The sequence below is a fragment of the Lonchura striata genome, chromosome 17 (assembly GCF_050655825.1).
Source record: "Lonchura striata isolate lonStrDom1 chromosome 17, ASM5065582v1, whole genome shotgun sequence".
Lineage (NCBI taxonomy): Eukaryota > Metazoa > Chordata > Aves > Passeriformes > Estrildidae > Lonchura > Lonchura striata.
This window is the reverse complement of record NC_140719.1, coordinates 4,023,468-4,139,376: the sequence shown is the minus strand read 5'-3', so window position 1 is coordinate 4,139,376 and position 115,909 is coordinate 4,023,468. Positions and strand designations below refer to the sequence as shown.

At 43.9% G+C, this 115,909-nt stretch overlaps 1 long non-coding RNA gene across 2 annotated transcripts; it reads right to left on the bottom strand.

The window, feature by feature from the left end:
• Positions 1 to 28,156: 28,156 nt before the first annotated feature.
• LOC146765856 (uncharacterized) lies at positions 28,157 to 97,678 on the bottom strand. Of its 2 annotated transcripts, none has more exons than XR_014958771.1 (5): positions 96,163 to 97,678; positions 95,892 to 95,967; positions 62,063 to 62,153; positions 41,122 to 45,218; positions 28,157 to 40,822 (listed from the first exon to the last, which is right to left on the bottom strand). It is a non-coding gene; the product is annotated as an uncharacterized LOC146765856 (long non-coding RNA). The 2 variants fall into 2 exon arrangements; XR_014958772.1 differs by having other exon boundaries at positions 28,157 to 40,779.
• Between the last annotated feature and the right edge of the window lie 18,231 nt (positions 97,679 to 115,909).

Sequence of the window (115,909 nt, the reverse complement as noted above, 5' to 3'; positions counted from 1 at the left end):
TCAATTTTATTGGTAGGTTGAATCAAAAAATCCTCTCTCAATATTGCTAATTTTCTGCCTAAGGAATTCAGCTCCCCTGGTTTCCTTGGCTTGGTTGTAGCCACAGGTAAGCTCCTGGCTGCTTGCTGGTTTGTAGATCTCTGTTTCTGAGCTGGGACGTTTCTTTTTTTTTTCCTTTTTTTTTTTTTTAATTTTTTTTTTTCACTCTTGAAAGATCTCAAAAGCTCCCCCTGATGGCAACAAAAAGGATTTTTCTAAGTCCTTAATCAGTGGAAATGACTTGGCAGTGGCGCTCACGGAGCGTCCAGGCCACTGCTCTCCTCTGAAGAAATCCAGTAAAACCAAGTTAAATCACACCAAACCCGGTCACAAACCACTCACACCATCCTCTTCTTCCATCTCTAAATTGATGATTGTCACGTCTTACTTTCCTATATATTTTCAACAAGAATCATGTACCAGAGTTTCCCTGGGACTGGCATCTTTCTGCTTCTGCAGGCTCCCCTGTTAGCATCACTTAGTTCTGACAACTTCCACTTAAAATATACATTATAACAGTAGCAAAAATCCTTTTTTTCCAATGAGAAAGGGCTGTTGCATGCTCACAAGTCTTCCAAAAAAGTTATTTTTAAGTTTTTTGCTAGTTTGAACACTCCATGATACACGATTGGCATTTTCAGTGGTGCTGGGTTTATTCACAAAGTCCCACCAGAAGTCAGCCAGAACCACAGCCCCTCTCTGTTCTCCAGCCCATCCCTCCACCACAGCTCTTCCTACAAGAAAGACAAAATACTGCTAGCTTCTACAAAGTTTATAATACAAGACCTCCAAGCCATTAAGCCTCTCAACAACTGAGAGGAAACATTTAAGTGGGAAATAAACGGTACAAACTCCTATAAATGTCGTGAAGAACTCTCAGGGATATGAAAAAGACACTTCTGTCTCTGTGCCTGCTTGGCAGAAACAATTTAAGATCAGAGCTAAGTGCTGCACTGTTCTAACTTAGCTCATAGAGGACACTGCAAATCAACCAAAAAACCCTAAAGTTTAAAGTGAACCTGTTCAACTTCAGCAAGAGCTAAACCAGGAGGAATCCTGCTGCCAGGACATTGCTGGCTCCACATGACAACTCCTCCCAGGTCCCTGGGACCCCTGCATATGTCAAGGCTGGGAGAGCAGGCTCTTGAAATAATGCTGGGTCTAGTTTTTCCAGGAGAAAAAGCTAATTCTGTGAAATCATGGTGTTTCTCAGGGACATCATGATTTGGCTGAAATCATCAAGGAAAATTACATCAATTTGATGGCACTGCATAATTTAATTTTGGACATACTTGACCTTCTATCTCTTACAAAACGGTTTCACTGTGACCAAATCACACTCCAGTGCATCAGCCTGCAGCTCCAGTGACAAATTCTGGGATATTCTTGCTGCAGAGGAAAAGCCCAGAGCTCTGCTTCCTGTACTTATGGAAGACAGAAGAAAGTATGGAAAGATGGGATCTATCTCTAGCCCACAAATTACATCTTCAATCAGTTTTATTCTGAAAACATAGTGAAAGCATAGAGAAAATGTAATATATAAAGTCTAGATATGATAGAAAATGAAGTGGAAGAGATTTGATTTTAGGAATAGTGAGTAAATCTTGGATTCCTTAAGCCTGTGGATCAGATCTAACTTCCCTGACCAGATGAAATTCTCCCCTGCACAGATGGACATTTATTCTCTGCTTAAGCCAGAACTTAAATGATGTACAGACCTGGCAGAGAGGTTCCTGCCCAAGGAGAATAATCCTACTGCTGCACTTGAGTGCAATATTCTCCTCAGGAAAGGGAGAAGGAGATTGTCTCGCATCTAGAAGTATTTTCATGAGAAAAAGGCAAAAAAAAAAGAAAAAGCATCTAACCCTAGTTACACATATAGAGAGAAGAATTAGAATAGATATTTATGACACTATGCCAAAAAATAGCATTGAGCTAAATGCTGTATGCAGTCATTATAAGGAGAAATACTCAGCAGGAATCTTAGCTGAAGCTGCCAATAACTCCCAGGTTCAAGACTGGAGCTGAGTGAATAAATCATAACAAATAATGGTTTTGTCAAATTTTGACTTTTTTCCCTCCTATTTGCAAGCAGACTGAGAAACCTCTCAAATATGTTTGAAATTACATGGCCGTTTCTTCCTCGGCGTTAGTATTTCTCCGAGGCCAATTAGCACACAATTTGCTGTAATGTACACATTTTCACATTTGTTCTGTGTTAATTGGGCAAGGAAGTCACACAGCATTATTTTTGGCTCCCTGGGGGGTCAGGTTTAATCACTCATGATACAGTAAAATTACTAATTTTACATACGATGGGAGTTTCCATGCTTGAAACTCTCCTTGCGAAAAGCGGTGCTGGCTCTTCAAATTACTCACACGAAGGTCAATTAAAAACAATATTTCTTGAAAGTTGAGCTGAAAAGTCTGCCAGATACAACTGAATTGAGGCCCTACTATTCTGGGTAAGTATTTGTGCATATTTGTCCTCTCCGTGCACAACTCCATCGATCACAGCAGAGGTTTCACAGTCTTTACCCCTCACCGATATCCCAATCAAGTCTCTCTCAACTTGGCTTGGGTTAAGGATGGCTGGAACACAATCCAACAGCGACTCTGCTCAGAATCAGACAGGGCCCAGACACCAGATTTTAACACAACGTGTTGGATTCAGGGCATATTTTATGCAATCAGCAATGGTATGATTGGAATCACGCTGCCTCCACAGAGCAGCACGGAATGAAACCCAACGAGCTGAGAACAGCTTCAAAGAAAAGGGGATTTGGGCATCTTGGCTTGTGAATCCCATGAAGTCCAGCACATTTTAGGAGAAATAAAGTCACTTGCTTGGTGGCATAGTGGTGGTACAGGGGTTGCATTGGGTGGAGTGTAGCCACAGCTCCTCTGAGGAAACACTAATGAATGAAACACTAATAACTGAAAAAAAGCCAACAGTGAAAACATGTGAAGCATGTTCTGTCTTGGAAAAGATTTAACACAAGACCTAACCTGGACTCAGTGGAAATCCACCAGATTTTTCATTGTTTTCTCTATCTGTCATTCCTCCTCTTATTTTAAACAGAGTGATTAAAAGTCTGTGCTCTGCCCCCACTGTCGCACTCCATACTGATAACAATCCTGATTTCAAGGATTTATAACTATTGCCTGCACACTCATCATTCCACACAACTCCACTCACTTGAAATCACAACACCAGCTCTGTGTTGCCTTTATTAGTGGAGACTCTTCTTTATTAAGAGACTATTCTGCTGCTGGTCCCTCAGCTGCCCCTTATGTAAAATACTCTGTTAATTTACATCAATAAAACAGCCCCATGTCAATTTGAAACACACCCTTTAATCCAGAAAAGTTTACTGAACAGTTAAGGAGTGCAATAAATGACAATCAAGACTAAATGCATAATTGATGATTTTAGGAAGGTTTCAGTAATTTTATAAGGTAATTTGCAGTCAGTGGCTATAAATTACTATTTAAACCTGGCATGCCACTTTTTTTTGCCCTGCAGAGAGCTGTATTTCCTAACAATACTGATGCCTATTTTCCTGGAATTCAGTTACTTTATCCTTCAAATTTCCCTCATGAAATGTTGCATTTCCAGAAAAAGTTACATATTCTTTGTATTTTTTTCACCACATTCTTGAAATACCTTCTGGGGTGTGGGGAAAAAAAAATCTCTCTTCTACATTGTGGTGAGAATGATAAACCACAGTAGATGATGTAAGGGGCACAAGCTTCAATTAAAGCATGTAAATGCTGATTAAATTAGTGGACCCATTTTGATTTGGACTGACTACTCTAATTCTGGGTGCTCAGGATGGGCTGTCCAGGTGAAGTCCTGGCACTGGAATCCTGCCTTGACTGAAATCCTTGGCATGAAAGGAGAACAACCATGACCTCACCTGCATGGTGTCACTCCAAGGCCACGTCCCTGTGACCAAAACATGAATGTGGGGATGCACCAGGTCTGTGGGATCAGCCCCAGTGAGTCTCACAGGCTGAGTTTTGGACCAGACCCTTCACATCCCACTTCTCCAGGGCCACATCTGCCGTGGGAGAGCACCAGGCAGGTTCAAAACCAGCAGACTGCTGGGGGCAGCAAAATCACAGCCTAAAGCAAAAGGTGCTGTGAGGAGGAAGGACCTCGTGGGTCTCAGCAAGTGCCCACAGTGCCCTGCCCAGCCAGGCACACACCCCCAGCCCAGGGTACCCCCGTGTGCCCTTGGCAGGGACAAGATCTCAGCACCCTCCCCAGGCCCTCCTGGCATTGCCCCTCCATCCAAAGCAATGCTTGGAGACACCTGCCCCTCTCACACGAGTTTAAAATTCCAGCAAGGCCACAAAACCTTTTTGCCCTCCCCTCTCAGTTAAGAAGCCTAAAATGATGTCTCTTTTCAAAGTCTGCTCACTCAGAGATTTAAGTTTCCCAGATGAAATCATGATGGTAAGAGCCAGAACTGCAGAACACTGTGTTTATCTCTTCTGCACTCTTTGCCCCATGAGGAATTCTGGAGATGCCATGAAAAAACAGGGGAAACCCTGTGGAGTGCATGAGGAGATCCTCTGGTTTTCCATAATGCAAGATGTGGTTCCCACACTATCTCACCTAAAAGCCATACATCCTCCGGTACTTCTGGGCTTGGATTGAAAGCTGAAAGAGAATGGGACCTGGGTGGGATGGAATAAGGAACAACACAAGCAGTCAGCTGCCCAGGAAGGAAAAAAAAAACCCTGGTGATTTCCATCTCCTGGTGATTTGCAGACACTCATAACTGTTTTATGGCTGGCAGGAGAGGGACAGAGCCATTGATTTATTTGTCCCTGAGCACTGTCAATGTGTTTGGGCTCCCTTGAGAGATCTGTGCCCATGACAGCACCAACAACTGCTGGGGCCTCCTCAAATCCACCTCTGGAATGCACAGGAGTAGCCAGGCTCCCACAGCAGCCAAGACCAAATCATGAGGATTTGCCAGAGAAAAGACTGTTTCACTGAACCAAAGATGTATCAGAGCACCAGACAGCCAAGTAACTCTGCAACTGAAAAAAAAGTGGTCTTGCTTTTTACTAAAAAAGAAAAAAACCACCAGGGGTGCCCTGGCTCTGTAAACATGAAGTGCATGAGCAGATGTTCCACTCGTGCATCCACACAGAACCCACGGCATGTTCATTTGTCACCTCCCCACAGCAAGCCTCAGCTCAGAGGTCAAGGACTGGCTGAGCTGTGGAGCCTAAACTCTTCTCCTGGACCTCCTAATGTCCTCCCCACAAGATAAACAGCTTCCAGGGGTACAGAGAGAGGAGAGGGCTGCCTTGGGAAGGCACAGGGAGCCTCTGCTGTCTGAGTACCTGTGCAGAAGACACATGGGAGGTCATCACTCTTCCAGGGCTTTGCTCTCACATCTTCCTCGAACCATACATCACTTGAAAAACATTAATGAGAGCAAGCTCAGCAGCAGCTCTGCTGGAGGAGGAACCCAGGAGAAGCAATGGGGTGGCACTCCAGCCCCTCACACAGGGTGGGCTCCCTCAGACAGAGTGGCATCACTGGGGGAGAGGTGGGTCCAGGAGATGGGGATGGAGAAGAGGGTTCTGCTTGTGCTTTTCCCTCAGAAGAGCCACACAAGCTGCTCTGAAACCAGAAGAGAAGTTTGTGCAGGCATGTGTGTACACACAGGGAGAGATGAGGAGCAGGACCCAAACAGATGGAAATGCAAGGCTCAGGAATAATCCAGACAATTCAAATACATCAGGCTATGCATGATTTGGTATTCAAAGGCAGCATCTTCTAGAATGTTTAACATACCCAAATGTTTTTTCTTAAACCAGATTTCTGCTTCAAAGCCAGTACTAACAGGATTAACAAAAGAGACCTGCCATGTCTTGCTATTGAAGATGATAATCAAGCAAATGATAAACAAATTGATCATGAGAAAGAGACCATGTGTCAGTCTGCAGCAAGGAAGCCAAAAGACAGAATTCGGAGGAAAAGCTGCTCAGCATTTGACAGCTATTCCCAGTGAAATGGGATTTCCCCTTTCTGTTTTCATTTGAATGGCATTTGAAAAACACAGCTGCAGAGGCCCATGCACACCAGGGATGGAGCCAAGAGGGGAACCCTCCCAGCCCTCAGCAGCAGATCTGAAGGGAGCAGCTTGTCCTGAATCCACAGCACCCAGGGCACAAGTCAGTCTTTCCCTCAAACCTTCCCAGACCTTCACAGGCACCTGATCCCAGCACCCTGAGATGCCCCAGCAATCAGCAAAGGGCAGATTCTGCCCCACGCTGGCACAGGAGGCTCCCTCAGACCAAAAAGCACTCCTGGCATGGGAACAATCCTCTGCCAGCTGTGGATCATCCCTTAGGCCTGGAGCTCAGAGCAAGGCAGGATCTGGCACTACAGGGCGAGGTGGTTGCCTGCCTGGAAGGTATAGCCAGTCTCTGCAGTCATGTGCTTAGCTGCAGAATTTGAAAAATCTCATAACTTTCTGTGTCATCCCCTTGCACCTGAAGCAGCCCCTCCCAGTCCTCCCTTCCTGATCCCAGCCAAGCTCCCCCAGCCTCATTCCAGCCCTGCACCCCAGCTGCTTCATCTTCCTGTGCCCCCCAATGCTCTGCCCCCAGAGCCCACAGATATTAATTGATTTGTCAAAAGAGAGTTCAGGCAAGGATGTATTAAATCTGAGCATTCCACTCATACCTCCCGGGCTTCCCAGTGCAACTGAGATTCCTCAAACATGGTAAAAAAACAAAACAAGACAAAACAAAACGGAGGAGGGAAGAACAGAAAGAGTGGAAATAGAAACCAGACAGATGAAAAGCAGAAGGAAAAAGAAAACCAACAACAAAACAAAAAGAATTTGGAGGACAGCCCTCACTAAAAGCTGCAGGTTGGGGTTTTTTTGGCTAAAAGTTCGGCATCTGTGGCCTCCTGTGATATGTCAGGGGATGACATAAATGCAATATAGCAAGCTTGATAGGAAACAATTGCCATATGTGAGGGTGGTGGCAGCCTGTGCTTTCCCCGCCACCCCCTATTGCTTTCGTCTGCGCTAAAGCTGAGTTTAAACAAGTGAAGTCCATCTCTATCTGTCCAAATGTATAAATACATTTTCAGCCAAGACCCACCACTGGCTGCAGTTGTATGGCAACTCTTAGTCGATATGTCTAAGCAGGGTTTTTTGACTTTATCCCCAGCTGATTGTTAATGCATTTAGCAGCATTTTCAGAAATTCCCTTTGCTCTCAGAGGTGATACCTGGGTCTCCAGTGAGACCTCACAGATCCCTCTGATGCAGCACAGCTCAGCAGCGAGTGTCAGCATTTGTTTGCCCACGAGCACAGAAAACCAGAAAGCATCATATGGACAGCTATAAAAGCTGCAGAGAGCTGGACCTGAAAGAGCTACAACCTTGTTTGTGTTGGAGGAGATCTCCTGTATCCTTCTTTTAAAGCTGGTGGTTATTGCTCGAGCACATCCGTGTGCAGAATTGGACACGCTGCATGGGCTGTGCTGCTGAAAAGGCAGCTCAGCTCTGCTGCTCAGGCAGGTAATTAAACCCATCAGTGAGTGAATGACCTGGTTAAGGATCTCAAGAAAATAGAAAATTCCTCAGGAGGCAAAAAACTGGAATTGAAATATCAAAATTTATCCTGGAGCAAAAAATAGCCTCCTTTCATTCTTTTGCCACCAATGCTTTAAAAAAGGATGAGGAAAATGAAAAGTGCACCAAATAATACATGAAAACATTGTCCCCAACTAAATAGACATAGAAGCACAAAGACCTGTATATATTCAGTACTATTTTTAGAAAACATTTAAACCTCCAGACTTCAAAATTAATTCTCCAAAGTACATTTCTATAGTGCAATACAAATCTCATTAATTCCATAGTTCATAATATTTATACAAGAAGGTACCCTTTGTTATTAAATGCTATAGGACCTGCCCAGAAAGGTTAGAAACTCTTTCTAGGGTACCAAAACCTTTTCAGATCAGTTCATCTCTAAAAAAAGCTGGGGCTGATTTTAATTTGATCAGCCTTGAGTTGTTGTCAGAATAGTTTACTGAGCAGCTCCTATGAAAAACAGTGAGGCTTTTTATTGACAAATGAAATCAATTTTCTTAGGAGTATTCACAATATTTCAGCCTTTAAAATGTCATATGCTCCAATTCAGCACACGCTTTGTGGCAAGGAGTGTATTCCCAGCTTTTAATAGGAAATGCTGCCTGTGGAATTTACAGCAATGACTTCCTGGGGAATGTGGGGAACTTTCTCACTCAAGGTGAGTAGGGTGATGAGTCCTGCTGCACAGGTTGAGACAAATTAATCAAAATCAATGTATGCTGGTGCCTACTTTTCCAGTTATGTCAGTGGAAGAGAAGAATTTAAATGGGAGGTGACATTTACATATTCTGTGCTAATTTTCTACCAGGTCGAAGTGACAGCTGGTCTTTGCTAACCATGGCTGTACTTGACAAGGGGATGGAGCTGATCTGATCCTTTTTGATTGCTTCATGTGACACCTCACTCCTCAAAACACCACCTAGAATCCACCTGAACATGGGAAGGAGCTGGAGCTGCTGGAGAGATCCAGAGGATCCAGGGGGATCAGAGGGATGGAGCAGCTCTGCTGGGAGGGAAGGCTGGCACAGCTGGGGTTGTTCACCTGGAGAGGAGAAGCTTTGGGGTGAGCTCAGTGTGGCCTTGCAGAACCTGAATGAGCCAAAAAGGAACAGAGAGAAACTTTTAGGAGTGACAGAACAAGACAGAATGGTTTCATACTGACAGAGTTAGAGGGTTAGATCAGATATTAGGAAGAAATTATTTATTTAGAGAGTAATGAAGCCACACCACAGGGTGCCCAGAGCAGCTGTGGCTGCCCCTGGATCCCTGGAAGTGTCTAAGGCCAGGCTGGATGGAGCTTGGAGCAATTTGGGGTAGTGGAAAGTGTCCCTGCTCATGGCAGAGGAGTTGGGAGCAGACAATCTTTAAGGTCTCTCCCAACCCAAACCATTCTGCAGTTCAGAGGGACCAGGGCAGAGCTGCAGCAGACAAAAACTTGTGCTGACATTTATGACACAATTTCAAGCCTTCATCCATAGCATCTTCTGCCAGCACAAAATTCACCAAGGCTGCCATCAGAGAAACGTAATTGAAAACTGAGAAAGATTAGCAGGCTCAAGAACCATTTCTTTAAACCGCATCCTATATTGGGGTTTTGTTTCCTCATTCCACCAGCTTACTTACACTAAGGCTGATTGTAGCAACAGCATGGAATTAAGAGAGGGAGAGGGGGGAAAAGGGGGGAAAAGGAAGAAAAAGCACTCTGTCTGTTTAGATTGGGTCACATTGTGAATTTAGGTTTCATTTTTCTCTTAATTTTTTGCAAAGATTGGCCTTAAGAAGAAACACATTTCTGGAATTGGGAACCTACAGCATGGTACAGCTTTCAAGACACCATGCCAAAGTGTCTCTTTAATTATTTTTTAGATGAATTTTCCTTGTTCTGAGCTAATGGGTAACAGACCATGTCACAAAAATATTCCACATCCCTATTTATTCAGCAGAGAAGAGCTTTTTCTAAGAGTTTTCAAGGGATCTAAAAAATACAGGCAGAGACTCCTTGGAACAATTACCTACAGGCTGTAGGCACCTATTCAGGTTCACTGAGCCCCATTCAGCCCAGGACTTCTCATTTCAGCTGCAATTTAAGATTAAACTCGGGATGCTCATGAGGCAACAGACATGTTGGTGTCCCTTTCCCAGAGTAAAACCCTAAGAGAGCTCCCAGAAACTACAGGTACAGCTTCAACAGCCCTTTAAAACACACAAAATAAACCTGCTTGAGCTATTAAGGTGTTTTTGATGTTGAAGATCAGTGAGTCCATGGAAGTTAACAGATAGCCCTGAGTTGCCTTCAGCCAGAGCAGCCGTAAGAAACGCTGGAGGAAGAAATTTTTGGCTGTAAGAGGCGCCAAGGCCCATGGCAGGAGGGACTGGGGGAAGCTGGCTGAGAAAACTGGCACTGGGAAGCTCTCAGCTCCTCCAGGATCAGTCCCAACCTTCAGGAAGCACTGCCAGAGCATCCAACACCAGTTTGGGGCACCCCAGACAAGGGGGATGCCCAAACTGGTGTCGGATGCTGGGGAGAGGGAAGCCCAAAGCCCCAGCCAGCCCCGCTCTGAGGGACAGGGTGGGATCCTCTTTCCACAGGAAATACAACTTTTCCCTTCCCAAAAGGGCTGCAGAAGCCAGCCTGCTTTTTGTTCTCAGTAATCACTTTACCAATATTTCAAAGGCATTATGTAACTGAAACAGTGTAAAGTTATTGCTACCGACATTGTCAATAAATCATTAACATTTCTTAACAGGAACAGCACGACTGTTCATGTCATGGCTGTCTCATTCACTTTCAAATCAAAGCTTTCAAATTAAATATTCATTTAATATTAAAATATTAATGCAGACCCACTGTTTCTGTAATATTAATTTCTTATGGCATTTCCAGGCAAATGCATATATTATAAACTTCATCTCCCACAGGAGGTCCCTCAGCCTTCCCTTTCCTTCTTCCAGCATTATCCTGATCCTAGGCCAGGGAGGGACTTCCAGAGAAGGAGGGGCTGCCTGATGAAGGGGAAGCAAGGTGGATAATTTAAAGTATCCCATTCCTGCCCTCCCACACAACCTCCCCACCCTTAGATCAGGATATCGAAGGCTGCCATTATATCTCCCGCCTCCAGAATGAGTCATTCATACATTCAGCAATTCCTGTTGGAAAAACAGTGAATGCCTCTGCCACCAGAGCCCATTACAGAAATTAAACTTTGCAAATCATCAGGGAGGGGCAAGATTTGAGGCATTTCAAGGCACACTCCTGGTCTCCCCAGGCTTGGTAGGAGCAGAATTGATTTGACAATAAGCTTTTACAACCTCAATGCCTATGGTAGCAGGAGGCATATACCTGGATGGGAAGCAGATCAAAGGAATACAGTGCTGCCCTCCTAAATAATTTCTTCCTGGTTTTTTTTTTTTTTTTTTTTTCTGGTGTTGTTTCTGTTTATTAGGTTTTTTGGGTTGTTTTTGATTTTGTTTTTGGTTTTTTTATCATTGTTGTTTTGTTTGGTTTTGTTTGTTTGTTTAGTTTTTTAATTATTTTTAATTATTGTTTTTGGTTGGTTTTTGTTTCAGTTTGGTTTTCTTAATTTTTTTTTTGTGTTTTTGTTGGTTGGTTTTTGTTTCAGTTTGTTTTTTTTTTCTTTTAATTTTCTTTCCCAGTGGTTCATCTCAGGCAAAATGACAAGAATGGAAGTCCAGAGAGGCACTTCCATGGCTGTACCATGGCTCACCCCTCATCCATCTGGCCCTGCTGGGTGTCCCTGCCGAGGCTCCCCAGAGGCACTGAGCTGGAGGGAACCTGTGGCACCCCAAGGAAAGCCTGGGGCTGTCAAAGGTTTCACCCCGTAGGAAATAGTTCTGCCTGTGAGGATCCAAAGGAAAAGTTATGAATATTCACTGACAATTTGTCAAAACAAAACCCCACTCAGAACTGCTGATTTTCTGCAGAGTTGTGCTGCTTTGGGCTGGGGGAGGAGTTAATTTTCCTCATAGTAGTTGGTGTGGGGCTGTGTTCTGGATTTGGGCTGGAAACAGTGTCAATAACTCAGGGAAATTTTTTTATTTGGCATTGCTGAGCAGCAATTATGCACCATGACCTTTTTACATTTTTATTCTTTTCCACAGAGGCCTTTTCTGCCTTTCACCCACCAGTGGAAAGGCTGGGGGAGCTCAGGGAGTTGGGGGGACATCCCCCAGCACAGGGCATCATGTTCAGCACACAAAGGTGCGGCAGAAAGAGGAAGAGGGGAACACTCTGAGGGATGGAGTTTGTCTTCACCTTATACACACTGGGGAATGCCTGCACCCCTGCTGGGATGGGAATGAATTCCTTGCTTTGCTTGTCTGCATGGGTTTGGCTTTACCTATTGACTGTCTGTATGTCAACCCATGAGTTCCTCTCCAGGCCTGGCAATCCAGGACCCCTCACTGCCTCAGGCCCCAGAGATGGAAACAAAAGTGAGTCTGGGGAGGAGCAAACTTGGGGTCAATGACTTCATTACCCGAAGCTGTAATTGGCAGCTGAACCCCCAATATGCAAATGGCCCAAACTTACAAAAATGTGAAAACCTGAGATCTATTTTTGGGTGTAGCCCCTGGGGGGATTAATTTTCCCAAAATGTATCTGAAAACCCTTCAATAAATATACCTGCTTTCTAGTATCTTAATTTTGTCTGGCCTCTGTTTTTAGGTAGCCTGAAAAAGGCATCACTCTCACTTTTCCTCTTCCCATTCTCCCCCTCATCCCCAGAAGGGGCTGGCGGGGAGTGGCTGTGTGGGGCCGAGCTGCCGGCTGGGGTTAAACCACAACAGTTTACTATAATTACTTCTGCTGCCTGGAGCTCCCTTATCCCTCCTCCTGAGACCATTAAACCTAGGCTGCTCTTCTTCAGAGCAAGGAAGAAAAGCTCTTCAGCCTTTAGTCTCCTTGGTATTTTCTCTCGCTCTTTCCTTCCCCACTCATGAGACATGCTGGGGTTCATTTGGGGATTTGGGTTGCTTGGTTGAGGGGGTTGTGTTGCGCTTTTAAACCGAGTATATAAAATCTGCATAAAATTCATTCACTTGCATCCTTCAGGGGAACGGAAGTTATTTCTTGTCTCAATTGGCCAATGGCTCCAGAACTCCCTATCTCTGCATCGTTTCAAGCCCTGTGGGGTCTCCAAGATGGGGGCAGCATTATCAAGGCTCAACACCAACTTCTAACAGGAGTGGCCACAGCTGCAAGTAAAATACTCTGGTGCTGGATTTCAGATTACTTGTTGGGTGCTGACTTTAAAATGATGGGAGATTCACAGAAAACCTAAAATGGTTTGAGTTGGAAGGGACCTTAAAGACCATCTAATTCCCACACCTCTGCCATGGGCAGGGACACCTTCCACTATCCCAGGTTGCTCCCAGTCTGGCTCCAACCTGGCCTTGGACACTCCCAGGGATCCAGGGGCAGCCCCAGCTGCTCTGGGCATCCCATTCCAGGGCCTCACCACCCCCACAGGGAAGAAAAAAATTTCTTATCCAATAAAAAGAGCAGGAAGTGCCAAGATGGAGATTCCACAACTCTGTGTCCTTCTAATCCTGCTACATGCCAAGACTTTTTGTCTGGATATTCCTGGCTTGAGTGCTCAGTGAGATTACACGACTCGCTTTCCCATTTATTCTGGATACAAGAAAATTTGTTTGCTCAAAAGTGTTCTTGCCTTTCTTTGAGGTTTGTCATCACAAAACATGTTGCAGAAGCCATTTCATCACTTAGGATTAAACCCACAATAGACTATCTTTGAGTGGTATCTTTTGGTATTCTTATCTCTGAGAGAAGATTTTGGAAGATTGGTCTACCTGAGGGTTCTTCTGATTATCAGTCTTTCTTTCCATGTAAATCCCATACAGAGATCATCTTTGGAAACTGCATTCCTGGTACAGAAACTAGTGGTATGACCAATAAACTTAATATTGGAATTGTGTATTCTTAAATTCCCAGTAATCACATGCCAGAGTACAGCCATCACCTCAGAAGAAGCAGAGAAACCCACCAGTTCTGTCAGGAAAATCCCTCTCCCAGCCACTCTCCCTTCTCTCACAGCCCTGCCCCTCTCCCTCCCCTCTCAGCAGCCACCTCCCACTAACCCCATCCTTCTTCACTCCTGCCAAAAATTGTTTCTCCACATCCAACCCCAAATCTAGCATTCACCTCTCCTTTCCCGTTCTCTAATTGCATCCTTCAAATCTTGTATTGTCCAGCTCCTGTACATTCACTTTCCTCCTTCCATTACTCTCACTTTCCATTCTACCTCCCTCATCCTTCCCATTTTCAAATGGTATCTGTCCTTCTTTAGATACCATTTTGCCCTTTCTCCCTCCAAATCAGCCTCCAGCCCCTGGAAGCTCTCTCTGCCTATTTTACCTTCTCCCTGTAAAATTTTTCCTAACTTTTCTTCCTTCCTTTTTTTTTTTTTTTTTTAAGGATGCTCCATAAAAATAAACTATCTTCTTTTTTGAAAGTCCCTGTGACCATTAAACCACCACACTCAGCAGTGAGTTTTTACAGCTCCTCATAAAGCCTCCTGCAGTCCCATTATAGTTGACTGAGGGAATAAAACATGGCTCAAAAATAATCCCAACTGTCTCCCATTACTGATTTCCTCCTGTGCCTCTTAACCTGTATTAAAAAAAAAAAGAAAAAATCAACATATAAGAAGCACTCTGTCCCCAAATTTCGGAGTAGTGCCCAAAGTGCACAGGAGAAGGGAGAAAAGAGCCTCCAGGGCAACTCCTGGATCCATCCTGATGGTTTCCAGTCCTTGCCCAAAACAGGGAGCAGATAAAACACCCCCAACTGCTCCCTTTGTCCTGTACCACAGAGCTGTCCAGTCAAATCTCTGCCTCCCACCAGGACGCCTTGGAGTGGCACCCATCAGGTTTTTGGCCAGAGATCGTGGAGGGGAAGGGAATCAAGAAAGTGAGAAAGAAATCAAGCAAGCACAGGAGCAGCTTCAGGCACAGAGGACAATGCTGGGAGAGGCCCCAGGCTTGCCTTCAGGAGCAGGTGGCCAAAGGCACCGCTCCATGGATGTGTTTTGGGATGGGTGAGCAGGAGGAAGTGACACAAACACCACGGCTGAGTCAGAGCCACACCTCACAGGCGCTGTCCCCAACCTCTGTGCTGTGCACAAGGCTCTGGCCTTAGCAGGAGTTTTCTGGGCTGTGGCCAACGAAGGGATTGCTGTGAAGGATATTAGGTGTAACAGGATGTTTTCCCAGAAAAGACTAGAGGCAGAAGTTATGTCATTGCTTTGACTTCCTTTCTTCCACACCTCCACCAGGGATGAAAATGGATCCCAAGGTGGGAAAAAGCTTAGAACGTTTAGTCAGCAACTGACTCTCCCTCTTTTTGAACGAGTTATTTAGGAGCACTAATAATTGCATTAGGGATGAGCACATTTTCTGGCTGTCCAGCTCTCTCTCCTTCCCTCATGCTGACGTTCCAAATAGACTCTTAGAGAGTTATACCATTACTAGATTAAAAGGATGTCACAGGCAGCTTCGATGATAAATTCAAGTGATCGTATTAACTGAAAAAAAACCTCTTTAAAATAATGATGTTGGCTTTATAACATTATTCTCTGCAGTTGTGGAAGAGAGCAGGAGGGTGGTAGACCCTATCAAAAGATGGGCAATGTCAGTCCAAAGTTTCTCTTAGAACCACAGAATCATTAAGGTTGGAGATCTCCAAGATCTAATCCAACCTTTGACCAAACATTCCTTTGCCCACTAAACCATATCCCAAAGTGCCAAATCCACTAATTTTTTGAACACTTCTAAAGATGGTGACTCCACCACTTCCCTGGGCAGACTTTTCCAATGTTTAACCATTCTTTCAGTAAAGATAATTTTCCTAATATCCAACCTGAACCTCCCTGGTGCAACTTGGAGGCAATTCTCCTTGTCCTATTACTAGTTTCCTGAGAGAAGATTGATTAATGGGAAGAAGAAGTATAATCTTTAACCAATTTGTCACTTCTCAGCAACTGCTCTGCAAAGGTAAAATGCAGCCCCTTTCTGCAAAGTGTATTTTAATGATAATTATGACAGGCAGACATCATTTGAGGCAGGAACATTTCTTCCCAACACTTGTGAGTGAGGGGTTGCTCCCCACCTTTGTCCTCTAGTTTTCTCTACTTTACTTATCCTCATATGAGAATAAGAACATTTTCCATAGATCACTTACAACCCTCCAGAAGTTCAGAATTTTGTTTGAAGGACCATCCCCAAAATTCAGATGTTTTGCTGTCTCTTCTATAAACTCTCCACGCTTCTTCAAAATTCAAAGGAGGGCAGAAAATTTTCCCTAGGATTCATGCATGGTTAACTCTGGTTAACACGGTTAACCTGGTTAACTCTGACATCATCCAAAAGTGTTTTGACATTCCTGGTGCTGAGAAGCCAGGCATTGCACTGGTTTATGGAAGCTGAAGCTTTCTGCAAAGGTAACATGAATCTCCTCTAAAACACAAAGTAAATTAAAGCAAAGATTTGGGGGAAAAGACACATTTCCTTTCTCCAAATTTGCACCACCTATCCTTAGCTGGCAGTCTGCAAGAAAGACAAGTTTGGACCTTCCTCCTGTGCTCTGTGTTAGCTCAGTGTAGGTTCAGGATGATGATGATCCACATGAAGCTGCCATGGCAAAGCTGTAAGAGTTATTGCAGCAATGAGTGGCCACTACCTCAGAGAAAAAAGTGAACTGTGAGGTGTCTACAAACATCAGCAGAGATTTTTACAATAGTGATTAAGATTGCATCTTACAGCCAAGTAATGCCAAATTTATGTTTACACCCGAGCCTGACACTTCCCACAGTGCATAACGTTACAGTCCCCAAGACTCTCCATATTTTCCTCTTTCAGTTTTTTTGCCTCATCATGGTTTAAAAGCCCAGCCATCTGTTGCAATTACAGCACTGAATTACACCACCACAGATGGGAGAAAATTCATAAGGCTGCAGAGTCAAGATTTTGGTGATTAGGAAATCTCTGAATTATTCTCGACCAGAATTTGTTCCCCGCACTACGGCGACACCACCAACACTACAACCACGTGCTCTGTTATCACATCAGCCTTATGGTGCCCCACTCCCTGCACAGATCCCTGACCCAGGAGTGCACTGCAGAGCAGATGAAGCTGGTTTTGGCTCATGAGCATGGACAGGAGGCTCTTCCTCTGCCATGCACTGATAATTCAGGAGCAGGAGCTCCAAACTCAGGCAACAATGCACAGTTGGAGGATTAGCTGCAGATTTAGGATGAGAGAAATGTACATCACAAGAGTGAGGCCCCCACTTCCTATTAACAAATGTCAAGTATTTTTGTGTGGATGTTTGAGAGTTTCACATTCAAACAGCTGTGAGCTTGTTTGGGCTTTTTTTTTTTTTTAATGGGTAATAAAAAATAATTTCCTCCCAATTTGTTCCTGGAAAGAGAAGATGACTTTGGCTCAAATGTTTTAAGAGATGAACCAGAAGGAAAAAAATTCAGCCTGCATGAGTAACTGAAAAAAGTCATAGTTTTATATAGACAGCACTAGAAAATCATAACCTTGGCCATTGTCCTGCACCTGGCTCATACTCAGAAGCAGCTACACCTGAAGGCATTTGTTTTAATGTAGGTTTGGGGTTTTGCTTTGGTTTTGTTGGAATTTTAAGCTGCAAGTGGAATTCTGGACAATTCCTCTTGAAGCTATAGAATACTAAACTAATGGTTCTGGCCAAAAGAGATGAATATTAAGAGAAAACAAAAGCTTTTGAAAGAGTCCAAATATTCCAGTTCCAACTTTTCATAGTGATGGGAATCAGTTTTTCACTCCATGTGAAGCTTGGAGACCAAGTTTATCTCCATTTATGTTTATAGCACTGAATACCTGCATTCAATACTTTATTTGGAGCTACACAAAGGTTGTTGTCTAACCAGATGCTCTCCATATCTTGAGGGTGAGGCACTTCACAAGGTGGCAAAGACAAGAGGCCATTGCATCAAATATCAGCAGAACTCTTCTGCAGGCTGAAATCTTTTCAAGATCTGCAGGAGCCTCTTTCCAGGACTTTTTGCATACATCTTAGGGAGAGAGAAATATTTCCAAGGCTCTGGTTATCTGAGGCTCTGCTTTCCCTCTTTGGGTGTGGTTTGGAAGATGCTTTCCAAAGGCATCCTCCTCAATCCCACAGGCAGTGCTGTCTGCATTAACACCTCCGTATTTGGCTGAACTGCTAGTCCAAGGCACTTTCTGCAAGTTAGTTTTCCACTCCTGACTTCCACAGTGGAAGGTGTCTCTGCCCATGGCAGGGGCTGGAATGAGATGATCTTTAAGGTCCCTTCCAACCAAAACCATTCCATGACTTGCAGCACTGACTGTTCTCTGCAAGGGCATTTTGGTTCATCTCTGGGAAGCTTCCAGGAGACTGTGGAAAAGATATTCATTAAAAACATGTCAATGTGGTGTTTGGCCTGTCCTTGGAGCAGCCCAGAAATCTTTTCTTTCAGGGGTAGCTTCTTGTCTTCCAAAAGCTACATCAGAAGTTATTTCTTTTCTTTTTTTTTCTTTCTGGGAGGGTAGAAATTTCCCAGATTCATTGAATCATCCTGATTCTAATTTGAGCTACTTATTAACAAAGGCATTTGTCACCTTGCAGGAGAGAGCTCAGCTCCAGACTGAGGGAGGATGCTTCTTCCCTTTGCCATGCAGGAAGCACTGCTCAGATTGTGCTCCACTATCAGTGCACTCAGTCTCTTTTTCAGGACAAACTATAAATTTTTCCAGCAAGTGCACTTATTATAAGTTTGTTTGCCAAGCGGAGTGGTGTTGCCTCCCTCCTTGATTATGGTGATATAAAAGTGTTTTTGTTTCAAATGAAAAACAAATGGAATAGATTCCCTGGCCTTCCAACTCTCACAGGCACCTTTGGTAGGAGGTTTATCACTCAGCAAGGGTGAGGGGGAGGAAATAACTTTTTTGGATACCCCTTGTTATGCTACGGACAGCTGCTCATGCTACAAGGTAATCCACAATGAATTATTTCTGACAATGTTTTACAAAAGTGACACAATGGTATGCAAGTCAGAAAAGAGCTCTAGGCCAAATCCCTAGAAAACATAAATTGATTTATACTGGAGAAAATGCCCCTTTGTCTGTAGCTCACAGAGTTATTCATGCCAAATCATTTCATGGAGAAGTTTGGACTTTTTTTTCACATTGCTGGAAAGTTACTTTGGGATAGTTTTGCTGGTTCCTCCATAAGAGGAACCTTATGATCAGGGTCAGTCTCCACCCCATATCCAGCTGTGCCCAGCACAAGGACCAGAAGGTTCATCCACATGACAGAACAACAGCTGAGACCAAAGCTAAACCAAAGTCCTCTGCTTTTTATCCCAAAGGAAACATGAGGCCAGTACCTGCAACACAGTGTGGCTTTTGGGGCAGCATCCCCCAGGGACTGGATTCCTTGTTTCCCCACCAACTTTCCTTCACCAGTCACGCATCCATTTTTACCAGCTTCTGCTAGATCCATGCCCAAAAACTCTGTGTGTGCACCCATGGAATGCCACGGGCCCTCACTTCTGGGAGCTTAGGTGGAGCAACCGTATTTCACTGGCAGAGTTAAAAGAAAGCATTACCTACTCCTCTCATCTGAGCCTGTAAGGAACATTCAGAGTGGGATTTCTTATCTCCCAAACATTCCGAGGCCTGGCCTGAAGGACATGGGCTCTGTCTCCTTGAAATAGCACACAGCGTATTACATCAGGCTCGCGCCTGTCCCAGGCTGAACTACAGAGTAACTGGAGAATGGAAAAATGCTGCCAGCGCCCAAGTTGCCTGTTGCCACCTCCCACTGTAAGCTCCTTATCTGGGAAATGCCTCGTGAATCGCATGGCAGATTTTCAACTGACGAGCCACTGCCCCGTCTCGGGCCCATCCTGCCCAAAACTGCCCCCCAAAACAGCCCTGACCCTACAACCCTACAGAAGGAGGGTTAGGGTGAAGAGACAGCTCTGTGGAGGAGGATTGCCCTTTCTGGGCTTTCGTAGCTTTACGTGTAACGCACTAGGATTCTGATAAGGAGGGAGGGGAATGGCTATTTTGCCATCAGCTGGAATAAAATTAGCTTAGGTGAGTAAGGGTGTCTGGCTGGCAGGCAGCCTATTTCAAATACAGCCCAGTGAGCTCAGCTCCATGGCCAAGAAAACAGTGGGGTTTGTATTTTAAAGTGCTTCGCTAGATCAAGTGCTCGTAGCCAAAGCCGAGAGAAGTCGGAGGGGGAGGAACAGGGTGGTGGCAGCTGGGAGTCTGGCAGCTGTGTGATCTCTGGGGGCTACAAATGAACATGTAAATTTCTATATTAAGCAGCAAAAGCATCTATTAGAGTAAAATTGCTCCAGCTTAATTGTTAGATAGGCATGTTTGTTAAAATACAATTTAGGAAAGATCGTATCATTCTTCCTCACTCAGGAGCGTATTCTTGATAACGTCGTTTGTCAGCAACTGCCTATTATGTTAAATAGCTGAGGAATTGCTGGATAACTTTCTGCTTAGATAATAACATTAAAGTTTCTCAAAGCATTTTAGAAGTCTGACTAATCTCACTGTCTCTCTATTTTATTTTTCTAAAGTGAATTTAGTGCTGGTGAAAGGTTCCAGATTGACAGACCTGGAGACAGGAGCTGATTGCTTATCCACATAATAGGTATGGTCCAGACAGCTGCAGTGCATGCATGGCTCCTTCCCAGCCACAGGTTCTGGTTCCTGCACCTTGCAGAGTCATCATGAACACTGGAGAGTGGCTTCAAGGCACAGCTGGATGGGTGATGGTGAAGGGTGCTCACACAGGGCATCCATGGTTTTGTTAGGCTAATCTTCTTGGGTTTCCTTTACAGACAGTTATTTATATATGTATATATTTATATAATGATTCACCCTCCAGGTGAGGGTGAGAAGGAGCCTACCTTTGTCTTATCCATCTCCTTTTGACTACTGAGGGAACCTGGGGACTTCAGGCTCACAAAGCTGAAGCCATTTACGTGGCTCACTCAGACCTACAGGGAGTCTCTGTGGCTCACTGACCATCTGGGGGCTGACACTTGCAAGCAAACAGCCATGACCTCAACCCAGTCTTGAAGCCCAGGCCTTGAGAAACACCTGCAGTTGATAATGGGCAAAGGCATGGAAAAGAGTATTTGGTCAAAACTGCCTAAAAGTTGGAAAAGAGTCTTTGGTTAGAGCTGCCTAAAAGTGCAACAACCGCAGCCAGACAAATGACAGGGGATTTGTTTGCTTCTGACACATCCAGAGCTGAAACCACTTGGGTGCTTGGACAATCATGTGCTGGCAACAACCAGACACCAACAACCCAAGATGCCTTTGAATGACAAACTGGTTACAGGAAACCTAATGGCATGTGCTGCCAAAGCTGTCCAAGTCCCTGACTCACAACCTCACGCCCCACTCAGCTCTCATTCCTGGGCATTCCCACATACTGAAAGATGGATGTATTCTGAGAACAAAATCACCCTGCAGGAGACACAACAGCCTGTGAGAAAGCACTTGGTTAAGGGTGAAAGGTAGAAAAAGCATCTCTGAGAAATGCATTGAGCTAGAAAAGTCCTCTTTTCAAATTGCACCAACACATTTTCTCCTGCACTGGAAGGTCTGCTTTGGCAAATCCTATTCCAAAATGCAATCAGTTAGGTTGAATTCATGCAGAGCATGCAGCAAACAGGCTAAAAAAGCAGCACATCTAAAAAATTGGGATGATCTCAATAATATTCCAACTAAATGAGGGGGATTTTTCATTTTAATGTCATTGTTCTCATTTATACAAATATTTTCTCTCTTTGGATACTGATGTGACAAGCAAAGAGGTGATGAACTGAACTTGAAGGTGATGGCTTCTTCACGGAGGAGAAGGCCTTTCCTCTCTCCAGCCAGCTGCCTCCAAACATCCGCATCCAAGCTCAGTGCTAGCAAGTAATTTCTGTAATGAATTAGGGAATTTCTGGCATCAAATCCTTGTGACAGCCAGGGTGAAAAGCAATCCTAGGAAAAGCCATGCTAGATAAATGACCTTTACTCAACAATTCTTAGGTTGCTCTTGAGAAACTGTAATTGTTGGAGGAGGGAGGAGGATAAACCACAAGCCTAAACAAGGAGAAAATGTTTGTGCAATAGTTCCTTGTTTTCCAACATTCCCCTAAACAAACATTGCAGTGGCAAAGTCTATACTTTCATTTCATATTCTTTTGGCTCTCAGAGGGGGAATATCTACATCCCCAGCCTTGTAAAGGTGTATGTACATTCTTAATATGTACCTTATGATTGCTGCTTCTTGCAGCTACTCCCAGGGTGCAGAGCTTTGTTTACACACAAAAGCTTTTCCAAAATTGGGGGTTTGTGTTCTTCTGTGCTTATTCAAATGCAATCAGACATTATCAGTTTCATTTCCTTCCACTGGAGCATTACAATTGCAAATAATTTCTCTTTCATCCCAAATATTGACTATTTCAAGCCACAGAGTGAAATTGCAAACATTGGAGTTATAACTCTAAAGAACACACACAGCATAAGAGCTGAGCTCAATCCAGTCCCAAAATTGATTTGGCCTCCACACTTTTGCAAATTAAGTTACGTATTTCCATGCTCATGTGAAAAAAACCAACATGTAAGTTTAATGCTTAATATTTAAACAAAGTGCTCAATGTTTACACACTAAGCTATTTTTTTTTTTTTCTAAATTTAAGCATTTGCCTGAGTTAGACAGAAAATAGTAAGAGGTGAACCTCAAACCATTGGAAGGTTGGGTCCAATTCAGAAGCTTATCCAAACGCCTTCTGTGTTTGAAAAACATTGGCTTGAAGACTTGCAAGAACATGAGTCATCTGTATGTCACTCTGACTTATTATAGACCATCAAACTTTGAGAGATGGTCCTCGAGTTCTTTCTGATCACCTGTTTGGCCATTGCTTTCAAGTTTAATGATGCTGAGTCACACCAATGATAAAATCTCCTAGAAAACCACTTTTGTTTGTTGGCAGAGCCACAGCCAAATGAGGTCTGTCTGAGCCATGCCCCGGTTTGCTCCCATCTCAGCCTATTCCAGTCCACCCTGGAACATTCCCCAAGGCTATGGCTGATGCAGAGGTAATACAAAATTAATAGATCTGCATTGGACTCCCCAGTCCTGCTGTCACCAGGGGTATTCCAGAAAGGCCCTAAGATTTCACCTGCAGCACCTCTCTGTCAGTTCAGTTTATGTTAAGAGCCACAGACAAAAATATCAAATCAAATCTTGTGGCTGATGCAAGATGTGAGAGAGTTATATAAAGTGATGAACAAATACACTCACCCCAACTACATCCCAGGGCTGGGCAGTGCACCATGAGAAGAACAGTTTTTCTCCAAACTAAATGTGTATTCACTCTGAGGAGAAACCTTCATGGTCTTATCTCTAGAGACTGTCCAAAAACATCACGTGCATCTCTTGTTCTGTTAAAACTCACCAGTAACCCACCATGTTGGGGCTGCCATCTCTCTTTGTCTGTTTATTGTAGGGTGATGTGATCCACCACAAAAATCACAGCAGCCCTCATAGACCAATAAACAATTGAAGTATTCTTAGCTCAACAGTCCAGGAATAATAACCATTCTTATCAATGAGAGATAAAGGGAGACAAGAAAAGATAAGAGGAGGATAACCAGGGTTTCTGGAGCCTAAGCAAAGCTTGATACCACTCAAGAGTTTCAGTTAAGTCATATTTTTTTCTGCTTTAGTCTAAGTGAAAATAAACCTGTGTGCCACTGAGTTAATAAAAACCGAAACCATTGGAGCAGAGGATGTTTTGCAGAGAACAGTAAAGCCTGATTCTTAAAGAAAAAACAACTTTAAAAAAAAATTGTGTTTATTCTCTTTAAGACTGCATTCAAGTCCGTCAATGTTAACAGAACCTTCACTGAATTTATTATCCTTTCCTTCAAAATTGTTTTTCCTTCATGGAATTACCTAATTGGTACCCAGGCCAGCCTCACCTCCTGCTGTTGTTCATGTTAGGGCAGAAGATTCTTTCCACTGGCAGACCATTGGGTTGCTCTGACATTGGGAATGATCTGGGGATGAAGACCACCAGGGTGGGAATTTGTCCTTAGGTATTTCTGCTTGCAGTTATATAATTCCAAATAGAGACAGAAAAGACCAACAGAGAGAGCCAGAATGAAAAATAATAAATAAATAAGTGCCTTTAAGTAATGGCAGCAACTTAAACCAAAATTATCCATCACCTGTGATGCTTCTCCAGGAATTTCTGGACTCATTCCTCTAACAACTTTGGAGAAGAAACCCAGGCTGAAAGGACCCAAGCTGTGTCCTCTGATGGCGACATCACAGAGATCAAACCCAATTAAGGAAACCCAAAAAAACCCCCTATTTTTATTCCTGCAAGCTCTGGTAAATTTTATTTTTGTGTCTTGAGGTGATTATTTTTCCCTTTTGATACCATTTTCAGTGCATGCCCTTCATCTCCCCTGTGGAGCCATCCCAAATGTCACTGAGACTATTAATGGTGTGTACTTAACACACATACTCACAGTATGTTCATTCTCTGGGAGACTAAACATTATTGAAAGGTTACAGCATTTATTTTGATGTGTGTCTGTTTAACCAATTCTAGCAAATGTTACACAAACACAAAAATGGGTTTTCCTTCTCTGTTACTCACAAGCCACCCTGTACCAGAGGTTTTCAAACAGAAATCCTCCCTCAAATCAATGAGGAATTAGAAAAACCCTGATGCCATGCTATGGGACATGGAGATATTCTCAATATACAGCAAAGACATATATAAAGGAGAAAAGAAACATTTCATCCTTGCTCCCTGGAGCCCTACTAAAGTCCTTTTCCAGCTTCAAGTCCACCAATTTCTATCAACCTGTGGCTTATTTCAGGGCTGATTTTCCAGCAGCTATGTGATATTAGGAAGAATCACTAGGTTTGTTCACCACTATCTTGATTCTCATTTAATGGAGATTTGGATGGATTTCTTTCGATTCCTCAATATTTTCTGTTTCCATTGGGACTGGACACAACAGTTGGCAAGTACAGCCCTTTGTGTGGCCAAGTCCTAGCAAGGAACAAAACCATGGAGAAAACACCAAAAACACCCAAACCGCTGGTTAGAATTTAAGTTTTTGATTATCTCAGCTGCAGTTTAGAGAGGATCCAGCCATGCACCCATCCTTAAGTTGCCATTGCTCTGCAAAATTGTGATTAATAATCCCCACTGCAGCTACTAACAGCTCTATTGACTCTTACGTGTTATTTCGAGAGAGACCTTTAGAAAGAAAAACCAAAAAACCACAAACAAACCCAACCAAGCTGTTTCCCCCTTCTTACCTCAAACTCTGCATAAAGACACAAAGATTTAGTGCAAGGGAAACCCCACCTCACACCTCATCTGACTGCAAAGAGGCGAGGGCATGTGAGGCCAGAGCAGAGTCAGGTGGCTGTGTTTAGCATGTGCTTGTTCCACCTTGTTTCACTGCACCTCGGGGGCTGCTCCTGGGGAATACATCCAATGCCATCAAAGCAGAGAGCTCACATAAACACTGCTCACACGAAACCAGAATCAGAGAGCAGCAGCAGCAGCAGCAGCTAATGGGCAGAATATTAGCAGAGGTAATGAATAGGTTCCCTCAGTGTACAACCCCAGCCCAAAAATGCGACTTTCCACTGCCAGTCATCAATTAAATTCAACATCTTTTCTTTATGCTGGAACGAATTGGACTGACTGAATTCCTTAACCAAAAGGTCAAATGTGAAAATAAACTAAGGAAAACCAGGCTGTCCTTTCCTCAAGCATCCCAGTCCTCTGACACCTTCTTCTTGGACTCTAAACTGCTCTTCTCTCAGCAACTCTTCTCCCAGCAACCCTCTGCTCACTCCCTGGTTCTTACCTTCCTTCCAGCTGCCAGCCAGCACAGAAAGCTGCCCAGGCACTCTTGGACCTGGAGAAGCTGGAGCAACAGTGAGATTTGCTGCTGCAGGCAACTGGGAAGGGTGTCAGAGACCTCAGGGCTGCCTCTTATTGCTCCCAGAGAGCTCTGTAATCCTTCCTGTGCCTTCTCCAAGGGGATCACAGCTGTGTCCTGGGTGATGATATGGGGTAAAGAAGGAGCTTGGAGTAGAAGTAGTAGGAAAGAGCAGCTGCTCCTCCATCTCAGCCACTCTTCAGCTCCTCCAAGTGTCCTTGAGTTCACATCCATCATGTCCCAGCCCTATCAGTAAGCCATACTGGGAAGCTCTCAGTGCACTGCCCCCAGCCAAGCAGCCTTGGAGGAGGAAAGAGAAGAGGCTGTCCTCATCTGAACACTGCAATCCTTGGTCCTCAGGAGATGGCCTTGAAAGAAATGCTCTTCCAAGGGCAGACAGCCTAGAGATGCTCTGGAAGGGAGCTCAGCAGTTCCTGCACAAACAGCCACTGGCATTTTCCTTTCGCCGGGGCTGCAGCCTGACAAATAAGTAAATAAAATAGAAACCTGAGACTGGCCATATCTCCATTCCTTGGCCAGTCCTCAGAGTAACACAGAAGGTTCCACACTGTAGAAGAGGGTCGCTGGTGCAGCAGTTTCCAGATGTTTTGGCATTCGCTTCACTTCTGCCTGGAAGCATCATTTCATGTGAACTTGTCCCAGATTTATGAGCACCCATTGTGCCATATCTGCTGAGAACACACCAGCCTCCCCTGGAACCAGTGCACAGGTAGTTCACAGTGACAGTTTCTTATCATGGCATGTCGTTCCCTGTTCACAAATGACATAGGGGGCTGGACTTCTGGGGGCACCCCAAGCTTAAAGAAATGCCCTTCTCTCACCTGGAAGAGGAATGACCCAGAAAAGCAGAAAAACTTCAGCCCAGCTGGGATAAACCAGGAACTATTCCCAGACATGACACCAAAGCTCCCACTGAAAGTTTAAAAGCAAATATTTTCAGAATTCATTTTTCAATTTCATGCCACCTCTCTACTGATTACTTGTGGCCAGGATCCTGCCTGCCAAGATGTTACAAAACGCTGCCAACCGGTGCTAGGAGAGAAATCTTCGGGAGGAATTCTCCCACAACAGCCCCACAGCCACAAGGAGCAATGGACACAGACGCACTTTGAAGGAGCCACCCACTTCTTGGACACCTCTCCAGAGCAGGTCCCCAGCCCGTGGGGTGCCCTCCCTCTCCTTCGCCCCGTTTGCAGCAGGATGGGCCCTGGCAGAGGATGCATTGCATGGTCCGTAGGGCCCTTGGGGGTGTCAGAGCTGCTCAGGCAGAGGAATCAAACAGCTGCAGAGTTTCTGAGCATCTCAGCATAACAACCCCAAGTCAATGCGCGGGGAGGAATGCGGAGACCTCGACGGTGCCTCTCGACACCCATCTGTTTTTTAGAGTCAACTGGCCTGAACTCCTCTGCAAGCTATTAGCTCTGAATGTCCAGTCGAGGGCTGTGTTCTCTGGGTGTGCTTTAATTCCAAAGTAAACTCTTTTGCCTCGAGAAACTTGCAACACAATAAACTAATTTGAGTTGAGCTTAGTGTAATCTTTCTGGGCTTTTTGTTGTTTTGATCTGATCCCAGAAGTGGAAGTCTGGTTTAGGTATTGTGTTTTTGTTTTGTTTTGGGGTTGAGGGGTTTGGGTTTTTTTTTTTAGTCTTTCTGGGATCTGCTCTCCACAAGCCAGATTCCTGGATTTGACAAGTTCTGTTTTATTCTACTTACACTGCCACCTGCACAGCAGAGAGATTTAAAAGGCTGACTTCTCTGTTGGTAAAAGAAACAACAAGCAAACACAGAGCCGTGTTCAGAAGAGGCTGAAAGGAATTCCAGCTTCCTTTCTTCATATTAATTTACAGTGTGTCCTTCCTCATTTTCATGCCCTATTCTTGTACCAGTCCAATGCCTTTCCTCCATACAGTGCATTTAAGTTGTTCTCCTGACACATGAGATTTGTATAGTAATATTTTTTTCTGCACTTTGTTATTTTGCCCCTGCCTGCAGATGACACGACAAGGAGCACACAGGTACACAGGCTGCCTCAGGGCTACTGCTGTGCTGAGCAGTGTCACCTCCGTGTCCTCTCACCAGGCCAGGAAGACCCAGAGACCACAGCAATCCCATCAAGAGCCCGGTGATGTCATCTGATGTAATTTGCACAACATTCAGACAAAATGAAGCCAAACTTTGCTGATGGTGAAGTGACTCATGTTGTACAGAAAGTCCTGCACTGGGTCAAAGGGAGGTTCAGGAGCCCTGATTCAAGATCTCTTGTGTGGCTGACCAGACCACAGCTCAAACAGGAAGGGTGGGGAGCAGAAAAGAAGGAGTTTCACTGCAGCCCAGACCCAGCAGCACCAGCCTGGGTTTTTAGGTGATAAGCCCAAGGTACACACTCCTGCTGCACATTTTAATTTTGGAAACCCAAAGGTCAAAGGATTGGAAGTTTTGCTCAGCTCCTGCTGAGGTCTGCCAAGCACTGCTGTAACAAAGCTGCTTTCTGAGGATGTTGCAGGCACGGTAACGCAAAAGGGAAACCAATATTAATAAAACAGAAACAAGGAATCCCTTCATATAAAAATAAGAGCAAATAATGCACTGTAGAAGTTATTTGGTGAGGTGAGATCTGGTGTTATAACTCAGCAGGATCCTCTGGCCCAGTGTAGAGCTCACAAAACTTCTAAGGAAAAACAGGGTTTTTCTGGAGTTTTCATCAATTCACAATTGTATCACTATTATAAGTCCATGAAGTAAGAATCTAAAAAAGTAAAGTCCAACAGTTTCTAAACATAAGCAGGTCCTTCCCTTCAATCTGTGTACCCTTCCCACTCCCTCCAGGTTCCCTCCCTCTCTATTCAGATAACCCAAAGTGAATAAGCACACCAGGATGCAAGAGCAGAACAAAATGACTAAGACTCTGATGTGTAATAATATGTCTGTACTGTAACTAGACATAAACCTTTTAAAAATTCAAAATAGGTGACTCAAAGCTATGGAGAATTTTCCAAACACCAGATGGAACAAAGAACCCCACATTAAGATATTTTCAGTTAAGGCAATTACACTTAAATAAAGCTGCTTATTATTGTAATTGCAGAAAAGCTCTACAATGCAGCTTGGCTTTGATGAAGAGGCTCTGCCTGAGAAGCATCTAGGGCACACTGCCATGATTTGACATCTGTCTTGCTCCCAGCCACTCATCTTCACTCACTGGAGAACAGAATCATAAAATGCTTTGGGTTGGAAGGGATTTTAAGGACCATCCAGTGCCACCCCTGCCATGGCAGGGACACCTCCCACTGTCCCAGCTGCTCCCAGCCCTGTCCAGCCTGGCCCTGGGCACTGCCAGGGATCCAGGGGCAGCCACAGCTGCTCTGGGCACCTGTGCCAGGGCCTGCCCACCCTCCCAGGGGAGAATTCCTTCCTAATATCTAACATCAATTTCCCCTCTCCAGTCTGAGCCCATTACTCCTTGTCCTGTCACTGCAATTCCTGATGCAGAATTCCTCTCCAGCTTCGTTGTAGCCCCCTCACAATAAGAACAAAACTGCTATTTCAAGCAACTGCAAATTAGATGATGCTGCAAGAGAGCTTTGATTTTGGACAAAAATCACATCTCCTTGTGAATATTTTAGTGCCCTTTGGTCTGCAGAGAGGGAGTCAGTGCCAACAGGTAAGGAGGGGACAAGGACACTGTTGTGCTGCAGATACTGGGTAAACCAGGGACTAAAAGCTTGACTTGTTAGTCTGAGCTCAGTGCAGGACTGAGACTCAGAACTTAAGTGCCAGACATGAGCAGAATGCTGCACAGCTTGTACTATATAAACACCAAATCCCTCAGTCCCTTAGCAAGGCAGCTTCACAAACCAAATTCTTCTACAATTATCAACTTTCATCTAGAGAACTCATAGGATGACCCAAATCCACAAGATGCAGAGCAGAGAACAACTATCAGTATCAGTTGATCAGATAGGCCCTAAAATACCTTTTAAAAAAGGAGTAGTATAAATGGATATTCAATCTACAGTTAACAAAAGATAACTCCACATCAAGGTACTTCTGGAACGCAAGAATGCCAAATATTCTGCTCCAGGCCTAATCCTGATTAGGTGCCTTGGGCTAAAAGGAAATACTTTTTTATTTCTGTTACAAAACATGTATAAACAGAAGGCCTGGGTAATGCAATGTGAAAACCCCTGAGCAGAGATTCCAAGATTTACCCCATTAATCATAAATTACTAAGAAAAAAAAAAATATAGAATAGCTCGCTTTGTTTCCTTTGGTTCCTGAAAGAAGCAGCAGCCACAAACACGTAGGTAGGGATGATAATGGTGTAGAAATCACACACAGTGTGTGCAGGGCTGATTGTTCATGAGGGTGGCTCACTTCCGAAGGGGAGGGCTGGGTTGTGCAACGATCCCGTACCCAGGGCAGGGTTCCCAGCACAGCCGTGTCCCCTCGGCAGGGCTGGGGACGCCCGCCAGGAGCGTGGGGAGCTCTGGGTCTGCCCCAGCTCCGGCAGTGAGCGGGGCCTCAGCTCCCCTCCTGGAGCTGGAGAAGAATCCAGCTCGCTTCCCGGCCAGCGCAGGTTTTTCTTTAAGGACGTTTTCTAGGATTTTGTCCAGCTGCTCTAAAGAAGTCCTAAACAATGGGATTCCACCAGCCCGCTGCAGTGAGGGCTTCATAGCCCAGCATCCTTGTCTTGTAAACATTTCCCAATAACCAAAATTGTGTTCCTCCCCTACTTTGCTCCGTTCTTGGCTTCCCTTTCTGGCAAGGGCATGGCACAGAATGAAAATCCTTCAGGAGTCACCTGGTCGGGTTGGCAGTGTTTTATCCTGTGGCAAGACAAAGTTTCTCTTCTGTATACAGGATTTTGCTCCAGGAAAGCAGATGTCCCCTGAACCTTTATGATCTTAGGAGAGCTTGGTCATTGGCTCAACAAGTCTGGAAAAGTTTGCTGCAATTGTTTTTTTCAGTCCAACTCAACACCTTGCCCCCTTGATCTTAAGAATGGTCAAGAGCTTTTCCTGCTCTTCCCTATATATCCATATCCCACAGAGACATTGCACTTTCACCTTGGATTTCTTGCTGTCTTTACTTTACAAAGAATCCTTTGGCCGTGTCATTCCCAAACTATTCTTTATTATTATTATTTTGCTCTGGATTTTGAGTTCACACCCAAAAGGCCAGCGCACACAGTGCAGCGTCCTCAGGCACTTTATCAAGCAGTTCTCACCACAAGGCTTTATGAATCCTCAAAGTCTGACTGATAAATAATGCATTCCAGCAAAATATAAATCCATTTCCTCCTATTAGCTACAGTTACAGCCTAAAATAGTAATGGAGGGATCAGGTTACTAAAGCAGCCACGCTTTCATTAAGAGCATTCACCATTCATGTGGCACTTGGAGCCCAAATAGGATAATTTCACGTTCACCTTTCCTTTGGTCATTGTCTCCCTCAACTTATTGGCACTGAGAGGTTTTACCCGGTTTTCTCCTGCACCACTTCCAGGTCCTTGTGGGGACTAATGACTGAATCAAGCCTTCCTTTGCCTGGGTTATTTAATCCCACCTGGGCATAATAAATGGGAACTCCCCAGTTCTCTTTACAATATTTGTAGCACTGGGACGCTTTTACGACATTATTACAACTGGAGCATTGTTGTACCTTGAGATTTTTTTAGAGAGGTCTTACTACAAGGAATTTTCTCTTGATATTTGGCCTGAGTTTCACTTATTTTCCTTCCGCTGCCTACAGAGTTGCTTCTGTTGGCTCAAATGAGACATTTCTGTTTCTCTCTAGTATTTATGTGTTTGAAGATAGTTATCATATACCTACTTAGTAATTTTAAACCAAATTTAACAATATTTAACTCTTTTTAATCTCCCACTCATAAATCATCCCTCCCTGGTCTCCTTTGCCACTGTCAGGAATGTTTTCCTACAGTTCCAGGAGAGAAATATGTCCCTGTTACAAAACAGTTTATATCTGATTGCAGCAAGAAGAAAAAATCAATTCAGAAATTACAAGAAAAGGAAAGCCGAATATCCTCTGGCAGGTAAAATTCCCAGGAGTCCAGAGCCTCATGCCTTATGTTCCCTGCTTCAAAATCCTTAAAGAACCTCAGAACTAAGCACCGGCATCTCAAAATACCCAATAAGGCACCTAATCATTCATGTCACTTCTGACCCTTGCCACTTGAGATCAGGGCACTTCCTTCCTTGCACTTTGTTAAATGTGTTTTTAATCTGCTTAAATTGCATGAAAACATAGCACAGTGTGAATGGGCGCCCAGCACAGGAGATTTTTTAAAGGCCTTGTTACAAAGGTGGCTCTTTCCCTCTGGGTCAGTGAGATGGATTGGGGCACATCTTGCCTCGACCTTGTTTAGGGTCTGAGTGAGGGAAGGAAAGTAAAGTCCCCAAATCCTTTGTTCATGTCGCTGACCGTGCGCTGCCTCCACCTACCCTGGGTTTGCTGTAGGACCTGGCTCTGTCCTGCCCCTGGAGCACGGCCAGTGCTGCCCCAGAATTCTGTCCCCTCCTCCAGTGTCCACAACTTGTCTGGGAGACAGAAATGCTTCTGTATCATTCTGCCCGACCCCAGCTCCGGGGATCCACACACAGCCACACCACACACTGGTCCCACTGCTGCTCGGGTCCCTTCCCAACCTTTCATCCTCACTTCTCTCCTGGGATGGCAGGTAGGGAACTGAGTTCCCAAGGTAATTTATTCAGTAAAACAAACCACTCTATCCTTCCTTTTCCCCCCACCTCCTCCCTTTTTAAAGAGTTAATTCACTGGATTTCCGTCTGCTGTCAGCCAAACATCGCAGTCCAACTCTAAAGACAAAACAAGGGTTTTTTTTTTTCTTTAATACATTTCTCCCACTGTTCACTTGTTTATAGGATTCAGTCATTCTCATTGAGCCAAACCTGGCACGACTAACTCTGATCCCACGTTCAACAAAATCTCTGCTGTGTTTATATATCCAGGGGGACTTTTCAGAGGGGGAGAAAAGCACCTTTAGTATGTTAATTCCCAAGGACTCAACGATTAATGAACTAATCTTATTACACGTGCCGGGGGCAGAATCCTGGTAGATGAAACCTGAGCTAATGAATTAAAGCCCAAAAACTCCTTTGGCTGCATAAACGTGCTTTTAATTTCAGCTAACCTTTCAATAATAATCCTTCAGGATTTTTTTTTCCATGATGCTTATACTTTCTGAAGATATGTGACTCCTCTTGGATACAAGCTCCTTTGTTATTTTATTTCTTGGAAATATTTAGCAACGTCCCAATAACTTTCTTGTTAAAAGTGTATTTGCCTTTCCTGTCCTGAAGGTTGTAGCTGAGTTTTCCTCTCTCTATGGAAGGCCCTTGGCTTTTTACTGAATTTTTACTGCTGGGAGTAAACACAGAATAGGAGAAATGTTTGCCATATGTTGATATAATGGTCACATTGTGGGAGGGGAGCAGAGAGGAAGGCTGGGCCCCTGACATCATGGTAGAAGTGCCCTTTTTTCACCGTTAAAAGTAGGTAAATAAATTATGGTAAATAAAAACCAACCTGAACTTTCACTGAGGACTTCAAAGGAAACCTAAATACCGTGTGATTACAGAGGTTGAAAAAAGCTCAGTTAACATTCCACAAGTTTAGAGACCTTGGTCAGAAAGACATTCACATTTGGAGCAACTTATGTTCACACAAGGACACCTAAAAAAAAGTCACTTTTTCTTGTGAATACCTTAGATGCCATATTGGACAGCAGCAGAGGAAACACAGAGAGAAAGATCTTCAAATACCATTCCCATCTCTCTATTTCTGCTACGTTTAGATCCTTAGCAATCTCCTTTGATTCACTGCCTGGTTGATGTCCCTCAGAAAGCACAAAATATTTTCTTAATCCTTCTTTATATTCCCATCATAAATCATGATTGATCTAAGAATCTGTACCAGAACATATTGATTAACGTACTGCCTTGGTCTCTATTTGAAACCGTTTGAAAGTTTGCTTTGGAAACATTGAAGAAATTTTATTTTCTTACTATACAAGAGGTCAGTGAATAATAAACATGAATAACCCTCTTCCTCAACTTCCTCCATCAAACAGACTGCCAAAGGATTGGTAATTTTACCTTGATTTTACCTTCCCTTGCTATTTTACACCAAGGCATCAGTTCCCATTGATGTGCCAGAAGCCAAAGCTCTGCTGCCTGTCTCGGGTAGGGCAGTGGTGGGAAGGTTCTGCATCCCTGGACACAGCAAAGCCCACACAGAGCAGCACAGCCACCCCACGCCCAGCAGCTCCAGCAGCGCTGAGGAAACTCCCTCACTCGACATTCTCTGCCCTGCCACACACACATTTCTTTTTCCAGTCACACCACTACAAAACATCACTTCAAATGATATTCCTCTGCTACAGAAGGTTACAAATCATTCTTTCAGGTGGGACAGTGGCCACCCCAAGCTCTTCTCATAGGCACTGCATGGGCAGTCAGTGTTTTTTGTTGGCAGCCTCAAGGTCTGAGCCCCTTGTGCTGGGAGGAGGATGGAAGGAGAAGTCAAAAGCCAGTGTAGGCTTTGGCAGGCTCATGGCAGCTGACCTTCCTTGCGAGACCTACACACATATGGGTTTATTCCACATGCTGCCATTGACTATTTTGGCTATTTTTTCCTCTTAGACTCCCCCTCTGTCACCTCCATGAAGTTAACACATGAGTATGCAATACCCCAGAATTCAGATGGGGAGATTGCAAGGCAGAAAAAAACCGCTATTTTAAATTCTGTGGAAAAACAGGTTAGAGATTCTATGTTTAAATAAAGGTTAGAACAATAAAACGGCCGGGTTTTTCCACAGTAACTCTCACCTCAGACAGCAAATGCTGAGTAACCGCTCAGCCCTCCTCGCCTGCTCCCTCCCGCGCCCCGGCCGTGGGGCTCTGACTTCCCTCGTGTTTACTGAATGTCTGCAGCGATGGCGGGGCAAAGCCACAAGGCCGTTCTCTCTTGGAGCCCGTTCCACTTTGTCACCACCTTAGAGAAAACACAAAAAGGGGGAGGAGAGGCAGGAGCAGCCAGCCAGAGCCCAGCGCTTCCACACGCCTCCAGCCGCGATGGGGCACGGCGGCACTGCCAGCCAGGAACGCGGCAAAGGATCCCTGTGGACACAAGAGGGGCACTGCCTATTTTTAGGCAGCTGGAGTTTCCACGAGGATTCCTAAATCTCTAGTTTCATTAGGCTGTGTGGGGCTTTTTTAAGAACAGGTCGTTTAAAGTTGTGGTTGCGCCGTTCTACTTCTTTCCCTTCCACAGCACAAGGCTCGGAATAGAAATAACAAACTGATGGAATCAATGTGTGAGCCCAGCATAGAGCAGGGATAAGGCCCGGCCTAAAGGTTAAAACCAGAGAGAAGAACAAGGGTGACAGTGGGGTATGGCCTGGCACAGGGACAGGGTGGCAGTGGCTGATGATGAGTGATATGTGCAGTCCCTGGCCATGGCCAGTTGGTTCAGTGATGGACCTTTCCCTGCTCTGGCCTGATTTTTCCAGGCCACAACAAAGTCAGATTTACCCACTCAAGCCACTCATGATGCAAACCTGACGGTTTCCCATATGCACATGATTTCTGTACACTTTGAAATAAACAATGTACATTAGGCCCAAGCTCTCACGCCAAGAACTGCAACATTCTCACTGGGATCTCCCAGTTTTAAGGCTCACACAGCACTTAAAACTGTGCAGTGATTTGGCTTGTCAGCTCACTGGCATAGCCACTTTTGCACATTACCCTCCCGACCCCAAAATAACAATTCCCCCCCTTTTCTTTTTCATTCCCCCCTTCCTTGATGAGGCTAAACTGTCTACTTACCGTTCCCCACACAACAGCAGCAGCTGGGAGCATCTGGCATGGGACATATGGAATTTAATTTCCCGATATTTACATAGATTGAAGCAATTCCGACTCCAGACTTCAGAAGGCCCATTGCAGCAGACCTCAAGGCAAAAGCTTTCAGTTCATTTCATTTTCCTCTTCTTCTTTTGGCAAATGAGCTGGGAATACCAGTTTAAAGTCTGCACGGGCCTTAGGATGTTGAAAGATACTCAAGTCCTTGATCTATAAGGCTTACAGGGTAAATGCTGCTTTTTTGCTTCTGGGGAATCCAAAAGGACTTTTAAGAGCCCTAGCCACTTTAAAAATATCTTTTTTCAGTGACCTTGAGTATATTTGAAACAGTCCATTTCAGAGTTTTGCACATGTGGCTACAGATAAAAGTTTCTTTGGGAAAAATAAAATAACTGAAGGCAAGTATTCGCTCATACAAAGGAGAATGAAAAGGGACACGTCTAGTGCTGAGTGCAGGGCCAGCATTGCTGCTATGCTGCTGTTGAGCAGAGAGTTAAACGAGGACTTGCTCCTGAGCAAGACAGATGCTGTATGAAAATGGCAAAATGTGGCTGAAGCACCACACTCCTCCAAAACAGTTGGTTGTCTTTACTTTGTCTGTCAGTTGCCATCCATGACATTTCCAATAATTGCAGAAACAGAGACTTTAGAGGTGGTGGAGTCCATTATCAACAAAGAATTGCCAGGGATGGCAGCACACCAGTCCAGCTTTGCAAAATCCTTCTAAAATCCCTCTTGCAACAACATTTGAAGAGAATGATTTAAAACTCCCACCTTATTTTAAGGACGTCCACAACAGATTCAACAGCTAGAAAAGCTGAGAAGACAGCTCGTCTTCTTTATGGCTATAAGAGACCAAATTCTTCAGATGGCAGTGCAAATACAAATAGCAGCAGTATCAGTCATGGAGCTCCTCCAATGTGCAGCATCTGAGGACCTCACACATTGAGTCACAATTTGCCAGTAAAATCCCAGTGGCTGAGCTAGGAAGACACTATCATTTCCTAGGAGAATTCATCCAACAGAAAATATGTCTTGCTGCATATGCATTTTTTAAGACCATGGAAATTTTTTTGAGTGCATCAGGATGAGGCCAAAATAAGGCTTAGATCTTCAGACTTAGATTCTGAATTTGGTTCCCTATGCACAAAACATTTCTGCCAACCCTAAGGGCACCTTACTCGGTTCCTTTGAACTCCCCAAGTTCCTCTTGGTTTTGCTGCTTTACTTGCTCAGCTGTGCCATGGGAAATGCTTTAACAACCTTGGAGTTATGGCTGCAACTCAGGTCTCCTGTCATTGGCAAAAACACTTTTACAAGGCGCCAGTTTTGCTCTTTTCCCCTCCTCCTTATCCAGTGACTCCTGCATTCTGATTCTGAGACCAGTAAAACCCACTGCCATACTGGAAAACTCACCCAGTGCAGAGGAACCAGCTCTCTGGTCAAAGATCTTCCTAGAAAGGAGATTTAGGGCTGAATTCTCCCAGGAAGAAGAGAAAGCTGAATGGGGGTGTCCAACATCCTGGGTAAGCACTCAGACACAAGGGTGGTATGGAAGGAAGGGTCACTTTGGGGAACCTGACCCACTATGAGAATCAGGCCTTCTCTTTTTTTGTAAGAATACCAGTCTCTGGTAACTGTTCAGGTACAGCCATCACCAGTGAGAGTTTGCAAAACACAAGGCAGATTTCCACTTGCACTGAATTAGAGCAACTGAGACTAGCAAGGAGTTTAAAATCCCCACTCCTAATTGCTTATTTAACTTGCTTGTTAAATTTGATTTTGTACTTGTGTGCCAAAGGATCTCCTTGTTATGGACTTCTAAAAAAAAATCTAATAATATATAGGGTTTTAATACTGTGTTTGTTCAACTTTTGTTGCTCTATTTAGAAGACCTTATTATACTTTTATTGCCATTAAAGAACTGTATACTCCTTATGATTATTTTACAGGGCTCAAGACAGTTGATCTGGATGCTGTCTTATTAACTGTACCAGGTGGTAGAAATACCACTTAATCCTCTTTAATATCAGTAATTCAGACTACATGGCAAGACTGACCTCAGCATCTCTTATACCCCTGGAGGAACTACATTATATCACTGCATAAGGGGTCAGAGATGAGAGTGCTTTTGGCAAGGGACTTTCACTTTGTAGATGAAACATCCTGATTAAAAATGATGCTTCCTGCGTAACACTGCTGTTCTCAGCTCACAGTTTCCAAACCCACAAAAGCTGCTTTCTAAAGATGGGTAAAACGATCCCTCTATGGTTTATGTAATATATTTGCTGTGTAGTTTTAGGGTTTTCAGGATGAAAGTTACTGGAGTACAGTCAGCCTTTTTGGACAGGTAGTTTAGCACCCACAAGTAGTTGGCACTGAGGAATAAAAAGCTGGAGATACCCATGGCTGCTCTAAAGTGGATGCATGGGATTTACACTCTCTGTTAGCTTAGTTCCCAAGCACCATTTGTAACATTAATGCATTTGCCCTCACAAATCCATTGGAGGCAAGAATTTTAGAAGGCAAACAAATATCCCAAGAAGTCAGAACAAACCAACTGAGAAGTGACTGAGAAATGCCCACATGCCTTCGCTCCCCCCACCTGATTTGAGAGATACATCAAAGAGCAGAGGTGGGACTCAAAAACACGTCCTTTCAGAGCTTCTTACTTTTAGGATTCGAAAGCTGCATCTCTTCCTTTTGACCCTTAGACATCCCTTGAGCAGCCTGAAACTCCCAGCCAAAGATCCTGAAAGCAGAGCAGGGAAGGAAGTGCCCGTCTCCCATATCAGAGGCCCCTCACCACTTCCTCCCACAGCATCCTGTGGGATGCCACACCAGCCCTGCCACTCGCCCTTGATGGCGTCACACCGGTGGAAACCCCACAACATGGGCAGGCAGAACCAGCCCCGAGGTATCCCCAAACATTCCTGTTTGTCCAAGAACAAGAAATTTGAGGCCAGTTTTCTGCGAGCCTTGAGCCCCAGAGTAGACGTGAAATGTAGACTCTATTTTCACAAGTGTTCAGCACGCAATCTGTGGAGCTCTTCTGAAAATCTGGACCTTATTTAGACGAGTAAATGAGAGCCAAGCTCTTTTTAAAAAAGAGGGTTTAATAGAAATGTCTGCCGCCTCCTATTCTTAGGCCCCTAAGTAAGTGGTGCTGGCTGTGGTGGGAGCTGCTGGTGCATGACTGGTGACTGGCTTTGTCATCCCAGGAGTTCTCCTGGGTTGCTAAAACGTTCATGGAAAAAAAAAAAAACAACAAAAATGTGCATGGACGGAGCAGACAGGGGGAAAAAAAAATCAGCTTCACGCTACAGCAAATGCTCAGTGAAAATGTTTGCACAGGTCTAATGAGAACTGGTTAAAAGTCAAACCCAAGTACTGCTCTCCTGGCAGCTGAACACGGATTACAAAATCCCATTGCCTCAGTTCACTTCAGAATTGTCTCAGCTACTCATTCCTGCATCAGTGGGAAATTTGGAAGTGACTTTGGATTTGCAGTTTCCTTTTGATAAATGTATTAAAAATACCAATATAACAGCTTTTTATATCATAATAAAAATACATGGAGTATTAAATCCTGCCTAACTCTTGCTGACTTGGAAGAGAGTTTGCATGCTTTCCTCACATCCAGATTTGATTACACTAACTCTTAATGCACAACTTTGCCAGAAATGTTTTTATTAGAAGAAATTGCACTTGGTCCAGAATGTGGCAGCAGGAATGATCTCTGGCATGCATGGTAAGAGGCTTTTTTCACCAATCTGAGATCTCTACATGGGTTTCTAATTTCACTCAGAATTGAGTTGAAAAATTGACTTTTGGATCAGCAAGAGATTGGACATGATTATAGGTAATGCTGGACTTTGGAAGTCTTGGACAACAAACTTTTGGCCAATAGACTTTTTGCATTATATTCCTCAGCTCTCTGCCAGAGTGTACTCACATTCACTCTGGACTTGCCTCCTCTAGTTACTAGTGTGTATTTTATTCCTTAAAACATCCTTTTAAACCCTTTCTTTCCCAAAATAATTTAGTTGCATCTGGAATTGTGCTATCTATCCCTAACAGCCCTTAGAAGTATTGATAACTTGGTGAAGGGCTTTGAAGTAGCAGCTGTGAAAGATATTGCAGAGATGAAAAGAGATTGTATGATTGACTGTCTTGCCTTTTTTTTTTTTTTATTGGCCTACTTTGTACTTAATTTAGTCAATCAACCAGACATCTTTCCATAGGGCTTTTTGTCCAAACACCTTTGGCACCATCCACACACCATATAAAGTGACCCAATGATGGGTTTGAACAGTGAATGACGATTATTGCAATCATCTTTCCATCAGATGTATAATTTTAAATAAAAAGTACTAGAATCATTCCCTTTGCATTGCTGGAAGTGAGTGAAACCCAAGGGAATGTGTCTGCATGCATTCCTCAAATCTGCCTTGGACAGCAGTCTACTACCACTAAAATGAGGCAGTTGCAATGCAAGACTGGAATTAGCACAGAGCAGACTGAGCTCCATCTAAATCTGACTAAATCCTGCATGGTTGTAGATTGTGAGGAGGCTGCAGGACCTGCAAGTAACTGCAAAATCGCATTGGGAGTTAAGATTAAAATGAAGGACAGATTGAGGTTTCTGAAACCAGACAAGGAAGCCTAGGTCTCAATCTTGCTGGATTCCTGAGGTGGGCAGAAGACACTTTAATTACATGATCAATACAGTTTCAAAGTAAGCACAGAAGCCACAATGACTCTGAGGGCACAAACATTATTTGAAGGGTAAAGCGAAATCCCGTTGAAGGAAAATGAGAGATCTCTGCCTCACAGAAACCAATCAATGCCTTCTCAGTCTCCTATTAAACTGTTAAGTTTAGAAACATTTGAAGACATCTGAAATGGAAGTGCAAAGACAATTCTGCCAAAGCTCAGCAATTTCCCAGATCCCTGAGAGACTGTGCAGTGGAACAGTCGATCAACAGCAATGAATTAATCTTCCTGAGGAAAAGCAGGTGCCTGAAACATGGCTTTGCTTGTTGAAAAATCATGGTACTCCTCTCATGCAGAACAAGGCTTGAGAATGGCTTGTCCCCTTCCATGCAGCCTGTTTCTTCCTTGGATAAATTAATGAAGATTTCCTTTTTTACTGAGAAAACTCTGGAGCCAATATCCCAAGAGAGAAATTAGACTGAGATGTTGCAGCAGTGAATTCATAACCTATCCTGTCTCTACCAATTAAGCTGATATTCCATAATTACAACATCTACAGCAGAGAAGATAAAGGAAGAATATCAATGATTCCTATTGATATTTGTTTGTTTTTTAGAGAAAACCTCGATTTCTTTAAACAAACACTGTAGTGATACGTTTCAGCTACACTATTGTTTTAAAAGAAGATCAAGATGGAATTCATAAATCTATTCCAGAATGCCCTTTAACATGATTAAGGTACCCACCTAGATTTGACTCAAGGCCCAGATAAAGAAAAGGAAGACTCTGAATTTGAGTCATCTCAATCCAAGCCACTGGACAGTGATGGTTTTGGATGGATGTAATTGGATCCTTCCATATCCCCCAACCTGAAAAATGTTGAAAGATTTAAATCTGAGAAAAAATGAAAACAAACATTAGAAAGTCAAAAAATGTTTTCTGTTGAACTGAGTTCTCGCTTTCGGGCCAACTCTAACAAAAACATTGTAGAAGTACACGAGCAAAGCCCAGACTTTGCAAGCTGGAACACAGCACTGGTCCATCAAATCCAGGCCATCAGAGTCCAGGCTGTCCTGCAACACCTGCATCGTTTACTCACCTGCAGAAATCTATCCCTCTCCAAACAACAGCCCCCGTGATTTTCAGCAGCAAAGTGATGCCATCACAGTGAAATGCAGAGCAGAGGTGTCAGAAGGAATGACTGCAAAGCTCAAGAATTAGAGAAACTTAGTTGATAAGGTTAAAAGAAAAGGCAAGCTGGTAAAAGAAGAGCTTTTTCCAATATGCAAAACCTCTGACTTTGCATTCCCTCTTCCAGTCTCTTTTGAGTTCTGCCTACATGACAAATAAAGTCTTTGTGGCAGGAGCAGTATCAGATCATCTGGAGCAAACAGCTCCATCCAACTCAACACTCCAAGCCTGTCTCAAAAAGTCTTTATGCCCAAACAAATACACACACATCCTTGGTCGTGCCCAGTGTTTTGCTGAGGCTTTGAACAGAGACAGTGGAACTTCCTCTAAAATCCAATTGGATCCAGGTCCCAACTTCTTTAGGTTCCTCAAAATACCTCCTCTATATATAAAGAAGTCAATATACTTTTTCCTTCACAGTTAATTTATTTTACCCAAAACAAGTCTAGAGTTAAATTTTATGGACTACAGGTTTAAGGGCAAACACATCAACAGAATGATAAAACATGTCCCTCCCAAGGTGTCCCTAATTCCCTGTGATTACAGAATGAGGACACTGCAGGTTTTTATTGCTGATGCACTCCAAGAGCAAGAAATTTTCTCTGTACTTATTGAGAATGATAAAGATGCAGGAGTGATTATTAACGTACATCTCATGCATTTGCAATTATGCAAATACACATGCAAATGAAACACAACCTTTGGGCTCCTGTCATGTTGCCAATGCTTCCCTCTGTGGCGCAAATTTTGGATGCACTCCTTGCTTTAATATCAGGTCTTACACACAGGGCTCAGATGCCATAGCATTCTCAGCATCTTCAAGCCAGCTCTTTATGGCACGGGGCACCCTGTGACTTCATCAGGTGCTCAAGGCTCTTCATACCACCCCCAAGCCCCAAAACTTCTCTTGGGCAGGTTAGGAGGACACAGAACTCCCCACTCGCAGGGGGATCTGAGAGGCAAATCCCAGCTGTGTGAAGAGAAGCAGAGAGCAGTGGCCCAGTTTGCTGACTCTGACATCATTCAGATTAGTTAATGCTGTGGCTCCCAGTGAAGCTGGAGCGTATGCCCACCTTTCTGTTTAATTAAGGCACAAAATGTAATTGGTAATTTATTTGGGGGTTCTCCTGGGATGCTGAAGAGCAGAGCTGCTAAGCAAGCCAAGGCTTTGCAGTGCCGAGGTGAAGCTCATCGTGATGCACCTCACAGCGAGCTACCCTGCGTGTGCAGGAACAGCTGTCCTGCTTTCCCCCAGCCCAGGAACTGCTGAGGCAGGATTAACCCACGTCCTAAAGGAATAAATAAATGTGTTGGATTTATCCCTCTCCAGCCACACACACATAGGAAATCTTGATAAGTGAACATGTTGCTGTAAACTTCCTGCAAGAACTGCTGCCTCCGTATCAAAGTTACTGGACTTCCAACACCCCAGCTGTTGTTGGGACAGACCATGATCCTCTACATCCAAAAGCCAGGAGAGGCTGGAACCATGTCTCAAGAAGTTTCTCTGAGGGTGGGGAGCTGATTAAGTGACTTGGGCTGAGCCTGAAGTGGCACAAAGCCCTCTCATTCTTCAACTGAAAGCACAGGTGGACTCAACACACAAATCTCGAGCTACAGTTTATTCCAAAACTTGCACAAAGCACAAGAAAACAGAAATAAAAGGCTTCTTTTTACACCAAAGCAAGAACTCTGACTTTTAGTCACTTTTCTGGTTCAGTGATGTTACTCCTGAGCAGGGGCAGGTGGAGATTGGTCCTTTGACTCAAGGAACAGTAAAAGCAAAGTGAGGAACAAGGAGTGAGTAGGCACATGACATGCTGGGATTTTTCCCTGCAATGCAGTCAGTGCTGTACCTTCCCTGTCTTCGAGAGGTGTTGAAATCCAACCTGATTTGATTCCCTTCAAGAAGTGCTAAATAGAACTCCCAGATCACAAATGTGCACAGAGAAAAGCACTGCCTGTGAGTACTTGCAAGGTGACAACAGCTAAGGTATTCTCTGTACAAGTCTCCCACACATCCAATGCCTAAGGATCATCCCCCAGAAGGGACGTTTTCTTAAGGGACAAAGCAAATCAATAATCAAAACAGGAGTTAAACACCAAAAGGCCTAAAGAAATTAACTGAGAAAACATTTGATAGAATATTTTAAAACTTTCTTTGGTGACTCTGGGACTGCAAGAATGGGTGGAGGTGGAGAATAAGCTCTAAAAAAATCCTTTCCCAGCCCATCTGAGAGGCAGTGTCAGTGCACAAAGTTTTCTACTGTGCTCAGGACAGCAAGGGACTTCGAGTCCTAAGCCAGGGCCAGGAAGGATTGTGCAACAGTCCTCTGGACCATGCTCACTTTGTCCCTCTGATCACAGTGCTGATGGACCAGCCCCTTATTTCTCTGGGGCCAGAAATACGCTAAATGTTTCTTTTTAAAGCGACCTGGATCTGGGAAGAGCTCTGCTCTCATAATATCCCCACAATTATGCCTGGTACCTAATTCCTGCATATCTGGAAATCTTTCCTTGCTTCTTTAAGGCCTATAATGCCATTGCTTTCCCTCACAGTGCTGGGGTGACTAAGAAGGTTTCCACACTCCCCCCATCCCATCAGCTCAGGTAAAAACAGACTAATAAAATCAGTGCCAAACTGAGGAAAGTAATCCACATCCTTTTCATAACTTTCCCAACCATTCACCTTTTAGTGCTATTAACAGTGAGGGCTGTTGAACCACAGCTCCTTTCTCTCACTTTCCCCTGGGACTGCCACAGTGCTTCTTGCTCCTCCAAGAGTGTCACCACCAATGACTGCCTCATCATCTATCAGCAATGCACAAACACATGGGGGAAGGAGGGGAAAAAATGCAGAAAAATAAGCCAGGAGCCAAGAAACCCTTCTCACACAAAGACCAGACAAGCTGCTGCCAACTGCACTTAGTCAGGATGGTGTCTTCCTCAGCTATGCAAAACAGCTGAAAGGAGAACACCATGCACTGGCCAAAATTCTTCATGCAACGGGATGTCATCAGTGAGGCCAGAGACATCACAAACATGCCAGATGACACCAGAATTTGACCTCTGAAGCACTGGCAGGCACCAGTCAAGACAGTCCCTTGGATCAATGTAGTTCAATGTGTGCTGAGAAAGTTGCCATAGGTTGAAATTCAGAAGAAACTGGCTCCGTCTGCTGATATCCTTTGTTGAGTCTACACTTCACAAAATATGCAGTGGCACCATTCAAAGCATGAGCAAAATAATCCATCTTTAGTGTATGTTCAAGTAAAGGAGATGATTTTGCCCCCACAAACCCAGGTGCATCAGTGGCAACATTTGCTTAAAACTGTCAGAAATGTACTGCCTGCTATAAATCAGGGCTTGAAATTCTAGATAGAAAAATGTCCCACTCTTACACTGAGCATCTGAGAACCTCTGTCTATTAAAACTCCTGTTTTGCCTGTATCCCTTATAAATATACCAAGATCAGAAGAGAAAAAACAGGCTACAAACCAATCTTTTCAAAGCTCTTCAAGGTCCAGTTTCAAGAAGTCATTGTTTGCTTTTTCAAAAGATCTCAGAAATCTCAGGCATAATCTTTTTTGGTCCCATGCAACCAACTCCTTTAGTCAACCATTCTTCTTTTCCCAGCAAAAGGTGTAGAGTGCTGAAACCATGAAAACACACAGATGGTTTCAGAACATAGGGTTGGGAAACGCCAAACTTATTTTCTTCAAAGCAGTTGAACTTTTATAATTTTCCCTTTAAAAAAGAAGAAATAATCAGAACTTTAAACGGAAACCCCCCATCCTCCTTCCCTTTCAGAAGTGTTTGAGCCGGTCCAAATCGGCCGGCTCAGCTCCTACCACCTCCTGTTGAGACACGACCTCACGTTCATAAAGAGCCTCAAACATGCAATGCCACACGGACTTTGCTGGAAAAAAATAAAACTTCGGGAGCCAGAACAATGCCAACTTCAGCCTTGCAGCTCTTTCACGTTCACTTTCAAAAAGGAAAAGTAACAAGCCTGGGAAGCTGCATTACCGCAGGCACGGGTCCCTCAATATGCATGTGAACTCAAGTAACCTCCTATTCATCCAGGCCCTAAAATAGGAAGGCACAGTTCTGGACAAGCATATTGATCTGGATTCCTGTAACTATCCCTTTGAAACACAAATAAACTATTGTTAAAAAACCCCAACAGATCTCAGTGTGTGCTCTGGTTCCTTTGCAATGTGTACTATCTGACTACAATCCATCTTGGCAGTGGAGCAGCTACGCAGACGTTCTTCTGAGCCAGCTCTAATGTAAAGGGATGCCAAGTATGTCTTCCTTTTGTATTTACAGTAATAGTCTCAGCTTTCCCCACCGCTGGGAGTGCTGTTGGGGATCAGCTGGCAAAAGTACACTGATCTAAAAGGACCACTGTAATTCCACTTGAAGCTGAGCTGTTTTGCAGGGGTTGTCAGCAAAGACCTTCTCCCACATTAATCTACAACAAGTAAGGTCGTGGTGCTGTCACTGGCATGGAGCTGACAGCAAATCCTGTTCCTGCCTCCTCCCAAGCTGGACTATCTGTTGACAGACCCCTGGCCTCAGTCTGGCTCTCTTACACTGGTCTATATTTGGAGCGAGGCTCTCTGGCATGTCTGAACTGTGCTGTCTGCTCTGGAAATGGAAAAACAAGGGTGATCTATCACAGAAACGGGTGCTTCAGAGGGGCAGGTACACAAATTTTGGAATCAAAGAGTGCTAGAAAGCAGATGGGGTATTCTGGCCTCCAGGAACTATCAAGGAGCGGGGAGGGATGCAGGTTGTGCAGCCCATCACTGAGAAACCCACAGATAGGGCTGGTTTGTGGTAGGAAAATTCACCAAGTTTAGGGCTGCTTCACACTGCAAAGCCTCAAGCAGGCCTCCAGCTGCCCTGACAACACAGCTGGCAGGTCCCCTGCTGCTGCCAGGGACAGCAGCAGTGACACAGACAGGCCCCTGATTCATAGGAGGACTTAGAATATCTAGGAATAGGAGAAGGGTTTGCTGCTGATCACAGAATCCCAGGATGGGTCAGTCTGGAAGGGACCCTAATGGGTCACCTGGCCCAAACACCCCATGCAGGCAGGGTCATCATCCCAGAGCACAGGGCTGAGTCCAGACTGTTCTGGAATATCTCCAGTGAGGGAGACTCCACAGCCTGTCTGGGCAGCCTGTTCAGGGCTCAGGCACTGCACGGGGAAGAAGTTCTGCCTCTTGTTCAGGTGGAACTTCCCGAGTATAATTTCCTGTCCATTCTTCTTGTCCTCCTGCTGGTCCCCATAGAGCAGAGCTGGGTCCCTGCTCTGAGCCCTCCCTGCAGACACTGATGAGGTCCCCTCTCAGTCATCCCTTCTTGATCACCTTCTTTATCACCTTAACTATGCTAAAAACAAGAGCTGGAGACCAGTTTTCCTTGAGCTATGGATGGGCCCACAGGTGTGAGCACTGCCCCAAGCAAAGCACCTGAGGGGCTGCATGTGACAGGCTCTGGGTTTGCCTGCAGGAGTATGAGCTGCTGGTGGGGGCTCAGATTTGGCAGATTGTGGAACAGGATTAGGATTATCATTTTTCGCACAACATAAATGAGCAAATCTGCTCTAGATCTCTGGGGACTTGCTGCAGCTCTCTTGCACACCTCTGTCACATCTGCCCAGCTGAGCATTGCATTCTTTCTTAATAAAACAGATGGAAGACTACTCAGCATAGGAGCCTGAAGGAGGGAGACTTTATTTTTTGTTTCCAGGATATATTCCTGGGTGTCAAAGCTCTGCCCAAAGCACTGTTGTACACAAAGCAATCACTCAAGTCTCTGGAAAAGAATTGCAAGGAGTGATTTCTCACTAGTAACAGCAAATTCTGCTTAAAGAAGTTTGGACTACAGGAAGTCTGAAATCATCACAGAATGATTTGGCTTGAAAGGGACATTAGAGGTCACCTCATTCCAACCCCCTGCCACAGCCAGGGACACCTTCCACTATCCCAGGGTGCTCCAAGCCACATCCATCTGGCCTTGTACACTCCAGGGATCCAGGGGCAAGCCACAGCTGCTCTGGGCAACCAGAGCTTCCCCACCCTCACAGGGAAGGATTTCTTCCTGATACCCAATCTAAACCTGCTCATTGTCAATTTGAAGCCATTCCTCCTTGTCCCATCACTCCATGTCCTTGTTAAACATCTCTTTCAGGCTCTCCTGTAGTCCTTTTAAGTACTGAAAAGTGCTCCAAGGTGTAAGAAACCAGCCCGTAACCTCTTCCTTAAAACAGGGCACAACCTATCTTGCTATCTTGTCAATACTGTAAAATAATGAACAGTTTTTGCCACAAAGCTAAAATTCCCACCAGGATTTCAGAAGGACTTTGTTTGGTTTTTTTTTAATGTGATAATTCTTGTAAATAAACCACCCCTCATGACCATTTAACATTTAACTTATTATACCATTATCTTAATTTATATTTTGTTAAGCCTTAGGGGATTTAGCTGAGAGCACAGATCCATTGCAGCAAGTGCTATAAAGACCCAGTAGAAAGCAGTCCTTGCTTCAATGAATTTACAGTCTGAATAGACAAAAGGCAGGAGAAAAGCAAAATTATTCTCCAGGCCCCACCAAAACAGCCAATAAACTTACCCTCACTTCCTGCTGACTTGTGCTCCAGAACGTCAGCTTTCATTAAAAAAAGCAACAACAACAAAAGCCATTTCTGGCTCCTGTGGTTGTAAAAAGACTCATGAAGACACATTAAATCAGTGCAATCTCATTCACCCAACTATGCAAATGACTTCAGAGAGAGACACAGCCATTCATCTCTGACAGGGAGCAAATAATTACACATTTCTGCAGCCCAGAATTCTCCACTGCAATCCAGAAACTCTTAGTCCGTATCTCCCTGTTTTACCTTATCCAGCCTGAAGTGGTGACTTATTCTCCAGTTTCCCCACCCCCAATCCACAGGAATATGCATATTTTCATCACCATTGCATGCAGTCAGAGACTCAAAGCTCTGTCTGTCACAGCTGGTGTTCTTCTTACCTTCTGTAGGAGAAGCACAGCACAGTTGGAAGAGGGGTCGGAAATGAGCTGGAACCAAGGCCCAGTGGGAATGTGCAGAGAGGGAAAACAATCCAAGAAAAGCCTCCACCTTCCACAGCAATATCCCCTCCTGAGAGCATGAAACTTCCAGGCTTGGAACAAAGGGATTACATGGAAAGGAAACAAAGCATTACCACACTCATGGAATCACCGAATGGTTTGGGTTGAAAAGGATCATCTGGTTCCAACCCCTGCCGTGGGCAGGGACAGCTTCCACCAGACCAGGCTGCTCTAGGCAACCTCTGCCAGGGCCTCACCACTCCTATTTGTTCCTAACATCCCATCTAACCCTGCTCTCTGTCAGGTGGAGGCCATTCCCCCTTGTCCTGTCACTCCATGTCCTTGTGTGTCCTTGTCCACTGTTCAGGTTTGTACCACACAACATGGAAAGCACCTTCGAGCATCCCCCACATGCAGAGACAGAGCTTTCAAAGTCAGCCAAACTTGATCATCCTGAGTGAAACCAGTGGTATCCCACTACCTCATCCTCTTTCCCAATAGAACATGTTGTGCATGAACAAACTTCCCATGTAAGTATTGAGAGCACAGACAGGTCTTCAAACAAAACCAAACCCCAGTATTGCAAATGCAGGTGAACCTGGTGGGAAGAAATGCTGATGTCTGACTCCAGTTCAGAAGGCTGAACAATTTCTTTATTATAACTATACTATAATACATTAATATACTATTTAAAGGAGATACTAAAGTTACATACCTACTTTTTCTAACTACTATATCTAACTCCCTTACAACTCGTGACCCTCTCTTGACAGTCCAGCCCCAGGTGGGTTCGATTGGCCATCAGGCTCAAACAGTCCTCACCAAAATCCAACCAAGCACTCACCCCAGGTAAACAATTCTCCAAACACATTCTACAGAGGAAAAACAAGGAGCAGAAATAGAAATTGTTTTCTCTTTCTTTCCTGTGTGCTCCTCTATGAAAAATCTTGAAAGAGAGAAGAATGTACCACAGCTACACCCCAGCCCTGTCTTCTCATCTTGAAAGGACGTGGTCAGTCAAGGTGGAGTTGGGAGCACTTAAGATTAGGGAGCAGACTGGTGCTTCCCCCACCTGCTGGCATGCTCCAGGCAGATCCAGCTCCGAGAACTTCACCTCCCCTGCCAGCAGGAAATAAATCTTGTGGTTTTAGAGTTGGAGAGTGAATCCATATTCAGTTAGGAATTTATGGTGACTTTATGGATCCCACAAATGCTTCACTACCACCATTTTCTGGAAGCTGTACAATTCCTGCAGTTCATTCACTGTGCTCAATTGCCTTTTTTTTAAGGGAAGCACTTCTAATTGCTTTTTTACAGATATGGGTTTCTGTAACAAATAGAACATGCTCATAAGTTTATAAAATGTTACCATTGCCTTTTCAACTATATATAGCTTTAATAGCCAGTTTTAATTTGCCCAAAGTATTCCTCCCAAAGGGTCAAATCTGTCCCTCCTGTGACTCAAGGGATGAACACCAAAGTGTACTTGACACAATAATCATGTTGCTACAATTCAAACAAATTTTCCCATACAATTCCTACCATCTCACAAGGCTCCTTTCCTCTCAGCTGCAATGCAACGTAGCACTGAGCACAAATACCTGTGCAGTCTGCTCTGATTTACAGCCCTGCAAACAACTGTTACCAGCCCCTGTGTCCCCATGGCTGTTTGTTTGTTGTTGGGTGGGTATTTTTTGGCTTTAATGCTGCATCAGATTGTTTCACTCTTTCCCTGGGAAGCATTTGTACATGTTTCTGCACCACAAACACTGCAAAGCCAGTATCAGTTTTCTTCCTCTCTATTAGCCCCTCCGGTACCTTTACATTAACCCAGAATGAATCACTGGCCTCCCAGTCATTTCTTGCTATATCCAGCATTTGAGAAATGGTGTAACTCACATTTTGGAGCAGGCCTGGTTCCTGCAGAAGAGTGTGATGGCTCACACTTCCTCTGAGGACTCAGCCCCTCCACACAAACCCTGGCAGCTCCTTCCCTCTTTCTCCCAGCTCTGCATCCAGTGTGCTGCCAAAAAATCTCCACTGCAGCCAGTGCCATGCACACAAGTAATGGTGAGGGGACTCCAGTCCTCCCAGCAGCATTACTTGTTTCCACCAAACAGGGGAAGCTTAGAGTGTTAGCTTTCAGTGCCAGCTTGGTGTCCTTTTTCTATCCAAATTGCTCATCTTTATCATCAGCTCACTGTTGCCCTGTACAGAGGGAGACACATGTACCCTGTGATGGGGAAAAAAACAGACAAAAGGCTCAGCACACACAAGCTGAGCCGAAGTTTAACGAGCTGCCCATCCATGTCAGACTCTGGGCAAGCTAATAACAAAAAAGAGCCCTTAAATACCTGTATTAGAGCAGTAAAATGTGAGTTTTGTTCAGATTGTAGCACACTCAATGCCTGTTTCCCTGTGGTGGAGGGACTGTGGGAATATACAGGATGTATCAGTGACCTGAGGATTCAGATTCTGCTTTATCCTGTCCTGCCTGGCCAGCAGAAAACAAAAACCCAGCAGAGTCTGCTCTTCTCAATGGGGCCCAGAGCAGACAAAATCCCTTGACAGTAAAGATTGAATATTTGCTGTATTCCTCTGCATCACCTCAGGTAACTGCAGAAAGACCCATGTCATATACTTTTTAAATTCAGCATCTCCTCTTGGCCCTAGAAATGTCACCCTCAACCCCCAATAAATACTGTCCCAGGTGAATTTTTCCCTCACTATGGGAATAATAGAATCAACACAGAGAGCCACTAAACAACCCACAAAGCTGGAGGTTGTCTACTAGGTGTGTGCCCTTGCATACCAGAACACAACTGAAAGGAAATTCAGTCACTATTTCAGGACCAATGAAAACAGCAAAAAGGAACAAATTCATTTAAACAAAATAACAGGGCCTAGGAGAGAAAATACAATTTTTTCCATCTTCCTGGGCAGAAGTCTCCTTATTTCATCTGCCTTACTCATTCCACTCTCAGAAATGTTGTTATCCCCACTTAACTCGTGAGAAACTGAGGCATAATAGAAGTGAGATGTTTTTTGAAAGGCCATGCAAGGTTTGTATGGCGGAGCAAGAATAAAATATTTACAGTGTTAAACACCCAGGCTTTTTTTCCTTCAGGCACTGGTGTGCTGAGGTATTGACTTCCACAGCAAATCAGCCCTGACAGCTCCAGTAAATCTGTCTCACGACAAGGGTATTAGGATCAGCCCACTACAAAACATGGCATAAATCTGTCCCTTACAGTCTGAGGAGAAGGTGTGGATTCGGGCATTAAAACCATTGAAATCTCCCATTAGAGACCCCCAAGCCTCATGAAACCCATCTGTTCCTCTCAGGGCCTGACTTTCAGATCGCTGAGGTCCACACAAAACTTAATTTGCGTTAATACATTTGGAATATATAAGACTGAGATTCAAGAAATGCAGCTTTGGTCCACAGTTTTGGCACGAATCTTGTGTTGCTTTTGGCCAAGCGAGCCCCCTCTCCTGCCAGGTTGGAATAGCTGCTGTCTTGTCTCCTTAGCTCCCAAGTTTTCATGGAGAGGTTCATCCCTACAGGAATACACAGGCACCGGAGCTCAAGCCCTGAATGGGAGGATCTGGGAGTCAGGTCACTTAAAATACAGCTTGAAATTACCTCAGACACATTCTGATATCCCACAGAATTCCAGTGTTAGCTAAGGTTTGGATCAGGGTTTTTTGGTGAAAATTCTGGCTGGAGTCTCACGGAAAATGCCTGAGGGCTCCCCACGATGAGGAGTCAGCGTGAAGTGAAGAAACATTATCACTGAGCCCACACTGGTGCCCCAGCCCCTCCAAAACCACCGTGCTGGTGCCTCCCTGAGCCCTCTCACCTGCACAACACACCCAGAGCCAGGGGCAGCACCTTCCCAGGGGGGTCCAAGGAAACAACCCAGCACTTTTCTGATGAACGTGCTGCTAGGAATGCAAACTGCATTAAAGAGCTCATGTGAGCACTGCACTACACTGCTCACATTTGTCCACCCAACACAAATCCATTCGAGTGTATTTCTTGTGGCCTTTTATTTATGAGGGGAAAATCTCCCCCATTCTCTGGGCTGATGAGAGCCTCTGCTTTCCCTTCTAATCTTGACTGCCTATTATTAGCAAGCTGAATTATAGAATACCCCTTTGCCTTATATATCCCAAGTACCCCAGTTTTCCATGGGCACGTGGCAGGGGAAGACACAGAGCACTCAATTAGTGGCATTTCAATGTGCCTTTTGCAGCACACTCCTACACTTGGGATAATCTAATTACACAGGGCAAAAACCTCACACAACCATATATTTTCCTTAGACCCTGTTGCCACCGTCTACTTTTACTCCTCATTGAAACAGAGTCCCCCTCTTTTTTTTATTTTTTCCTCCTTTTTTTTTTTCACATCGTTAAAAATTTATTATTTAGACTGATGATGACATCATCTGGAAAGGGACCCAGGCTGTGGTCATCAGGGCCTTTTTCTGCATTACAGAGAAGCAGTTTCTCCTCTCTCCCTTGCAGATCATTAATTTTTAAAATAGGGCTTTGCTTTAAATATATACAGCTCATTTTGCTTTCAGCTGATGAGTCAGAGGAGCTGTCTTTCAACCAGGTCAGGTGCCCCCTGTGCCATTCTTCCTGCCCAAACCAGCACACACAGACCCCAGTGAAGCTCTGCTTTCAGGGCCCTGCAAGGGAACAGGAGGGAGTTTCTGTGTAAATAAACAAATAATTGCATTTAAAGGTTGCCCGGTTTTGCTCTGCCATTCATCTCAAAGTGGTTTGGAGAGCACAAGCCTGGCCCTGCAGGTGTTCCTCAGGGATGGGATCTCATCAGCTTTGCCTGCAGATATTTTGTTTAAGGGAAGGCTCTGAAATACAGCTCTTCCACAAAGAATGTGAGCAGGTTTCAGGGTGTATTTCACCACTGCACATTGAGTTTTCCATGAATCCTGACACTGCCCTTTTCAGCGCTGTGGTTTCCTTTCCCCTGCAGGCACCAAGTGAGGTCTCTGCATTATCTAGAGGATTACACCAGGGGCTGACAAAGCAGATGTTAACTGTGGGAGGCACTGCTGGCATCCTGAACCACATCCCTTCCAACCAGCTGGAGCATTCAGACAGACACAGGAGCCCCTCTGCTCTGCAGGTTGGCTGGGGGCAGCAGCAGCCCTGAGAGCACAGAACCCTGCAGGAGATGAAGGCATAATCTGACATGGGCACCTCACAGTGAGATCAAGGATGGAGCAGGAGGAGCCTGGAAATGGAAAAGCTTCAGAGAGAGGTTGGATTAATCTTGAAAACTTTTTTCAACCTAAATGATTCTGTGATTCTGTGATCTGTATGTCTGTAGTGTCCTTGTTTGCAAGGAAACACCTCTGTCCCTGCAGAGCCCATCATCCAGATCTTGGCTTGATGAAAGCAGGAGCTCTGGGTAGCACAACTGCATTCATCCACCTAAACTTTAATTCAGCCCTAAATCTACAGGTACTGCTTGTTCCTTGTATTACCTGGGGGAAATCCACAATTTTTCTCAACTGCAGCTGTTTCTTCACCTCTTATGCACACAAATCCCTGCAAGCATTTCTCTATTTAAAGCAGTATTTTCCTGCTCCTTCAGATAAAACAGATTTTATCATCCCCATGCACATCCAGGTACTCACAGAAACACACAGAATCAGGATGGATGTGCAGCCACCTGGGAAACACTTTAACAAGACACAGCAATTGAGGAGGAAGGGACAAGATTAATCTTATCTGAATGAGGATGCAGGACACAATTAGAGACCTGGATGTAAACACCAATTACATTTAGATACATACCATAGTCTCCATTGTGAGACTCTTGTAAACTAAGTGATCAGAAAAAAAAACAAACTTCCAGGAGAGAAGTAAGGAAAGAAGCTTAATTTAGATGTACGCTGCCTTCATAGGCTCAATGGAGAAAGAAAGTGATGGCGAGAGCCTCCTAAATAAGGTGTTATAAATAGCTGCCATCAACACATAGGAGAGAGTCACTTGAATATGTGTCTGACCAGGGCAAGGTTTGCTCATCCAGCACAGTGAAAGCAGCCACGAGTTCTTTAATGAGTGCAAGTGGCTTCAGCTTTGGTTTTAGGTTTACTCCAAGCACAACAGCAGCCCTCAAACTGTGCTGGTGCACAGGTTCAGGACAGGCTTGTGAAGAACAGTGCTCCCCATTCAATCGTGTCCAGCTATTACCTTCTTTAACGCCTTGTTTTTCACTGAATTTTCCACATCTTAGAACAGGCCCATCCCTGAACTTATGAGCACTCAGATGATTTGAAACCCTAGCATGGAATGCATGGGTTTTGGTTTAAGGGAAAGGATTTGATAGTCCTTTATTACGTTATTGTATTATTTTCCATAACTCTCCAGTAGACAAGGAAGGCTGTCAGAGCACGTACATAGAAACCAGTGTCACACTCCTCTTCTGAGAAGCAAATGAAAAGGTCAGAAGTATGAACTGGCTGTTACACTGACATGTGTTGTAATATTTTCTTGGCCTCAGTGATCCAGTAACACAGTTCAACAAACTCTGTCAGAACAATCCACAATGCATTGCTCGCTCTCCAAATCCTGCTTTCTCCTGCAGCATCTCCACCTGACTGTTTGCAGGTCCTCAGCTCCCTCCCCACCCTCTGAGCTTCCCAGGGATGAGCTACAGAGCATGCAATAACCCTTCCTTTTGGGCTGAAACATAGCAAAATGGATGGGAGATGGAGATGAAACAAAAACAAAAGGAGAGAGCGCAGTCAAATGCATTTCACCACACTTAAAAACTACAAGAAGTAATCTCCAAATACAATTTCTCCAGGTAATAGCAAGGGCAGTAAAGGGAGGGTAAAATGCCATATGAAAAGTAGCAGCCTCTATCAGGGTGCAAGTAGGCTCTATACTATGGACATTTAAAGGAAAATAAAATAAAATCTCTAATTCAAATGATAGCAGTGCACCCCTTTCAAAACCCAGCATTTTATCTTTACCTCCTGGCTCTGATTGTCCTATTGACTCCTCAAACTTTGAGTCCCTCTTTCTTAAATGTCCTGCTATCTCCCACAGAGGACTTCTGCCACCTCTACATCACCCCTCTGCCCTTGCCCAGGGCCTGCTGTTCAGAACTCTCAGCCCCACTGTGCAGCAACCCTCTCATTATCTGCCACCAGGCTGTGAATTGGGTCCTAATTGTGCTGCTGGAGGAGGGAGGAAGGTTTTATATGCAGCAGAAAGAAGTTAAAATGAATTAGATTATGGTCATATTAATTCAGGGCACCCACCCAATCCTTTCATTAGCTTGATTCTCCTGCTGCTGTAGCAATCTATAAATGTTACAAGATTTAAATGCTCTATGTACTTTAAGCTTTACAGGAGACTACTACTATTAACAGTTCCACAAGCTGGGAGGAAAGGGAGATGCTATTCAGGGTTATATACGAGCCTGTCAAGGCCATGAATGTACAATCTTATGCTAAACATTCCCAGAACTTGGGATGAGGCTTCCAGATATTTCATCTCAAACAGCTCCCAAGGTGACATCTCAGGCAACATTTCCAAGACCGGTCATGTCCCACCAGCAGTGTGTGTCTCTTTCCACCTTTTTGGCCATTCCTTGCCTGGAATGAAGACATCACACGAGTGTGACCACGTCCCAAACACCGAGTGATCCAGCCGAGCTCTTCCGCCTGCAGCCCAGACAACCACAAGCGTGTGGTTTTCAGGAGAGCTCCTTGAACTTCTGAACTCTACTTTTTTTTTCTCTTAGAGGGGGAATTAAGTGGACTTAGTCACACAGAGCTTCAGTCAGGGGTCTTTGAAGAGAGGAGCTGGCAGTGATAACACTCCGTGTGGATGTGTGGGGAGGCATTTTTTCCTCTTAGTCCTTAATACCATGTTCAGCTTCTCAATGAGAAATAAAACAGGGATGAGTGCAGCAGCCTTCCCATGGAGATGAAATCACTTCTTCCTAATCACCGTTGGAGCCTCAGCAGCAGGAGACCATCAGGTCACAACCTAATACCTTTTCCAGTCATAAATTTCTAGATATCTCTAATAATGGGATATCTCAGTTTACTGGAGCTGGGCTTTTGTCTGTTAGGTTTTTTCAGAACAGTATTATGGAAAAACAACCTCTTCACAGGCAGCCACAAGGATTTAGGGGAGCTTTATCTCAGCCACTGACCAACCATAAATGCCATATTTACACTTATAGGCAGATGGGTAAACAAGTAATGCAGTCATTTGAAAAGACAAATCTCCAGTAAGTTTTCTGGAACTGAAGACTCAATGGAAGTCCATCAGCCTCAAGTCTCAGCACGCTTACGAGGAACACAACTCTGCTGCTTTTTGTCACATTCCATAAACAAATCAGGACAAAAATTAATGAGCAATAGTTTCTCTTCCATTTTATAAATGAAGAGCATTTCTCCAAACCAATGCTTTCTGTCATTACCAGTGGCTGCATTATAATCAGATGCCCATTCTCAACCTTCCACCTCAACATGAGAAAGTCTCAAAACACCCGCTTCAGAGCAGGGTACGTTTCATAACCAAAACACACAACTGTAATAGGGGAAAAAAAACCAGAAGCACTTGCTCACAGTAATAACTATTTTCCTTTCCTCTTAAAGCAACACAATGAAGCAATTACTGTACTTTGGGTTTCCAAGGGCTTCTGCAGCCAAAGCAATTGGCTGGGAGGCTCGGAGGGGGCTGGAGCTGTGGCACAAGGAAAAGAAACAACTCCTACCAGATATGATTCAGTGGCAACAAAAACATCCCCATGGTACCTCTTGCTTTTCATGGGATGAGGGCAGGTTTTCCACCAGCAGGGTTTTTCAGATTAGAGGAATTTTTCTGTAATGGGAGTGATGACATAGGTGTTGGTATGAAAATAGGAAGGACCTCAAAAATTACAGCTAAGCTGGGAGTCTCCTTGTACCTGAACCATCACAGACCCTCAGAAAACTCCTTGTGGTCCCAGGAGGACACCCTGCATGGGAAACCCTTTAATTTACTTGAGAAAGGAGAATACAGTCATGGGTAATTATCTCTCTGGAATTATGGAGAACGTAAGGGAGAATATACGAATAAACATAGACTGGTTCTTGTTAGGAGTCTATTGCTGGACAGTCGGCACAGGGAACCAACCCATTAGACCAAGGAACATTATATAAATTAGAAATAGATTAAAGAACATGGTGTAAATGTATTCTGTCTCCAGGCAACAAATTATGTGACTCATCAGACCCACTTTATATGTATATATTCTAAAACATGTCTTCAGTTCCGATGGCCTTTGGCACACAGCTTTGCTATGAGTGTGCCTCTAAATCTGTATTTGTTTTAAAAGTATTAAAAAGGCAGAATTGGCAGCAACTTCTCCATTTAGCTTGCTTGGCACTTTCTTTTAGAAAAGGTTCATTAAGTCTTTTTTTTTTTTTTGGAAACTTCAAAAAATTATGAGACAACTGCTATAAAATTAAATTGAAGGACAGGCAGGTGGGAGAGAAATACTATTACCATTTTTCTCCATGTCAGCAGGCACTAATAGTTCAGTGTTTTATATTATAACACATGAGCTTTCGTAATTGTCTCCCAGAGATGAAAGTCAGATGAGACAGAGTCGAGGCTGGGGGTGTTTGAGGTTTCTGCCTGTCATCCTGTGGAAGTTTTCTTAATATCCAGGTTGTTGTATCTCAGTGGGGAGTCTGATTCCGCAACACTGGATGCAGTTAAAGGTTGTGTTGGTCTGACAAATTATTCAATTATTGTATAATACATTTGAAGCAGGATTTCGACATGAGGTTACGTGTTTTTGTGACTTTGACTCATACATGGTGCTCCCAGCTCACGATGAGTTCAACCAGAGATGTGAGTGGTTGGTGTGTCTTGGAGCCAGACTTTTTTAAACCATCACTCAGTGGGTGCTATTCTTATGAACAACAGCAGATCATTTCTTCTACCCCCCAGTCATGCCAACACAATAAATGGAATGGTCATTTTATACCCAAAATGTGCTTTGGAGGAGTAAACAAAGAGAAGCATGAAACTAAGATACAAAATGTTAATACTGCCTGACTTTTTTTTTTTAATTAACAGACAACAGAACAATGTCAAAAAGCATAAACACTAATTTAACTGCCATTTCAAATTAATGAATTAATCAAAAATAATAGGTTTAGATTAGGTAACAGGAAAAGAATATTCCCTTTGAGGGTGTGAGGCCCTGGCACAGGGTGCCCAGAGCAGCTGTGGCTGCCCCTGGATCCCTGGCAGTGCCCAAGGCCAGGCTGAATGGGGCTTGGAGCAGCCTGGGACAGGGGGAGGGGTCCCTGCCATGGCAGAGAGGGGGATGAGATGAGCTTTAACGTCCCTTCCAACCCAAACCACTCTAGGATTCTATGTTTCTATGAATCTGCCATGGAACAAAGGTCTATTAACCCCAAATTTCTAGTACTGGATAAAATCAGACCTAGACAGAACAATTGATTAAAGAGGAACCCATGGCATTGGCAGGAATAATACAGGCTGTTGAAAAAGGGCAGGGAAATGCATACGAGCTATGTTATTGCAGCAGTTTTAAAGACTGTTATCTTATAAAAATACAAGGAAATATAAGAAATTACAACAGCATAGAGAAGTTAAAGCTAAAAAAATCCATTGCATGACAACATTTTCTATCCAATCTGACACTGGACACAAATTTTGTACACTGATGAGTAGGAAAGCAGAGAAAATGGGCAAATATTTTCTTACTTTTTCTTTTCTTCAGATCTCATCATTTTGATGGTATTTAGAAGAATGAGAAATTTCTATCACCTCAGCTCATCAGCTAAACAACAGTCAGTGTAGCCTAAACTTGACATTTTTCATCTGTGGATGTTTCCCCCTCTTAAAACAGATGTGAAGGACCTAAAGGATTCTCATGCAAATGGCTATGCCTTTCTTTTATACACTTAATTTTGAAAATGGTACCTTAACTGAGCAGCAAGAATCCCACCTGTCACCAACACATCACCTGATAATGCCAGATTGAAGTGGAGCAATATACAGCACTGTCTTAAAAGATTTTCTGATTCATTAATGCTTATGCTTTCCCTTCAATAGCAAATATCTCCTTTTGTCTCAAATAAACACATGGAAATAAAGCCACCCTTAATGTCAATAAATTACATTTTGTGTATTTCATTCTCATGCCGATGGGAAAGATATTGTGAGAAGAGTAGTTTGAGAATGGTCAAAGAGAATTTCAATTAATCTGCCAGAAAGAGTTATGGTAAATATTATTATTATGGTTATTAATGAGTTGTAAAGCACTGTAAATCTCCATGACAGTAATTATGATGTTTTGTATATATAAATTTGGCATTCTGCATATACAAGCACTTGGGCTTGAACTCTTCCTAGATCATTAGGAAATTAGAGGTCATATCATCGGTCACTTGAAAAGTAATTTCCTGCAGATTTTCAAGCCATTCTCAGATTTATCTTCGCTGTAAAAAGGTATCAATGATTTCTCCCCAGGCAAAGGAGCTCGCACAGAGGCTGGAGTTAACAGCCTTTGCAGTGCAGCCACCCAGCCCTGCACAGGACACAGGGCTCTGGATCCCCTCTGGGCCAGCCACGAGGAAAAACAGGGTGGGCACAGCCTGCCAGGGGTGAGGAGGTGGCAGGCTGAGGGGCCATGTTCATGTTGGTAGAGTCTCCCAAAATAAACTGAAAGCATTAATTTCCAGGGGCCTGCTCTAGGCTGTGTGTCACTTGATGCATTGAGAGGAGCAGATTGCAATGACCTACTCTTCTCATGCCAATCCTCCATGTGAGAAAACACTCCAGAAGAGGGTTCTGCTGCTTTCTCGGGGTTTGGACTGAGATCTCTGGAAATCTGTGATTCCAGGGCAGGGATTCCCGTAAAGAATGACTTGCTGTTCAAAGGGGTTGCCCAGAGCAGCTGTGGCTGCCCCTGGGTCCCTGGCAGTGCCCAAGGTCATGTTGGATGGGCTTGGAGCACCCTGGGACAGTGGAAGCTGTCCCTGCCCATGGCAGGGGGTGGAATGGGATGAGTTTTAAGGTCTCTTCCAACTCAAACCATTCTGTGATTCTATGAAAGCAGCTTCCTCTCTCCTCCTGCAGGGAATCAATAACCTTTCCGCTGGCAGAGATTCAGCTCAGTTTGGTGCTCTGCCCTCTTTTTCAGTAGATTCCTCCTCTGGTGATAAGTAAAAAGGACATTACAAGTCAATTCCATTGCAGATTAAACCCAATCACCCTCAGCTCAGCTAAATCAGCAGTTTCTGCAGTCTAAATGCCAGCCAGAAATAATTTCCCTATTCCATCTCTTCCACTAGACACCCTACCTTTCATCCCAGCCAGAAGCACTGCTCCCTGCACTCCTGGGAGCAGCCATGGGATGTGCAGGGGGACATAGAGTTTGCAAACACTCAACAAAATACAGCTTCTATCAAGGAATGTTCACTTGGAGGTTCAACCCCTGGCAGCGACTTAGAAGCCAAGCAATAATTCTGATGTTGTATCTCACTATACAATGACAGGGAATGCCCGAGCAAGCTGGGATCTGACATGACATTATATTGTCTATCAAAAAATAAAAATATAATAAAATCAAAACCACTGGGAGCACTTTACCCACTCTATTATGACCGAGTTCAATAGCTCTGTGATTCCAAGCTTGGGAGTGATGGCTTTATGAGGACATCAAAAGCACTGAGCCTGACCAAGCCTCCTGGATACACGCAGGCTTCTCCTACAAGGAGCCACAGGCGGCTGCAGGCAGTGTCCACTGGGAGCTTCCCAAAAGAGAACCCTTCCTGAATTATGAGGGCCCACACACACACACACACACACTCAACTTCACAGCCCATTGCTTTCCCAGGAGCGGAGTCTGTGCTGTCTGCACCAAGGCAATATATCTCTTTATGGCCTGCCAGTGACTTTACAGAGAGATAAACAAAGCTTTTAAATCAAAAGGAGATGGAGCAGAAGAAAAAGTTTGGCACCCCAGGACATAACGCCGCTGTTTGTGCTTTAACCCTTCATGAAAACCAGGGAAGCAGGGAGCTCCTTATGCAGGATCTGCCAAGGGAATGACCACAGGAGATATGGGAAACCCTAGGGTGGAAATTCAAGGAAATCTCCTAAATGTTAACAATTACTGTGTTAATATCTGTGTTCAGTGAAGGAAAGGACCTGCATTCATTTAAAATACTCTGAGAAATGGATATGGCACCAAGCTAAGCTGTAGGATGTGGTAGTGGTTTGAGCTGTAGGATAAATGGCCTTAAAGCAGAACAGCTGAAATTTTCTATTAACCGAGGACATGTAATAAATTTGCCTTACCTCTATTGGCTCTAAGTTCGGAGCAAGGTGGAACATCAACTTCATGTGCACAGCATTGAGAATGAGACTGCCATCAAAGTCTGTGGGGGTTCTGTGAAGTAAATAACAGCAAAAAAATACCAAATTACCACATACTGTCCTGATCTCTTTTCAGCTGTGGAGCCTTTTGGATGGGCAATGTCACATTGATCCTGCAGTAGCTCCATCAATGTTTAATCATTTCAGAATTGAATCGAAAGTTGAAATTTTTAAAAGAATAGAAATCCAGAGCTAGTACAAGGAAAAAATCAGGAGGACCCAAAGTATTCTAGTGGCTCATTTCTTTTACACTGTCATAATTTCCATGCCACATGACCTGTTTTGTGGATCTGGGCCATAATTTGTATGTTTGGTGCTTGAAGAAGGTTTAAATCCATTTAAAAACATCTCTCTCTCTTCACTCATAGTATCCAAAAACCTCTTCACCATTTCACTGAAAGTAAATGTGTTTGAGGTTTCCTTTCATTCCCACCTAGAAAATGTCTGTCTTTAAGACAAAAAATTCTCCTTTTATCCCAAGAGGAACTAGTCCAAATATTGCTCAGCAGCTTCTGCTGTACAGAAGTGAAAAGAAAGTTTGTGTGGACAGATTTCACAGGGCTAGCTCACTCAACTTCAGGAAAAAACATGAAAAAGAGGGTGAGAGTTTGTCACTCATATAATCCAGGGTCTGCTTTTTTGTACCAAGTACATCATGCCAGATGCTTTGAGAGGTGTGCACAAAGTGTTTGAAAAGCCACCAACTTGTACATGAAAAATGTTATTTAGGCTGTCATTTCTTCACCTTCAGCCTTTGTTAGCAGGCAAAAAAACCTTCCATGTAGAAGAGAATATTTTCTAAGAAGGCATGGGCTTTCACTAAAATTCTAACCCATGTGAACCTATCCTACATCCACCTGCCCAAATCCCAGCCCAGGCCATGCTGCTGCATTAAAAGTCTTGTTTCAGACCAGATTCCAGCATAAGATGATTTTCAAAATTCAGAGCTAAAATGGGAATTAAGCTGCAAATCCTTCCCCACCTGCTGGGATGCTCAGAGCATTCCCTCACTCCAACTGTACAGCAGCTGAACCCCACCAGCTTCAGTGGGGACAGGTCCTGACTCTACCTAGGTAAAAGTCCAAGACCAGAAGCCTAAACTCAGACCAAAGTAAAACAGACTTTTCCTTCTGGCTCTGACCACAAATCTCTCCAGAGCAATCCCATCACCTCAGCACAAAAAGCTGCCTTTCAGTATTTCTACCTGTTTTCACAAGTCTTTTCATCCTAAACTTGAAATGCATAAAAGCAATTCCATATTCTTCTGTGTTTTCTTTCTTTTTAAATTCTTATTTGTAGAATTTTGGGGTGGTTTCTTTCTCTGTGATCGCAGCTGAACTTCCTACTGGCCCAGGGGGACTAGAGAGCAATAACTTTAAATGGCCTCATAGATGCAGCCATGGCATCAAGCCAGCACTAATTTCCAATCTTGTTATGCTGAAGAAAGAGAGTGAAGGGGGAAAAAAAAAAGGAAAAAAGGTAAAGAGTAAGAATGCAAACCAGAAAAACCAGAAATATCCCATAATGTTAGTGAGAATTGGAAAGTCCTGTTGGTGGTTTCAGTGACAGGTTTAAATTTCTACTAGAAAAAAAAAAAAAAAAGAAAAGCAGAAGAATTTGGAGTGTGTAAAATGAAAGTGAATATTTTTCCTCAGACACAGAACATCCTTGTGACATTCAGGTCTTTGCGTACTGCAGGCAGGATGGAATTTTACTGACCAAATACAGCATCGTCACTACATGAGTACAACAAACATTTGTGAAAACATATTAAACATGTCATAAATTAACTGAATTTGGGAGCTGTAAACACTCACTTGAACTTACAGCTCTTTGATTTCACCAGCATATCCAGATACATGGCTACCCAATTTCACCCCTTAACTTGGAAAAGGAGTGGATTTTTAACTCCTTTTGCATTTTCTGAACTCCACTGGGCCCATTTAGTCTGTTCCCCAGCCCCTTCCCTAACAGTGGATGAAAATTAAACACATTGGGAACAAGAAAATCTTCTGCAACATTTTCCCCAAAACTTCCCACTTTTCAAACTCAGGCTTTTACAACAGTGAGGGAAAAAAAAAGGATTTTCAGCAAGTGCTCTTTAAGACTAAGTAAAACTATATCACACAAGGAGCACACACAAATCAAAACAAAACTCCAAGAGGAATTTAGCAAGGAAGTATGGAGTTACCCACATGTATATTTGGCTAAGAAGATGGAGATACTCTTGTAAAGAGCAGTGTGACCACAGTGCTGGGCTGGCAGCACTGTGGGCTCGGCTCTTCTCCTGCCACAGGAGATGGGGGCTCAAGGCTTATGGTGCTCAAGGAGGAGCACCATTTCCTGGCCAACAGGTCTCTACCACAGCCAGGTGGTGGGAGGATGGCTGGACTGCTCATAGTAGAGGATTAGAAAATGTTGGCATCTCCCCATTTGTTCTCCCCCTCTGTGCTGCCTCCCCTCCACGTGCAGTGCACATCCATCCCTCCCATCCAGCACCACGGCCCAGCAGGAGCCAGCACTGCTCACCTCATGGTCTGGGCTTCTGTGCATGGCTGGAGTCACGAAATCCCAGAGTCACTGAGGTTAGAAAAGACCTCCCAGGCTATCGAGTCCAGCCTGTGACCGATCCCCACCCTGTCACCAGCCCAGAGCACTGAGTGCCACATCCTGGGACACCTCCAGGGATGGGAACTCCAAACCTCTCTGGGAAGACTGTCTCAATGCTTAACAATGAAAAAATAGAAAAGGTTGAAGCAAAACAGAAGTTAGAGTTCAGCTTAAGGCAACAAACACAACACAGAGTTAAATCTAAACTGAGGAGGTCTGGCAGGTAATTCAGATTTGGTCCAAAGGGAGCTACACAAAGTAGCATAATATGCCCAAAGGTTTGAGGAAATGCAGAGTATAAAAATTAACAACTCTTTCTACAGTATCAAATAAGGGGCAAGGAAAAGAGATTCCCCTGTTCTTGCACTTTGCTCTCTTTCTCTCCTGCCTTCAAGCTTTCCAAATTCACTAGAGAGAGACTCTGACAATAAATGATGTTTTGGTTTAAGGTTGCATGTCTTGCATCCCCTGGAAAAGGCAGCAAGCCACATTGTCTCCTTTTAATCTCAGCAATTAGTCTTCCAGGCCTTTTATTGCCTTAGGTGACTCAAAGCTGACTCTAGATTCCTAAATCAGGACCATCAGATCCAAAATTTAACTGCAGATGAAACAACCCATGTTAGATTCCCCAAAAGGCTGTCACTAAAGTAAAGGAAATTACTGCTACTGCTTTTAGTTCAAAGTCTTCCTGTCAGCCTTGGACAACCCTTGTCAGGACTAGAAAGAGACCCAGAACAGCAAAGCAGTAAAATGTGGTCAGAAGCAACCCTACCAGGAGCTCCTTGGAACAGAGCTGTAGGGCTGATGGGACAATTAATGCCCAGTGACAAAGTGCTTCTGCATTGTCAGTGGCACACGAGCCACTTCAAGCCCTCAGGAGGAGAGCAATTCCAGGCTTCTCATCCCTATTGATGTTTCACTGATCTGAACAGGAATCAGAGCCCAGGGAGAAGTCAAAGAGCCCCTCAAGCTTTAATTGCATAATGAACGTTTTGAACATGGGGACAGAAAAATCTCAGGTGCCCAGTTCCCTGCCCAAACTTCATTTTGTTTGCCTGCCTTCTTTCTTCTTGACTTATTTGACAGAGAATAACAACTAAAATCTGGGTCAAGGTACCTAAACCTCCCCAGAGACCCCTCTTTGCCCACAGAGGCCCAACCCCACATGCAGGAGGACAGTGTAGAGGCAGCTTTTCTCTTCTGTGGCAGGAACATGTGCCTCTAGGACCAGATGTTGCCTCCTAATGTGCACATGCATCTTTTCCCTCCAAATGCCGATTGCTCCTGTTGGTCTGGTGCCAAAAACCCCCTCAGGAGACACACACACACCCCTGCCCTGCTTTTCACCTCCCTGCACTGGGCTAAGCTGGGAGTAATTTTTTAAACATCATAATTGCCTGGGTACAACTGCGAGTAAATCCAGCTTGGTATGCCAAAATGAACTGCAGGTTTAGGAAAATATATAAATAAATGAAATCAAAACACCCAAACAACAAAAATAGTCATAATTTCTCAGCATTTTATATCAGCTGTGGGCCCATGCAGAAACTAAGGCAATTTGGTCAAAAAAACAGATGTTAACTGAGGAGACGCATCCTGCACTGCAGGTCCTTGGCAGTAATGAACAAGCTGTGCTAAGAGTCTTGTGCATCTAAATTGCCTTTAGAGGAAAATTATCCCTGAGAGTGAAGACTGGAAGATATTTGGGGCAGGGACTGACTCAATTGCTCTTTGTATAAGGATGTTGATGTCCAGGCACTAATTCCTAATTGCGAACAAACAAACAAAGAAATTGGTATCAGAAAAAATCCCATTGTTGAGACATTCCATGAAGGACAGTTGAGATTTTGGAGGTGCCATTCCCAGCCCTGCCAGGCACCCTTTAAAAATCACTTGAACACTCTGAACAGGATGTTTTTGTGCAGTCTCATCAGATGGCCTCACTTCACTGGAAATCTTGGGAGATTTTTGCTCCAATGTGCTTTGAGATCTCCAAATAAAGCTGTTCAGAGTGCACAAACAAACAAGAGTATAAATTACTGCTCACCAGCTTTAACTTTCTGCTTGTAAACCAACCTTGAGGAGCACAGGAGATGCTGCCATGTGAGTGAGAGGGAATGAGCAGAGGCACATCCACCACACAGCCCTGTTCAACCAGGAGCTCACCTGAGAGCAGTCATGTTGATGGGGGAGACACCTCCACCTCTCTGTTTTTTTGGAAAGTGCCTTCCCAGGTCCATACTATGCCAGGCTGATCCGAGGGCAGTGAGGAACATGGTAATTGTTCCTTCTATTTTTCATGTCTCCCATACATCTCCTCCCTAACAACCTTGGCTGCAGCCACATTCTATTTTTTCCCCTTACAATTGTTTCAATAGATTCTTTATGGTTTATGGGTTGGTTTTTGGTGTTGCTTCCCCCCCCTCCCTTTAAACTGAAGACTGAAATATGCTCTGAATTAAGAAAAAGCTCCATGTCACTGGGGATTGGACTGCTGCTGAACTGTTCCGTGTGTGAGTGTGTGTGCACACAACCTCCCGGCCAAAAATGCCTCAGGGGCTCTCCCTAACTGTTGGGGTCCTAAAAAGGGCCCATTTCTCCCGATTGGCCACCCCCTGAACCGGCTGGGAGGGGAGCAGAGCTCTCTCCACCCCCACTAGCACCACGCTCCCTCTCTAGCACATCTGTCCAAGCTTGCTCACTGCTGGCCCTTCCCTTCCCCATATGCTATAGGCGTTTTTGGCCTGGCTGAATCCTCAGTGCATTAAGCAGGAGGCCCCTGGTTCAAGAAATCTCCCCCACTTACAATGTGAAGTGCAGCAGAAGTGATGTGTGCAGCAGCGGGGTGAGAAGGAGGGATCAGCAGGGAGGAATGAAAAAAAAAAAAATAAAAAAAGGTGTATGTGGGGAGGGGGAGCATCTCGCCTGTTATCTTTATCCAAAAAGCAGTAAATCACCACAGGAAAGAAACACACAGCTTTGGCTTTTAACTTCTTGTGTTCCCCAGGCCAAGCATGAAGGTGGGATCATTTTAGAGTCTTGCAGCTTTGAAGCACCAACGCAGGGATCCAGAGATCTTCCCTGTCCACAGCCCCTGTCTCTAGTTAGGGTATTCATTCTGAGCTGATGCAGCTGTGCAGCAAAACACCCATGAACACTCACTGCTACCCTCTCCAGACTGGGAGCCTGCTGCATGTGCCTGGTCCCAGGTTTAAAACTGGAATTTAGGAACCGGTCAGCACAGCTGGAAAAGGCCCTGCCTGGACTGTGCTGGTCCAGCCCTAGTGAGGGTCATGCTGGGGCAGCCAGAAATGCTGCACTACCTCCCTCCAAGGCACCATCAGGGTACCTAAGGCTGCATCCCAGCTCCCCAGGCACAAAACCAGCAATCCCAAGGCTAAACACACACACCAGGGCTGAACACTCGGCTCTTGCTCCTCGGACAAATGCTTCCTATCTCAGACACACAGATAACACCACCGAGGGGAGACAGGGTGCTGTGAAAGCAGAGGAGCAAACAAACCTCTGCTGCTTCTCCCAGATTGTCCTTAGGGTCATATCTTAATTAAAAAAAAAAAATTAACTCCAACATCCAGGTATCCAGCACATTCCCAGGGCTGTGCCAACACGACCACAAGCATTTCATGGGGATTGAAGACTTATTGTGTCTCAGTTTCCCATAACTGCACAGGTTCTGCTTCAGACACCCATGAAAAGCCTGGGGCAAGGCAGGTTGGAGTGGGATAACAGTGCCAGCCTGCCAGCCCTGCTCAGCTCCACCTCACCTGGAGATCCTCCCCAGCACGGCAGCACAGGCCTGAGGAAACACCACAGAAACATGTCATTTTGAAAGGTCACAACGGTGTTTCCTTGTTTGTTTTCTCAACAGCAGCGTGGAATTTCAAATGCCGATGGTTTTAGGTATCTGACCTTTCTAAAGGCTGCTCCCATGGTTTGACTCAAAACCATGTGCAACAACTGCCCACATTTCCTTTGTGCCCATTTTAGACTTTGGGGCATGAACAACAAATCCCATCCCATAACATACATATTCTAGTCACAGTCCTACAGCTCTAAAGCACAGCTACATCCTAAATTATCCTCCTTTCAGCAATGAGCTGTTCATCCATCTCAGGAAGTTGTAGCTCTCTGTTTATCACTGCACCCCTTCCACTCTCCATGGTTATCTCACAGTCAATTTTAAATAACAAATTAAGCTATTTAAAAACATAAGCATGTTAATTGCCAATCACAGCAACACGAAGAAGTAAAACAAAGGTAGAGAAGCATATGGAAACTACAACTGCCAAGGAAGACTATGAACATAGTGAACAACTATTCCAAATTATCTACTGTCCAAATAACCAGAGATAAAGAGCAGAGCTCTTCTCACAAACCTGAGGATATGTAGATCAAAAGGCACGTGGCTGGGTTACACAAACCCAGTGAGATGATATAATACAGATTAACCTTGATGAAACCATTTACTCTGCCTTGTTCCTCACCCGCTGTGAGAAGTGCAGAATTCCCCTTGCACAGATGCTGGTTGAATAAAACCTTTCATGACTGTATGAACTCAGCTGCAACTACAGAATCATGTCCCTGGAAAGCAGAGTGGACAAACAATCGACCCTCCAGCTACCTGTCTCTTACTAATATTATATTCAGCCTGATCTTTAAATGCATTTACAAACTAAGATGTATGAGCCAGCAGATAGCCAAAGCTGCAGCCTGTTCCCTCGTACAGAGGACACCACCAAATCCTCCCAGGCCACCCCTGACAGATGAATAACTTGTTTTTAAAGACCTCCAAAGAAGCAGCTCCAGTAACTTCTCACATAGCTTATTTTAGTGCTGAAATGGCCTTGAAGCTGGGAAGCTTTTTGTAATATCTGAACTAAATCTTTTCTGCTGAAAATTATGTGAATTCTCCCCTCACTGCTGCTCTGAAGACACAATTCATCACCATTCTCTTTCTAGCAATGTTTTACATATTGGAGGAATGTTCTCACGTCCTGTCAGTCTTCCCTTCTCTAGACTAAACAAATCCAATTCCTTCAATCTTTCCTCATAGGTTGCCTTTTCCAAACTTCTTATCATTCCTATGGCTCTCCTTTAGTCCCTCTCCAATCTGTCAAGAATTTCCTTGAAGTGCTCAACCAAAGGAGAGCGTAGCCAAGGCTGTATGAAGGTTGCCTGAAAAGTAAAATCTACCCCTTTTCTTTTACCTGCAAGCCCCACTCAAATTCTCTGTTGCATTAATTGTCATTTCTGAAGCAGTTCTATGATGTTATATTCAGTTTAGCATTTTCCATCACTCTGCACTGTCTTCATTGTTAAACACTGCTTCTCTTGCAGAGTATTTTCTGGTTTGCGTTCTATTCTGCACTTGCATTTATTTCTCTAGCTACTACGAATTGGTTTTATCCCATTTCAGGTTGCAAATTTCATATAACGAGGTATAAAAATTATTCACAGCTCTGCTTCTCTTTTCCAAACCGCTGAAATGCCACCCAGCATGACCTCAGGTAGTTTTATTAACGTGTGCTTTGCAATGCCACAGACAGCCTCTAAAACCCTGAGCTCTTCCCAGCCCAGGGCAGCCCCCTGAGGGACTCCCTTTGTTGTGCCCTCCCACATTGACAGGAAACAATCTACAGCTATTTTTGAGCCTTAATTTACACCTTGTTGTGCTCTCAGTTTGAAACAGTGCATATACCTCTACTTAAGACTACGAGGATGTCATGAATTCAAATTTTTACTAAAATACCAACAAGCATCATTTGCACCTCTTGGTTTTTATTTACCAGTTCATCTCCCCTGCACAGAAACTGTACTGGTTTGACGTGATTTGCTCTTGACAAATCTGTATTTGCTGTTTCTTATTAACTTCTAATTCTCTGAGTGCTTGTAACAGCTAATTCTAGAAACTTTTTGGGTATTGAAGTCAGTTTTACTGTTCCATAATCCCCCTGGTTCTCATTTTCCCCCTATATAAAAATAGACCTTGTGATTACCCTTCTCTGGGCCTCTGGCTCTACCTTGGTCATCTTGAACTCTGAAAGATAATCTCTAATCACTCTGGGATTGTTGCAGCTAGAGCCTGAAGTACCCCAGGGTCGATTTCATCAGGTCCTGCTGAATTGCAGAACATCTAAATTACCCAAATTTTAGCCAGCATAGTCTTTAGCTATTTCAGATGACCCCCTTGTTAAAACTTAATGCATTCATACACAGTCACAATCAACCTTTTTTTTTTATTTCTGGGAGAAGCAACCAAAAATGGCATTGAATACTTCATTCTCTGCATTTGTTATTTCCTCTCCTTCCTTTTTAAGTCACTGGCTAACTTTCTTAACTCTCATTGTTTTTATATTTGCATTTATGTTTTTAAGGGGTTTTGACTCAGAGACAGATTTATGGGGGGTAATGTAATGCGAGAGCAGGATGTGTATTATCTTGAAATTCAAATACTGTGAGCAGATGAGTTTATGCTCGATTTTTGGCTTCAAGTTTAACTCAGAGCCATTTAAATTAAAAAAAAAGGACAACATTTCCTTAGAAATTAACAGAAGTTTAAATAATATAAATACAAAAGCAAAAGTTCTTGCTGTTCTTTAAGAAAGTTTATCGTGCTGTTTTAACCAGTGTACACAAGCCCATGTGTGTGTTTGCATCTCTGTATGAGCTGATGACCCAAAGCATTTGGAAACCCAAATTTACACGCTAATGTACTCAATATATAATTTCTCATCTAACTGACCAAATCATCTCCAAACACATTTTGTCCACAGATGTCACAGAAAGCAAAGGAAGATGAGGAAAAAAGTACACAGTGCATTTGGAAAGCAAAATAACTTAAAGTACTTTTCTTTTCTTCCAAGCATGGCCATTAGCAAGAGATCCTTGGAAACCTTGAGGGTTTTATGAGGTTTGATGAGCTCTTAATTAGAAATGGCTGAAATTTGAACTGAGGACTTCTGAACACTGCATCTGGCTGGAAACAGAAGGTTTGTTTCTGCCTGATTTCCTACTTTAAACAGGCTTGTGTGCAAATTTGAATAAACCTGGCTAGGAATGATGATGGTGAAGTGGTCTGGTAGCAAAGGGCCACGTGTTTCTGATACAGACTGACTAAAAATAATTTCTTCCCAAACTCAGACTGAAATATTCTTTGATCAGGAAAACAGGTAAATGGTTCAAGAAGCAGGTTAGAGGCACGGAGAAAGGAAAGAAGGATGAGGCTGGGTCAGAGGAGGCCGGGGGGAAAACGTGGAATTTGAGAAATGGAAAGGAGTCAGGCAATCACAAAAGCACTGAAAAACATCTGGGAAAAAAATCCCAGATTCTCAAAACAAGCGAGGTGCCTCACTTTGGAGGTCTTCAGGCTGAACTCCTCCAAAGTGGTGCCGACGAACGTTGCTGGAACAGAGGCAAGAGAGACCCTGCTGACTTCCAAGGCAGCACTGCTAATTCCTTCAGACAGCTTGTATCCTAGGCATGAAAGAAATCTGGCAAGTGGGCTTTGCTGGCCTGCAGCAGGGTGATGGAACATCTTCCATCTCCTCTTTATGAACTCACAGACCCCAGATTCAGGAACCAAACTGAGGAGCCCCTGAAATTGCTGCAGCTCTCACAGGAGTCACTGGATGTGATACAGCAGCTCTGAGAAAATTCCCTAATGGATCTGATGATTTTTCCCGTTTCCAAGCTGTACCTTGAATCAATACACTTATCTTCTGCATGAACATCTTAACTGTTCTTCTCTTCTTTGAATTTCAGGTTGTATTTGATTAACCCGGCAAAATATTTTGGGATGTAGTGGGTCTGGAAAAACACACACAGAATAGATGATGATTATGCAGGGTGAATTGAACATGGGCCAGATTAGCAGCTACACCAGACAGACAATCTATTTAAGTCTTCTGCATTTCATTGTGATTTAATTTAATTTAAATATGGTGGGGTTTTTCCAGACTATTACATAAAAATAGGATTTCTTATTTGTCTGGAAGATTTGCATTATTAAAGGGTCCTGAACAAAATCACTCAATATTTTTGCTTAAAACTCTACATTTTCAAGTAATTTAATCTTCTAAAAAATATGCCTCTGATGAGGAGGATTCTTGTTCTCCCTCCTAAGCTGAAACACAAAAGGTTTCAGATATTCAAGGTTAAAGTGATATTTGGTGAATGACTTCTTAAAATATTACAGGTCTAAAAAGGAGATATTGTTATCTCTACTAGAAATATTAATGAAAATTATTTGCTAATTTCACACAGCCCTTTGGTGCTGAAGAGCTGCACTTGATAATTGTCAGGGCCATCTGTATCTTAAAACTTGTCCATTGCTCTCTCATTCTCTGAGCAGAAGCCGGGGTGTTAGGAGAAAGAATCTCAGATCACAGAATCACAGAATAATGAGGTTGGAAGAGACCTCTAAGATCATCAAGTCCAACCTATGCCCTAACACCACAACTAGACCATAGCACCAAGTGCCATGTCCAGTCTTATTTTAAACATATCCAGAGATGGTGATTCCATCACCTCCCTAAGAAGACAATTCCAGTATTTTATTATTCTTTCAGTGAAAAATTTTTCCTAATATCCAACCTAAACCTTCCCTGACGTAGCTTGAGATCAGTGTTTCAATGATAACGTTCCCAGATCTCCTAAGGACAGAATTGTCCTATTTGCACATAGATGGCTTTTCCAAACACCTTTTTTCCCCTCTTCAGGGCACACTTTTCAGTGTGCTGGAGGTGGTTTAGGGAGACCCATTTTGGAGCAGGCTGGGGGATTGCACAACCAGCAGAAGCGCTCTCCTGCATTTCTGGATTTCAACCTTTTACTTCAGAAAGCTGAGGATAAGCACCAGCAGCTGGGCCCTGAGTAAGCCCCAGCCACGGAGCCTGTGTAAATACTGAGGTTTCTGGAGGGTGAACTCATGCCAAGGAGTTTTGTGCCGGGAAGGGGGGCAGGAAAAATCCGTGTTCGGAGAGAAACTCCCTCTTCTCAGATGATCAGTGGACATGTCCAGACAGGCCTGAGCTGCCGGGGCCAAAAGCCAAACAAATCTCTGCCCTGTCAGCGTGGCCCCTGTGCTTAAACGGGAGTGATGAGCAGAGGGAGTGCGGGCTCAGGGATGGGGAGAAGGAGGGAGCTGCACTGCAGCACTCAGCAGCTCTCACACACCAAATTCCTTGGCTTTCAATCCAGCACAGGCTGGCAAGAAATGCAGTGTTCAAACCATAGCCAAAACAGAAAAGTGACTTGATTAATGAGCAGAGACACCTATGTGAGGGGAAGGAAGATGAGAAAGTGTGCTCTGGAGGCTCGGGATTAATTAAGGACTGCTCTCCGAAGAAATACCCACCTACAGAACCGTGTGCTGATTGCAAGGCCTCCTGCAACAATGTCAGCATCTCCTGTCTCTGCTGCTGCAGTTCTGCACACTCACACAGCCAAAACTCCCTGCCAGCACCTCTGTCCCGGGGCCATGGGGACACACAATCACCAAAAATGCAGCTCTTCAGCACCAAGGGCTGTGTGAAATTAGCAAATAATTTTCATTAATATTTCTACTAGAATTATTAATATTTCTACTGGTATCTCCTTTCTAGGCCTGTAATTTTTTTTTAAGTTGTTCACTAACTATCACTTTAACCTTGAAATATCTAAGGTTCTTTCATGTTTCAGCTTAAGAAGGAGAACAAGAATCCTCTCCTCATCAGAGGTATAATTTTTAGAAGATTAAATTACTTAAAAATGTAGAGGTTTAGCAGGGAACAGGACAGCCCACAGGGGACACTGCAGGGATTTTAGGGAAGAGGGGTATTACAGTCACTGGAAACCAAGGGCCAACAATCAAAGGCAAATGGGAGTCAGGCTCCCAGTAAAAATCCATGACAACTGTGGCTTGGGCTTTGTTGTCCTTAAACGTGCCCTCTGCAGCACAGGGATTGACCTACAGAAGGCTTGTCCACCACAAAGTAATGTTATACAACCTACAGGTTTATTAATTTTTTCTTCACTCTGGAAAATCTTTAAGCCTCCTTGTAACTTGGTGTATTTGGGTACACACCTGCACCTGGCTGGACCTCCCCTCTGAAATCCAGAGGAATCCGTATGAGAACAGGGTCTCCCAAACAGATCCTGTTTCAGGTCTTCCTTGGCCTAATGTCAAAAAAGATTATTCAGTTGTTGGAATTCCATAAAATTTCATTTTACTAGAGTTTCCAGCATCCCCTATGATCATGGTAGGATTAAGATTTACCTATCTTGTGGCACTTGCTTTGCTATTTTGCAACATGCTGGACATAAATTGCAATGTGAGAGGAAATAAGCCAGTTCCTTTTTCCTACTATTTTTTAAACATTTTTTTTATTTCTTATATAAAGACAACAGAAAAAGTCAGCTTTAAAGGACTGCAAGGCAAGCCCTACCCTTTCATGCAGAATACAGCCCCTGAGAAAGTTGCTCTGGGCCAAAAAGGTCACTTTTTGTGTAACATTATTCTAACTCAAGAGCTTTATCCTAATTGTTTTGATCAGCAATAACATTTTCTGTGTTGCCATTTTATGTATTATTATTAAAATAATAGGACATTATGTAAAATAAAAGGACAATGAAGTAAAATGGATTTTGTCAAAGCCACCAAATCGTTACAAAAGATTCATTGCATAATAGATGCCCTTTTTCCCCATAGGGAAAGAAAAATACCCTGGGTGTCACCCTGGCTTCAACTTAATTTTTTTGTTTTGTCTGTTTGATATCTGATGCCTACCAGAAGGATTTGTAAAGAAACCTAAGGCATTTAGCCTCCAATTTAATGGGATTTAAGCATTTACTTCTGCTGGAAATGTTTGAAAACAATATGCTAAGGACCAAATGAACTATTGAGTTTTAATCACCTTCAAACTCTGATACCTTCAACAATAACACACTGAAAAGAGTAGAAAATTATGGGGCTGGAGGTAGCAGAATGCAGCTTGTGCCATGACTTTCTAAAACATTTCAGGCTATTTAGTCTCAATAATTTCAACTGGGGCTGCAATTACTAAAGACTTCTGAAAGTCAGCTGTCAGTCTTTAAAGTGTTTTGTGGTGTTTTTTTCCCAGTAATAGCAGATGGTTTGGAGACACAGTGGCTTTAAATACTCACTTGAAGGGAACCTGAAAATTCCAGAAGTAGGAGATTTTTAAAGCTGACAGTCAATTGATAAGATTTGAGGCTGTTGTGTGAAGCTGAGAAAAGGTGAAAAGATCAGGGGGAGACAGCAAAAGAGAAAATATGGACAGCAAAAGAGAAAAGCTCAAAATAACCAGAGCTCCGTGGCAGTAACAGGAGAATAACAAAACCTGCTCGGTGCCTGACTCGGCTCCTTCTGCCCTCAGTCTTGTTGAGTAGCAGCATTAGTTTCACTGAAATCAATCAGGCTGCCCCTGGAGCTGGCTGTTATTTAATTTCACCGAAGAGAAAAGGGCAGAATCAAGCCAGTAAATACTATCACGTTTATAGATATGTTTTGTTATGTTACATGAGAAATAGTAGCATGGGACTGCTGGGAGTTTTCAGACTGATAAAGCTGTTATCGGATTTCCATTTTTCACTGGGGGAGCTGCAGCACCAAGAGATCAAGGTCATGGTTAGTAGAAAAAGCTTCACGGGTATTTTACATATGAAGAACTTTAAGGTTTGGTTAAGTGTTTGTCTGAACCAGTCTCTGCCTCAGACAATAGAGACCAGGCAAAGTCCACAGCACAGAGCCCCAAGTAGCTGTTCAGGGCTGTAATTGCAAACCCATAAACTCTTTGCAGAGCCAGCTCTATTAATGTCACCATCTTCTTGCACCTAAAGAACATTTCTGCCCCTTATAGCCCACTCGGCAAAGGAAAATAAGGAGACACGAGCTCCCAGTTGCTCTCCATTTCTTATCTAAATACAGCCTCTTAGTTCATCAAGAGTATCACACTGTCCTAAGCCTCTCATTTAACAAGACATGAGTTTTACCTGAAGTGCTTCAGCAACTCTCTTAGACAAGTCTGAAGCTCTTGAGACTAGTATTAAATGCACTAGGTGTTTCTTGTGCATTACTCAGATCCTTCAAGGAGTCAGCGGGAGAAATGAATATGTATTCTATATGTCAGCTGGTTATATCACAGCCTATCTGTGCCTAATTATGGAAAACAATCTGCCTATGTGAAGTTAACGGGGAAAGCTCTAAACAGATGTTGATTAAAGAGTGCCTCTGTAGAGTACTTTTTGAGAGGTCATTTTGCTGAGTTTAGATTGAGATGGATGAAGGTGAGGCATTTGGCAGGGAATTGCATCTTTGAAGTGAGTGACGAGATCAGGTTTGGGGGTGGCAGCACAAAGGTTGCGGTGACATTCAAGTGCAATATTATGGGAACGAGAAAACTAATTCAGGTGAGTGAAAAACCTCTCTGCAGTTAGTTGTTGCCTTTCCTTTAAAGCTACATATGGATACAAAGGTTAGTCTGAGTTGTGGGAGAGAAAATTAAGGAACTTTTTGCTGGATATTCAGTTTCCAATGAAAGTCTCTTAAACACTGAACCTTTAATTCAAAATTAATTCTCCCTTACCTTGCCCAACATGAGGGGGAATACATTCCCTTAAAACTTCTTCATAGACCTGAAGGTACTCTCAAAGGCCAATCAGCTTACCCAAGAAAAGGTATGATATTTTAGTACCCTAAACCACTGAAAATAAAGCATGGTGTCACCCTAAACAGTTTGTAGAGGAAGGACCCATCCCTTTGGTGCTGGCAAATGGTAAATCTGCTGGGCAGAGCATTTGGTCTGTGCATTCAAGCCTTCTTGAAGATGATGTCTGAGATGGAACAAAAGAAATGCCCACAAGTTCCTCTCTCTCAAGTGATGTTGGCACTCCTTGTGCCTATCCCAGAAAATTTATTACTTCTCTGAAAACATCCTCCTGTGCTTTATACCTCCTTGTGGAATTGCCACCATTTACTGGTAGCCAGAAGCCATTAGGTGGAGAAGTTCCTTTCTCCTTCCCTTTGGTTTCTACAAGCAGAATCCAATGTACAACAAAGAGCTGTTGGATAGGAACTCCACTGAATGTTTGACTGTAAATGAAACCCTCAGTAGCTCATTGCTTGGAAGTAAGAGCAGAGGTTTAAAAGTAAATGCACTTTGTTCAGGGCACAGCATTGCTAAAATAATTTCTGACAGCCTGTGCCAAAGAACTGAAGTCAACAGACTTGGCTAATCCACCCTGATAAATGCAACAGTTACAAAAATAAATATCTTCAAAAAGCAGCTGGGAGCTGGCCAACATGAACAATCAGACAGCCACACTTGACACCCCTAAACCCTGAAATGGGAGACAGGGAAAATTACCTTTGCAGTGACATTCCTGTCAGGCACGGACAGTCCCTGCCCGCCACCAGCCACAGACACCTCGCTTGTGACTCTCCTATTTCTGTTCCACAGCACTTTCCGTGGGTACCAGCTGTACAGTCAGGGTTTATTTCCATGAGTTCCTGCATCCAAACAATCACCAGCTCTAAAATAGACCCAGAATTTCACTGCTCCCCAGGACCTTCTGCCTGCTTCACTGCTTCTTCGGTGTTGGCGTCACCTCATAACTTACAGAGATGGGCAAAACAATTTGGGGTGATTTTTGAAGCCACTGCAACAACACTGGAAATAACATGGTGCTCATATTTACTAATTCCTGCTATATTATTTCACACAGAATGGAGAATGAAAATATAACTTAACTATTTTCTGGCAGTTAATTCTACTTTTTTGGCAATCCAACTTACTTCAAAGCATATTTGTCTAAGTACAGTTGCCATGGGGAGAAGTGTATAAAGGAGAAGAGTGAAAGAGATAATGTATTTAAGAACTATCTTTCCCTTTGGCCTACATCCCATGGAGTCTCTCCACCTAATTTATGTGGCACTACAGATCTCCAAAAAGTCAATGGACCTCTTTGCAGCTTCCAGAAGAAGCCAGGAAAGAAAGATGCAAGTACTTGTAAGGAAATCCTTGAATTTCCAATAGCTTTCTATGCAGTGGCTTAATGTCTAGACTCTCTTGGAATGAAAGCTGAAGCTGTGGATGATTTTCCTTTTTTTCTCCCCAAGTACTGCCTGGCATGATGAGCCAGTCTCCCTCAAACTGTACTCAGTGCTTTCAGTAAACTTCTGTCTCACTTTCAAACTTCATGAAGTAGGGCTCTATAACAGAATATATATGGAAAGCCAGAAGGATATTTTAATTACAACAGATTTTAGACTTCTGCCTAATTCTATGTTAAACAAACTTTGAGAATACCACCATTCAGCAACTGGTTACCCTCTCACAAATTGGCCTTTGTTTAATGAATTATTTTCTATCCTTTCATATAGGATTAAGATGTAATTCTCCACAGGATGCTGCTAATCTCCAATTCATTGTTTTAGAACTTGCCCATGACAACCACTTCAGTTGAAGTGGTTGGTGTTGGTGTCAATCTCCCTGAGTCCTGCTGACACAAGGCTTTAGATCTGCTGCTGCACTGGTTCTGCAGCTCCACCTCTACACCTCAAAGAGGTTGAGAATGTACTACAGTTTTTCTCAGCTGTCACTTTTTTCATCAAGTGCTTTAATACTTCAGAGACAAGCACCCAACCCACTCCAGTTCAGGTTAGCCCTGAACAAAATGCACTCTGGTTGTCACCAACAGTTATCTGGCCACCAGCAGTCCCACCCTGATCCTTAATTCCTGCCCCTAAGTATGAAACCAGAATACATGGGCATGCTAGTAGCACAACACACCATTTCTCAATAACATTCATTTGTAGAAAAAGCCAAAAAAAACCCATATCCAAACTCCCATCTCCAAAACCTCAGCAATGTTACCCCAGCACATCCCTGCTGCACTCACAGAACTGGGTCCCACCAGAATTACTAAGCCCTGTAAAGCAGTTTAATAGACATTGGCAATCGTGGTGTCACTGTGTGTCCCCAGTAGGAGCTTGCTATGATTTAGCAACCAGACGTTCCAAACTATTATTTATTTTTCATGGTTTTCAAATTTGAAGTGTAGAACTAAGTCATGGTGGCAATGGGAGAACACGATTTGTCAGGCAGCCCTAAATCTGGGATGCATTAATAGTGGCTGGAGACAGACTATTTATGAATTCATACTGGAAGTTCACAGAGTTGTTGTCTGCTAATCTGTCAATTCAGGGACATGCCACTCTGAACTTGAAGGAGTGTGGCATCATCTGGAGAGTGATTCCTGTGACTAAGGCAGTGATGAAAATGAGAGGCCTAAATCTAGACAAAACCTGTGTCAGCTGTGCTGGAGGTGCCCATACTTTGGCAGTCCTGCTTTATTCTCTCTTTATGACTCCAGCAGCAAAACTTTGCCGAGGTTTCTCAGCCATCGCCTCCCTTTAGTCACAGATCCTTATCGGGGGTATTAAACCTGAAGCAGGATAATCAAGTTATGAAAGGCCAGTCCAAATTATCTCCTGCCCATAATGCACTCCTTGGGATGAGCCAGAGTGCCAGGACAGAGCCCTGGAATACATCAGGCATTATGGATCATTTCCTGCCTCTCAGGCACTGCATTCTGACATCACTCCTTCGAAGGAGGCAGGAGACAGGCACTAATATATGCATGTCTTAGCACAGTGTGTAATGCAGCGAAGGCCTGACCTTGTTCAAAGTTACTAAGTGCTATTAATATATATAATGGAAGTAAATATTAGCCTTGCTTTGCAGAGAGAACAACCCGAGACACAAGGCCCCCGAGTGGTTTGTCAGGACAGACAGAGGAGCCAGGTATCCTGACAATTCCTTTTACTCTGAGCACCTGACAAAGTTCACTCCCATCCATCCCAGGGCTCCTGCAGAGGGGGAAAAATCACCTCTAAAAATGTTCCTGCTTTATCAGCAAAATGAGGGTGATAACAAAAACAGCTCAGGCCAGACAAAAGCCAATTGAAGCACATGGGCTCGTGCAGATACATAGAAGCCTGGCCTTAAAATAGCCCAGCCAGCCTGGGATGAATCTTCCTCGAGCTCCGACAAGGAAGCAGCAGTCAGCAGTATGGCTGGAAATGAACCACAAAAATCATATAGGCAGGTCAGGCACCTGCTTCTGACTCGGAGAAAGGAAAATAGAACCCAGGGCTCTGAAAGGAGCAGCGAGAAAGGACAAGGGATGTCTTCAGGGCAGCCTACACCTCCCTCGAGGGCAGAGCAGGAGCTGTTCATCCCTCCTCTGGGAGCCAGCAAGAGGACATGAGAAAAGGGAGTGGAACTACATCTGGGAAGTTCAGAGCAGACATTAGGGAAAGAGTGGCTGATCCCTGGAACAGGCTCCCCACAGCACTAACCCTGTCCAAGGTCAAGGAGCATCTTGGATTTTGCTCTTACCTGAAGGAAGCCAACAAGAAAAATGGAGAAAGACTATTTTAAGAGCATGTAGTGTCAAGACAAGTGGAATGGCTTCAAACTGACAGAGGGCAGGGTTAGATTAGAGATTAGGAAGAAATTCTTTCCTGTGAGCATTGTGAGGCCCTGGCACAGCTTGCCCAGAGAAGCTGAAGCTGTGGCTGTCCCATCCCTGGAAGTGTCCAAGGCCAGGTTGGATGGGGTTGGAGCAGCCTGTGATAGTGGAAGGTGTTCCTGACTGTGGCAGAGGCTGGAACCAGATGGTCTTGGAGGCTCCTTCCAACCTAAACTATTTTATTATTCCCCTAGGCAGTCCCTGGAGGAGAAGAGAGTTGGACTGAATGATCATCATGAGTTCTTCCAACTCCACGTATTCCATGATTCCTCCATGAAACAGCTGCCTAAAGAATCTGCTGGATAGTGTGAGTCCTGTTGTGCTCCTGCCTTTGAGCTAGCCTCAAATCTCTGTAGGAGATATGGAGGTGCCACTGGTGCTCCACTGGAGTGACCTTCCCTAGAACCTTGAATAAAAATGTAAAACACCATAGGTGACTAGAGAAAAAATTGCCACATTGCCTGGAGAGAGAACAGACTGTTTCAGGGCTTGGAGCAGGAATGCTGCATGGCAGAAAGCAATAGGCAGCATCCATTAAGCAGGATCTCTTCAGGCACAGATCTGGGGGATAAGTTTTCAGTGTGACATTGAATTCTTCAGACACTGTAGTAGGCTTAGCTTCTTTAAAGGAAATTTGCTCGGTGGAATATAAGCCATTTCCAAGCATGGACAGAGTACATTAAAGCACTGACTCAGGCTTTGATTCAGAAAAGCACTTAAGCACCCTTCTTGTAAAGGGATACTGTTTGGTGCTCGGACCTTGGAAAGGAAGGTGGATTGTGGTCTCTTTGGCTCAGCGCCACATTTCAAGCATAAAATAAACCTCAAACTAATGCAATTAAGGAAGAATCTTTCACAGTGGACATATTTAATCCATTACTGCCCACTGCAGCAGTTCTTGCACCTAGAACCAGTCATGGCCAGGAGCACACGCTGATTAGACAGAAGAATGACCCATTTTGATAAAAGCATTGTCTGAAATATTTAAGGAAAAAAAACCCACCCTATTGCTTTGCTGTGTGAATTTAAAAGGAATGACTTGGCTCCTCAGCTGTGACAATTTTGCATAACACAAATAGTTTTTTTATGATGTGACACACAAAAAAATGGAGCTTCTGTGGACAAAGGAGCTTCATGCCAAGAGAATTGATGGGTAACAATCTCAGGGATCTGTAGAATTTTGTCTATGAGAGGTGGGGTGAAGGAGGCAGGAACAGAGGTAGAAAAATGTTGACTTCATAAAAAAATGTTAGATTTAGAAGAGGGAAAATAGGCAAACTAGGATGGAAAAGTACAAAACCACTCTTATTTCATAGCTAGCTGAACTTTTGGGAAAAGGATTAATAAGAATCTCACCAAAACTTACTTTCTAAAAATTGTGCCAAAACTTCCAAAGTAGAAGGAAAATCTTACAACTGCAGTCCTTTTTACCATGAAAGCATCAGTTCTATTGATGTCAAAGCTTCTAAATCACAGACTCATTTATCTTCAGAGCAAAATTCATTTGTAATTCCCCAGCATTTTATTTTGTGATGCACTCATAAGTGTTCAACAGTGCATTTTGCAATAATAATAAACTAAAAGCAACATGAGATGTGTGTTCTAACTTGGCTGTTAAATCTTTCCTTGAAAGTGTTATGAGCTTGCCAGAATACTCAGTAAGAGATGTCAGGGTTGCAAATTCACACAAAGAATGGACCAGGTTCTATTGTACACTACCGATTTCCTTTTAGATGTTTCTGTTGTGATTAATCTTCCAAACCCTTGTAGATGTTTTTTATTAAAAAACATCATTTTTTTAATCAAGTTAACTCATTGTTTTAACATCAAGTTAATATTCCTAGCGCAGGACACTTCTAGTTTTAGCACAAGTTCCAGTTTGAATGTGATCCTCATCAGTGGTGCCACAGCCACAACTTCCTTACAGCTCCATCCCTTCAAAACATAATTGACACAGCAACATTATACAATAAAATAAAATTAATAAGGTAGGAAAAAAATTCCTTTTAGATGAGAAAACTGATCTTCAGTGTCATAAACAGGGTTACATGAAGAGTTAAGAGCAGAATTAGTTATTCCTGTTCCAGTGTCTTAATGATGCAATCATCCTTCCCTGGCAGTTTAGCTCTCCTCGTAATTACCGTGTGCAGTGACGCATGTTCTGAGAGGACAGACAAGCACTGAGCTAAGATCAGGGTAAGTGGGCTCTCAAGGAACTGCATCAGCTCTCTCCAAGTCGGTGCAGCCAGGGAAGCTCTCAGAAGAATGTGACCAGAGCAGCTGTGGATGAAGTCAAAGTCTTTGCAGCCCAATTCAGCTCCCTTTTGTAATTCCCAAAGAACCAGAGAGGGTTCTCTCCAAAGTGTGAGGAGGGCAGTGCAGTGCTTCCCCTTAGAGCACTGGTGCAAAGTCAGCTGGTGCTTTTCCATGGAAAAGAACTCATATTTTACCATGTCCTGGGAAGTGTACGGACTGAGCTCACCCATCTGTCACCAGGTGCTCATCCCTCTCCGGCTTGTTTCACATTTCTACTTTTGGCCCTGGCTGCTGCACAGGAAGGGCAGTTTGGCTCTGAATTCCTGAGGATCCATCCCCTATTTTTAAGTTTACATGACAAGACAGAGCAGTGCAACTGAAGGTAATGTCCTGTTCCACGAGCAGGAGGATTCTCTTTCACCAGCACACACACATGGACACAATCTACCTGCTGGTGAGAAGTGCCAGCTTAACAGCTCCTCCAAAGTCATGAACCCAGATGAACCTTCCTGCCTGCACTGCCTTTCAGCCTCTTGAAATAGTGTGCAAAATTATTAGCATTTCTCTTTTAGATGCTGCTTTAGAGCAAGGCTTGGCTGGATAGTATCTTCCCTTTCATGCCAGTGTGCCAGTACCATGTGCTGCAGGTAAAGCACCAGCTCTCACCCTCACTGCCCTTGGTGATGCCTCCTTCAGCTTCTGGACACAGACCTCCTTGCAATTTAAATTTGCAGCTTCCTGCTCTGTTCTTCTTCTCCAAAGATAACACGTTTTTTCTTGCATGTACAAGCCTTTTATGCATTTGAAGGCTTGTCATATTCTTTCTTCCTTTTTTTCCCCCCTTAGAAAAAATGACCCTAATTTTTCAGGATTTCCTCAGAAATCACACATTCTGTGTGACCACCCTGCTGACTAAACCAGATTAACTGGGGAAATGGGATAGGAAACCATTCACATCTTTGCCACGTTATTAAGGATTTCTAATGTCTTTGCTGCCACTCAGGCTCTTGCTAAAGGTCTCTGCAGAACAGTTTCTTTCTAACTGAACTTTTAATAAACTCTTCATGCTTCTGACTTGGTCCCCTGATCATTAATGGTCATTTGTCTACTTCTGTAAGCCCAATGAACAAACATTAATAGAAACTACTTGATCTGCACAAAATGAGATTTTACTGCTATAAAAAATGGATACCATAATAAAGGCTGAACCGAGTTATATTAAGTGCTGTAGAAATACATGGAAAGGAGTGCTCTTTCTAAAAGATTTAAACGAAGTCAGAAAACACAGGAGATTTAAATATCATTATCACTCCAATTTAGCAGGTGAAGAACAATGGAACATTTAAAAGGCTTATAGTCAGTCAGGATAACAGGTAATTTCCTAATTGGACCCTAGCCTTAACAAGTTGCTTTGGTGATCTACTCAGTCTCAGATCAACACTTCAGCCACACATTATCCAATCCTCTGCAGTTTCAAGGGAAAAGGTTTGTTTGATTCTTCATAAAACCAGCTCCATTTTCAAAGTCCAGAGAGGCTGTGAAGGCCATAAACTCTGTGAAGACCACACTGAGGAAAGGAACACTCTGCTGAAGCAATGAAAGGTATGAAGATCATCTTGTGAAAGGCTGAACTAAGATCATGCCCTGTATGTCAAAGAAAACTCTCTCAATTTATCTGTCAATTTTTATATCCCATTTCTTCGGGCTTTCTGAAGCTCTGCAAACCCAGTCCAGAGTTTCATTATTTATTTGGGATGCTGTGTGTCACAGTGACACATTGAGAAACTGGCATCTGCAATTTTCACATGTCAGAAAGACTGTAACTTGAACTGACAAAATAAATTGCTGTTCACACACTCCCACTGACTTTGTTATGTCCCTGAAGCCCCAGGCCTATTTTTTCAATTAAGATCCCCCCTTCTTTCATCCCCCCTCTTCCTACTGCAAAAGCACAATGAGTGGCTGGCAGGAGGGAACGTGCCTTCCACAGCTGGCAGTAGTTGACTGGGAAGGGCAATGGCATTGCTGATAGAGAGAGAAAATATTTCTCCTTAGCTTTTCAGGAAACGGCATACATCCTTCCTCCATCAGTTAATGCCACCAAACCCTTCCGAGAAGACGAGAGCTGTATCAGGTTTGCTGGAGCTTTTTGGCTCACAAAATAAGTGGAGCAATTCTACCAAGACAGAGCAATTCCCAATTAAAACCAACTAAAATCTTCTTTGTCGGGAGATTGAATTGATTTCTAGATCACAGGGATGTCAGGGATGTGAGTGAGTTCAGTGAGAAACTACACTCATCTCCCTGGGAGAGGTGGAAATAAAAGCTCACGTATGGGGACATCTCATTGATTGTATGGTCCAGCATGAGAAAATAATCTTAAATATCTTAAAGACCTGAGAGCCCCCTAAGCCTGGCTTAGTGAAGGCTCAACGTGAACATGAATTCTCTGCCTGATTTCCCATTAGTGAGCCTGAACCATGACCTCACTTCCGACTCCTACCTTCCTGCCTCCTTGTCCTGTCACAGCAGGCATGGAAAACTTTCCCTTCTCTGCAGCAGCACAGGCCAAAGAAAGCAAGGAGAAACTAATTTCAAGCACCAGAACTAGCAAAGCTCACAAAGCAACTTAGGCCTGTGTAGGCTAAACCTCACCTGAGCCCCTGACTTTGACTCCACACTCTCTTCTCCCTTTGGCAAAATGCACCACACACTCCTGGATGCTACTGAAGGAAAACATATTTTGTTTAACACTCCAGGTTGACCCAAGTTGTTCCCTCATTTTGTAATCCTTTCCATTTATTTGAGCTGAATTTGGAGCAGCAAAACCACATGTGGCTTGCATGACATTTAATTGCAAGTACTTCACACACTCCTGAATTCCTTCCTTTTGTGTATGCACTACATATTTAGTCAAGGACACATTGGGGAAGGTCAGTAGGAGGGGAGAGAGAGGAGAGGAGATCTTCTGATGCACTGGCCATTCCAAAAAGAGCCTTGCTCACCACAGGAGCAGTCATCCATATGAACAATCCCATATTCCTACAGGCAGAGCTGTGAGGGTGAGCTCAGCTACCCAACAGCAGCCACTGGCCGGGCAGTCATCAGCTCAGGGATGTGTCCGGGTGTCCTGTGGCCTAGGAAGTTCTGAGAACATCCCTGGATTACAAATGGGGTCACTCAGAGGCCTCAAGGTTTGTGGTCATGACTGGCTCCCAAAAAATCCTCCTTCAGGGCTCTGGGACTGCAAACAGCAACACGGTTCTGCCTGTCCCAGACGAGCCATGAGCACTGAAAAGAGCAAGCAAAGAGGAAGAGAGCCCAAAGTCTCCACTCTAAAGCTGTGGAGTACAAAATACAGGAGAAATGGCTGGTATTGAACTAATGGCAATTATTCAGTGAAGTGTGCAAGAACAGTTACTGTGTTTCCTAATTGTAATTCTGAAATTATATGGGAAAAACCAAAGGAAAAATCAAAGAAAAGATTTCATGCTCCTGCAATGCTAAGCCCATGCCTCAGATCAGATTTCTAAGCTCAGGAGTAAATTATTTAGTCTCTGGTTCAGCTGTCACCCCACAATTTCCATGCTGTCAGCTCCTGCTTAGCTCTTAAGGACCAGCCAGGAGCTCTTCAGCTTGTTTCGATTTCACTCCAATATTTAAATGAATGGGAAGGAGGAAGTAAAATGGGAGCAATTGTCTTCCATGAAAAATTTCCAATTTCTATAGTTTTGGTCCAAAGTCGATGCAGGTTTTTCTTCCCTTAAGGCTTTCCTACCTAAGAGTTATGAACTCAGAGTAACTCTTGTCCACCTGAGATTCCTGAGCTGAACCTGCCCCTACCCAAAAGTGCTGCTTGCCCGTGTTCCTCCCAGCCCAGAACCAGGTGTTGTCTCAGCCAGTTGGGTGTGCACAGACAAATCTCTTCCAGCCTGGTTCTGCCCTGATTTCTACCACAAAAAATGAGATTAAACAGTCTTTTTAGTCAACTGAAGCTTGTACAGGAAGCAGGGAAGATGAGTTATGAACAACGTGTTCTGCTCACCAAAGTGCCCGAGCAGGAGCTCAGTAACAGCAGTTGAACAGCCTTGAGAGAGAGAGGAGAGTTCATGGGCAGAGACATCTCAAATGCCAACAGAAGCTTCATTTCACACAATGGAAATGAAACCTTCTTCTCAAGTGGCCATCAGCAGGGACTTGGAGACTTCTGGATTCTTGCTAAGGAAGCAAAGTTTTCTTTGCTTCCAAACTTGAAGTGAATGTACCAAGAACAGAAATTGCCAATTTAAGAGTGCGTGAGAGGCTATTCCTCTGTACCTACACAGCAGGCAGGACAAAACCAGCAATAGTATAAAACTCTAACCATCAGCCCTCCTCTCCTCATCACTCACTTTCAAAATACCTGTGGGTTTTACTGTGCAGGGAAGGCTTGTCTGTGTTCCCAAACCCCCACAGGGATGCTGGATCAGAGGGAGCTGCACACAGGAGAACCAGAGGAACAAGCACAGAGTGGAGCAAGCCCACAAAACCCCCTCCTGCAGGCAGGCCAAAGCTCTAGAAAATTCCCTGAGAGCTTCTGAGGTCAATGTGTCACTGTTCCCTTGCTCACCCCTCTCTGCTGCACATGAAAAAATTGTTCCCATATGAAAGCATGAACAGCAGATGCACAATAAAAACTTAAACAAAATTCCTCTGCAGGAGGACTGCCCAAGGAAGAATGGTCTGATTCATGCAACTTAATGATGACTAAAGCCACTGTTTGTGCTTTGAAAATGTGCTGAGGTATTGGCAGCCATCTCAGGCCTTTGTAGTGTGTCAGCAGGTTATGGATTTGAAGACCAACATAAATCTTTCAAACTTCCATTCCAGAGGAAGGCCTTAACATTTGACCTCTGCAACATTCACTAGAAATATTTGAAAGAAAATACCAATTTGTCAAAACCAAAGCTATTTTCCTGAGGTTCTGCAGAAGCAGAGAGATGTTCCTTCCTGCCCCCGCATTCACATTAAGCAACAGTAGCTGAGCAATTACAATACTCAGATTTGGGCAGGTTGAAGATCTGTCAGGTTTGCAGAAAACACCTGAATTCAAGCGTTCACCATGATATGTCAATGTCCTGAGAGCCACCACAGAGCTTATTGAGCTGGGGAGTGGGGGAAAAGAGCAAAGATCCTCTTTGGAAATAAAAGGACAGAAAAGAAAAAAGAAATCTGGTTTGTGATCTCATTCTGCAGCAGAACACGTCTGAACCTCTGCGACACCCAGCAAGACCATGTGTTGTTCAACAATCCCCTGGAGCAGAGGCACAACTTTCCTATTAAGACGGCAGTCCCTGGGAATTCAGCAAGGCTGAAACTGCCCCGAGGTGCTCCCAAGCACACAAGAAATCCCATCATTACTGATTAACTTCTACCAAACACATTCACATAATTTTCTCCAGGATGCAGCAAATTTTGTTTTCCTACTGCAATGTAAGTTACACACAGATGGTAGTTTAAACAGCATTTCTTCTCCACAGAAAACACTCATCCTGTCCCAAATTTTCCTTGACCACCTCCTCTGGAATACAAACACTATAATAAAGGTCTCTGTTCCAGGAGAGCTGGGCTTGCATCTGCTCATCTCCAGAGATCCTGCTAAATCTTATTACTGCTTCCCCCTCTGCTTCCAGAACAGAGCTGATTGAAGAACAAAAGGGAACTTCAAGGTGAATAAAAGCCCTGTGTTAAGCATGAGGTTATACACAGGGGTTGCAGTATCACAGCAGCCTTGGAAATGTCCATGAATCCCCAAAGCTTTGATTTCAGCATTAAGTAATGCTGGCCTGAACACTCATCCGGAAATGTGCACTGCACAGAATTTTTTATGCATAAACTTTTCTTTTTCAAAAGGTTCACTTCTCCCTTCAGGTCGGGAGACTAAAAAAAAAGCCAAGAACATCAGATTCACTATTGGGGTCAGTCCAGCAATACATCTCCTTCGGCTCCCTGCCTGACAGATGAGGTGAGCCAGCACCAGCTGCTCCAGTGGCAAATGTGAAACTCTGCAGTAGGCAGTTATGAAATAACCTTGGTGAGAGGAGGTTTCTTGCTAGCCTCATCCTAACCCCTATCATTTAAGAGTTGGCTTCCACCCAGAAGTCCTCAGTGACCAGAAGGAGCACATACACCTTTTGAAATTATCCTAAAAGAATTGGATGTTCTCTCATTAGCCTTACGCATTTCTAGTGCAGTCAATCATCCTAGAAATCGAAATGCCAACTACTTATTTACACGTCGGGGCAGAACATTCACAATATTTAATAAACATCAAATGTTTATATTCCATCAGGCCTCCCAGTCCAAGTCTGGCCATGCTTTCCACAGAGTGGGAGACAGTGTCTGCTCAGGCAGGAATAAACTGTCCTGCCTGAGCAGCCCAGCAGCATCACCCCTGTCGAGCAAGGAGGCACAGGAACATTCTGAGCAGAAGTTGCTCTTCACAGAGCAAAAAACTGCTCAAGAAGAGCATTTCCCACGCCATCTAGACCAACATTTTTGCACTCTTTCTGGCCACCTCACCACAGTTTTTAGGAGCAGTTTCCCAGCCTGGGGACAGCTGGAGAGTGCAAGAGCCTTCCCACCCTGTGCAGTAACCTTGAGGCAGACAGGCAGGGAAAACTGGGATAAAACTATGGACAATTTGGCAAAGCAAACATGGTTTAACACACCAGGAATATTTTTCATAAAGGGTTCTGAAAAAAGCTGGTCACAAATGGAATCGGACTTGTCAAATATATCCAGAAACTCCTATGCACACACGTGTGTGCATGTGTGTATCTGAATTTCTACGTATTTATGTGCCCTGGCTTTCTCAACCAGGTGAAAACTGTCCAAGCAAAACTTCATGGTGTTTTTCTCTGCTGTCATGCGCATGTTAATGTTGATGAAAAATTTTTGCTGCTTTCCTCCTTCTTAGAAAAAAGTTAGAACTGGGTATTTCTCTTGCCTGGTAAAACACAGTCAATTACCTTCCATTTATCTGCAAAATTTCTAACAAACACTTCTAGTGGGTTTTGGGAAAGCTTTTTTTATTTTCTCTGCCTTTCACTCCTCCAAAGCAGAGGTAAAAATAAAATTATTTTCACTGTCTTTCCAAAACAGGTAAGATTTTCCCTTGCTGGCTGGGTGCTCCTCCACTCCATTTAGCACTTTTTTCCACTGCTGGGAAGATCCATCTTCCAGCAGAGCTACTTTTCCTGGTTTACATGGAAAGTATATACAGACAAAGGCAACAAGCATTGATAAGAAGAGTTAGGACCAGAAAGGATCTATCAGAAATTCAGCATTTATATTACAGCAACATAGAGGGGACTGAGGAAAAAAACAGAAAATTCCTGGGAAAGGAATTAATAATAAAAAGAGACAAGGCAATAAAAGAGTGAAGCCCATTCTCATTGAAAGTAGTCAGTATTTCCAGAGTGAGAAAGTTGGTATTATTTTTTGGGGGCAGAACAGGCTTCCTAAGGATTCACTCAGATCTCCTAAATGCCTTATTATTTCATCCTGACTCAGAGGAGCAAAACTCTTTGAATATCCTGCTCTGAGTCTTCTTGCCCTGAACATGAAAGGCTGAGCCCTGGATCACAGAAAAACCTGGAAAGTACAGAGAAGGTCCAGCTACAGCAAGCTCAGTTCACCTTCCCCTCTGTAAGAAAACAAATAAATAGCCCTTAAGGCTTCGTTGAGATCCAAACCTTTGTTAGAGGGTTTAACTTTACTCTCTAGAGTGGGTCAATCCTTCCAGAGAAGCCAGTTTTAGCCAAAATTGTGCATGCATGGAAACCAAGGGAAATGTGGCTGGAGGAGGGGGGAGCAGTAGGATGGAGAAGAAAGAAATTAGTTTTCTTCTGGATTTAAACATGCAAACTGAAACAAAAGAGGCTGCGAGGTGCCACCATCATCCTTCTCACAGCTCTGAAGCTGCATCAGCTCCCAAGGCAGGGGAGAAACAGCTCTGAACAGCTCCCATTTGCAGATGCAGAACCAGGAGAAACACCTCATGGTCATAACACAGCCAACATCCCACTCGCTGCCATCAAAACTGCAGGCCTGGGAGCTGAGAGCAGAACTCTTCCTTGCATCTCTCCAAGACCTAGAAGGAATTTCAACCTGGCTGTATGATTTATTTTTTTTTTCCCCAAGTCTCCCACCTCCCTCCCGTGTCCCTGAACAACAAGAGCTGTTTTCCCTTTAATCTGCAATGCCACCTTGTGGCTGTAAACAACGAGAACACGGAGAGGACGCCAGTGTTTGAGACAAAATTCTGGGTCACTTTGACCACAGATTCCAGTACCACTTCTGCAAAGAGAAGCACCTGATGCAGGGGGCAGAATTCATCTCGGAATGGCTGTGTTTTATTGAAGCTGGTGTTTGCTCTGTGAGGGTTTCAGTGACAAATTCACAGCAGCACGTGGAAAAGCAGCTTTTAACAGAAATCCTGGGATGGCTGATTCCATTGCATGGAATCATGAGGTCCCAGAATGGACTGGATAGGAAAGGACCTTAAAGGTCATTTATTTCCATCTTTTTCCATCCCCTGACATGGGCAGGGACACCTTCCACTGTCCCAGGCTGCTCCCAGCCCTGTCCAACCTGGCCTTGGGCACTGCCAGGGATCCAGGGGCAGCCACAGCTGCTCTGGACACTCTGTGCCAGGCCTGCCCACCCTCCCAGGGAAGGATTTCTCCCAATATCCCATCTAACCCCTGGCAATGGGAAGCCATTCCCCCTTGTCCTGGCACTCCAGGCCCTTGTCAATCTTCCCTCTCCATCTTTCCTGTAGCTCCTTCAGCCACTGTAAAACCACAGATGAGACCTCTGCTCTCCTCTCCAGGTGAACAACCCCAGCTGTGCCAGCCTTCCCTCCCAGCAGAGCTGCTCCATCCCTCTGCTCCCCCTGGCCCTGCTCTGGGTCTCTGCAGCAGCTCCAGCTCCTCCCTGTGCTGGGCAGGGCTGGGGCAGCTCTGCAGGTGGGGTCTGACCTGAGCACAGGGCACAGGGGCAGCATCCCCCTGCCCTGCTGCCCAAGGATGCTCCACCTGTGAGAGCAACAATGACAGACACAGCTTTTAGCTGGGTGCTACAGAAAGCTCCAGCTCCATTTCTTTCCTCCCTTCCTGGATGATGGGATCCCATCCCATCAGCCAGGCTGGACCTTTCTGAAAGGTCCTCTCTGAAATCATCCCTCTCTTTTCCATCCTCTCTGAAACCAGCCTAATTTTTAAAGAATTTATGCCTTCGTTACTGGTTCCTTTAATCCCAATGAGGGAAATACCCCCAGTCCTTGTTGTGTTCTGCTGGGAGAGGCCCTGGGTCCCTCTGGACTGAAAGGCCTGGCTTAATCCCAGTTGGACACTGCTAACCTGTTGCAGGGTCCAGTATCTAAAAATCTAAGTACAATTCAGCGCTTTTCTTTTGAAGGCCTCAGAGGCATATTTTGAAATAATTCAGTATGTCTCTTAGCTGCCTCTTAAGCAGACAAGTATTCTTCCCCTCTCACGGCTGGCAGGCCAAGGCACACAAATACTAAACCCTTCTGGGTAGGGAGTAGCTGCCCTGCTATGCACAAAAATTATTGTATTTTTAAGCTTTAAAATATGATTCTCTCAGGAAAATTAGGAGCAGCTGTCCCTCCCTGGGACAAGCTGGCTTCTCACAAATATTTGGCATTTGGAATACTCTTGTCCTTTGACCACTGGGCCTGGTTTTCAATTAGGCCTGATTTTAAGACTGAATAACCAAGCTATTGCTCGGGGTTGCTGGGGCACAAGAGGCAGCACAAGGCTAAATTCAGCAAGAGTGCAAATCAGGGCATTTATACCAATTGGAGCTCACACCTCAGTGTCACTCCAGATCCCTAATCCAACAGTGGATTTGTTCCCGACTCCTTGCACCCTGTGGAGCAGTTGGCACCTGGGGAGAAGCTGGTACAGATTATTTCCATTCACATTTCAATATCTACTCGAGCAAAGTGCCTTCACCCCCTGGCAGCAGGGCAAGCACAGAACACCCACAGAGGGGGTTCCTCTCTCCTGGGGAGCACCAGCACACTGTGTACAGCATGGAGGATGAAGAAATCTCCACTCATGGTTCTGCTGGGAACTCCATGGACTTCTTTTAAGTGACAGCACTAAATACTGGCCTAGATTTATCCCTTTTTATTTTATACACTTCCTGAAGCCTTTAAGTGGAAGGTCCATGAGGCAAAGCCTGGGGTAAGCCTCCTAGATCCCCACTCTAATCAATAAAGAGACAATAGCCCTCCTGAAAGTAATTAAGATCTTAGGCAGACTAAGACAATGTTTCTGTAACTTATGATGTTACTGAGAGGCTGCCAAAGCCCTCACTAAAATCTCAACACACAAATCTGCTGCTGCTCCTCTATCCACAGAACCAAGTGCTGCCCCGCACAAGGAACTTGGATGGCTTTGATGAGATTTTTGGCATTTTAAAAAGGTTGCTGGAGTAGTTGTTCATGTACTTTTTCAGAAACTGATGTTAAGTTGGTGGCTTTCTAGTTCCCCAACTCCTCCTCTTTCTTCTTTTTTAGGAACACTCACTGTGCTGGTCTTTTCACAGGCTTCTGATTCTCTCCTTTGCAAGTTAACCTCACTTGCAGAACTGGAATTTTTTTTTTTTTTTTTTTTAAGTATTCTAAAATTAAATTCACAATTCCAACCCATTTGAAAACACCTATATCATCCAGGCTGGCCCTAACCCATTTTCCCACACCTAGGTTGGGACCTTACTGCTTTATTACTAGTCCTAATTACAGAAATCATCTAATTAGTATTGAACCTCAAATGAAGAGAAGACATTAAACAATTATCTGCAATGCTGATGTGTTGTTATCTCCTTTTCCTGACTGTAGAGCACAGCTACCTCCTGTAACAGTGATACAGAGCTGGATCTCCTTACTGCCAATGGCTCCTAAATGCTGTATCTTTATTTAGTTCTTTGGCCTTTCTGATTCTGTCTATGCCCCTGCTCCACTTCTGTTCTCGTTCTGAGAGCCTGACCTAGTTTCTCCTTATTGCATATTTCTTTCTTTCATTTGAGGTCAGTGATGAGCTCATGATTAAACCTCTCTGGTCACCTGCAATAGTTTCTGAATGGGATAACTTCAACTTGGGGCCTTCAGGCTCCCTAAGGCTCTGCCAGTTTTCCTTATCTAACTTTTCCCTTAGCTCACCCTCTCAGGAGATATTTTTTTCTTACAATTCTTACAGTGTGTTCCAATTACCCTTCACTGCTGAAAGCTATTTTAAGTTTTGCTGTGGTTTTTCACCATATAAATACACCTGTTTTGTCTTTACTGTCCCTATAAATGGCATACAATCAATAAACCTTTACTGATGTGTAATACATGCTTAACAAAATGCAGCAAGGAGGAGTGAAAGAACAGTGGTAAGGAGCAGTAAGAGGTGATACTGTGAGCACCTGAGCACTTCAGCTCACCAATAAATGACATTGTTAAAGTGCAGCATTTGCCAGAGCCATTTGTTAGGCACACTCAGAGAACAGCTTCAAACTGGCAGCTTGCAGTGCTCTGGCCAGAGGAGAAACCTCCCCAGAGAAGGAATCAGTCACACCCCTAAACTCAGGCACTGCCATTCTGAACTGATATTGGAAGCAAACAGTGCAAGAGCAGAGAAGGGGGAAACCCAAGTGAAGTAATTGATGTAATTAATCAATTTACCAGTATTATTCTTGCTGAGCATCTGAACAACTGGAGGCAAAGTGAATTTTAACAATGCACACAGTGCATATTTAAAGCACAGGATGATCTGGCTAGGAAGGGACCTTAAAGCTCCTCTCATCCCCCCCATCCCATGGCAGGAACACCTCCCACTGTCCCAGGTCACTCCCAGCCCTGTCCAGCCTGGCCTTGGGCACTGCCAGGGATCCAGGGGCAGCCACAGCTGCTCTGGGCACCTGTGCTAGGGCCTGCCCAACCTCACAGGGAAGAATTTCACCCCAATATCCAACCTCAATTTCCCCTCTTTCAGTTTGAACCCATCACTCCTTGTCCTCTTACTGCAATTCCTGATGTGGAGCCACTCTTTGGTTTCCCTGTAGCCCCATTCAGATACTAAAAGGAAATTTGCCCACAGTTAGGGTACACTGGCTACACAGAAAAGGAAAAGGCCAAGAATAGAAACAAAAGGAATCTGTATATTCACACACCAAGTATTAAAAAGAGCACATGGCCTTTCTCAAACTATTCCACATCAACCCAGAACTGAAACACGAGGAGTCACACTACTCTTTGAAGGCTTATTCCACTTACCCTCCTCAGATGCAAATAATCTCACTGGCTGTAGTGGAACCAGCAATCCCCTGTGTTACCTGGAGCTGCCATAAAGCTGTAAAGAAAGAAAAGGAAGGCTGGGTAAATTCCAGCTTCTTTTAACAAGACTCCTGTGGTCCCAAGGTGGCCCCTCTGCCCATTGATTTGCCACCCCTGCATTCACCTCACTGGTGCTGCAGCAGTTTTCCTCTCCAAGAGAGCAACATCTCACCTCTAATTAAAAATTAGTAAGGTATTCAGCTCAGCTCACCCATTTATTGTGATTTTATGTCCTAGACGTGAATAAAGCTCCTGCTTCCCAGGTCTCTGACTGAGATGGCAGCAACCCTTTCTTCCTCCACCACCTATTCCTCACTCAGACCCTTATGGCTTTAACAAGTGGGTTGATTGCCATATAATTTAAAAACCACCTTCAGCTGCTGTTTTCATTATTTCCCCACCTTCAGCTGCTGTTTCCACTATTTCCCTGCTTTCTGAAAGAGCACCCTCACATTTTATTCCTTATCTTCACCTCCCACCAGGTTGCTCAAGCCCTTTTTCCTTAGGGACAGGGGTAGCCAGTGCTCAGCCCCAGGATTGGTGGAACCCTGAATGGAAATCCACCTTCACAATTCAGGTGACCTGTGCACCACCAAACGGAAAGATTTACCAACCTCCTACAACCTCCTTCAATAGCTTCATCTTTCAGAGGGATCACAGAAGCAGCAAAAACAACTGCTTTTTCTCACTTATTCTGTGATTAGGCATAGATGCCAAATCCTAGACAAACATATGAGTTATTTGGATAAAGAAAAATCGAGAGCCACTCAAATTGGCTGAATTACAGCTGTTGTCAATGAAGCATCGAAAAAGTGCATCTGGGGCTATATACAAAAGTCTCTGCACTTTACAGTCACTGAACGTCCTTTAGCCTCCCCAAAGAGGTCAAGATGAGATCGACAAATAAACGCCAGTCCAGCAAATGAGCGTATTTACTTTTTCCCAATGTGTTTTTTTTTAAGTGCTGGATCAGCCTTGTAAACTCTCTCATGCCGAGTGCACTTATTTATGCAAAGTTTGATTGGTCTCAGCCTCCCAGAGACACCTGAAGGGGATGCTGAGATAAGCCAGCCCTGGCTTTCTGCTGCATCCCTTATAGCAAAACACGGAGCAAAATGAAGCATTAATTCTGAAACCTTCAGGAGAATGAAGCAGGATAGATTCACTTGTCAGTAATGTCCATACTGATTAATATAAATGCACATGGCAGCCAATATCAGAGTGTGCTGTGTGGATTTATTTACATAATTATTTGAGAATTCACCCTCCCCTCCTTGACTTTGATGCTTGGTACATATTTATTTACACAACACTGCACTGCCAAACAAGCCAAATGTTTCCCAGAAAGACATCAGAAGAATTGCAATTGTTTGAGCAGTGGTTATTTCAGGATGATAAAAAACAAACTCAACTCAAATCCATTTAGCAACTGAAGTGCTTTCCCCAGATGACAAACAATGCTGCTGCTGTCCTTGCATGGTCACTGACCTTGAGTGGCACTGAAGGCACCAAGGCAGCCAAGGAAGGAGTTGTCATAGGTGCAGCTCAGGCAGAAAACAACTGTGGTGTTCAGCAAGGTGGGGACAAAGCCTCAGTGCCCACAGGTGGTATGGATGGGGGAGAAATTTTGAAATGTTCCATCATATTTACAGGAATAGAGAAATGAGAGCTGAGCGGTTTGTATGAACCTGTGTCTTTACCACAGGTGATCTGTAGATCTCCTGGACTCTGCCAGGAGATTGAGAGACTAATTTCCATCAGTTTCCAGATAGACAGTGGCAGAAATAGAGAATTAAAAAAATTAAAATAGCTCATCAGCTACCAGTGGGCTCCCATTACACCAACAGAGTTCACTGCTTATCTTGGTTCTTGACACCTTATCAAATCAGAGCACAGGTATCACCTGCTGCTAAGGGGACATGCTGTATGCACCCTCATCACCAACAGAGTGAGAGAAACCCACCCTGATAGTCACAGCCCCTCTTTCACTGCACACATCCAGCCTAACGCCAACTTTGCCCAACAAAAATCCAGCTAGTGCAGCTCGCAGGGCTTAGTCCTGAGCAGTGTGAACACAAACCTGGACATGACACTGGGAAGTGCACCCAGTCAGCATTCACTTGATATTCCATTATTTTTATAATACGTCTCATTCATTTCCTGAAATTAGGGAAAAAAAAAAACCAAAAAATCAACATCAAATCAACATCAAATCTCAGAAGTCAAATCAAACATAGGGAAAAAAGTTAACTAAGCTTTACAGAACTTCCCAAGGTATCAGTTGGAGTTTTTGGCAGGGGAGACTCTGTTTTACATTCATCTGGACACAATATGTTTTTTTCCAGATCCTAACAGATCACTAGAGTTACTCAGCACACAAACAATGCCTGTTGTTTTGGAGCTGATTTCTCAACTATTATGTGTATTCCTGTTTACAAACAGTGGCTGAAGCATGCAGAAAATCTGCAGGCAACTTCACTGCACCCACTTAACTCTTCTGTCTGCATGTGGGCAAGCCTCAAGTAATTTTCCAGGGTCACACTGAGCAGCAGAATCTGAGGATGGGTCAGTCTGGAAGGGATCATAATTGGGTCATCTGGTCCAACCTCCCCACTCAGGCAGGGTCATCCCAGAGCACAGGGCACACGATTGCACCCAGACTGTTCTGGAATATCTCCAGTGAGGGAGACTCCACACCCTGTCTGGGCAGCCTGTTCAGGGCTCAGGCACTGCACGGGGAAGAAGTTCTGCCTCTTGTTCAGGTGGAACTTCCTGGGCATCAGTTCCTGCCCATTCCTCTTGTCCTACTGAGCAGAGCCTGGTCCAGCCTCTGATTCCCTCAATGAACCAGACACTGGGCCCACAAACCTTAAATGGTGGAAGGAGCTATGAGGAGTAGAAGAGTTAACATTGCAAAGCTTTTAATAATTATAACAATTATTCTAATTAAAAGGAAGGGTGGCACATGCTTTAAACATGTCTGACAATTTATATTGTGGAGCATATGGGGGCTCCTGGGGGAAAAGGCAACCAAGATTTCAAAGCATCCAACCTATAGCTGGAGACATCAGGGAACAGGGAACAAAGCTGTGTCCATTTGTTGGAAGTTTTGGGTTGTTCAGGATTGAGGGCCCAGAGTTTCATCCTCGGCTCAAATGAGAACAGAAGTGCTCAAAAGCCGAGTGTGAAAAATCAGCCAGAATCATGAAGTTTTGCCTGGCTCAGGAGAGGGATCAGATTCATGTAAAATTATAGTTCAAATTGGTTTCCACCCAAGATCATAAATCCACCTAGGTTTGCCAATAGGATTCTGACTGTCAGCAAATCCTTTCTTTTGGCAATGCTGGATAATTTCAAGAGCTTCAGAGAAAAACTCTGAGGGTTTGCCTGAGCCATTGGTCTTTGGGGGAGAAAAGGGGAGAGGGCCAAGGACACCCCTGAGGACAAACACCCCAACAGGCTCCCCACACTGGGAGTACAGTGGCAGGGACTTTGTCTCTGGGGTATCTTTGCTCCTGGGCAACTGCCAGGCATGACATCTGGGGACCAAAGCCCTCTGACATTTTTCCTGAGCTTCTCCTATCTCTGCTTCACCACTGGCATCTCCCCTTGGGAGGCTGTACAGGTAAATCAACACCTGACTCCCAGGGGAATTAGAAAGACACATTTTTCACCACTCTGAGGTCCTGTGGATATAAATGATAGGATTATTTAGGTTGGAAAATACCTCCAAGATCATCAAGTCCAATGGTGAATCAAGTACTGTTGTAATAATCACTAAATTGCATCCCTCCACGCAGCTTTTGGACCCTTCCTGGGACAGCAACTTCTCTGTTGCCCTAAGCAGCCTGTTCCAGTGCCATTCAGGGAAGTGACAGAATAAAATCCCATCCCTTAAATCCCACCAAGAGACTTTCGTCCTCAGAAAAATCCATCCAGTACAATCATTCCAACACAGACCTGATGCATGGGCTGGTGACATAGGCCAGCCCTCAGCAAGGGAAATACAGATTGGGCCAATGGGGAAAAAATGGGGTTTTGAAATGAAGGGATGATTAAATAAGATAAAAAAAAATCACTTCTCAGAGCTACAGGGATTTACTGCTTTGCCTGTAGCTTTGGAGGCTCAGGGAAGAAGCATTCACAGTAGTATTCTCTCCTGATAAGTGCAGAGGGCCCTCTCATATTTCTCCTTCTTTCTGCAGTTTAATACACGGGGGCTGAGGCTGTGACCATGACCTCAGCTGTCTTACATGCTCCCCCTCCCCAGGGAAGCCCCACACTTATCCTTTAACCAAGAATTAAGTCTGCACGCACCTCTGTGCACTGAGGAAAATCCCAGCACACATTTCTCCTCTTCCACCCAATGCAAAACGAGGATTGATTTTGCTCCAAGCAAGGAGGAGCATTTGGAATATAATGAAGCTGGAAAGGGTGGAGTGGGAGTACAAAGAGATGAGTCCAAGCTCAGCATGACAAATGGTACACAGGACCACTTGGTTTTATTATACACTATCAAATATCCCTAATTTAAACAGCAGAGCTAATAAGCATGCCAATGTATATATTTACATTGCCTGAAATGTGCACAACCCTGTACAAAATTTAGAGTGCAACTGTTATGATCAAGCCATTAGAGAAAACAAAATCAATCCAAAGCATAGACCAGCCTTGCTAACGAGCTCCTTGCTTTGCTGCCTCCCCTTTCCTCAGAAACTTTGCAGCAGAGTGAAGCTTTTCTGACCTCAGAATGAAGGAACTTGCACAGGAAAGCTGAAGAACTAATTGTAATGCTACTTCATCAAGCTAAAATGCAAATAAAACTGCAGTGCTGGAAATGCAGTCCATGAACCAGCATCAAGGGCAAGAGGGAAGTTAATTCTCTTTGCAATTCTGTAGACAAGACTTTATGGAGTATTTTGGGCAGTGGGCACACCCTGTCTCATCTCTGTAAGCCAAAGTGATTTTTCTCTTGCTCTTAGCTCTGGACAGAAAAGCGTTTCAGCATTTTGAAGATTCCCCCATCCCCATGCCCAAAAAGTTTGAAATTGCAGAAAGTTTCTATGGAAAAAAAGCCAATGAGGAAAGGGAGAAAATACAGTTTGGCTAAAGTAGAATGGTCTCCTTTTAAAGTTTAAAGATATCCTGTTTTGCTTTAGATCACTTTTACTTCACGTCTCTTTCTCTATATTTAGCTTAATTTCAGCTATTATATAATTTAGAATTCTTTGTTGTTGGATAAAAGAATATCTATAAAAAAACCAGAGCCTTCCTCATAAGAAATTTGGAAAAATCCAGATTATTCCTGTCCATGAAGATATTAATATTTTTACTGAAAATTTTCCAAACCAGTCCTGCCTCTTTAGGCAGAGGGAGAGTTCTTCATAAGCTCAGTTTTGCAAGCCCACATGGCCTTTCAGTTCCTCAGGCTTTTATTTGCAGTAAGTTATTTAAACAGTGCAAACCTGTCAATAAAACCCTCTCCAAAGGGGCTGAGGGGCCTGAATGTTTTGCAGGTTCACCTGCAGCTCTGGAGAACTTGGGGAACTCCAGGCAACCAGGACTTCCCTGGATAATGCTCTGGAGCATGAATTATGTGAGGAGGGGCTGAGGGAGCTGGGAAGGGGCTGGAGAATTCCTGAGGGAGCTGGGAAGGGGCTCAGCCTGGAGAAAAGGGGATCAGGGGGACCTTGTGGCTCTGCACAGCTCCTGACAGGAGGGGACAGCCGGGGGGTCGGGCTCTGCTCCAGGAACAGGGACAGGAGGAGAGGGAACAGCTCAGGGGAGGCTCAGGTTGGACACCAGCAGGAATTTCCTCATGGAAAGGGGGGTCAGGGATTGGAAGGTGCTGGATCCCCATCCTGGGAGGTGTCCAAGGAATGACTGGATATGGCAGTGAGTGCCTTCACGAAATATCCTGATCTGGAAGAGACCCACAAGGATTATCAAAGCCCAGCTCCTGGCCCTACAGGCACCCCAGCAATCCCACCCTGTGCCCGAGGGCATTGTGCAAACACTTCCTGAGCTCTGCCAGACCTGCTGCTGTGGTACCATGGTCTGGTTGCAAAGGTGGGGATTGGCCAAAGGTTGGACTCCGCCTTGGAGGTCTTTTCCAACCTGGATGAGTCTGTGATTCTGATTTCTCCTGGTGCTGCCATGGGAGGCTGACAAGCAGCCTTGATCTAGGATACTGCCAGGCTGTCTCCTGACATGAGGAGGTTTCAGCCTCCACACAACAGAGTCCACTCTGTGCCAGACTCAACAGCCCAGGGGACAGCAACACCATACAAGGGGCAACAGAGAACAGTGAGCAATTTTAAAGGTCTCTTAGGCCAACCAAGAAAACCTCCTCTGGGCTCAGAAGATGGTTTAAATGAAGGAGCAACTGCTTGACAAGGAAGCCAGAGACAGGTCCCTGCCTGCTTACACCTTGAGCACTACCACAGAAGATATCCTAGAGGGACTCTTGGCAGATAGACATGGGCATTCACTAATTTCCATCTCCTGAGGATCCACTTCACTGCAGTAGTGTCAGCTGGGATAGCTAGAAATCCAATGTAAAGAATGCATTTCCATGGTATGTTTTTCTGCAAGGGCCCCCATGGAACATGTTTAGCATTTCTCCATCAAAACGTAGTTGCCACAAAGGCCAAGTGCAGCAGCCTCTCAGGTACAACACTATGGATGAAGCCCATCATCTCCACTGGAAACTGCACCAAGGAAGCATGGCACAAACACAATCTGCACCTTCTGGAACTCAGCAGGTACCCTGGAACTAAATCTTTGACATTTGGAAAGACCTCTCTGCAACCTAGAGGCCAAATTTTGATTTTACAGATTTCCAAGGTAACTCCTACCACCAGACCTATTGATGGAGCATCCAACCACAAAGCAAAATAGTTTTGCTGCTCAGCAACTCATGCTCCCCTCATCCCATCCATAGCTCATGCTGCAAACATCTCCTGTCCCAGTCCTGCACTGGCCGTGGTTCAGGCTCATGTGCAAGCTAGGCAAAACAAAACACATTTTCTCCTGGCTCCAGCCATATGCCAGCAGATGTTTGAGCTGAGATTTTCAAGATGCATACGGACCTTGGGGTACGTAATCCCTCATGTTCCAAATCCCTTGCTTCCTAAAGCAAGCCTTTGAGCCCTGGAATCACACAGTGTCCAGAAAGAAGCATCCAATGCATTTTAAGGACAAGGTGTTTTTATCTGAAGCACTAAATCATCTTTTCACAGCAGTAAATTACTGACACTGTTATTGAGCAGTTCCTGAAATGAAACAGAGTTCTGACCTCTACAACATATCCAGCAAACGTGAATTCAGGCCAACGAGGCCGACCAAGAATCACTTGCACCCTTTGCATTCTCCCAGCTCATCAGGAAACACTGCTAAAAGAACTCTACAACAAGCTAGTAACTGATACAGGAATTCAGGGGGAAAGAGAATATCAGGTAATTTCATCTGATTGTTACTCTCAAGGAGTGCAACTCCCAGAACAGGGAGGCTGCCTGAATTCAGAGGTGCAGTGGGAAGAGCTACAGGGCTCCCAGAGCTCTCTGCAGTATTTTCCATCAGTCACTTAAAAAAACCTTCCACTGGTTACTTTTCTCTAACTTCCTGCGCCATTTTCATCTATTACCCAAATTGATCGAACTTGCTATCATCCCTTATTTTTGATATATCAACATAAAACCATAATATCAAAATCAAGCAAAAGCGATTGCTCTAACAATGAACAGCAGAAATTAAAAGAGGTGATGATCTATACTTGACTATAAATGTTCCCGTAGAAAAGTTTAAGGCCTGTGTTTCTACAGATTGAAAAACATTCACTGCCTGCAAAGCCAGTTGGAATTCTGTTTGCAGGAGATTCATAAACATGAACAACACTGGGCAATGTTTGATTCACATTTTTTGGCATTTTGTTTCGATTTTTTATGACATTAAAGGTGAGAAGTAAATTAGCCATTGAAACCATCCATTCTGAGCAGATGTCATTTATCTCTTCCACCAGATCTTGGCCACAAAGAATTGCCTGAGAGCTGGGTTAACACAGACAGAAAATGTCCTGATATAACCTTAGTGCAGAAATAATTTAGATAACTGCAGCAGGAGTAGCTTGAAAATTCAACTTTTTCACAAATATCTGAAAGTCTGGCATTGAAAGGACCTTCCTGGAAGATATAGGGTTGAGATATTTCAAATATGATTTCCTAAATGATATTTTCACACCAATCTGAGTCCTCCTGGTGATACATCTAACTCAAAAGAAGTGGCGCTAATAGCCCACACTTTGATCCACCTTCACCCTTATTATGGCTTTTTATCTATAAAGTATTTATAGAGTTAAGTTCTAATAAATATTTAATTACTGCTTAAAATTAAGCTAAACCAGCTATTTAACAGCTCTCAGCTGCTATTAATATTCATACCAGAGCTCTGTGATTAATGCATACAGGGTTTTTATGACCTTTAATTCAAATTCTGAATCACTGTTTGATTTGGCCATTGTTAACATACTTTTTGTTGGCTACTCACAGCTTGTTTTACACTTTTGAAAGTATTTGAGAAACACTGTTTCTCTGTGCAGAACAACTCCATTTAATTAGCCCTTTTTTAAGAATGTAGCCTGCTTAAAATTTGAAGCATCTGAAAGGCAACAAGGGACAATGATTGTTATTGCACAACATTTCTTTCACCCCAGTCCTAGAAATCAATCTGATCAGGATTTTCACGATGCTAAGAGATGTATAAATACATAATAAATAGAAGTCCACCTTGCAAAGTACACATTTTCTGAAAAGAACACAAATAAAGAACGTCTGCTGAGACAGCTCTGCCCTGGGCTGGGCTTGGCAGAGGCAAAGGACTGGTATTAAATGTGACTCCAAACAGAAATGGTGTGTTAGAACACACGCTGGCTTATAAATATGCTAATACCTTAAATTGTGTTGCTATCAGAGCAGGGACTTGACGGTTTAAGGAGGATAAATGGAACAAACTGTCTTTTCTTATGAAAGAAGAATGGCTGGGCCATCACAGCCCAACCCTTGATTGCATTTAGGAGTGAGGAATAACAGCAAAGAATACATTGGGCTAAGCCAGCACAGCATCTGCAGGATCAATATATTGAGTGCTGCATATTTCACGTACAAATACACGTATAAATCTTTAATTGTGCATAAATACTGGTTTCTTACAGATGCTTCTTTGGCCACAAGGGCTCTAAAGCCCCTCTTCAAAGATCCACCAGTTTGTCAACCAGAACAGGATTCCTGCTGCCCCAGGGTCTATACCTGAAAGGATCAAAAGAAAGGGTCCCATCAGTGGAGCTCTGACAGTCTGTGCTATGGGACACCCACAGGATTGGCTTCACAAAGAGCATTCTTGGAAAAAACAGCCTGGAAAAAAGGTGGGTTAGGGTGACCTCATTGTGGCATTCCAGAAAGTGAAGGAGCCTAAAGAAAAATGGAGAAGGGCTGTTTAATAGAGTCTGGAGTGACAGGACAAAGAATTGGCTTTACAGAGGGCAGGGATGGATGGGATATTGGGAAGGAATTGCTTCCTGGGAGGGAGGTGACACCCTGGCACAGGGTGCCCAGAGCAGCTGTGGCTGCCCCTGGATCCCTGGCAGTGCCCAAGGCCAGGCTGGATGGGGTTTGGAGCACCCTGGGATGGTGGAAGTTGTCCCTGCCATGGCAGAGCCTTGGAATGAGATGAGCTTTAAGGTCCCTTCTCACCCAAACCATGCTGTGAGATTCTGTGACTTTTGGAGGTTTGATCCTTGCCTCTCTATACCACATTACAACCTGCAAGTTATGTAAGGAAATAAGTAAGTAATCCTTTCCAGATATTTTTTTTTTTTCCAAAAGAGAATGCAGATGTCAATATCTATACAAAAAATAAGTTACTGAAACACAAAGCAGTGCACTTGTAGGAACAGCGTAGGAGGAACTGTGAGAAACTATGTCACCACATTGCTCTCTGGTTTTGGGCAGTTCCAAGTTCCCCTCCCAATTTTTGTTTCAATTCTAAGCATTTTAAGACTCTCAACATTAGATGAAAACAATACTCAGCATGCCAAAGGCCAGATTCCCATCTGGGACCCAATGATATTGTAATAATCATCTCAATTCCAAGCGATATTATAACACAGAAACCCAGCATGATGGCTCTTTTCCCATCCCTGGAGGTGCCCAGGCTTACAGATAAGAGAAACGTGGGAATTCAGCTCTTCAAACTTCATGTGTCTCATTAAAGAAGTAATTTATAGTCTCTCATTAGAGAAAGTGATTTTGATTTAAATTGTTGTGCATGAGAAAAAGCCAACAATGAGCAAGAGAATTACTGAAGGTTATGCTTGCTCCTTTATCCACCAATTCTGAGTGGGATTAAATTGCCTTGATACAGATTCAAATTTAATTTCAGAAGAATGCAGCATATTTCTCTGTGCAATACCAATCTGAAAAAAATAAATTATAATAAGCAAAAAGGATATAAAAATACGATATCAGATATGACTTGTCTCCACTTCAGCTGAATGACTTTATTGTTGGTCAAAAAAAGAAGTTGAGTTATTTCTCTGTCCGCTGAACTTCTGACTCTGATGAAAAGGGATGGATCTCTGGGTGAGTCCATCTGCCTCCCTTCCTGGAAAATGTTGAGGTTTTGATGAGGACTATAATGACAGCAAGTTTGTTGGTGCTATTTATTCAATCATCAAGTCAAATTCTCCCCCCATAGCCATAAATCTGAACAGATTCTGTGAAAAGGCTTGACTAGTTTAGCAAATGATTGGCACTTTTCACCACCACAAGAAATGATTTAAGGGGAAAAAAAGTATTGCCACAGTAATTATACTATTTGTGTGCTCCTATTGGATTGAATAATAATACTTCATGTTTAGAAGTATTCATATTATTCCTTCCCAGCATTTGTTCAGACTTTAATTCATGATACAGTTCAACAGGCTCAAAGAACTGCAACTAAAACAATTTACATTTGGAATTGCCATGTTTGAAGTATCTGCACTGTGTCCTTGGTCCTGCTTCCTCAAGTTAAAACTGACACTGGAGATTAAATTTAGTGCTTTTTAGTTCACTTAAGGACAGGATTTATTCCTGAATCCTGATTATTCCTACCTCAAACACTTTTGCTTCAGGAGCTACCTGAGTGCAACTTGTCTATCCCACAGAAAATGCAATTCCATTCCTGTTCCCTGCTAAAGGGTATTAGTTTAAGCCAAGTAATTCATGGTTTTAGTTTCTCCTTCACAGTTATGGCCTCAAGCTTTTGGACAGTTTCAATTTCTACTAACAGCTCAAATTGTGTTCATCACAAGTGTGGCTGTTGCAGAAAGAGAATTGCTGTGGAATTCAGTAAATTAGGATTAATTTCTTTTGCCTAAGAGAAGCAAGAATTCCAAGGTCTGTAAAATATTTTTTCCCAGCCCCACAAACCATGTGCCATGGAAAATCTCAGTCAGTCATAACAGCTAAAGTCACCTCTTAAACTAGGCTGCAACGAAACAAATTTTGATCCCAAATCCCAATATTCACAAGCAACATTTGCACATCACCAATGGCTTTTCCATTTGATTCTCACATCACCAGTGGTTTTGCTCATACGGGATAAAAAGCAAGGCTGTAAAACAGATAAAAACTAACATTACACCAATGCTTCAGGATTCAAACTCCTCCCTGTGCACGGCTGTACAAAGATTCTGTCCTGGTTGTCTGCACTCTGTAATTAATTGCTGTTTCTTTTCAACAAACATGCAGTAGTCTCAGAGAAGAGATAATAAGAATCTTTAACTTCAAATAAACTCAGTGTCTTGGGTTGCAAATGCAAGATGCGGCCAGGAGTCACATCTATCAGAGCTGGGGCAGTTCTCCTCTGTTCATGGGGCACTTTTCTTTATCTCTCCCACAGCCAATCCTCTCTCCAGGAGATCTCTGCTGTTCATGGGCCATTAATTATTAATTATCTTCTGTTCATGGCCACTGAGTGTCCCTGCATGGCTGAGAAAATTCCAGCATCCCATGGGGAGAGGCTCTGCCCAGGGGAGGAGCCAAACATTCCTACCTGGATCCAATCTGACCTGGGAACAGCACAGCAGCTTTCTTCCCCTGCATTCCCAGAGGAGCAGCTTTCTTCCCCTGCATTCCCAGAGGAGCAGCTTCCTTCCCCCTGCATTCCCATGGGAGCAGCTTCCTTCCCCCTGCATTCCCAGAGGAGCAGCTTTCTTCCCCCTGCATTCCCAGAGGAGCAGCTTTATCCCCCAGCATTCCCAGAGGAGCAGCTTTCTTCCCTCTGCATTCCCAGAGGAGCAGCTTTCTTCCCTCTGCATTCCCAGAGGAGCAGCTTTATCCCCCAGCATTCCCAGAGGAGCCCAGGCCCATCTCCCCCAGCCCTGGAGCTCCAGAGGAAAACTCCCCCCTTGTGCAGGATCCTGCTCCAGCAGAAGCACAGCTGGCACTGCAGGAGGGCTGAGCCCCCCTGGGATGGGGCTGAGCCACCTCCCTGACCCACAGGGGACAGGGCTGCTCTGACTCTGGCAGTGTGGTTTTGTATTGCTACATTTTAATTTTTATTTTTCCTATTAAAGAACTGTTATTCCTACTCCCATATCTTTGCCTGAGAACCCCCTTAATTTCATTTGAAGGGGGGTTTACATTTTCCATTTCAAGGAATGCTCCTGCCTTCCTTAGCAGACACCTGGCTTTTCAAACCAAGACACTCAGGTTATTTCAGGGTGAGGTTTGTATCATACCAGAGATGGTTGAAATGATTTCTCAGATTAAACAGTTTTCTTATGGCTGGTGGTACTGGATTTGGCTTGATGATCTTAAATATCTTTTCCAAGCTTAATAATTCTGTGATTCTAAATGCTTCTCCAAATACAAACATTTTATTTTGTGGAAAATTGTTAACACTGTTAAATGCTTTCATTGGGAAGAAAAATTGCAGCTTCCACTCCTTGAAATCAAAGTGCAAAGCTTTGTAAATGTTTCACTCTGCTCATTTTGGACTGTTTTGCTTTTAACTGCTTGAACTCCTCCTTGGGTTTTGTGGTAAGTGTGATAGAAGATCCACACCCAAGCTGTGACCACTACTGGGAGATGCTGAAGTATCTGCAGAATGAGAAAAACATGTCTCTAAGAACAGGTGTGAACATGCACATAGAAAATGCTCAATATCCAGCTCTCACCCACCTCTGGAGTGCTCTGGTGGGTCAAGACACTGAAAGTTGTGGCTTTACATGAAACAGAACCATAGAATGGCCTGGGCTGGAAGGATCCTTAAAGATTGACCTTACCTCAAATCCCAGCCTCACCTCCCACTGTCCCAGGCTGCTCCCAGCCCTGTCCAGCCTGGCCTTGGACACTTCCAGGGATCCAGGGACAGCCACAGCTGCTCTGGGCACCCTGTGCCAGGGCCTGCCCACCCTCCCAGGGAAGGATTTATTCCTGATATCCAATCCGAAGATACCCTCTGGCACCATGAAGCCATTCCTCCTTGTCTTGTCACTTCAGGTCCTTGCAAATCGTTTTTCTCTCTGCCTTTCCTGCAGACTCCCATCAACACTGGAAGGAACACAATTATATCACACCAAAGCTCTCTCTTCTCCAAGCTGAACAATCCAAATTCTCCCAGCCTTTCCTCATAGCAGAGGGTGCTCCATCCGTATGATCACCTTGGTGACCCCCACCCTGAAGTGACTAAGAGGTAGGCAAGAGCCACATGGATGACCAAAACATACATAAAAAATTAATAATGTTCCAGGGTCTCTGCAAGAATAGCCAGAAGCCTCAGAGTAAAATCCTCCACAACAGTCTGAAATCACAAACAAACTATGCAGCTTTCAGCACACAGCTCAGCACTAGAAATCTACATTTTGGTGCATTTTACTAAAGCATGTGAGGAAAAAGCTGCTGTCAGAACTGCTGCTCGGGTCACAGAGCCCCCAGGCACAGGAGGAACAGGGTGGCAGGAGCCAAGAGCTCTTGCACATCTCTGGAGAACCAGCACGCCCAGCCTCACAGCTCCCAGCCCTTCCACAGGGCAACTGCTGGGGAAATCAGGGCACGGCCAATGAGGGAAACAGGAATATTTTAACTCACAACACCCTGCACTGCTGTTAAACCAGCCTGGGTTTAGTCAGCCCAGGCAAGGCTGCCTGGCCATTACTGCCCTGACCCTGGGGACACTTCGGTCCCTGGGCCACCACTGACGTGTGAGCAAGATGCAGTTCAGGCACCAGAGAGGGAAAAACCCCAAGGAGCGAAGGGAAACAGCCTGACAAGATACAGAAAGTTTGTCTGGCTCTTTCCTACAAAGCAGGAAACTGCCCCCCCCAAGCTTTGCTTCATGCACAGACTCTCAGAAAATGCAGGGATTGGGATTAGCAGCCCCCAGAAAGTGGCTGGCAGCTCACAGACAAGGCTGAACTTCCCTCAGCTCTACACTCTTGGCTCAGGAAGAATTCTTTGTGCACAGAACATCCAAAAGGAATAAACCCTCCTGGTGCTCAGAACAGGACTTCTCCCCCTCTTGCTTCTTTGTGCTCTCTCTTCCTCCCTTTCATACTTTCAGAAACAGAGAATATGTATTTTTAATAATACAGATTTCTAAAGAACTGAGTATGCAACATTTCCTTTTCCCCCAGGAACACAGCAACCTCTGCACTAACACCGACACAGAGGAGAACGCGTTGGAAACCCATCTGCCGGGAGAGGCAAATCAGGATTACATTGACCATAAACACTGCAATTATGCCTTGGGGCTGAGCATTAGTGCTCACCTGAACAGTCTGTGCACGGCAGGGATGGCGTGACTGCAGAAAATCCTCCAGCTCTGCGGCGAGCTGGGCCACGCAGCCATGAATGTTTCATCTCCCTGCGGCCCTGGAGAGGAGAACCACGGGAGCTCCGGCTGGAACCGCACGGAGCAGCTGCTAATGAGCATCGCCTTCAAACCCTTCTGCTGCTCCAAAGGGGCCTGCAGGGAACCAGAAAAAAGCCCCCAAACAGGGGGGAATGTGCTGGGGCTGAGCCCCTAAGCTTAGGAGATGGCTGCATGCTGTGGAGAGGGATGCCAAAGAATTAAGCTTCATCTTACAAGGCTAAAGCTTGACCTGAAGCTCATGAAGGTCAGTGGAAAACCTTTCATTGGTGTCTCTGAGTTTTAGTCCAGGTACACAGTGTACTAAATCTCAACTACCACCACTATAATTTATTTTTGCCATTGTGATTTCATGCATTTAATTCAAGTTGTAGTTGTTGGGTTCTCGTGACCTTCCTAAGCTAAAATCCCAAGTTGTTTAGGTAGAAAAAAATGGCTTCCAGATTTTTAAAGGCATTCTGGTTGTAAGGAAAACAAAGAGCTGAAATTTTTACCCAGGATAAAAACAAGAAAACTAAGGGAAAAAATAGACATTAATCCTAAAAATCTCCTGACTGTGACAAAGAAAACAGAGAAAAAAAAACTTTAACCAACAAACCCAAAGAAAATAAACCAATTCTTTTCTCTGGTATTTGGCTAAGGAATTGGTTTCAAAGGTTCTCCTAAAGCATTTTTGTGCTTTTACACTTCATACTATAGATAGTATTGGCTCAGTGCTTCCATACCAGAAAAATAGACTAAAACACCTTTTAGCACATCATCAATCCTGATCAGAAAAGGACAAATTAGACAAGTTGCTGGGGAAGACTCCAGTAAACAAACTGAAAAACTTCAGTCAGCTGAGATTTCAACCCAGCCACCTGGGTACCAATGCAGAACACGCAGCACTTGTGTGGCTTAAAAATAAATGCGTATTTTTTCTTTGGGAAAGAAAAATCAGACAAATAGATACAGTCTGTGCAAAATGAAACCCTAAATTTAAAAAGACAGGAAGAGGGAAATGGGTGGGAAGAGATAGATAATTCTATACAAACACAAATATATGTCAAGTAGCCAGAAAAAAGTCCTGAGCTCAGAGAAGAGCATGGGGCCAGATCCTCAGCAGAGATAAATCAGCTCAATCCCATCAAAATCAAGGCAGACACAGCTCATTGCACCAGCTGCCAATCTCATCCACCAACCAGACTCTCCACCAACTTGCATTTTGGGTCCTACAAAAAAATTTCCTCTCGGAGTATAAAGCCTGTATTTATCCATTGGCCTTAGAAAGTATGCACAGCTGTGACATAAGTAACCCCTGCTCTGTTTTTAAATGTATGCAAACATAAAACGAAGAAGAAAAACGACATTAAAATAATGTTAAGGATTTGGCTGGGGGCCATCAAAGCTAGGACATTCCAAGTTAAAGCTGAAACGACATCCTTAACCTTAAGTCACCCCATTGTGCCTGGGTATTGCAGCTGCTGAAAGGGGAAAATCAGAGCGGTTACGGTCTGGCGTGTGAATGAGAGCTGAGGGACTCTTAAATCCAGGATTATTTGGCTGCCGCACACCATGCACTGCAGCCACGTGCTAGCAATCCTTATGCAATCTTCGCTGGGAGAGGGGGAAAATGAAATATCCCTCAGGCTGCGTGTGCACACTGAGGGAACTTCTGGAGAAAGCAGAAAGGGCACTTTTTTAATTAAGGCGAGAGCTGTAACTGGGTTTGTGAAGACTGTGAGGAGCAGCATGGACCTGAACCACCAACTCAGTCACCTGAGAATGACAGAATCATTCCTGCACCCATTGATTCTGGTGAAGCAGCAGGTGAATCCCTCACCATTCAGGAACTTTTCAGAAGAGGTTCTTTCTGGCAAAAAAAAAAAGTTCCACTTTTCAGATTTTTTTTTTTGTCAAACAATTTTCTTGAAAACAATTTTTTTTGATGTTTCAACACACCAGCATCAAATTTCCTGAAAATCAGAACTGTTTTTTTGTTTCCAAAAGGAACACATTGAGACATTGGACACACAGAGGAATTGGTTGAATTGGATTTTTTGCTTCTAGGCATTTACTAGTTTGGGCATAGAGTCCTTCTATTTTCCCCCATTTTCTTTTTATACCAATGCATATCTTCCTTCTTTCTCCACCCCTAAAATGGCAGAAATAAAGACAGGGAAAAGAAAAAGCAAAACTAGGAGAAACCATCATGGAAATACTTCCAGTCCAAACTTGGTCAGTGTCTCAAGAGTGCTGGAAGCTGTAGGTAAAACCAATTGTAAAAACCACTTGTACACGCACATCTGCATGCAAATAAAGAGCAATACATAAATATTTGTAGTTTAGACTAATATTTGCTTGACTTGAGCAATAAACAACTGGAGCAAGGCTGGTTAATATAGACTTTATATTTTCTTGAAGTAGTCCAGATAGTCCTTGAGTTAAAATAGAGGGTGAACTGTCAAGCTCAAAGGCTCCCAAAGCTTCTCTAGCCCAGGTTTTCTGCAGTTCTCTGGCCCAGGGGTTTAGCACATCCAAAAGAACTCAGTTTGTTGGGGACACTCATTAAGAGCTATGGCAGAACTATTGTGACAGTCTCCGGAACTTTTACCTACACCCAGTTTGCTTTTGTTTCAAGCAGCTACCAGCACCACCAAGGGTAGGATCCTTGGCTCTGAACTGTATTTTCCAACTCAGTGTTTCATCTTGCAGGAGAAAGCACAATAAAAGGTAAAAATGTTATTTTTATAGAACATGTTACCATGTCTAAGCCCTTCTGCTCCAAAGAGAAAGGAAAATAACCAAATGGTCGAATAAACTCTCTCTATATTCCTCTGCTTGCACAGCACCAGTACAGTACCAGTATTTCTGCCCATGTAAATTCAGCCATGATCTCAAGAGGGACAAAAGACAAGGAGGAATGGAAAGACCTGAGGGTTCTGATATTTGGTTTTCCACAGCCTCAAGAAGGATTGTGCCCCTTTGAATTCTGTGGAATTGGGATTGCTCAGCCTGGAGAAAAGCAGGTTTTAGGGTGATCTGATTGTTCCCTTCCAAACTTGAAGGGAGCTGACAAGATAGAATGAGACTATTTACAAGGGCCAGGGGGAATGGTTTCCCACGGACAGAGAGGAGAGTTAGATGGTATATTAGAAGAAATTTGTCCCTGCAGAGAACCTGGCACAGGTGCCCAGAGCAGCTGTGGCTGCCCCTGGATCCCTGGCAGTGCCCAAGGCCAGGCTGGACAGGGCTGGGAGTGACCTGGGACAGTGGGAGGGGTCCCTGCCATGGCAGGGGTGGAACCAGATGATCCTTAAGATCTCTGCCAACACAAATCATTCTGGAATTCCATTAAATTAGAGTCGCCTCCATGACACCTACACCCTGTTGGGTGACACATTTACCAAGGACTGGTTCATTCAGTTGAAAGATTTATGCAGAATCTCCACCATCTCCTCACTATTCTCTGCTGGTGCTGAGAACACTTCATTTCAATATGAAGGTAGGGGAATGGCACAAGGATGGATTGCAGTAATAATTTAATAATGAAAAATAAGCTCCACAGGAAAATACTGATGAGTGGTCATATTTAAAAGTCTGGTGATTATGTTTGATTAAAGTGGAGTGCAAAAATATTAATTAATTGGGCTAGTTACATAGACAGCTTTATGTCCTGCAGCAATTCATGTAATAACAAATTGATTTTTAGCTAAGCAAGCTGAAGGAAAAGAGGAACTGAAACAGTGCCTGAATGCATTAAAGTACCCTGAGTGTGAAGCTTTAATGTATGTGTGGCGTAAAAGGCTGGGGAGAAACACAGAGAACAGTTCCTTCAATGAGAGAATGGAAGTTAATTAATTTAGTGCCCTTGCCTGTTTAAATTCCTCCATTTCACATTCATGCCATTTTACTCTTGCTAATACCCCATACTGGGCAGACTGTGATATGAAAAAACCCCAAAAGGAATTTGCAATGCATCAACAAGTTAAAGAAGTTTTCTATGAAAATGCCTCCAGCTGGAGTAAGGGACAGCTGTATTTCAGCTCTGCACAACCCAAGTCACTTCCAAAAATAACAGCATCTTCCACCACTCTCGACAAGCAGAGCCAGAAATAAAGGTTATATAGATAGAAATCTGGTCCAGGTCCCTAAATCGAGTTTAATGGTTTGTACCATGATTTCAGTGGGACCCTGAGTGAGTCTCATGGTGGGGCTGCTGTGCTGAGACCCCAAAAGAGGCTGATGCCTGCATACAGGAATCCCATGCCAGGTTATCCTATGGACAGGGGAAGCTGGGACAGGAGAGCACATCCACAAATCTGGATTTTGCTGCATTTATGCCCTGATCCAAGTCCCTAATCTGCTCTTGAGCTTGGCTTCAGCCTCTGTCCTCCAACCCTTGAGAGCAGCTGAGTTAAACCCCACTTGTTATCCAGAAGGTGGGAGATGGATGGGGAACAGTGAGAAAAGCTGCAGGATTCTGCAGCAGTGGTATTACAGGGAGAAGGAAGATGAGAACAGATAAGCATGGCCAGGGAAGAAGGCAGCTGCCTCCTCCCTCACTGATACATTCCCCCAGCCCTGCCTCTGCTTCCCACCAGGATATAAGTTTTTTGGGTGTTTTTTTGGGGTTTTTTTTTGAGAGAAAGCAAAAGAGCACTGAGAGGCTAAAGAGAAAAGTGAGGGGTTTCGGAAGAAAGAGAGAACTCATGTAAAAAGTGTCACAGCTACTTAGGAAATTGAAAATATTTTCCATCCTTGCCTGAATGATCATTTCCAGATTTTAATTATTTCCCGATTGTCTCCAAGAAGGATACATGGCCACTGACCTCATTTGGGCCTGAGGAAATAAGACTGTCAACATTTTAGGATAGATCTGATCAGATTAAGAGATATTTCGGATATTGAACATAAGACTTTGACAAGCAAGCTAGAACAGTGGATGTGTTTGGATACGTGCAAAACCCCAGAGTATTTCTGCAAGCTCATGCCTACTTCCCTGGGCTGCTTGCACTGAGTTATGAGAACAAACAGTTTGAGCACATTTTCCTCTTTATTTGATTATT